This window comes from Vidua chalybeata, chromosome 9 (genome assembly GCF_026979565.1).
Source record: "Vidua chalybeata isolate OUT-0048 chromosome 9, bVidCha1 merged haplotype, whole genome shotgun sequence".
NCBI lineage: Eukaryota > Metazoa > Chordata > Aves > Passeriformes > Viduidae > Vidua > Vidua chalybeata.
The window spans coordinates 8893344-9036548 of NC_071538.1; the positions used below are offsets into that span (position 1 = coordinate 8893344).

The window sequence follows — 143205 nt, forward strand, 5'->3', positions numbered from 1 at the left end:
GGTGTGCCTTTTCCTTGCTCTGCCAGCATCTCAAATTCTGGTTTAGGCATTAAATTAGTTAGGGCAAATAGAAGCAGAGAGATTAGCTGAACAAATTAATGCATCCTAACACTGAGGGCTTTTTTATTTGTTGAATTCCTCATTGTGTGTTACATCTCAATTGTCTCGTGCTCTACGTTCACTTGACCATATTTGCTGTGAGTCTTTATTCTCAGTTTATAAAGTGTCCAGTCTGACTAGTTTCTTTAATTATTATTTTTTTTAGCTGTCCTGCTCCTTCTGAAGGTCCTTCAATGCATTCAGAAGAGGGTAACAAAGCTGGAAGGCACATCCTAGGAGGAATGGCTAAGGATGTTGGGCTTGTCTCATTTGAACATCCTGAGACAAGGAAAGGGAGGTGGTGAGCTCTTCTCCCTGGTGTCCAGTGACAGGACATGTGGGAATGGTTCAAAGCTACACCAGGGAAGGTTTAGGAGGAAGTATTTCTTTACCAGGAGTGTAACTGTATTGAAGAATTGTGTTCACAGTAATAAATGATAAATAAATGGTGTCTGCTGCTTTTTCTCCTTTCTAAAGTGATTGCAGCTACACAGGTGGGGAATGGTAGATGGAATTTTTGGCTAATGGCTGCTTATGCAGTTTAAGACAGGTTTGGGCTCTTGTACAGGGATGCTCTTGGATCTCCATGTGCAGTAGGAGCAATTTTTTCTCTTAAGGCAGCCCTGGTGCTTCTTGAGCCATAATGAAGAAAGCCTGTGGGGTTTTTATTGCAGAACTCATAGCTGAAAGTCTGGATTCCTTGCTGCTTATCCTTCATTTGGAGTCCAAGGCTTTCCTGTTTTTATGAAGGATGAGGCTCTGTATTATCAACACAGTTTTCAGCACAATCCAAAACACAGCTCCATACTAACTCCTACGAAGAAAATTAACTCTGCCTCAGCCAAAGCCAGCACAGAATCCTGAGAAAAAATCCCACAAGAACGAACCTCATATCCCATCCTACTCCAGCTGCAAAGCAAAGGTTTTTGGTCTGCCTTCTTTGACATAAACACTGAGCAGTGTCTATTAAGACAGCTTTCCAAAACAAAACCCCCATTGAAACAGAAGGAATTGTGTATGATATTTCCAAGGGCAAAAATGAGACTCACTGCTTAGGGAAGAGTCATTTCAGTATTCAAGATATTCAAACCTGTGGGACATGTACTTATAATTACTTGATATTTCCCAGTTATTTTTAACTGATGTATCATCTGATGTAAATCTCTTTTTTATAAAATGCAGAGTAGCTCGAAGAACAGAGCGCCTCAAATCTTGATTCAGGCAGCTGTTTATCAACTTTTGGAATTCAGCAACAAACTAAGAAGAAATTAAGGATCTGTGTCAGATAAATTGGAGATGTAAACAGCTGCTGGGCTGCCTTTTGCATCCTGCAGGGAGTTTGTCTGCTTTTTATAGCCGCTCTTGTCACCTAACACAGAAGGATTTTGAGCCATAGCTTGGGATCCCTCAGCACTGTTGCACAGCAGTCAGTTAATAAAAGACATTGTTCCCTGTAATGTAATGCTATAATTGTTTCAACTGTTTTGTTCAAGTTCTTTAATCTGTCCTCATGATCATCCCCTTCTGCATTTTTAATTATCAATGCTTTACATGAAGAAATGCTGGAGCGTGAAAGATTAGATAAGGAAACACCCAGCATGCAGCAGCCCTTTGCTCAGAGGGGCTGTGATCAGGACTGTTGCACTGATTTGTTAAACCACAGCCTGTGTTTTATCAGTAGCACACACATCAAATGCACTGAGCACAACAAATACATACAGCTTCCAACAGGAAAGAGACCCCTTTCAGCATGGTGCTTCTGCTTGCTGGCTCATGTGTGAGAACAAGAGGAGTGAGTGCTATTTTATAAATGAGGAATGATGGAATGGGTCTGTGAGAACAAGATCAGGCTCATTTCAGATCTGGGGGTGGCTGGTTTGCTCCTGATTCACAGTGATCCCTGAGCTGTCACACAGATGGCCTCAGCCAGCACCCAAGGGAGAGGGCAGTGCTCAGGGGACCCTGTTCTAAGGGGGAGCTGACTCTGATCCAGCTGGGACACCCTTGGGATCTCCTGTGCCCTCAGGCTGGGGATTCCAACCATGGCCTGTGGAGACCACGTTTACATTCCAATATAACTGCTGAGACTGGCTCTGCCCATACCCTCTTGTTTTCCTGCCCAGGAACTGCTGTGCAGAAATGCACCTGTTTCTGACAGATTTGGCTTCATTTTATTGTAGAACAACTCCTAAACAATTTAAGCCAGGCTTTCCTATGGCAGGCCTAAACCAAAATGAAGTCTCACTACCCTTCTGTGCAGGTTCACCTGAGGTTAATCTTCAGAGTCTGCCCAGGTGCAGGTTCTGCTGCTCCTGATGCCTTGAATGATGTTGGGCAACATCTACCAGCATCTCCAGCTGCCTGGGAGGTCTGCATTACCTTAGATGGGGACTTCAAGAATTGAAGAGGAAAGACATTTTAGCAGGGCCTGTTGTGACAGGACAGGGAGTAGTGGTTTTAAATTAAAAGAGGAATGATTCAGCCTCGATATATGGAAGAAATCTTTCTGTGATGTGGGTGGTAAAGCACCGGCACAGGTTCCCCAGAGAGGTGGTGGATACCCCATCCCTGGAAATGTCCAAGGCCAGGTTGGACAGGGCTTGGAGCAACCTGGGATAGTGGAAGGTGTCCCTGTTCATTGCAGGGGGGTTGGAAGTAGATGGTCTTTAGGTTCAACCTAAACTATTTTATGGTTCTACGATAGCCATGGCCCCATTTCAAATCTTCCTGTCCTGCAGAAGCAGGGGAGGAAAGGGCACATATGGGACAGCTGGAAATACGTTGAAGAAGCAAGATAGAGTGTGCACAAAATCTTTAAACAAAGGAGCCCAACACAAACATTCCTCTTGCTGGTGGGAGATGGAGCAGCCCCCTGCCTGGTGTCCTGCCCTCTGTTTGTCCATTCAGGACACTCTCCAGCTACTCCTGCTCTCCTTAGGCCAGGGGGAACTGCAGCTATTTCACAGGCAGCGCTATCCACTGGCTTTTCTTAAATACACTGCAGGGCCCGGCCTGACTAAGATCAGTTGAGCAGGTATGTTCTTCCCACATTAAAGCCAATTAACTCTGGATGAGGATGAGTGAGAGCAACATTTAGTCCAGTTTTGCCTTCTCTGTGGATAGGTTCACGCTGGCTGAGGCTGAGTCTCACATCTTTCCTGGAGGCAGAGCCTCGTGTGCGAGTGAAGGCCAGGCTTACACGGAGCCATTAGAGCAGGGCAGGGCTTTGATCTCAAAATTGCACCACTTGAAATTGCAGATGAAAAAAAAAAACTGAGTTAATAAAACAGCAGGCAAGCCTGCAAGTGAATCACTTCAGCTTCTCCAAAATGATCAGCCCTTGTGCCCCTGAATTCGGGGGCAGGAGCCGTGCACGACCCCAGAGGCTCTGCAATGCTCCTGATGGCTTCGGTGCAGAAAGAGCAGGGACGTGCCAGCTTTGGGAGGGCAAGATGCCAGCAGAAGCAGAGGAAAGCAGGACAGGGGTGGGTGGGAGCGTGCCACAGCTCTTGGGGTGCAGTGGAGGAGCTGTGGAGGAGCAGCTCTGTGCAGCCTCCTGCCCTGGCCCCGAGCTGTGGAGCCGCTGCGCTCGGCACAGTGCCCAGGCAAACTGGGCTGGCTCTGCACCCCAGTGCCACTCAGCAGCTCCCAAACCAGACCTGACTTGTTCCTTGCCAGCTCCAGAGCAGCCTGAACAGGGTGGATAGACATGCCCTGAGGATATGTCTGCATTGCAGTGCAGAGGTGAGACCTGGGCTGGTCCCTGGGAGCCGTGGGGCTGCGGAGCACCCAGAACATGGGAGGTGTGTGCTCCTGGGCTCTGGGGTGTGGAGGAGGAGGAGGGAGGTTTTTCACCTCAGTGATGCTTTTGGGAACTGAGTCTGGGTGGTGGAAAGACTTTATGGACTGGCATGTGTTGTGCTCATCAGTGGGGTGGCCGTTCTGTAGAGATCACACGGAAAAAATCATAAAACTGTGGAATCATTTAGGTTGGAAAAGCCCTTTGAGGTCACTGAGTCCAGCTACTAGACCAGAACTGCCAAGGTCACCACCAAACCATGTCCTCAAGTGCCACATCTACACATCTTTTAAATGCCTCCAGGGATGGTGACTCCATCACTGCCTCGAGTGGCCTATTCCAACACCTGATAAAAAACCTTTTGGTGAAAAACTTTTTCTACTATCCAGTGTAAACCTCCTAACCAGCATCACTGGGAAATGGACAAATTGGTAGTGCTGAAATTGGGAAAAATACACCACCCTCTTCCTTAGAGTGCCTGGATCTTGGAGTTTGACTGAGGATCCTCATCCCCTGCAACCTGGCAAAGGGCCAAACTCCAGCCCTTCAGATGGGTGGTTCATCTCCAGGAAACCAAAACCATCCAAACAGATTTTGGATGACTCCAGAAAATATTTCCTTTTAAAGGTGTCCCATCTCCTGAGTCTGTGCTGCAAATGTGGTTGCTTATTCCTGAAATTCTTCTGTACTAGAGAGAAAAAAAAAAAGAAAAAAAGAAAAGGTAGATAAAGAAGTGGTCAGAAGAAATTTTACCAACTCAAATCATAGGTCATTTTCAGTGGGGTCTTGGGAAATAAAGTCTGGCATGAGTCAGCAGCCCCTGGAAGAGGAGTGGAGATGATTTTCCTCCTGGCAGCTCCAGGCACCTTGGGAATTTTCTCTGCTCTCAGCACTCAGCACTAGATGGCATCCAAGGTGGGAATTTGGGCTCCCAAATGCAGTCCTGGACTCTGAAATGATAATGGTAGCTGGATTAAAAAATGAGGATCCCATCTGGATGGGGGGAACAATGGAAGGGCCAAGGAGGTGGAGTTTTCCCATCTCCTGCTGCCATCTCATTGTGGTGCAGCCCCGTCCAAGGTCTGTTCCACCACCTCAGCTGAGTGCTGGGCCACCAGGACAGGAAAATAATGTCACAGAGGGAAGAGCAAAGGCACCATCCACAAGTCAAGGTGCATTCAAGCCTGCAGGGATGCATTCAGCCATCCTCTTATTCCTCGGAATGCTGCCAGCCCTGTGGGTGCCTGGACACACAGCATGCTGCCCACCTTGCTATCTGTCTGTGTGGGGTCCCTTGGTGTCACCCAAGCTGTGCAGCCTGGGGTGACTGGAAATGCAGTTGCTCTGAGCTGGAAAACATTTCTCAGTGAGGGAATTACCTTTGCACCATCCACTGTGTTTACTAAATAAGCCAAATTGTCCCTAGGCCATTGATGGGATTTGGGAGAAAGCAGAAGCACTATAGGAGACAACCCTTGCCTGGGAGATTTTTCCTCCTCTTCACCTTGCAGGTGTCTTCCTGCTGATGTGGGATGAGGAGGGGGAGTGCCCAGCATCTCTCCCTGTCACCCATCTGTGTTCTCCTGGGTGGGAGGTGGGATTAGCCCCCCCAGCCCTCCAGCCTGGGTAGCAAATTATTTGCTTTTATCCCCTCTCAGCTATGCCATGGCCATGAACAGGTTCCTCAGGAGAGGCAGCACCCAGGAATGGGCTCAAATGCACACAAAGGTGTGAGGAGCAGACAGGTGATGGTTACACAGCCCTGGAGGTGCAGGAGCCACGGGAGAGACACGAGGCTCCCTCCCTGCCCTGTGTGCACTCTGCAGGTGACCTTAGCAACTTCCTGAGCACTGTGTGATTGCCAGCACCATTTCCTGTGCCCTGGCCCTGCTGAGGAGGGTGCTGAGATCCAGGACCTGGAGGTGACTTTACAGCCACCTCTCCTGAGTGTTTTTACTCTGTGTGCAGCTGAGCAAAGGGTTCTCAGGTCTGAGTATCTCCCCGCTGCCCAGAAACCGTTCTCCCTCTTGAAACACCTTTGTGTTCACATCTTTTGTTTTTCTTTTCCTTGTGTTTTCCTGGTGTGAACACAGCATCAGGCAGGGATGCAGGACAGCTTTATGGAGGTTCTGCTGGGGGTTGAAATACTTCTCTTCCCAAAAGTATATGTACCTACAAGGAATAGCTTCAACCCAAGCCCTGAGCAGGCAGAGGCACTACAGACTGCTGTTTGTGTGTCCATTCCCTGTGCCTGCAATTATGGGGAAATTGCCATCGTGTAAGCAGCAGCTGTATGAATAACTCTATTATTTGTTATTATTAGTCCTAGATGTGTGTTTTTCTTGAGATCATATCTGCACAAGAAGGCACATTAATAATAGCCCTTTGAACTGGCCAAGTTTAATTTCTATGGATCGTGAAACTTTTGAAGCAAGGTGCTGTTTATTGCTTTCTTCTGAAATCAAAGATCTTGAGCCACAGCAGAGAGAGCTCTGTGCTGTCCAGGCTGAGTTCTTGTAAGGGCAGGCGGTCATGTTGAGCTCACTCTCCTCATCTGGCATCAGCAAAAGGGTCTCGTGTTACAGCCTGGTGCCAGCCTATTTTAGGAAGCAAGATTCCCCTTTTATGCAATTATTTTTCATGTGAGTTTAACTTCTGTTCTCCTTTGCTCTTTTTCTGTTTTGGCCTGTTCTCTCTCTTGCCTTCAGGTGGGGTGTGTGATACAGAGAACAACGGCTTCTCAGCCGCCAAGGTGCTCTCTGAGTATGGAAAACATGAGCAAGAATGGGTCAAGAAATAGGAAAAACCTGTGGAGTGTTCATGAAAGGACATGGAGCTGCTGGAGTGAGTCCAGCCACAAAGATCATCTGAGGGCTGCAGAGCCCTGGGAGAGCTGAGGGTGTTCAGCCTGGAGATGGTTCCAAACAGACCTCAAAGCCCCTTCCAGTGCCTAAAGGGCCTCCTAGAGAGCTGGAGAGGGACCTGGGACAAGGACGTGGAAAGGACAGGGGGAATGGCTTCACACTGACAGAGGGCAGGGTTAGATGGGATATTGGGAAGAAATTCTTCCCCATGAGGATGGTGAGGTTGTGGCACAGTTTGCCCAGAGAAGCTGTGGCTGGACCATCCCTGGAAGTGTTCAAGGCTTGGTTGGACAGGGCTTGGAGCAACCTGGGATGGTGGAAGGTGTCCCTGCCTGTGGCAGGGGGTGGAACAAGGTGATCTTTAAGGTCCCTTCCAACCCAAACCATTCTGTGATTCATAGTTTCTCTTTGAGGGCCATTATTAGCAGCTCTTCATCCAAGTACTGTAGAAAAGAGTAAAATCAGGGCCATGTTCCTTAATGCCCATCATGACCTAGCAGTATTTTTTGGGCTGCTTGTCAGGTGCCCACAGAAGCACAGGCAGTCACAGAGCCACCCAGGCTGGCAGTCCCTGAGAAAACAAACCCAAATGAAATCAGTGCCTTCTCAGACTTGTGTGATTTGTGTTTTTGCACTCGGGTTTGTCACCCCAAAAGCATTTTGCCCCACTTTCCCAGCAGCTGGTTGCACAAAGATTTACTGAAGGCAGGAGGGTGTAAAGGCTGGAGTGTGCCTAGGAAAATGTTGGCAGGTGAGGAAGGGTAAAATGAAAAACCAAAATGCATCATTTTGAGGAGGGGGAGGTGTCTTTTTCTTTTATTTTTGAATCCCAGTGTTTCAAAATAGTCTCGTGGTTTGGAAAAAGGAGGATTTTGACATTCAGTGTTTGATGTTGGCAATTCTGATAAAGGAGATAAAGGGTCTGTGGTGGAGCACAGGAGTTACTTTGTGGGCTGTTGGGCAATGACTGTCAGTGGACCTGTGTCTTTGTGTGTTTAAAGTGTAGTCCCTGACATTTACTGCCAATTTTAAATGGATTTACTCTTTGCTCTTTCATAATCCCCAACTCAGAGCAAATTTGCAGATTTTGAAGATCAGAAGAGACCATTAATGCCCTAGTCTGAGTCTCTGGATAGCTGAAGCCACCTAATTTCATCTCCTCCTGTACTGAGCCAGATACTTTGTGTTCAGCTGCATCACAAAGCAAGACATGAAGGCAGAAAGATCAGCCACTAACCCAACACTCAAAAATGTCTTCCAAGGTTTGATGATTGTCACTATTTATAAATAAAGTGGGCAATGTGCTTCTTATTTTCCTTAGTCCACCTTTGGGTAGAAGAATAATTTATGCCCAAAAATTCATGTAAAAGCAGGTATTTATTCATCCCCTTCAAAATAAAGGAAGAGATAACCTGGATATATATCCCAGGGAAGCTGCTTGGCTTCACAGGGAAAATAGCCTCCTTCTAGTGGTTTGATGCTGTGGTCTGCAAGGCAACTTTGTGTGCATCTGTAAAGTCATTTGAGCTGCAGTAAGGTCAATATCATAACTTGAACAGGATTTTTTTCTTCTTTACAGACACTTCTTCAGCCTTTGGAAATCCAGTTCTGAAGCAAAATTAAACTGGCAGAGAAAACTGAAGCAAGAAGGGAAGTTTGTGTACTTAGAGAGAAAATGAAAATGTGTATGACAAGTGTGACAAGGCTTCACTACTAAAAGGCTGTGTTGTAAGATAATTTACTGGGGAAAGAATTGCAGCTAGAAGGGGGGTGTGAAACAACTAGTTCATGCTGAGTCAGTAATTTGAGTGCTGTAGTTTTGTAATTCACTACTAACCCAAACTGTGGATCCTAATACTCCTGAGTTTTTGGGCCTGGCTCTTATCACAGAAGCAAACAGCCTCTGTGAAAGGATTCAGAATACAAATGGGGGAGCAAATCCTTTTCAGAGCTATAAAACCCTCTTGTCTTTTAAGGAGCCTGAGCGTTTCTGGCAAGACTTTCAAAGAAAACGGTGTCGAGGTCCTCTCGATGAATAGAAACATTAATATATTAGGTGTGTATTATGTAAATCCATGCTTCAGTGGAGCACTAGATAAGATAAATGGGAGCAAAGAGCAGGCTTTGAAGGCTGCTGCTGAGATTTTGTGGATGTGCTGTGCCACTTGAAGGCTTGGTGCAGAACTCAGAGCCCACTGAAGTCCTGCCCTCCACTCCTGCTCAAGTGGCTGCTGCCACGGAACCATTAAATTTTGTCAGCACGTGGCACAACCTTGCTCAGCCACAGCTCTGAAGGGCTGTGCCTGAAAAACCTCTTTTCTCCCTGTTTTGTTGCAGAGGCAGTGAAGTTTCTCCATGGCAGAACTGGGCTGTGCATCTCCCTTATATCCCCCTGGCACTGCATGGCACAAAGGGACGAGCAGGGTTACAGCAAACCCAGTCTGTGTGCTGGAGCAAATATTTGGGTAGGGTCCAGCCTGGCCCTGGCAAACACATTGAAATTCTTGAGGCTGGTGGACAATGACTTATCAAGATAGAGAGGCTTGGGAGCAGATAAGCCCAGGGACTTTTGCATTGTATACAAATACCTGGCCTGGGCCTCGCTGCTCACATGAGGAGTGATGCTGGAGCTCTGCCCCGGTGAAACTCCATTTTTTGTTCTATAATTGTGCAAGACAGGAAGGACAGAGGGTCCCCACATGTGGGGCCACGCGCTTCAGTTTTTCCTTGTGCTGCTTCATCTCTTGATGAGCCTCAATCTTGCTCCACTTTTTTTTTTCTTTTTGTTTTTTTTTTTTTTTTTTTGCTTGTGATGTCTTTCAAAATCCTCTCCCTGCTTCCCCAGTTACACACCCAGATCCCTCCAGTACTATCCCATCAGAGTCTAGATTCACTTTGGGAAGTCACAACCTCATGTTCATCATCCCTTTTCCTGATGCCCCATGGTGGCCACCACACACCTGCCCCACCAGCACCCGTGTTCATCATCAGGCCTTCACGCTTTGAAGGTGATGCCAAAAGCCATGGGGTGGCCCATAAAAATGGCTTGGTCTAGACGTGGAAAAAGATATTAATTTTTCTTTCACTTTTCACTTGCATGCGGAGCATTTTCAACCAGGTCATTGAGACGGTTTGCGACCAGAAATAAATCCAAGCCGAAAAAATGTCGGCGGACCTGTTTACTTTATAAACCACAGATGTTTGTATCCTGCAACAAATACCTGGGAAGTGCCTGGACCAGACATTACAAACGTGTTAACTACCCCGAGTTAACCAGTAATCAATTCGGGGCGAAAAACCCCGAGCTGGACCTCTCCTCTGAGACTGCTCTTTATAACGGGGCTTTCATTTAGGCCCCGGCCTAGCAGCGTAATTAAACCATGGCACATTCTTGACTTTCAAACAAACTCCTGGGAGCTGGCCAGCCCCGAGCACAGACCCGGATTTCACCAGGCTGGAAACCAGGGTGATGTTCCACGTCTTTCACGAGCTGTTGTTGACGGTGGAAACGCCTGCCCACGGTGGAAATGGGGAATTCCACAGACAGCCCTTCAAGGCTACGCTAATAAACACGTGAAGGGATTTGGGGGAAATATACGAAAATGCTGGTCTGGTGAAATGCTTTTTTCAATGCCACCACTTTTCAGGGGCAAGGTGTATTATTGAGGCCTGATTTTTTTTTTTTTTTTATAATTAGCGTGCATCAGTAGTAATTCAGACTGCTGATTTCTGATTTTTGCAGTCCGAGTTTGCTTGTTCCTCTGTCAATACCGGGCCACGACCTGCAGAGGTGCTTTGCTGGAGCTGGAGTTTGGCATTCCCAAGCGAATGCTGAGGAATGGCAGTAGATGGTGCTGTTATTCTCTTTTTTGAGGACAGGGATGGCAGACACGACTGTGACTGTACTGTAACAAGGTGTTACCAGTCCCCAGTGTCCCCAAATTATATATCAGGCTCCTTCAAATAATGGGATTTGGTCTTTAGAAAATCTTAAATCGAATAACGTCCTTTATTACAGCTTCTGTGTTTTGATCTTTCAGATGAGATTTTGAGCTCACATTTTCATGCTGTTTGTTGTGATCATGTAATTTGAAATTTATTTCCTTTTTTTTTTTTTTTTTCATTTTTGTAATAATGTGAATTGAAATCCTCCAATCATGTCAAGAGCCAGCAAGATTTAGGGGAACTAAATTAAATTAGGGAGAAACATCAGGGTTGTGAAAGTTGGCAGGAATACAGATGTTGGTTTCAAAACAGACTGGACTTTAAGTTGTTGGCAAATTGAATGTTGCTGACCCTGAGTGATTTGTGATGCCAGGAACGGGTCCCTGACCACAGAATTTCCCAGCCCTCGGGTCACTGAGGCACGTGCCTGAGGGCTGACCCTCCTGGCCTGCATCAGCCTGGATCCCCAACTTCCTGGACAGCACCAAATGCTGCATCAGGATGACATTTATCAGCTAATTCTTTTTAATGACCTGAAGGTTTATGAGGCTTGATCCTTCCCAGCTGCACTGGGGAGGGCAGAACTGGGCCCCCTTTGGATTTCACTTTTATTTGCCTTTCTCTACAATGACAGGTCTAACTCCAGCCTTTGTAAAAATTTAACAGGGCAATGTTGACTGTGCAGGTTGGACAACCTGGCGCCGGGGATGGTGTCCAGCATGGGGACACGGGCAGGGGACACAGCAGGTGTCCTGCCCTCAACCTCCTCCTGCCATGGGTTGGGCAGGGCAATGCCCCCACTCGCAGCCCCTCTGAGGGTGTTTTCCCCAGCAGCAGCAGCTGGTGATGCTAAAAATACCCCTGAACAGGGTAGTGGTGGTTGAGCTTTGGACTTTTCAGAAGCTTACTGGTATTTCGGCCTCGTGACCCCAGTTCAGGCCACCTGATGTGCAGCACGTAACTGTGCTCCGATTTCCCCCTTCGGAGGGGAACAATCTCAGATAACGGATAACAATCAGCTCCCTTTCTTATTTTAGGCTTGCTGTAGCCATGGTCATTAGCAGCTCCCAGAAATACAATAGGCAGGGCCTGGTCCTCCCACACTGCGTGTCCCCTCTCCAGAAGAGCTGCTGCCAAAATCCTCCCTGTGACAGAAAAGGAAAGTGGGCTCCCAGGGAAGAGCTGGCCGTCGGTCTGGAGTGGAAGGGGTGGCATGGCACTGGGCAGTGCATCAAAATGAGCATCCCACCGGGCACACTTCGGGCATCAACTGCTCTGCAACAGCATCTGTGTTTGCAGAACATCAGGAGGAGCAGAAGAGAAGGCTCCAGGGAGACATTAGAACGCCTTTCCCGTACCTAAAGGGGATCCAAAAGAAGTGGAAAGGGACTTTGGACAAGGACGTGGAGTGATAGAAGGGGGAATGGCTTTGAAATGACAGAGGGCAGGGTTACATTAGGTATGAGGAAGAAATTCTTCCCTGTGAGGGTGGGGAGGCCCTAGCACAGGCTGCCCAGAGAAGCCATGGCTGCTCCATCCCTGGAAATTCTCAGGGCCGGGTTAGATGGGGCTTGGAGCAACCTGGGATGGTGGAAGTTGTCCCTGCCCATGGGGAATGAGATGATCTCTATGGTTCCTTCCAACTCAAACCATTCCAGGGCTCTGGGACACTCTGCACTTGTAAGTGGAGCAGCCAGGAATGCCAGGGCCACGTCCTGCCTGGCCAAGGAGCAGCCCCAGGAGCACAGGGACGGTGCTGGCCAAGGGCAGTGCTGCTGCCCAGCTGCCTCTGCACCCCAGAGCCAGTGCTGGATGCTGCACTGATGGAACACGTTGTAGGGACACCTTAAAGCTGTGCTGAGCCAAGGGGAGCAGGATGGGGTAAGCAGGAGCATAAGGGCAGGCTACAGGTTCACTCCCTGCTCCAACAAATAGTTCTTTTACGTTAAATAATGTGTGTGTGGGATGAACTACTTCCATGAGCCTCAGAGCAGAATCTGGAGCCTTCTCCTTTCCCCTCTCTGTCCCCACACCAACCCTGTGCATCTGGTGGAAACACAAGCTCTCATAACCTCTCAAGCAAGAGGTCTGGGCTCCTCTTGCCCCAAACCAGACCTTACTGTCCCACTTGAGCACCCTCTTCTATGGGGAAGAAAAAAAAAAAAAGGAAATACAAGAGCCTTTTCCTGTTGTTTTTTAGTTTGGCTTAGGGTGGTTTCTTTGGCAGATACCCTTTGGCCAGGATTACGTTGACTGGTCATGATGAGTGAGTAAGGTACAAACCTCCTCTCAGTTTTTAAGTTCTTGACATGTCATGAGCAGATTTCCACATAGTCTTGTCCCGCTGATACAAAGATAAAAGGGAAGCAACAAGTTCATGCCCCTTTGCCTATTCCAGGAGTAGCCTTAAAGACATGATTCTCTTAAAATGACAAGACTGAATGAATAAAACTCAATTCCTCTTTTCAAATTGTTGGGTTATAAAATAAGTCTGGGAAAGGTCAAGTGGTACAACAATTCTTGATCTTCCCAGAAATTATATCAGTGTATTCCTTGTTTACCAGAGGTTTGGTCCAGCTGGGGTGGGAAGGTGGTGAAAATCAGTCCTTCTTCAAAAATGCAGAGAAAAATTCACTAATAGTACAAACTCAGCTCATTCAAGTAATTTGTATAAAGCGAAACCTCAGTCCATAGTGAGAATTTCAAGTCTGACTGAAAGGAAAAGCTGAGGTCTTGAAGGATACTGTTGCATGGCATATTTGATAATTCCATTTATGAATAAACAATTATTACCAATGAATCTCTTGCATATTATTGACAAAGGCATAGAAGCTGCTTTTTTGGCATTTCTGACTTACCCATTGTCAGATGTGAACTGGGCAATTGTGGTGGCTGCTGCTCCCTTAAGAAGTTGTCCAAGATTCAGATTTGTGTGTCCTGGCTTGCATCAATTAACAGCACAATCTTTTTGTTACGAAAATGCAGACATAAGTAGCCTGAGGGGTCCTGTAAATGCAAATACAAAACCATAATTTCATTTTCCCTGAAAGTATAAGAAAGTATCTTTTTTTTTTCTTATTTGCTGTTACAATGATAAGTCTCAATTTTTGTTTGCTTTTTTTTTTTTTTTCTCCTTACTTTGAACGCAAAATGGAATTTAACCCAGGGAATCGGCAGATTTGGGGAGGATGGAGCCAGCTGCTGGAGTCTGTGGGCTCCTCTAGGCAGGGCCAGGCTCTGAAGGGTGAAGAGAAGGTGGATGCTTGACCCCACCGTGGATGTGAGCTGGGCTGGGCAGTGTGCCCACAGCTGGGGGAGAATTCCCACGTGAAGATTCTTTCCACTTGCTCCAGGCACCCACGGAGCCTAAATTAGGCACCCACACTTCTGCCACGCTCAGGGGAAAGACAGAGAGACCTTGAGATGTGTCCTTCAAAGCCAGCTTGTTTCCCTGGGTGGGTGATTGGCACCATTTTGGGCCAAAAGTGATGCTTTTGTATTCAGTGCCATGGGGTGATGATAACGGGCAAAAGAGTCCCCTCAACAGCAAGGTGGGAGGTGGCACCTGGTTTCACGTCACTGAGGCATCACTGAGGCTTAATGAAAAAACTGGGGGAACGTCCAAGGTCTGTTTTCCCCTTTCTTTTTATACCACACATATAAAAGTAAAATTTGAAAACAGCCACTTCACTTTCTTCCTCCCTCCCAGGCTGGCCTCAGTATGCCCGTGTATGTGTCTAAACAGATTCCTGAAAACCTGCCCTTGCCCAGGCTTGGGCTGTAGTCTGCAGCTCCGGGAGGAGCAGCAGGGAAGGGTGGCCTTGCTGGGGACTCTCCCTGCCCGGGAAACGCCAGGGATGCAGCAGGATATGTGCCAGCACACAGGTGAGAGGCTGAGGTCAAACGCACGACCCAAAACGAAGAGGAGAAGTAGTTAAAACACCATCCTGAGCAGTTCCCGGGGGTAGCAGCTCTCTCCCCACCTCCTGCACCCCTGCTCAGAGCACAGCATTGCCCTCCTGCCAGCTCGGGTTCCTGGGAAACCTCTCCTTTACTTCCTTGATGGTTTTTAATTAGCCCAAACGAGCGATTAACCAACACAACAATCCCTCACCCAACTCTCTCGGTACGCTCATTTGATGAAGGTGGTGGTGCTGCTGCGGGAGGGCAAAGCTGCCACGGTTCGGCGGTGGCACCTGGCAGGGTGGCACAGCCAAAATTCAGCCCAGGGTCGCCCGGCTGGGGTCTGCCAGGGTCTGTGGGTACCCCACACATCATGTCCCCTCCCCTGCGTCAGCACACGGAACAGAGCTGGAGGGCAGGGAGAAAAAAAAAAACATGAGAAAAATGTTTATAAAGTTATTTGTTGTTAGTTTTCTGCCCCTTGCACCGTTCCCAGCTTTCGGGAGTCCTCCAGCCTTGGATCGGCTGGTTGTTTTCCTTTCCCCCCTGCACTCCTGTACGAACGAACGCTAGAGGCTCCCTCATTCGAGAGAAAACTTAGCTCCTAACTTTTTTTTTTTTTTTTTTTTTTTAACTTCCCTGAGGAAAAAATGTGGAGTTAATTATGTATGTAAAATGTCAGATGCAGGAAAGGGGCTGTGCTTACTTGGATATCCCATCCGAGGCGAAGTGACTGATTTTTTTTTTTTCCCCTCTTCTTCTTCTCTTTTTTTTTTTTTTTTTTTTTTTTTCCTGAGGGGTGGAAAGCGCCTCGCGAAATAAAAGTGCAGAACCGAGCCGGTGGCTCCCAGAGCGGCCGGGGCGGGCGCGGCGGGAGCCCCCAGCGCAGCGCAGCGCAGCGGAGCCCAACGCGGAGCCCACCTGCCCCCGGGGCAGCATCGCCCCGCACCTTCTCCCGGACTGAGACCTTCAAACATATATATACACACATATATATATAAATATATATATATATATATACACGTTGTTTTTTTTTTTTTTTTTTGTTTTGTTTTTTGGTTTTTTTTTTAATCCTTGCCCCCGGCTTTTCCTTCAGGACTTTTCCACCGCCTTTGGGACAACTCGCAAACTTCTCACTCGCTGCCCCTTCGCTGTTTTCCTGGCGATTGGGGTTTTTTTTGGGGGGGGGCTTGTTTTGGTTTTTGTTTTGCTACTTTGATTTTTTTTTTTTTTTCCCTCCTCTCTCCTTGGGAAGACCCGCCTGCCTCTCTCGCCTCCCCGTGCCCCACCGGAGAGGCCGGGAGCGGCTCCGGCGGCGCGGGCAGCACCTCCCCGGCGCACGGCGTGCGAGCCCGGCGGCGGCGCGGCTCGGCTCGGCTCGGCTCGGCTCCGAGCGGCTCCCTGCGGCCCGGCACGGCCCAGCTCGGCTCGGCACGGCTCGTCCCGGGCGCTCGCCCCCGATAATGCAGAGCTACAAGTACGACAAGGCGATCCCGCCGGAGAGCAAGAATGGGGGCAGCCCGGCGCTCAACAACAACCCGGCCAAGAGCAGCAGCAAGAAAGCCCTGCTCATCTGCCTCGACTGCCTCTGCCTCGTCATGGGTGAGCACCGCGGGCTCCGCGCCCCCTCTCCCGGCTCCCGCACCCCCATCGCTCCCCGGGAAAAACTTTTGGGAAAGTTCGGCGGCGGGCGGGCAGAGCTCGGCCGTGCCCCGGCCGCGCCGCTTCCCAAACAAAAGCGGAGCGGGGCCGCCGGGAGAGCCGGGCCGGGCGGCGAGCGGGGCAGCCGGGGAGCGGCCGCGCCGGGCTGGGGAGCGCGGGGGGCGGCCGGGGGTCCCCGCGGGGAGAGCCGGGCACGGCAGCCCCGCACCCCCACGCACTCATTCCGGGTGGTTTGCTGTGATCTGCGGCTCGCTGCCCCCGCTGCCGGCGCTGGGGGAGCGGCCCGGGCGGTGCGCAGGGGGCACTGTGGGCTCGGGGATGCGCCCCGGGGCTGCCCCCGGCACGGGCCCCGCGCCCGGCGCTGGCTCGGCGGCACCTCGGCGGCGCCGGGGCCAGCTCCAGGTGGAGGCAGCGCTCTACGGTCAGCCCGGCTCGTGTTTTGGTGAATAATGGAAAACAGCAACTCCTGCCGCTCTGGTTGCCGCGTCGCTCCCGCTGGCGGCTTTACCAGCGCTCCTCTCTTTCTCCCGTCTCGCTAAACTCATTCCTTTAAAACTTCGGAGCGCTCTCGCAGCCCCTGGCAGAGGTTTTGGGTTTGCCTGCCCGCTCTTTTTTTGGGGATGCGATGGCTTTTGGAGATGCTGTGGCATGGAAGGGAGCTGTCAGCAGCGCGTCTCAAAAAAAACTTTTTGCATTCCAAAACATCAACTCTTCCATTGTGGCTGCGATGCTGAATATTTAATTGACAGATACAGGCAGGGGAAATCAATTGGCTTCCAACAAAGAGATTAATAACACAACAGCACGTGAGTTTAATACTCCAGACACCACAGTCTTTAAAACAATTGTTTCTGCTTAGAGCCCATTTTTAAAGACTGTCAGTTTGATTTAATTTTTATGCAGTTTATTGATCATCTGGTGTATATTAGGGGGCACTAATACATTAGGAGGGGAGGCATGGTTTTCTCTTTATATTCCCACAAGAATAGGGGCCAGTGCAGAAAGCTTCATCTTCTTGGATCTGGAAAAAATAAAAATACTTGATATCCCATATATGCAACTAATATAAGTAGGAACATAACTAGCTGGACTTACCTCACTTATTTAAGCAGAAAGTTGAATTCCTAGTAAAACAGCTCCTAGGAGTCAGAACTTTTAAACTTTTATTTACCCAAGTCTTCTTAACTTGAGGCGTTCCTGGCATGAGTAGGTGCTATTTGAATGGGGAAAGGGTTTTTTGCTCCCCCTTCTCTGGGCTAAGGGTCCTAAATGAAAAAGCAGTTGGTTGACATGTGTTATTCTACTTGTGCTAGTTTGGGTAAACAGGACTTACTTATCAAGCATCACTGGAAAGTATTGTTGGCAGGGAATCATGTGATACAGCAAAACTGTGATTGTTGCTTTGTTTCAGGTTGCTACAGGTGGAAATCGGGAAGTAAACACCAGAGTTGGCTTGTTTAGGGGTTTTTGTTGGGGTTCTTCGTTGTTGTTTTGTTGTTGGGTGTTTGTAGGGTGAGGAGCATTTAAATGCAAGAGCATGAATGCAACAGAAAGTTTAGATCTGACTGATCGCTGGCAGATGAAGAGCATGGGTGGGACATGGTGAGAGAGGTGATTATGGGATGGAGAGCCCATGATGTGTGTTTGGGGATGGATAGCTCATGATGTGTGTTTGGGGATGGGCTTTGCAAATACACCAGGACCAGGAGTGTCGGACCTGCCAGTGGATGACTGGGCATGAGTTGCTGTCAAAGCTGCCCCACTCATGGGAGGCTTGGCTTGCTCTTGCCTCTGCCTTTTGCTAGGGAAGACTATGACCTTATAGTTTGCAAGTACTTGATTCCCATTTTCTTGTAAAAATAATCCCCAGAAACCACTTGGAAAGTGGAAAAAAGGTGCCTTAGCCGAATCCCTCCTGTAAGAGCAATGTGGACAAGTACAAGTTGATGGATATTTACATATAGAGTGGGGGGGAAAAAAGTCCTATATAAGATAACAAGGAGCAGAATTGAGTGAAATGACTTCTTCTGAAGTGGAGGGATCTTCTGCTGGTGCATGTGGGCACATGGCCACGGCCTCCAGTGCAGTCAAACTGAGTTATGCCTCTTGAGCAGCTGCCCAAAGACATTCAGAGAAGCAGGGAAACAGAAGGCTTTTTCTCATTTGAGGACCACTTGAGGAAATATTAAAACTGGCCATTTGATTTGCAGAGGCCTGTGATGCTGCACTGGCTCCTGCTGCAGGTAATGCCATAATCCAGCCTTGAATTGGTTTTCTCTGAAGGGAAAATGAAAAGAGTGATCTATGGCTGGAATGTTTCTCAGAAATGACACACACACTGTGTGAGGCTGTAGATGTGTACAAACCCTTTGTTTACACACAAATTTAAACAAATTACCCAGAAGACAATTACCATAAACATCTAAGAAAGTCTGAAGTAGTAAAGCTGAGCTATCAGGAGCTTCCTTCAGCTTTAATTTGGTGAGAGTAGTTAGAAGGATCCACTTTTGTCTTTCATCCTTAAGCAGTACAATGGTTATCTTGATAGCAAGTGCCTAAGAGGAAGATTTGTATCTTTTTTTTCTTGGGGAGCAGGTCACAGAGCCAGTGGATGAAGATCCGCTGCACCAAACCCTCCATTTTTCCTGCATTTCCAACTTAAGTTGTGTTGGCAGGGAGCTGGATGTTACTGAATGACCAGCCCACTCCTCTAATGAGTGCACTTGGCACTCGTAAATCCCTGGGCTCTTGCATGAACAAGAGGTTTGATCGCCGACACTGTGAACTTCCCAGAAATTCCATGCCCGTGCTTAACTCAGTAAAAAAAGGCAGAAAAGAACTGAGTGTGCATTTATTAAAGCAGTCATGCAAGAGGGGAAAATAACTTTCTCCATCTGCTTCCTCCTCTTGGGAGGGCTCTGTTTAGAGGATTGGAAGATGCTTCCTGAAATTGTTAAGGCCACAGGCGAGCTTGGTGGTGTGGAAGAGTCCCCGCTGTCCTGTCCCTGTCTCCTGATCGCTGTAAAACATCTGAAAATGTGATGGAGGGGGTCTGGGCAGGTCTGAAGTTCCCCCTGCTGAGCTGGTCGGTGTCTTTACTTCATAGAGCAGTGCGGAACTCTCTGAGCAGCAAAACAAGAGGCGTGATGGGTGGACCTTCATCTGATCATCCTCAGCCCATCCCTCTGCCAGGAGTTTACTGCACCTCGTACCTGGAGCTTGAAGCTGTTATTTTGGGGCGACTGGGGTGACCCTGGCTGGGCCAGATCTCCGGGGAAGCTTTCTCTGGTGCCGTGGGGTTTTGTCCTGCAACAGCCACCAAACCTCCTCCTGATGCAGGAGATGTGGCCAGGTGGAGAAAAGCCTCCTGCCCTGACCCTGGAGGTGGGATGTTTTGGAGCCTGGCCCCACAGATGTAGCATCTAGGGTTAAATTTACTCCTCTCAGACCTGCTGTTTTCCCTTGGCAGGGACTCCTGGTGTTCAGCAAGCTCTGAGCAGCCACCTGTGCTCTGCTGACGGGTGCTAAGTCAAGCGTTTAATCTCGGAAGAGGGGAAGGCTGTGTCAGCAAGGGTGATAGGGCAGATGAGGGTCTTCAGTAGCTTGTATTTGTGCAGCTTGTGCAGGTAAAACAGCTTCCAAAAAGTCCTGCTTGTGCCATAAAATAGAAGGATTTCATCTGGCTTACCTGCTTCTGAGGCTTGTGGAAATTGGGTTTATGGGAGCATATGTTTCAGGCTGGTGGGATGTAAACTGCACATAATTTACTGCCCTTCTTCTTTTCTGCCTCTAATTTAATTTTCTCTCTTCTGTCAATCCCAGTTAATCTGTGCAGCACAAGTTTTACTGCCTTGGGAAGGTTTTTTGAAGCAACAGATGGATAGACCTCTTACAACCTTAATATCTCTGCAGCTTTCTCACAAATTTGGCATCTCCTGTAGCGAGCTTGATGCTAAAATGAACTTTCAAAGTAAATGTTTATGTTAGCTGGACCTTGACATGTTTATGTAAGTGGGTATATAATCTTATAATTTGGGCTAACAGTTTAGATTACTCTTGACTTCCCTCTTCTGTGTAGAAAGTTGTGTAGTCCTCCAGCTCTCAGAAGCAAAAAGGATTTGAGCTCTGCCAGGGGCCCCGTCGCCTCATCACGAAAATTGGTGCAAACAGGCCTGGGATTGTCATTTAATGTAAGGAGTGGGAGGAATTGGAGATGAGGGGTGAGGTTAGAGTTATTTGGATGGTGTAAAGCTGGATGTGTTGAGTTAAGCACCTTTACTTTGTTTGGGTTGGGGCTGTTGTTTTTATTTTTAGGACTGCCCCGTTGCGCAGCACTCACTTGTCGCGTGGGTGACATCTTTCTGTGCACCTGAAGAAGACCTTGAGCCAACCATTTCTTGTTTCCAGCAAGGGACAGCAAGACCTGACTGTGCCAAACCAGCTGGGCAGTCCCAACCCCTCGGTGTTGCCTTCTCCACGCTGTGTCTCCTCCGTGTCGGGGAGGACCGAGCCCACACCACACGGGAGAAGCTGTGTGGGTGGAGAGTCGTCATCGTGTTTTGAGCATCCCTAGGTGGGGTTTGGTCGTTCGTGTTTATGTATCTCTCCATAACCTGTAGGATCTCCTGGTGGCAGCGAGCTCCTGGCCACGGATGGCTGCTCTGGAGGTGCTCTGGCAAAGGCAGGTTGGCAGAAGTGGCGCCTTGGCATGAGGTTGCTGTGCAGTTGGACTCTGCCATAACTTGGGAGTAAAGGAGCTCTTTTTTTGAGCCTGGAAAAGCTTCTTGTTGAACCAGCAGTCAGCACCTAAAGTGTGATACCCATCTGTTGTGACTCCCTTCAAAGACCAAAGGAGCCAAAGATGACAGGAAGTAAAGGCGAGAGAAATATATTGGAGGTGTTTGAAATCCACTTTTTCTGCATTTGCTTTGTGAAAACAAACAAACAAACAAAAAAAAAGACAACCGACCTATCAAAAAGAGATTATTAGTGACAATTATACTTGAGGTGTTAATTGCAGAACAAGGAAATGCTGTACCTATGGCAGACCGAGTCCTCAGGGGTATAAATCTGTTGGCTTTCCTGAGCTGGTGGAACTTGGCCAGCCTGAAGATGTGTCTCCAGGAAAAGCAGAATTGCATGCAACTGCTTCATGGCCAGGAGTGCTTTGAATCCTGTGTACCTGCTGCTGAGACAGGCAGGAGATGGGAATCACAATTACAGCAGATGACATTTTTTTAATTGTCTGTTTGTAGTGAGCACAGAAAATAATATAAACATCACTCCCAGATCAAACGGATTATTTTTATACCCTTTAAATCTCAATTTAATATGCATGCCTTTCCTAGGCCGCTTTGGTCTGACTCTGTTTGTCTGGATACAGGCTGGTGGTGTCTCTCCAGATGCGTGTGCTCCGTGTACCACCCAAGAATGGTTTGCATACCACAGCTGGGGAACCTCTGGCAAACCAGGGCCCCTGTTCAGCATGTGAGATAGGCAGGGTGTTTGTGTGGCCCCATCTCTGCCTGAAATGCCTTCAAAGAGGGGGAGGCAAAGCCCCAGCTCTGCTCTGGCGGAGCAGGCTCCATCCTCCCCGTTCCCTTCATACAATGCTCCCACTTCATCCATAGTAATCCAGAAGGGACCGTTGTGGTCTCCGGGCCTGCCTGTGCCTGGAACAAGGGCCTGCCTGTTGAAGGCAGCGTGGGGAAAGGCAGCAGCCTTCAAACCCTCCTATCCCAGCGTTCACACAGCCAGAGCTGGGAACAGCAGCTTCCCTGGCATCCCAAGGGGCTGTGTCCCAGCAGGGAAGGAAGCAGGGAAACCCCCTCCCAGGATGTGGCTTTCCCCCCCGCCAGTTGGGGTTTTGTATGAGTGCTGTCATACACACATATATATATATTCTTTTTACACATTTCTTCCTTTTTGTTCTGTCTTAGGGCCTTGTTCAGCTCTTCCGATCGGTCAGGTTTCATATTTCAAACAAACAAACAAAAAGGCTCAGAAATGAGAATGATAAAACCTCAATGAAAGAGGTGAATTAAAGTAATCCAGTGCTTATCCTGTAATTATAAAAGTCTGAAGTCAGTTTTCTGAACACTCTTCTGTGCTCCCCCCCATTGCCAGCATGTCTGGAGGCCCAGCCTGCGGCCAACCTTCCATCTGCCTTTCCAGATACCTCAGCTGGGTGGGTTTTGCCAAAAGCTGGGAGGAGAGTGCCTTGTGTGTCACATCTCTTCATGGATCAGTGGCCCCCTTGCCCAGAAGGGCACTTGCATCCCTTTCAAAGCCACCCCATCTCCGTTTCACTCTCTCCCATGACATCCACCTTGGAGGGACGCTACCTGCTCCACAGTTTTAGAGCAGGTGGAAAGTTCCTTTGTGTGGATCAGGTGTCTGTGGCCAGGGATGTGTTGGAGCAACTGTTGGGAAACTGGAGAATCCCTTCTTGCTTCTTAGCTGCACGCAAGGGCTCAGTTGCAACAGTGGGATTGTGATCAGCAGAAGCTGCTCCTCCAGTTTGACCTGAGGAAGCAGAATGCCACGAAAACCAGGGAATTTGAAGTGTCTTCATTTGGATTTTGATGCAAACAGTTTGAAAGCAAGCCTTAAGCATAAGTTTGTTACCAAGAGAATGCATGAATGAGTTTGAAAATTAGCTTTGTCGGGGCAGGTTTGGAAGTACCAGAAATTCCAATGGAACTCCATCCTTGGGAGTCAGTCACGTAAGTGGGCTTGTTTTTCACATGTGTTGGATGTTTTGGAGACAGAGGGTTGAAAACAGACTCTGCATCAAGTCAAGTTACAAGCAGAACATGTAATTTAACTCCAGAGCTTGTGATGCTCTGAAAATGCCTGTGCTCTTTGAGCTGTGTGTTCCTGTTCCAGCCCTGGAACAGGATTGCATCCATGCACGACCTTGTCTTCTCTGAGCACATGGTGCCCTCTTTCAGGGCCAGGCTGGGGCTGCCAGCCAGAGCCCAGATGGAGCTGCAGCTGGTCTGACAGTGCTGGTGACACGGAGTCAGTGGAGACTGCTCAGATATCCTCTACTACTTTCCAATAGTTTTGCACCCCTTGCCCAGAAAGATGTGAAGGTGTGTCGGTCATGGCACTGAGGAGCTTGGGAGGGGCCTCCGGGTTTTCTGATAAAACACACCAGTGGGCATAGCCTGTGATGCTTGGAAAACACAGCAAATTGAGGCTGGAGCAGTTGGCATTGCTGGGTTCACCCACACCTTGCCCTGAACACCAAAGGTGGCTGTGGGACCGAGCTGTCCTTCACTGCTTCGGGAGCTTGCAGATGTCAGACTGCACCTCTTGGAGCCTCATCATCTTTTCTGGCTGCTGGAGCTGAGAACAGCATGGTTCTTCCTTCCATGGGTTTAAAGAGAAGAAGTGAAAGTTACTGGTGAGGTGTTTTGGGCAGCCATCCCTCCTAAAAGAAATGATACTCCTTCAGAGAGCTTCTGCCTCCCAGCAGTGTCAGTATGGTGCTGCACAAAAGAAGAAATTAGGTACTTTCACCTGTAAAATCATAAGAGATTACTGCCATTTTTGGCCAGCCAGCAGTGCTCCTGTGTCTGACCATGCAGGCGCTGCATGCAGATATTAATTACATTTCTGTTAATTGAGCATTAATATGAAGCTGAGACCTCATCACATCCTCCAAGTGCCCAGCCATTGAATTTGAAAGCCAGTGTGCCAAATGGGGTCTGGGCTTCCTGTCTCCTTGACACTCAGCAGGTCATTTATGACTTTTTTGGGGGGGGTGGTGTGATGGGCTTCCCTTTAAGCCTGGAGGGAGCAGCCAGCCCAGCCCTGGTTATCGTTCCCAGCCAGCTGACGGCGAGGTCTTTGCTCTGGTCTTTGTAGCAGCACAGCGGCCGTGGCAACCAGTCCCACATCCCAAGCATTTTGAGGGCTTCCAAGGCTTTTCTGCAAGGCCCACCACCCTTTAAAGTGCTAGTTTCCAAAGGGAAAGTCTCAAACAGCGTGGTGAAATGCTGATAAGCAGGTCTGGTCAGTAACCACTGGGTGCATTTGTGTTCTGAGTGATGCTCAGGGAGTTATTTTGGATGGCTGGCGAGCTGATGGCAGGCAGCAAAGCTCCTTTGAAGTCGATAGCTGTGAATCAGTTTGGTGTTAGCAGGTTTCTGGAGCGGCTCTTTGATCACTGATCAGATGGCCCTTGCTTTTTGGGGAGCTGCTTCTCCCTGAAAATTCAAGTGCTGGGCCGAGGATCCCTGTGCCAGGCTGTGCTGCCCTTGGTCCTGCCCGGGCACGTCACGGGAGGTTTGTGCCTCTGGGAGTTTCTAATCTGGGGAGACAGGGAGCAGAAGGAGCAGCATCACCTCGGCGCGTGGGCAGGCGCTGGAGCCCGGCGAGGGCACACTTTGAAGGCAGTGTTTGCAGTACAGAGGCACCCAGGTGCCCAGTGGGGCTTTCAGAGCTGCTGAGGCACCTCTGATTCCTTCCTGAACTCCCCGTTGGAGCTGCAAACTTCAGTGCTTCTGCCAGTCCTGCCAGGCCTCCCAAAGTGTCTTGAAATCAGATCCTCGGTGACTGAAGGAGTCCGTGACTGCCAGGACTTGGGCTGAAGTGTGTCCCTGGGACATGTGTGCACCTGTCCTGGAGCTTCCCACCCGAATTCCTGTGAAAACTTACCCAGGTGCCTCTGTTCTGGTGCTTCTATGTTCTGCAGAAAGGGGAAACAACCTTGGATTCACCCACTGCAGCAGGAGCTGGCTTGTCCTTTCCCAGAATAAGAGCTGGAGTTTCTCAGGTTAAGGATGTGGAGGAAAAGCTGCACTAAGGCATCTGCCAGTTGATAACACATTACAAAAACGGATGATTCTCAAAGGGAAGGGCTTGGAGGGGCTTTTATCCTCCTCATACTTGCCAGGCTGAGAGAAAGTTCCCTTTGCTGCCTGACCACAAGAGGCTGTGCTTTTCGTAGAGGACTCAGAGGGATTTTTTTGCCTTTTTTTTTTTTTTTTTCTTACTAACTTTCATAAAAATTTGCACCATCAGTTACTATCCCCTCAAATAATCCCATTTTTTTTCCCACATAATCTGAGCCAAATATTTTTTCATCCAGCCCTCCTGGTTTCTTGACCATCCCTGCAGCTTTAGCATGCAGCTGTCATTCTGCTGCAGCTCCCACAAAGCGGCTGAAAACCAAGGTAACAGCAACATTTTGAGTGAAGGGGATGAAATGTGGGATAGGTTCAGCGTATTTCTTTGTCATTGTTGGAGTCCTATTCAGTCTGGAACTGAATAGGAGGCTGATTAGCATGTGGAAGCATTTCTAAAGCATTGGGCTGTGAGGGTTGGGTAGTTTGGGTTTTTTTTTTTTTTTTTTCCTTAAAGGAGAAGTTTTGTGGCATTTCTTTTTCTGACTGAGCTGGTATGAATCTTTGTCAAATGCAAAACCCATGGAAAAGCCAGATAGCATTTTGGAGAAAGCCTGTTTTAATAAATCACCATGGGCACAAAGAAGTTTTCCTGTGTGTAAAACTCTCAGAGCCACTGCAGAATCTAGGCATGCAGCATGTTTGAAATTGCCAGACAAGTGGGATAGTGTTTGGGATACATCAGGAGTGTGGATATAACAACAGGTACTTAGCTTTTGCTCTTGCTGAAGTTTTCTGCCACAAGTGGGTATTGGGTCCAGAGCCTGAAAATCCACCTGCTTAAATCTCAGGGTTTTGCTTTCACAGGGAAAGATGCAACACTGGGGTAAATTAAAACTGCCTGCAAGTGAAAAACTTCTTCCCCCGTGAAATTGCTTTAATTCCTGGGCCTGAGGCTGGTTTTGGAGAAGAGGATTTTCCCTTTAGTGTCAGGGTGAGGTATCAGGCTGATATTCTCATTAACACTCCCTTGCTGAAAGACCTGCTGCATTTTCTCTGAGGGGTGAAATTACCACCTTGGTGCTGTTTGTGGGTCTCAGCTGGGTCGGTGCTAGAGCAGAGGTCCTGCCCTGGGAGCACCACATCCCTGCCTTTTGTGGGAATGCAGGATTTTGGGGCGTTTGCAAGTCCCAAGGGACATAGGAGACCCTGGTTGCCTGTCAGGGGCTGTGTGGATGTAGCAGAGTTGTGCCCTGAGCTTGCAGACAGAGTGGGCAGTGCAAGAAAATGCGTTTTATTTCTGTGTACAGTGAGACCTGTGGTCTGTCTTGAAGGCCTCAGAGAGCGATGGCCTTGGGGTTGCATGGAAAGCTCACAGCAGTACTTGGAGTCAGACCCTCTTGGTGATGTGTGCATGGTCCAGACCTCATGCCTGGGTTTCTTTGATGCCTTGTCTGGTTTGGTTTCCTTTCAGTTGTGCCAATTTAAGAAAGACAAAATGGTCAGCTCACTGCTGTGCCTTAATGTCACACAATGGAAAGGTCTGGGTGGGAAGGGACCTTAAAACTCACCTTGTTCCAACCCCCTGCCATGGGCAGGGACACCTTCCACTATCCCAGGTTGCTCCAAGCCCTGTCCAACCTGGCCTTGGACACTTCCAGGGATGGGGCAGCCACAGCTTCCCTGGGCAACCTGAGCCAGGGCCTCACCACCCTCTGAGTAATGCCAGCTATTGAAGGCTGATTAAAGCTATTGTTTAATTAAGGAGAACTCAGCTCCTCTGTTCACCATCCATGATTAAAGGATCTTTTGAAGTAATTCTGCAATACTTTCTTGTTCCCTGCCTTTCTCTCCTTCATCGTGGAGAAAGTTCCTCGTGCTGAGGGTGCCCGGCTCGGCGGGCTGAGCGCTGGGACCGCAAACCTGCTGGCAGAGCTGGCTGCTGCCAAAGGCATCCCAACATTAAAAAGCCCTGCAGAGGGGTGGAAGGGAGTTCAATCTCAGGATACGCTGATTTGGAAAGGGAATCCAAACAAAGAGGCTTTTCAGCCGAGGCTGAGGCTTGGCTTCTCTCAAGGGCAGTTTGGGCTTGGGGAAGCATCCGGGAGGCGGCGAGCGGAGCAGGAGTACATGAGCTGGATGCCGCGTGGTGTAAGGTTTCCCAGCACAGCCTGGTTTTGTGTTACAGGCTGGGGAGCTGGCTCTAAGCTCTCCTCTCCTTTCTTTTCCTTTTTTTTTTTTGTTTCACCCCCCTTTCTTTTATTTCTGTTGGAAACAAAGGAGAGGTTTAGGTTTTTTTGTTGTTGTTGTTGTTTTTTCTTTTAATAAAGGTTCCCATCCCCTGCAGGTTTGGCGGTGCCTCTCGCTGTTGATGCTGGAGGGGGACCCTTTGGTGACTGTGACCTGGAGAAACCCCTTGCAGGGTCCCACGCAGGCCTCACAGGGATGTTTTATTTTGCTCAGAAAGCTCAGCCCTCTCACTGAGGGCACTCTGTTAGGAGCTGGCGTTCCTGAGGGGACAGGCACCTCGTAAAGAAGTTCTGGCTCAGATAAGAAGTGAAATGAGGTGGATGCTGGGGCTCCTTCTTTGCAGCAGGAGGGATGCAAAGTGGAGGGGGTGTCTGCCAGGCCCCTGTTCCCATGGCAGCCCTGTCCCTCACTGTGACACCTCTGGTGCCACCACGTTCCCGTGAGGTGCCAGGAAGAGGTGAGCGGGGAGGAGGTGCTACCAACCATCCCAACCAACCAGTTGGGGTTTTTTATAGGCACCAGATGGTTTTAATAGAGGAAAGCTGAACTTCTTATGACCCTTCCCCACAGACGTTGTTTGTTGTTTTGTAATTGTGGCCGGGACAAAACCCTGTTCCAGAACCTGCAGTGAATCGAGATCTTGGTGCCTTCTTCTCCATCCCACCATAAACCCCCCACTGTCCCCATGCTCCTCTGCCTGCCCTGACTCCAAGTGATCTGGGGGAAGCTGCTGGGCATGGAAAACTTGAGGCTTTCCACTGATCCCTGGCTAAAGAGATTAGCAAGAGTACAAGCTGGAAGAAACCGAAACATCTAAAAGCAAAGCACAAGGAAGCAATAAAATGTCAGGCCATGTTTTCCCTGCTGGTTGATTAAAAATTCTCCTGATAAGCAGGAAAGCTTTCATGGCTGGACAAGACCTGTATCATGTCAAACGCAGTGAAAGGTTTATTAGAGAAGGATAAAGCAGTGTGAGCATTGGGTTATACTTGCAGCCCTCCTGGAGTTGTTATCCCCCAGGGCTGAGGAGCAGTGTTTTTTGGAAAACAGAAAGTCAAGCAGAAGGAGATGAGGCCTGGGTCTCCATGCTCCCCATGGGAAAACCATCAGCAGTGGCAAACCAGTGAGCTTGGAGACCTGTGCCCAGCCAGTGCCAAGATGCTCCGCTGGGCCCACGGTTTCCCTCTGGCCTGAGAAATCTTGGGATCAAACACAAGACAGGAATGACAAAACAGGAAAACAAAAGGCTCACTTCCATGCTGTTGTTTGTGACTTCTCAAGGTTTTAATTGCCAAGGGCTGCATGGGGAGCCAGCTGGCTGCAAAGGGATGCAGATCTCCAGTAAGACAGGCAAAGGGATGCAGATTTCAAGTAAGAGAAGAAAGGCTCTTTTTTGTTGTGGTTGTTTTTTTTTTTATTATTATCTTTTGTCAGAAAAACTAACAACTGTTATGTTTTCCTACAGGAGATGCAGTTTTGTGTACATTTCCCCTTCAAAAAGTAAATTATCACTTTTAGTTACCTGCTTGCTCAGCTGCCCCAGCTGCTCTTGAAGCTTCTGCTGTTACTGTTTTGCTACCTGTAGGAGTAAGAGGGTACAAGCAGCAGGAAAGCCAAGTACAGAGTGCAAAGGGTGCCTCAGTGTTATACTTTTTCTCCTTGGAGCAGAAAATCTCTACTTTTTGCAAAGGGAAGACACAGTAGGTGGCTTAACTTGCAAGCCTTTGGCCCATGCTCCAAGAGATGTGCATTTCCCTGCAGATGTGGTACACAGTGTCAGCAGGATCAGGCCCACCAGTGTGTGGCCCTGGGAACAGGCTGGACAATCCCAATTTTACTGCCAAAACCTTGTTTTTGTATGATAACTTGGAAAGAGGGAAAAAGAGGCCAGCTTAAAGTAATAATAATAATAAAATTAATAATAAAAACGCATGGGCTATTTGGCACGCCGGGTGTATAAATCTCGACGTTAGCTACCTGTGAATCATCCAGCAGCACGTTAATTGGTACCCCTCAGTAGATGAGGATTTGGCACCGGGTCTGCATGTAATTACAAGCCACACACAGAAGGACACAGGCAGCTAATGAACTCCTGCCAAACTCCAGCTCCGCTCCTGCGGCTTTTGAAGTCCGCTGGTCTTTCAGTGTTTTGTATGGTAAGCACTGAAAGGCATCAAATCACTCCTTTGACAGTGTTTAGAAAGGGTTGGTTTGTTGAATAACCCAGTCCCTCCAAAGTCCCAAATCTGAGAACTGGAGCATCTATAGGCTCCTTTCTCAACAGAGCAGTAAATAGGCTGGAAATAGAGGACACCCCTGAGGAGCTCCTGCCTTGCTGACAGGAGCCAGAGGGCTCTGGTTGCCACGATGGGCTGGAAGAAAAAAAACTATTTCCACTTAAAAAATACTTCAAAACAATCCCACCAATGGGATGCTTTTTTTTTTTCCCAAGCCTCGTTTCAAACTGAGGCTGTGCACAGCATCTCTCATGGGTTTGCAGTTGCACTGGTGTTCTGAGTGAGGTGGTAAAAAGGGTTTTTGGAGGGTTTCTGCCCTGTTGGGAGGGCAGGTTTTCATGGGGCTGGGTTTGGAAGGTCGTGGTGCTTTTTCGTGGATGTTTTGTTGCTGGGATGGGATTTGAGCCCGAGCCCTTCTCCTCCTCTTTTCATGTCTGAGGTGACAAAGGAAGTAGTTGTTGAGATAAAAACAATTTCCATGAAAACCTGCGATTTTCAGGCAAACATACCAGGCGGGTTTCATGGCAGTACCATGGTGAAGAGGAATAATGCAGCTTGGCACGAAGCCCTTCCAAATAAAAAAAAAAGGGGGGAGGAGAGGAAACAGAAGAGCCTTTGTCAAAATTAACTGCAATAAAGAAAAAGGGACTCCTATTCCCTTGGGCTTCTTTAACCTTCTTTCCTCAATTTATTCACACGTTCCTTGACAGCAGGGCACAGCATTGTTGCAGGAGGCTGGAAATGGAAATTGGGAGTTGTCCATTTTTTGGTTTTAAAAGGCATGGTACATGTTGTGTCCCTCGAGTCAGTGTGAATAGAGCCTTGGCCCTTGCCCGTGCCATTCGGATGTGGCCCAGTTCATCCTGTCCCTTAAAGAAACAGGGCTGTGGGATGTCACCTGGCTGCAAAATGCAGCTGTTACGGGCAGGTGCATGGGAAAGGGGCTGGGCTGACAAGGTGGCTGTGCCCACCCTGCCTGGCCCTGTGCTTGCAGAACACGGTGGTGAAGTTTTCAGTGCTACTGTTGCACTGGATTTGCAGAATTTTCAGTTTCTTAGAGGGATAAAAGCACCCAGATGTCCGAGACAGTGTGCAGCAAGGAGCCATGCTGCCCCCAGAAAACTCTGTTTGGCTTTTACGGACACAGATAATTCACAGGGTCTCATGCAGGGGCAGATGGGCCAGGGTAGGTAAATCCTTGTGTGCAGCATGGGGTGGACACCTCTGTCATTGCAGGTGATGTCTTGCCTCCAAAATACCCCATTCCCAGCTGCTTTCCATCAAAACTTCTGTGGGCAGGGAGGTGTCAGCGTGGACAAGGCAGCAGATGCCATACCTTCTCTTCCCCTGCAAAGTCTCCTTTCCCTGTAATACAAAGCTATTTTAATTAGGAGCATGGTTTTTATTTATTTTTTTAACATTACCAGCACAATTTCAGATATATCATGTATTGCTATACATTAGGATGTCACTCTGTGCAGTCAAAATACAGAGGAACAAGAAAAATGGTAATATTACACTTTTTTAACCCATTGATAAATAGGCAAAGCCTTTCAGAGCTCTGCTCTGGGGACCACCAAGATCAACCCCCATCACTTTAAGGGCCTTTGGATCACTTCCACCCACGTCTCTCTGCCTTTCAGCACTCTGGGCCGTGCTTTATGTCCTGGAAACTCTACCAAATCGCGACTACCGAGGGGGAAAAGCTTCATTTCCAGTTAATCAAGGGAGTTGTGTAATACCATTTTCTCCTGGGGAACTTCCAGAAAAAAGAAAGGAGGAGAGGAAGGGGGGGGGCAGAAAGGGGAGCATTACATAAAGCAAGTATATTAAGAGGAAATAAATTATGAATTAAAAGTGATTAGTGAACTTTTAAGGAAGAGGTCAGAAGTGCTTTTTGGAATACAAACTTTTTAAGCTTCCAGTGCTTGTATTGGGTTACAGAGTTATAACCCAGCCTTATTTGTGCAGGTGGCTGCTGCTTCAAATCCGAAGAAGGATTTTGCATTTACAATAGGTACATTGACAGAACTGGGTCAAAAAGCTACTGGTGGCAGGCTCAGGGCTATGGCCAGGGGCTCTGCTGCCTCCTGCACAGGGGCAGCTGCTCCCAAAAACGTGCTTAATTACAGTGGCACCGCCTGGCCATGGTGCTCAGGAAGATGTTTAGGAAGTTCAGTGATGAAGTTTGATGAATTTTTATTTAAGAGATGTAATGTTGCCTAGGTTAACTGGCTTTATTTTTGCTTCATATGGTTTGTGTCTTCACTGAGTTAAAAATAATACGCTTTTGTTGGCTGCATTACATTGGCCACAGTTTTATATGTCTACCTGTTCTTGTTATGGTTTGGAGTGTCTGTGCAAAGAGGAGGAGCCAGGGTTTCTGTTTTGGGGTGTTTGGGGGCAAGAAGCTGAGCTAAGGAATTTTTGCTTGCTATTTTATGCATTAAAACAGCACCTACAGCTCACAAAATTGTCCTTTTGAGTAGAGGGTGATGAATTGGTTGGATAGGACCCTGAGCAACCTGATCTAGTGGGTGACATCCCTGTGCATGAGTTGCAACGAGGTGATTTCTAAGGTTCCTTCAACCCAATCTTTTCTATCATTCTGTGATGCTATATGAGCAGAAGAGAGTTGTGATTATATGGGGAAATGTTAGTGTTCACCCAGCCAGTGGGATGACAGGGACTAAGGGGAGCAACTGCTTTGCTCAGCCACCACTTTGTCAGAAATCTCTTAGATTCCCCCCAAAAGAAAGGGGGTGTTGAGTGTTGCTGGGGCTGGGCAGTGGCCCGAGCCCTTCCTCGAAGGCAGAGCCCAGAGGAGTGGTGGTGAGAGGCTCATTCCAAACCCCGCTGACCAGCAGAGCAAACCCTGCTCGCTCCATTTGTCATTGAAAACATCATAGTCAGCACAGTGTGTTTTTCACACAAGCTGTTGGCCTTCACCATTTCAGAGTTCACAGGCACATCTTTATTTTTTTTTAATTTTTCCCCTCTCTTCAAGCTGGGTCATCCTAGGTGAGGCTTGTCATATCTGTGAGACTTTCAAAGCACATGGATGTGCAGAGGTGCCTCAAAAGGTGTTGACACTTTGAGGTTTTCATGGGTGTTGCATTTTATCCCTTGCTGTAGACAATGGGAAATGATGGCTTTGTTTCCATCAAGTTTGGCTGGAGCTGGCTCTGAATTCCTCTTGGTAATGTCTTTTATATTCCCCCTCTCCAAATTTGCTGTTTCCATCATGTTTGTCTGGAGCTGGCTCTGGATTTCTGTTGGTAATGTCTTTTATATTCACCCTGTCCAAATTTGCTGGTTGGCCAGTCTGGTTTAAATCTGTTTTACTCCACAAATGCAGAATTTTTTAAGGACCTACATATTGTGGCTTGGATAAGACCTTTTGTTCTTATTAATGCATTCTGAGGTATTGAAAATAAATATGCACTTTAATATAAAGCTCTTTTATTGCATCAGCTCACGCCAAACTCCCATGAAGATCAATTTAACACTCTTTGTAGAATTCCCTTCTCTTTCTTCCTCTGTATGTGGTCCTTATCTTTGAAAATATGTGACAGCTACTCTCTAAAAGCACTTTTTCTCCTAGAAAAAAACAATGGCAGCGTTCCTGTTCATCTGGAGCTCTTGGAGCGTGAGGCTGGCACACTGTGCTCCAGCCACATGAGGAAGTATTTCTACTCTTGGTTTCAAATCCAGAGGAATTTGCAGTGCAAGAGGATAATTTGGCATTTGGCTTAAAGCATCTGTGACCAAGAACCATTTTATAATTATATTCTCCCAGGATGTCTGGGTTAATAAATATGGTCCAGGTTGCACAGGGGGGATATTAACCACAAAGGATGAGTATCATGGGATCATGGAGTGATTTGAGTTGGAAGGGACCTTAAAGTTTGTCTTTTTCATGGACAGGGACACTTTCCACAAGACCAGGTTGCTCAAAGTCCCATCCAACCTGGCCTTGAACATTTCCAAGGATGGGTTTGGGCAGCAGGTAGAGACACCTGTCACTTCTGACACCACCTCTGGTTCCTTTTAAAGGCACTTCTCAAATACCTCTGCAGCCTGGGGTCATCAGTGTTATGTGGTTGTCCACATAGAAAATAAATATTTTTTTGCTTTCTTCTTGTTCGCTATTGCACTAACAGGCATGAGAAGATGTTTTGCCCAGTGTTCCTGATTATCCAGTTCTTACTAAAAACAAAGAAACGAACCCCAAAAAAGTAAGAACACAGAAAATATCACCTGAGTCAAAATGAACCTTTGTCTGCCACTAGGAAGTCTTTTGGAATCTGTAGCATCTGGTGGACCTAAAATGGTGAGGTTTGCTTTGAAGTTCCTATGATTTAGCTGAAAAGTAAAAATAGTAAAATGGACAACAAAAACGTCACTCTCTTCATAGGAAGGATCCTAGACAAATTAATATAGATGGGGCAAATGTTCATGGGAGTTACATGAACAAACCTACAGCAAGTAGAAAATTAACTAATTTTTAATGTGGCTTTGGTTTTTTAATTTGTGTTTTGGGTTTTTTTTTTGTTTTTGTTTTTGTTTTTGTTTTTGTTTTTTTTTGGTGGAAACCAACCCATTGTGCCCAATAACTTTTCCAAACAGGTCAAATCACAAAAATGCAATATATATACTGATCTTGTTTATAGGTGCTTTAGTACTCTAAAGCAGGTACCTGTTTTACCATAAAGTCTAGGCTTTGTTTGTGTGGAGAATTTTCCCTCCTCATGTGTCAGCTGAGAGTAGTGGAACTGTAATCGAGCTGAATGGGAATCTGTTTTGCAAACAAAGATATTAGACGTGTTTCCAAAATACAGGCAGATGCACAGATCAGTCTGCTGGACTGCTGGAATCAAGGTGAAGAACATTTAAGACTGCGCAAGTAGTAAAATAGCAGAGCTGATGGTTAGCCCAGTTGTCTCCTTGTCCTAGTGAATATGTGTCCCTCAAATATCCAGATTCAGTCAAAAAAACATTGGGATGGAGGCACATCACTGATCCTTTGAAGACCTTTGAAAATCTGAATTTAATATCTTGATCCAGTCTGCAGTAGGATCCTTATTTTGGCTGATACTGGGCTGCAGATCTGGTCCCTTGAGATTATTTTTTCAGCTGACCACACTCCTCCCATTCCTTCAGATACACCCAGTGCTGGTGCAGAGCTGGCTTCTGTTTTGATTGACAGCACATGCCTGATACGACAGAATTGTGGAAATACTTATATTCCTTGGGTTATTAACTTTTATTTATGCATTTATATATATATTTATACATGTACAGTGTAAGTTGGCTTCAAGAGCTGCTCGCTCTTGCAGCAGTTGCCAAGGCTGGCCTTGCAGTGCTGCAGTTCTTCTCTGAAAGTTTTGGGAAGCCAACTTTTAAAGCCCTAATAAAAGCCTACCATAGGCTAATCTAGTTTATATGCATCTTTAAATATGTACAAATATTGTAAACCAAATAAGGTTTATATGTACCCAAGATCAGCCACTAAGTACTTCAAATAGAGAGCCTGTCTGTTGTAGGTACCCAAATATTTACAGTGTGACTTGAGTAAGGAATTAGATACCCCACTCAGCCCTGCCAAATTAATTAATGGTCTTTTTCACTTATTTAGGTAGATGTCTAATCTAGTGAAACCCTAAGAACACCCAGGGCCTGGATAGTGGCAGGCAAATGCATCATGGAGTACTTGTTAGAAATTACTGTTGCTTTGTTGAGATAGCCAGCAACATCCCACTGACCTGCAGCATTAAAGAACAAAGATTTAATGGGAAAAAAACCCTAAAATCCATCAAAACAAGACGACTAAAAAGGAAAAGGTGGTGATGGTGCTTAATTTGGTGCAAAGGTGAAGGTTGGGCTGGGAAGATGAGAGTGGCCTGGGTGGGTCACTGTACAAATACCTCTTGCCTTACGCTGCTTCCACTTTTTGATGAGTGGCCAATGAAAGCTTATCCCCTTTTTAAATTTTTTTTTTCCCCTATTAAATCTGCACAAGTGTTAATTTTTCAAAGACTCTGAGATTCAAAGTGCTGTACCCAACACAGAGCCCTTTTTTCTCCTGCCTTTGATTTTTATGCACATTTCAAGCTGGTCAGAGAGTACACGGGGGTTTTGTTTAGGCTTGGTGCTGGGGTTTTAGCTTTCAGGATGTCAGCCTTCCCAGGATTATTGCCTATTAACTGCCTCTTCATAAAGGTGCTGACCAAAGAAAGGAATATTTTTTTCCTTGGTGCTAGACTTCCAAACTCGATTGGCTTTATTAAATGGAAAGACAAATAAATTTAAACCCTGCTCTGAAATACCTTAGCACAGGACACCAGCAGTTAGAGGTCACCAAGTCACTTGGACTTCCTCCCAACAAAAGCAACATTATTTTTCAATGTCCAGCCCCACAGCATCCCGCAGTGCCTCACACAATTCCTTAGTGTCCACACCTGCTCCATGCCACTCGAAGCAGGGCTGAGCCTGTTTGGATGGGGCAAGATCAGTCCCCGAGAGAATTCTGTTATGGTTTGGAGCCATGTTTGATCTCTTACAGCAGAGCTGGATAAAAGCTTGTGGTTGGGATTTCCTTGTTCTGTTGTTAAAGCAAAAAATCCCCGTTGTACAAGGAAAAGAAACTTTCCTTCACTTTGTGAAAGATGTTACAGGTCAGAAGGTAATTTCAGCATCATTCACCTTTATTTCATTGGAAGAAGCAAATCCCTTTGTTTTATGCTTTAGTTTCCCATGAGATGGGGATAGCAGCCCTGCTCTGGTTGCACAGCTCCCTTTGGATGTGCCAGTGTTGTGTCCATGCTTTAGGACATGGTCCACAGGCTTCTCTGTCATTTCTCAGCATGGAAATACCGATATTATGGAGGATGTGAGGCCCTTCTGCAGCATTCCTAAAGATTTTGCAGTTGGTCTGCACATGTAGGTGAGTTGTACCCACAGACAGAATGACCAGATAGTGGCATTTTTGGAGAAAAGTCAACATCCCCAAAATCAGTGTAATTTTTTTGCCTGCCCTGTACATCTGTCATTCACTTCAGTGCAAGCCACTGTTTCCTGAAGTGAACCTCTTGTATCCTCAATAGTTTGGTACCGTGTGTAGGGATGGGAAATGGTGGAGGTCAAAGATTTAACACCTTTATGGGGTTCAGCTGCTGAATCCGTAGATCTGCAGCCAGGGATGCACACTCTGAATTGCCTGTTAAAATGCTGACTCAGAGAGGCAGACTGGGGCAGGAGAGGAGATGAGGACAGATGTTCCATCCTCACAGCACAACCCTACTCTGTTTGATTTCCATTTCCAAGGTGTGTGGGCTGTAAGCCCCACTTTTGGATCCTTTTGCCTCGGGCAGATCTCCTAGTGTGAATAATGTCTCTGTGGTGTTTTGTTTGAGGCATCCCAAAGGCATTTCTCCCTGTGTTTAATTTTCTGTCTTCTTCCAGACTTCCCTCTCTAGTGTTTTTTCTGCAAAGCCCATGCTCTGCCAGCCTTTTGGCGCCACTACAAGTTTCTCTGTGCTGGAGCCCCCTTGGCAAAAAAAAGTGTGGGTGGTGACCTAGTCCTTCAGACAACCCATCCTCCAAGAAATAACCTCATGGAGGAAGAGCCATCTTGAGCATAATTTATTGTTTGCCATGGGCTGGGGTCTTCCATTCCTTGGGTGAAAAAGCAGCCTCTCACCCAGCCCTCAAAATCAAAGGCATGTTATGTCTTCTAAGTAATATTCACTCAGTTATAGGGAGTGTGTTTATGTTTCTCATGTAAAAAAAAAGGGGAGGGAAGGGAAAAAGAAAAAAAAGGGAATCTGAGGTTAGTGTTTTGCTGGAAAAATATCAAGACTTGATTGGCAATATCCCACTAAACCACAAGTTAGTAGGAGAGAAAACAAACCCATTGGATTTTCCAAGCTATGCCTATGTGCTTTATGAAAATGTGTCCCATATAGGTCACTTATGCTCTTATTATAGCTGTGGCAAGTGTACATATAATTGAAACACGGAAATACTACCCCATGCTGCTCAATGAATGAAGGAGAAACAAATCTTTATTATTCCTGGGTTCACAGAATATATAGCAAATCTATCGTCTCTCTTTTTTTTTTTTTTTTAATGTATTTTTTTAAATTTCTTTTTTTTTTTTTTTTTAGGGCCGGTTTTAGCTTTCAGATGTATTTTATTGTCTGTGGGAGCATGTGTTTTACAGACCTGTCATGTGAAAGCCATTAGCAAGAGGAACTGGAGGAATAACAATGAGCCACGTAACCGTGGTGTGTCTACTCCCCGAGTTCAACCCTGTGCCGCCGCTCCGCGCGCGCACGAAACCGGATCGCGCCCGGCGACCTTAGCGCTTCTCCTCTGCCATTCCTCACCGGGAAACTTAAGGATTTTTTTAAGTGGCCCATTAAAACGGGATTGCTGGCATCACGGGCAGGCTTCTGGGGCCAAGCTGGCTGGGCATCAAAACGGTTAAATCGTGGAATGAAGATCAGCTGGATTCACACGAGATGTCCAGTTTTATTTACCAAATCTGAGCCGGGCGGGAGGTTCTGGAGCTGTTCCTCGCTGGTTCACACATGTGGTGGAAACTGTCCTGCCTTGCCAAGCAACTTGGGGCCCAGAACTTGCAATTAACCCATTTTCAGAGTTTTTCAGAGGATCAGAAAGGGGGCCTGAGCAGTGGCCTAGACCACTACTGAGTACCTGAAAATTTCACTTCAGTATGTGTTGTCCCTGCTCACAGGCGATGGAGTTTTTTCTTAAGACTGACAAAACCCTGTAGTAATCCTGGCTTAGGCTAACCCATTAACATATAGGAAAAGCAGCCAAAGTGGATTGCGCAAAGTGAAATCCAGAGAGTGGTTCATGTGGAGAACACGGGGAACATTATTTTGGTGGCACTTCTGAACAACATGCACGGTGCCCTTGCTAATCACATCTAGCAGATGGTGTTCACTGCAAATGTGCTGTGGGCAGCTTTGGGTCAGACGCAACAGCGCTTCATTTTTTATTTATTATTTTTATTCGTTTTAGAAGGAAAAACCCTCTGATGTCTTTGACTGCTAGCTGTGTAAACAAACCCACAGATACTTAAGCAAGTTAGTGGTCGGCAAGTATTCCCTAATGCCTTCTGTAGGATCTGGGTGTGAGACCTGTTGTCTTGGCCCAAGGACAGCTAGAACCACTGTGCATTTGTTTTTCCCCTTACCTGGGTTTCGCTCTGCAAGTGGGAGGAGGTTTTCCTGTACCTTGTGGCTTGTGATTTACTCTGAACATGGGTTTCAGAGAATTTGGGGCTTGGTTTTGTGGGGACGTAGTGCTCCTCTCGATGATGGGCTTAACAGCAAAGATGGATGGGGAAACTGAGGCAAAGGGAAGGAGGGTGCCCTGCCCAAGGTGACACTGTGGTTGGGAAACACCCTTCTAGGTGTTGTTGAGGCAGTGCTGTATTTGTCTGAAAAACCTGAAAAAAAATGGAGTTACGGATGTAACAATTCCCAGGTGTGCCCCCCATACTGTGTGTCCTGACCCATGGTCTTGAGCAGATCTGCTCCCTGACTGGTGCAAAGATCCAGCCAAGCTTTACAGACACAGGAATCCTGCTCAGAGGGTTATTTAAGTACTTCAGATAGTATTTAAACCCCAGATTTCACGTGGCTTTATTGTGATCTAATGGCTCTGATGGGAGTTCATCGGCTTTTGTGGATGCTCTGGTCCTTACTCTGGACACCTTGGATGGGTGTCCCACAGCTGCCCAAAGCACATGGTTGGTGCATTAGTAGGTACAAACACTCACAGAAAACTGTCAATACACCCTGTAAATACAAAGAGGAGTGAGCCAAGGAAGGCTTCAAAGGCAGGGAAGTGATGGGGATGGAGAGTAGCTGGCCGGGTAGGGGAGAAGCCCTGCGGATACTCGATCCTGCCGTGTTTGTTTGCACAGCTCCGGGCTGCTCTGCTCGGCGCGCTCGGAGGAGCATCGGGCCCTCCCCGGAGAAAAGTGCCAGATTGGTTTTCATGGCCTTTTGCAGAGGGATTGCTCCAGGGGTCTGTTCCTGTAAGTTAATATTTGCAGCTCACAGGGCTTAACTGGAACCAGGCTGCGCAGACATCTGATAACCATAACACAGGAGATGCTTTTTCCCTGCAAGACCAGCTTGGAAAAACAAATCCCAATGCTATTCTCTTTGGAAAGATAGCGATATGGAAAGAAAAGCACCAGGAATGGTGATGCGTGGTTTGCAAGGGGTCTTGTAGTTGAATCTTGGGGCTTTTTTGTGAGCTGCTTGTTTTTGCCTGCATTGCTGATGGGTTTGGTTCTTGTCTCCCCTTCTTTGTAGCCGGGTTGCCCTTCCTCATCATCGAGACAAGCACAATCCAACCCTACCAGAGGGGCTTCTACTGCGACGACGACAGCATCAGGTACCCGCAGAAGAACGTGGAAACCATCAACGACGCGGTGCTGTGTGCTGCGGGCATCCTCATCGCCATCCTCGCCGTAAGTCCCACCTCCAGAACCTCCTCCTCTGTCCTGAGGGGGGTTTTTTGGCACCTCTTTGTCCTGCTAATGCAGGTATCTACCGGGTGCACCTCTCCTCTGTGCCATTGTGACTGTTTGACTTTTGTAAGCGTGGAGTTGCAAACATTTACAAATGAAAGCTTGTAATGAGAGGAATGAGATTACTCTTGAAGGCTGTAAACAGGCCCAAAGCTGTTTGGGCAAGTCTGTGAGCTTCACAAGAACTTTTCCACCCTCCAGTAGGAGTTCAGAGTAAGAGGCAAAAACAGTCGAGTGTCAGTAAAGACTTGGCATGGTTTGTCCCTATTCAAATAACTCATGGTATTTGACTATTTTATAAGGTTTAAAAAACAAAGAAAGGATATATCTTTTCAGCTAGCCAGTGCCTGGAAAATTTAACAGGTTAGTATTAGGTTTTTAAGAGATTGCATATTACAGCCGGTTTTAAAAGACAATTAAAACCTTCCATGGGGAGCATATTCCCAGAGTCCTCCCTGTAAAATGTAGTTAATGTCCCACCTTCCCAATGCCTCTTCATTTTCCTTCTGCCAGTTTTTCTAGAGCTATGTGAGGAAATGATTGCATGGCAAGAGCTTTATTTGTCAGCCAAAAAGCTGAACTCAGCCCAAAAAAACCTTGAGCCTCCTGATGCCCACGTGTGCCTGGTCTGGGGCAGAAGACAAGAGATGTCTCCCGGTTGTTGCTTAAACACTTTCAGCTCAGATGAAATTCCCCTATGAAAAGTACCTACATTTTCCTTCTCACCTGCTGCCAGAACAGCTCAGGTGGTTTCCCAGAAGTGCCACCTTCCTCTTGCTCCAGCTGGGAGGGATGGAGGTGGAGAGGTCAGGAGCACTTGTTCTCCTTTCACCTTTGCTTTCATGGAATGTCATGGGCAATAGATATTTTAGGATGTCACAGAGTCTGCTTTGGTAATACCCCGTCCTCAGCCTTGTGTGATGTAAATATCTCCATCATTTCCTCATCTCTCCATCATTCCCTGACATGCACACACTCAGCAAAGCAGGTCCCCAAAATTGCCCTGTCCCTCTGCCACCTCCTTCCCCAAAACAAGCCCAAAAGGTGCCAGGCCCCCAATTCTATAAACACAGCAGAATTTCACCCTGCAGGTGAATGACCCCTGAGTGTGGAAAAGCCATAAAAATGAAATGAAAAAGCCTCTCATTTTCGCATTACTGACGGAGCTATCGGCACGCCAGCTCCATGCAGACTGTGCTTCTGATCCCTAATGAGGCAGTGGCAAATACAGGAGTTGGAACAGAAACTGGAAACATAATCAGCTGCCTGTGTGATCCATCAACTCTCTACCACGAAATAGCAGGTCAATTAAAAGAGAATGAAAATCCCCAAAGAATTGGATGTTTCTGCCCTGGTTTCACTGTGCCCACAACAAATGTAACTTAATAAGGTAAATTCAAAAGCTCAGTTATTTGCTGTTGAGTGACACAAATGGCTAACGAGGAACTGAAGCAACAGATTTCTTTGCTATGGCAGCCTGCATGGAAAATTCAAGTCAGCCTGACCTCCTTTTTCAGATGTAACCCAGATACCAGAATTACTGTAGCATAATAGGAATTCCTTCCAAATCCACAGAGCACTGAGCGCGCTCCTTTCGCTCACATCGGTTGCCTTTGGAAGGCAGGGCAGCGGTCATGAGCACTTCCAGGGAGCTGCCTTTTGGGATGGAGCAGCCAAAATTTCACGCCCTCGCTTCACGTGGCGTCACACGCAGTCTAGCCTGGGGTAAAAAGGTCCAGGTCATGTTTTAAGTGGCTTGAGGACACCCAGAGAGTTCGTTAAGTAAACGGCAGAGGCGAGCCCTTTGCTTCCTTCAGGATGGGAGAGGACATGCATTTGGTTTTAATATCTGTGTATTTACTGACTTCAGGCAAATTTCCATGCAGATGACACTGGAGAGGCTCGTGCCCCTGGGCTGTGCACTCTCACCTCTCTCCTGACTGCTCTTCGTGCTAGAACGTGGTTGATGTGATGTTGGTGGTCCCTCAGATGGTGGGAAGGGGAAGGTGACACTCCTGAGCTTTGTAGGGGTACCAGTGCTGTGGTACCGTGTCCCCACACCTGATAGGTCTTGAAGGCCTATGAAAAATTCCTAATTAAATTAATTTTCTAGGTGATTTAAATGACACACCTGGATTAGCTGGCTGTTTTACAGTTGAAGGTGATACGCTGCAATACGATTAGCACAGAGAATGTTACACCAAAAGCAAGTGGCTAGAAAAGCTCTAAAAGTAATTACAGGCTAATTGGATTGCTGGTGATACCTTATAATAGCAATAAAATAATGAACTTGACAACTGAAAGTCTGCAAAAAGCATTCACAGACGGAAAAGTTTGATGTTGTCTTCTCTCTAGTGGCCAGCTTTTTTAAATATGCATGCCAGGGAATTGTGCCCATCACCTGGGAATGGCACATGTCCCATGTGGATGGCTCGCCAGGAGTGCAAGGCATGAGAAGAGCTTGATATCTTTAAAACTTGTTTTCTTTTCAGGATGTCCTTCTAGTCTGTGCACATCTGTGCTGCATTAGTTTTTCACCGTCCTGCTTTATCTGGGACAGCACTGCCAAAAAACCAAGTTTACCCAATTTTTAGCTTCTCATTAAGTTGATCCATGGCTTTCACTAACTGGGGAGGGTTCCTGGGTACCCAGCAGCATTTTAGTGAGGGAATGAAGGCTCCAGTTTACAATCAGCTACATGTGTGCAATTACCCAGACCACCAACAGTGAGAGAAAAATATTAATCCCCAGACTTTTGTTGGTCCCTGTTTGAAATGGTCACATGCCTTTCCCCAGGCAAAGAGCCTCAGGTTTGAGTGGATCTGTTTGTGAGTTTGCAGTAATGGCACACCTCCCAGTGTCAGATATCATGCTTAATTTGTCTGGTCTTCCCTCTGTGAAAGCCATGAGTTTTGAGCCTCAGAGCTCCCCTTCTTGTGAATTTAGGCTTTTGGGAGTGGACCTGCACTCGTGCAGGAGCCTTGGTGTCCATCCAGGACAACCTCCTTCTGCAGGCCTCATTCCAGTCGATTTCCTGGCTGGCAGCTTGTGCTAGAAAGTGGTTCAAAATGGAGATAAACCATGGTCTTTGGAGACTGTGAGGATTAAAATGATGCAGCTCCCTAAACAAGCCTTGGTCACTACCAGATTTCCAAGAGGAAATCTCAGCTGTGACGTGTAAACCCCAAATGATGGTGCAGCCACTCAAAGGATTTCTGTGCATGGTAGCAGAGCCTGCTCTAGCTTGGCATTTATTTTCTGTTATTACAGTTGTATCTTTCTTTGATAAAGTCTGCTTAGCTGCAATTTCAGCTGCCTTAGGTCAACCTTTGTTTTTTCAAGCCCGGGTACGAGTGAGTTCAAACAATGATACAGCTTCAACTCTTCTTAGTCTAATTGCCATACTTTTCCAGTTTATTAGTTTCCAAAGGTTGTGCCAAGCTTTTAAAAAAGGTAGGCAGGGGAGCCTCGTCTCCTGCTTATGGCTGGCAGGCTGCCACGCCAGGAGGAATATTGCTGGCTGCTCCAGAAAGGGATTAACATGAAGGCATTTTTCTTGACAGTTAATTTTACGTATCACAGTCCCCGTGACTACAGAGACGCAGGGACAAGGGGGCATCCAGAAAAAAAAAAAAAAAAAACAACCCACATAAGCTCTGCCTCGATTTATTACTCAGGTATAAAAACATTTAGAGTAATAAATGAAATCCTAAAGCTGTAAATCTGGAGCTTAAAATTTAGGTGTGTAGCATGACGGAAGAACAATTTAAATCTTTGGGTCTCTGGGAGAGGTGAGACATTTGGACTTCATTTCACAGCCTGATTTTCATTAACCTGCCTCTTAAGAGTCATGAGTGTCAGAAGTTGGATCCTCTGCTCCCTGACAGTGATTTATGGCGATATTGTCAAACCTCAGCACCCCTGACACAAGAAAAACATAATCTGCTGCCATGTGATGGCAAGACGCCTTGAAATGCCCCAAAATAGCTGGACTTTTTGGAGGCCTTGAGAGGTCTGAATTAGGTCTGCTGACAACAAGTTTTGGGCCGGAATCTAAAAAATTTGGGGCTTTCTGTTTCTTTCCTTGTTGTGTTAATGATTTCAAGAGAGGAAGATAAGCAGGATGTGGGTTTATTTTCCTCCAAAATCAGTTTGATAAGAGGGTAGTGGGTCTGGCTCTCCTTCCCAACACACACTAATCCTTTATCTGGTTGATGTCAATTTTCTTTTCTCACTATGGTGGGGTGTTACTTCACTTCTGTAAAGATACACCAATGTGCTAACCCAAAATTTACTCTCTTGTTTTGTTTATTGGATTTTTCCATAAACAACATGCCAGGCACAGGGAGGGACAAGGGGGAGGGTGGAGAGACATTGGGCCATGGCTTCTCCTTCCTCACTCCAGAAGCAGATTCCTGGTTTGAGATCCCAGAGCTGTCTCAGCCCTGCATTCACACCCAGCCCTGCTTTTACCTGTTGGACCCCTGGATGCTGAGAATTTTAAACTTTCTGTGCTGAAAGGCACAGACCCACAAGAGAATACTGTATTTGACCCGAGGCTGTGGAGAAGGCTTCTAAAGTTGAACGATAGAACTGGGATTACGGGTGTGTAGTTTGAATAGGAGTGTGTAATATCACAGGGTGGAAAACTTAAGAGTTTAAGGTTTCAGAATATAGCAATATATATGGGGCAAGATGGAGGTTTTAGGGTGGTGGCTGGTCCTTCTTCTTCACCTTTTTTCACCTTCTTCAAGGGTTTGGGTGTTGTTTTGTTGTAATTGGACAGAAAAGTCCGCATTGCAGGACATGAGGGATTGGTTATTGGGTTAAAAGTAAAAACAATCTAGGTGTCATTTCTTAATTGGATAGTTTAGCCCTAAAAGACCTTGTAGAGAAAGATAGTTAGCCACATTGTAGCTTGTTAGTAGAATGCTGTAGAACTCAGGACTTGTAAGACTGTAATATAGATAAGAAATAATACACATTTGAGCCTGAATACAAAATACCATCTCCAGAGCTTCAATCCCAGCCTTGGCAGAGGCAGAAAGGAAGTTAAAGAACTGACATTTGCCCAGCGTTTTTCCTGCTCTCTGACCTCTCTGTTGTGCTTGCCTCACAGATTATAACGGGAGAGCTCTACCGCATCCACTACCTGAAGGAGAAGTCCCGCTCCTTCATCCAGAACCCCTACGTGGCAGCTCTCTACAAGCAAGTGGGCTGCTTTGTTTTTGGCTGTGCCATCAGCCAGTCCTTCACAGACATTGCCAAAGTGTCCGTCGGGCGCTTGCGGCCGCATTTCCTGGCGGTTTGTGACTTGGATTTCTCCACCATCAACTGCGCCAAGGGAGTTTACATCCAGAACTACACCTGCAGGGGAAGTGACAGCAGGGTGCAGGAAGCCAGGTGAGAGCCCCTGGCGCCAGAGCCAAGGGATGCTGCCACTAAATGTCTCTGATGCTGCCACTAAATGTGTCTGATGCTGCCACTAAATGTGGCTGGGGTTTCTCTGTCTGCAGTAGGAGGATTCGAATCTGAAACTGAGAGTGGGGTTCGTTTGGATATTAGGATGAAATTCTTCCCTGTGAGGGTGGTGAGGCACTGGATGGATTGCCCAGAGAAGCTGTGGTTGGATGCCCCATACCTAGAAGGCTGTCTTAGATGGGGATCTAAACAAACTGGTCTAGTGAAAGCTGTCCCTACCCATAGCAGGGGAGTGGAACGAGCTGGTCTTTGATGTCCCTTGCAGCACAAACCACTCTAGGATTCAATGAAATGCTGCTTTTTCTGCAAAGGCCATAAATCTATTTTCCAGTGGGCAGCAGTTTCCCTTGGGAAGTGTGGCACTCAGCTGAATAATATTTCTTTTCCTTTCTCTTTACTCCTACACTATTGTTTCCCTGAGCTGCTGCTCTCTGTGGGAATTCACCCCCAGAGCTGAGCTCATGGTGAGCAGTCCGAGCTGTCCCGTGTGTCACAGCAGAGCTTCTCCTCAGGAAAGGCTTCACCACATAGGCAGGGCTGCCAGTGCCTCCCCTTGGAGCTCTATCACATCCATCAGATGCCCAATTTTGACTTTTCCAGAGGCACATTCCTCATGCTGCAATCAAGCTTCTGGAGAAGTTGCTCTCTTCTAATTTCTTTTGGGTTTCCCGGTTATTTGAGGCAAAATGATGAGTTATTGGGTTATCCTGGAAATAACTGCTGTCCCATGAGTAGGCCAGGAAGGGACAAACAATGCAAGCATCCTGTCCATCCGTTTGCTTTCTGCCTCACCAGCAAGCAGGGCGGATGACCGGGGTTTTAAAAAACCAAAGAACTGGGGGTTGTGAGTCCCTCTGGTCTGGCACCCTCAGATGCCACAGGCGAGTCACCATATTATAGGGAGAATTATGATATTGAGGATTATGCTGGCTGGTTCTGAGCACCTGCTTTGTTTTGCAGGAAGTCCTTCTTCTCCGGGCACGCGTCCTTCTCCCTGTACACCATGCTGTACTTGGTGGTAAGTGACCTCACTGAGCTGATTGATGCCCTGTCCCCCATGCCACATTCCATACCAGCAATGGCAGGATGAGCGTTGCACATGGAAAGTTGGTTGAAAAAGAAGAGTGTGAGCTGTTGGTGGGAGGATCCACCCTCAGCTGCTGTGGTGTTATTTAGGATAGACGCTCCTGGGGTGATAGCTGAGCTGTGTGTGCAGCTTTGGGATGTGGCCAAGGTGGCAATTAAATCCAAATCCTGCTAAATTTGTGGACAGCCTGTGCAATTCTGTTTGCACACTGAGGAGAGTTTGGGGTGAGCCAGAATTTTTCATGGATGGAGGGGCAGGATGTGCTCTCCTGGCCATGTCAGGAGGTGATGCCTGGCTCCGAAATGTGCCGGCGGAGCAGGTGGAGCAGCCTCTGCCCGCCTGGTTCCGGAGGGGAGGGCTGGGACTTGTTTTCCTTTGTCAGTGAGAAATGGCTCTGCCCTTCCTGTGCCTGGGCTGGGGCCGGGGTGGCTGCCAAGGTGCTTCCTGCCAGGACTGCAGGAGGCAGCGCTGCCCACAGGGGCTGGACACACACTCACACGCCCTTCTGGGGGGTGCTCAGAGGGATTTGTGTCTGGTCTTCCTTTTCTGTAAGTCATTTCATTAAAAAATCAAGTTTTGTGTTGCTTTTAAGATTTGTGCTCCTCCCCCATCCCTGGTAATCTCGGACTTGCAAGGAGAGGAACAGCACTGCACTGATAAAAACATGAAACATGAGCTTTTATCTATCAGCAGTGCTCCCCCCATCCTTACCCTCTGGAAAGATAAGTGACCACTGCTCCCTCCTGCCTTCTCAGCCTTGGATCCCCTTCCCTGTGAGCAACTCCTGTAGCTGAATCACTGAGCTTTCCAGGCAGGCAGTTGTGGGCGGCGTATTAAATTCTTTCTTTGTTTTTCCTCTTATTTTGTTCTTGGAAAACTTCTGAATTTCTCCAGCGAACGTTTTGGCCGTTTCCTCCCGGCTGTGTTACAATGAAGAGCTGCCTTGGTGATGCTTCACAGGAGGCTCAGCCCGTCATAAACCTTTCTGAGCTGAGTTTGGAAGCCATCGCTCACACGGGCAGTCATTTATTTCTGGGGAGGTCCGTGGGCAGTCAGATAAGTCAGCCCTGAGATATTTTCAAGCCCAGAATCTGGGAACAGCAAGGACTGCCAGTCCCTATTAGGATGGTGATGGCTTCTCTACCAGGGGTTGACCCATTCGCTGCAGCTTGCTGGACAAACTTTCTTTTTTTCATGTGTTTTCTGAAATTCCAGCACTTTTGGAGCAGGTGAGAAACAAATGGGAATACAGGGCTTGGGGGGCTGGTGGCAGAGACCCCAGAACTGCTGAGTGCATTCCAAGTTCCCACAGGATGCACAGAAAACCTGCATGGCTCATTTTCCACTGCTGCTTTGCACCAATGCCTGCTGCCTGATGTTCTTTCTAACTTTGCAACAGGCTTTAGAAGTGGTGTTTAGCTCCTGTGTGATGCTCCAGAGCACAGAGATGCCTCTGGTCTCTCTTTGCTGCTCTTCCCTATCCCCATATGGGAGCACTTGAGCTGTCAGCACTCAGCAGACTTTGCCCCACACCCCCCAACCCAGGACAACAGGCTGCTCCACTTACCCCCCTCTGTGCAGGGGACATTCCCTTAAAAATTATTCTATTTTTAATTTTCACCTTGTCCCAGAACTGTGATATGGCTGGTAGCAGACTCTGCCTGGCCAGCTGTCCAGTTGCCTTGTGCCTTAAGAAGTCAGGAAAAATTACATCAAGTATTTGGTGATAAATTGAAGGGAGAAAAAGGCAACTTGAGACAAGAGAGGTGAGGCAACAATCTTAAGGCTTTCTTCCACCTAAATGATTCAGTGATTCCAGCTTGTCTAGCAGCAGCACTGCTCTCCATCAGCTCCCTGGTCACTGCCAGAGCCTGACAGAGAAATCTCACAGAAAAAGGGAGGCAGAAAATCTGACACATTGGAGAGGCTGATAATATATAAAAAAAATAATTACAAGAAAAAAGAGATTATAGTAAGCCAGAGGGATTTTATTTGATGCAAGATAAACCCTGCTGTCTTGCCCACCTCAATGAATGAGTTGGGGTTTTGAAAGCCTGCTTAGAAACGTGCCATCCACCATGCCAGTGCCTGCAGGAGGTGTGTTTGATGGATTTAATCAGGGAACCATTTCAATCAAGACAAAACAGGTGCTGCCCTGTTCCTGGGAAGTGAGGGCTGTGCTGCAGCAGGTTGCTGCCTACACTTTGGATACCAGGAGTGTGCCAGGAGCTTCTGCAGAGCTGGGGTACCTGTGGGGCCGAGCGTGTCCTGCAGAGGCCTGGCAGATCAGCCGTGTCCCGAGCGTGCTCCTGATTGAACAATACTTCATATTTCAAGGATAAGTCACTTCCCGTCTTTCCTGGCGTTCCCTGGCTTCACTCGCAGAGCCCATTCTGAACTAAAATGTTTTCAAGTTTGCTTCACCTGGTGGAGACGGGTGCCAGAAGATTCCAGTCAGTCTATTAAAAGATCCATGGATTCCCACGCATCGCACAGGGCTTTGCCTGCAGCGTGGGGCTGGATTTGTCCAGGTATTTGGTGAGCAGTGGGTGGGTGACCACAGCTTCCCCATTTCCTGGCACAGCAGCAGAGCCCTGTGCTGTCCATGGGCTCCTAGTAGGAAAACACTCATAGATGCCAAGCCCTGGAGGGCTTTGAGGGAAAAGTCCATGGGGAAGCCACTTGCAACACAGGAAAATCCCCTGGGATTTCATTCTAAATGCTGACACTTCAGGGCTAAGTTTCTCGCAGCCTTCTTGTCACCATGAATACTCAATTAACATCAGGCCTTTGTATAAAAAAAATTAAAAGGGGAAATAACTCTTGGGTAATCCTCTTTGTCCTAATTTTCCTTGCTTTGTTACTCCTTGGCTGAGCGAGCTGTAATACGTATTTATAGCAGGCTGAGGAAAGAGGAGGTATGGAACAGCTTATTCCATGCAGCCCTCTGGAGCTGACCCACACCTCTTTGTTCTGTTTCTGTGGATGTGGGGGAGTCTTTGCAGGGAGCAATGGATGCTTTCCACTCCCTTGGAGCATGTGAGACCATAATGCTGATTTACTTGCAGCATGAAGCTGCCTGAAATGACACGAAGGGTGCAAAAAAGCTACATTTAAATATCAGAAATGCTGAATTAATATCTCTCTGCAACATTGGCTGATTCTGGATAAAATGCAAGCAAACTGTGTGTATTTAATATGTGTCAGTGGGTGAAGCAGAAGACTTCAGAATGGGTTGTGGTGAATTCTACTGGTGGAAATGGAAAACTGAGATGGTGCTGGGTTTATGTGTCAGGGGAGTGTGAGACTTCTCCCTGGAGCTCCTTGCTGAAGGGTGGAGAAGGTGCCCTGGTGCAGCTGAGCAGTGATGTGCCCTTGTAAAGGAACCTCTGTGGTGGTTGTGGACTTGGGGTTGAGTTTGGTGGTGACCTAAGGAAGTAAATAAAATGGAATTACATCAGAGGCTAAGGCTGAGCTGTGAACTGAGCTGCTGGGGATATTTCTGATGGGTTGTGGGCTGCTGTGCACTCAACAAAGGCAGGGAAGAGGCAAACAGCACATGCTGAGAGGTCTGTGCCCATCTCCTGTCCTTGCCTTCTGGCCAGCTTAATGCTGAAAGCCAAATTCTGTATTCCCCAGTCTCCAGCTGGCTTTGTCCAGCCAGGGATGAACAAAGTCATTAGGGTGGGATGAGTTTGGGCTGGAGAGGTTCTGGCCCTGTAGCACTTTGGGTACCACTGTGCTTGCAGATGGGGCTGGAGAAGGAGGTCACTTGGGGTCAGACAGCCAGGAACAAGCCCAGCTGTTTCCCAGAAGGAAACTTCAGGTGTGGCTTGAGGGGTTGATGGAGTCCAGCCCTGTGGAGGGGACGGGATTTCTGGAGAGCAGAAAGCCCCGCGAGGCTGGAGGTGATGCTCTGAGCCTGTGTCCCCTGCCAGCTCCTCCTGGCTTTGCTCAGAGGCTGTGTGTGGCTCTGGGCTGTCCCCACCAGCACTGTGGAAGTCCCCTGGCACAGGAAGAGTGATGTGACATCCCTCAAGGCATCTGCTTTGTGGTAACTCAGCCTCTGCCAGGAGACAGCGGATGGGAACTCCAAGTAACTCCCACTCTGTGTGATCCCATTTCACCCACCCTTGCTCCTCCTGGTGCTCCTGGTTTTCGCTGCCCTGTGATGATCTGTAGTGGAAATAACCCTGGTTGTGGTCTTGCTCTTCCACCCCCTCCCGGGAAGGGCTCCATTCCAGCTCCACATTCCCATCCAAATCTGTCAGTCTGTAGCAGGCAGCATTTCAGATTTGCTCCCAGGAGAAAAAAAAAAAAACAAAAAAAAAACAAAAAACCAAAACCAACCAAATGAAAAAAACCCACCAAAACAACAAAAACACCTTCATAAGCAGATTTTTAGATAAATATCTAGGAACTTCCCATTTCTTGGTAATAGCACTAATTCCTGCATTAGGGAAATTCTGATCCTTTCAGCCCCTAAATTCTAGTTTCACTTCTTGACCTTGCCTTATTAACTGGATTTCTCTTTCATACTGAGGCAAAGTTTGGAGCACCCCAGGTCTTACCTTGAAAGTATTTAGGGGATCCTGGTGTTTGAGAGCAGCTTTTGTAATGTTCATAAAAATGCCCGTGGAATATGAGGAGTGCTGTTAAGCTCTTTTTTTTTTTTTTTTTGTCCTTATGAATGGAGAATAAAGAGCAATTTTTTCCATAGCCTTTATTGTGGCAGCAAAAGGAACTCAGCTGAGCTCCTCACATTGGTGTTGCAGTGTCTGAGGGGCACAGGATAAACCTGTGTGTTTTAGTCCTCCAAGATAGGCAGGTGTGGGTGTGAGTTGGGTGCTGGGGACTTGGGGGACACCCAGCACACCCCCTGTGGTGCCACACTGCTTTTTACTCCTTTTCCAGGGCTGAAGATTGCACATGAGGGACACAGTTCAGCCCCAGAAGCGCCTACTTTATTGTGTCTTCAAACTTGTTCCTTGCGTTTTATTGCTAATTTTTAATTGATGCTTTGCACCCTCACCTCTAGATGACTTTTTTAGTCCAGGCTTGTGGGTAGAAAGATTTGAGGAGATGTCCAGACTTGCAAAAGTGGCAAATCTCAGATTATACAGCAGCAAATTTCCTTAAGGGATTTGATGGGACAAAGACAGAAGATTAAAATAAGACAATCAGGTTTCAAGTCTTCCTTGAAGACTTGAAGAGTCTTGAGAGTCACTCTCATCCTTGAGAGTGATGGTTTATATTTATAATATATAATACTTGGAGCTATTTTTGCTCTGCAGCAGCAGCAGCACACTGGAACCTGAGTTTTGCACTGTCACCTGGGCTGAGTTGAGGCTGTTGAACATGAAAACAGAGTCATGGAATGGTTTAGGATGGAAGGGACTGTGATGTGGGGTGTGGGATGTGCTCCATGGGGCCGTGGCTCCGTTCCCAGGCTCGGGCTGCTTTGCAGCTATATTCCCCAGAATCACCATGTGCATTAGCCAGCACTGAGCTGTTCTGGTGCTGCTCCCTTCCATGTTAATTGGCTAACAATCTGGATAATTTGGAGCATCTGCTCCATTCAGACAATGTGATGTTTCATTCCTTCTGAAGAGCCCAGTGTGTTTTCTTTCCAAAAAGGGGCAGATACAGTGTTTATGCAACAGCCAAACATACTAAATTAACCAAAATTAAGCTTCCCCCTTATCAGCTTCCCAGATAGTTCTGCTTTTATAGGTCATTTTATGCTTTTATGTTGTCATCAAGTTATTTGTGGTTTCAGGGAACCCAGTGAGAGCTTCATCCCCTTCTATATGAAGGCGATGCAAACTGCTCTGGGTGTGTAAAAGGGATCATAAATGGGGAGTAAACCCCTTGAAGGACACTGGGTCTGACTCCAGTGCTGCATTTAGGAGCAGGCAGAGCAGAGCTGCGGGGCTGGGCTGCAGGAGCCGAGCAGCCTCTGCCAGGCACTTTCACACCCTTTGAGCCACACTGCTCCCCAAGCCTGGAGGCTGCTGCGGCGTCCCTCCCTTCCCACAGCCTTCCTCCCTGCGCTCATCCACGGCAGGAGTTGCTGTTTTCCTGCCCTCTCTTCCCGCCCAGCTTCCCCGTTCCCACAGGAACCGGCCGTGCCCGGCAGCCGGAGCGGAAACGGGCCCGAGATAGTCACGGCAGGGCTACAATGTCTGCTTGACATCACCACGGCCTCCTCCTCTCGGGCTGAGCAGGGGCTTTGCTTGTCATTCCCACCCAGGGAGGGAATTCCCAGGCCATGCAGTGGGGCAGCTGCTCTCTGTTTCCCTGAAAACCCCGGGGCTCGGGCTGGGAAACACGGTGGGAGCGTTGGAGGGTGGCATTGTGCACATTGTTGGTGGTTGTGGCCATGTCTGGCAGTTCTCAGGATGGCTCTGAAGGTTTAGCATGCTGCATTGACTCTTCTTTTTCCCTCTGAGAGATGGTATGAGTCGTAAATACCCCAGTTTGGGACCTTGGTGTTGTCATGTTTAATAATGCTGGGGAGGAATTTCTTTACTGGGATGTTGTGTTTGTGTGGTGGCTGAAGCAGAGCTGGGGTGCAGGGGGTCCCAATCCCCCATTTCTGGCTCACTGAGGAAGGGCTGTGCCCATCCACCTCTGTCCTCATCCCCTCCATGGGTTAAAATCCCTCCAGAGGCCACACAGGTGCAAGGAGCATCCTTCCTTTTTGTCAACTTCCCCTCCTTGAGCCACAGGCTGCCCCACAGCCACGCCCACAGAGCGCTTGCTGCTGCATTTTGGGCAAATTTGAGCGAATTAACGCGACCTTTTTTTTTGTTTGTTTCCCTCTCTTCCCACAGTTCTATCTGCAGGCCAGATTCACGTGGAAGGGAGCCCGCCTGCTCCGTCCCCTGCTCCAGTTCACCCTGATCATGATGGCGTTTTACACCGGGCTGTCCCGCGTGTCCGACCACAAGCACCACCCCACTGACGTGCTGGCAGGCTTTGCACAGGGAGCCCTGGTGGCTTACTGCGTGGTGAGTGGGGAAAACTGGGCAGCAGCAGTGCTGGGAAGGTCCTGTGGGTACAGCAGGATGATTCCCTGTTGCAGCTGGGCATGTGGTGGGAGGCTCCAAAAGCTTGGTCCAGGCAGCTCGGGGCACTGAAAGCTGTTTGGTCAAGGGAGGGTGTTTCCCTCTCCTCCAGAAGCTTTGGCTTCTCCAGCTGTGTTCAGTTAAGCTCCCTAGCAAGGTTTTCCACCAGGAGCTGAGCAGAGAGTCTGGGGTGCTTCGGATCTTCCACACACAATCCTTCCAAAAACTGGTGTCAGCCTGACCAGGGCAGGCTGGCTGATGGCTGATGGATTTTTCAGGGAGCAAAAGGGCTCGTGAGAAAGCGGCCAGCAAAAGCTGTGCCCACTTCTGTTCAGCTGCTGGGCTGGCTCTCGTGCCACTTGCTCTCCAAAGGGTGACATGATGCCACAGCCCTCTAACTCGAAGTGACACATGAAGATGTTTTAAGTTGGCAGGATGGGGGGAGAACCAGGTCAGGCAGCTGCCTCAGACAGACACAAAGGAGCTGGGGGCTGTGGTGGTTTCTGTGTCTATGTGAATTCCCCAAAAGCAAGATTTTAACAGCTCACCACTTTTTGTAGGGGTTTTTGTTGGTGTTTTTTTGGTTTTTTTTTTTAACTGCTCTAAAAGTAAATCAGTCTTGGGAACAAGGAGTTAAGTTCACCAATATTACATTTTGCAGGGAGAGAAAATAGGTTATTTATGTACTTCCCATTCATTGATAATATTCCAAAGCCAAAACAAAAATGTCATTGTTGGGACATTTTCATGGAGTATTACTAACTCTGTGAGCAGTAGCTGTGGGGTTTTGCCTTTGCCTGGTGCCCATGTCCCATGCAGGGCTGGCAGATCCCGAGGGGGAGGTGGGAGAAGTCTTTTTGCTGGGAGGTGGGATAACAGCCACAGTGTGGAAGGGGAGTGGGGACCAGGCAGTCCATCCCTGGGTCCCAGCAGTGGTTCCAGAGGACAATAGCTCTCCGGATGCTTGGGATGGGTGTCCGGATGCTTCCTGGCTGGGACGAGCAGCAGCCTGGCTGTCCCCTCCCAGCCCTCCGGCAGCTGGGAGCTGTGCTGGGAAGGGGAGGCTGTGGCAGGGCTGGGATAGCTTTCCTGTGTCATAGGAAGCAGCTGCCTGGAGTTTCCCAGGCAGGCTCGGGTTTGCCTGCGAGCCTGGGGCAGCCTGAGCTGCTCTCCCAGCCCGCTGGTGGAAGGGGCAGTTGTGTCCAAACACTTTGCAGGAATGGCTCAGTAACCTGGAACATCTCAGGCTTCAACTTAGAACTCAGGGCAGGGTTTAAACCCAGCCCTTGTCTCATTCCATCAGCCTGCAGAGAACCAGCTGTTCTCCACAACCTGGCTTTGCTGGTGGGAGTCTTTGCCTAGTAGGGCCTGGCAGACTTCCCTCCATTTTGGGAGGTGGCAGTAAAGGACAGGAGGAAGAGTCATCCCAAAGCACCCTAGAGTTTGCACTGAAGGAGCAGTTCAGCAGCTTTTTGCTGAAATTCCTGGTATGTCCTTGGGGTTCTTGGCACTGGCTGCTCTGAAACAGGAGGGAGGGACCTGAAGACTCATCACCTCCCACCCTGGGTGCTCCCAGCCACCCCTTCCCCCAGCAAAGCCTTCAGGGTCCACCCTGGTGATAGCCAAGGGCTGTAAAAACACCACAGTTATCAGGCCATAATTTTCAGTAGAAACCAATTGTGGATTTCATCTCCGAAGGCTGCCCGAGCTTAAACCCAGGTCGTGCTGCAGCAGACACGTTTGTCTTTCAGTGCCTGAAATAACAAGCAGAAAACATTAATGTCAAGCACTTCCAGCTGATGAAACATTCAGACTTGGAGCCAGGGTGAAATACAACGAGGATTTCTCAAATAGAAATAGTTTTTATGCGCCTTGCAGGCAGCTTGCTGTGTGTTGTGTGGTTTATGTCTCATCTGAGGGAGAGGGAGAAGGGGAGATGTCAGAAGGACATGCTCCCAGTGTTGCTCTGGTTCGCTCAGAGGAGTTGTTTTAACCTCTCTGTATATGATTAAAAATTGCTTCAATAGGATGAAAAGTAATAGGAATTGTTAAGTGGGAATGTGAGATATTGGCTTAAAATGCTCTCAGTCTTCTCCCATCAAGTTTTCTTTATGGGTGGAGAGCACCTTCTACAGGAAATGGAGCTAATCCAAGTGAAAAACTTAGCACGTTTATTAGTCCTTTTTTGTGTTAAACAGTTCGAGCATTAGGAGGATTTAACACACTTTTAACCCCCAAAGATCATGTTTCATGATTCCTATAAATGTTTATATAACCTCCAGCCATGTTAAAGTGAAATACAGTTTAAAGAGAAATGAAACCCTTTAACCAGTCTTTCAATGAAGCCTGAAAAGCAGCACAGTAAAAGCAAAAGTACCCAGGATGACACTCCACCATAAGTCATTCCTGTCAAAAATAAGGACCAGACTCAAAGCAATCCCCAGATGCTTCTTGCACTCAGCAATCCCCTCCCATAAATTGATTTGTCATGGCTATCTTGGTGCAGAAGCTGGACACCTTTTTGATTGAATCCAGCTCTCAGAGGGTCGACAAACAAGTGAGATGGCACCAGAAATGCACCAAACCAGACAAATGGGGGGGGGGGGGGGTTTGCAGTTATTAACAGCCCAAAAGAAAACCACTGTCAGAGCAGTTTAACATAGTTTTACACTGGGATGCTGCAGCAAGGGGCCAGACTCCAGCTTGTGATCCTTGGGAGCATCAGCTGGATCCTGTTATTTACCCAAACATACAAAGGCTGCCACTCGGATGCCCTGTAAACAACTTTATCAGCTCTGTTCCACAACCAAACAGCCTGACACCAGCACATACATCAAGAAAATAACTGTTTTGTACATCAGCTCCTTCTCTGCTTTTCCACAAAGCAACACCAGATCAGCTTCCTTCATCCCTGGTTACAGTTGTAGGAGTAAACTGCTGTGTACAGCAGCTTTGCTGTCTGTGCAGTTTGAGCCTTATCTGCTGTGCTGATAGGGGCTTGCTAAAGTTATTTCCAAGGACAACTCGACCTGTTGCACAAGGCTGTGGGTGGGTAGAAAATGTGGAGATGCAGGTAGGCCAAACCTTTGCTTTCTCCCTGTGTTACCCAGCCTGGAAGTCATAATCTAATATTATTTCTATAAACACCTTGGAATTATTTTTTCCCCTGATTTATCTGGGTGATTAAATGTTGCACTTGAGTAGTGTGAGAAAAAAAAAACAAATGTACTGCTGATTCCTGCAGCCACGTGCTGCTCATCCTGGGATTTCAGCTCATCAAACCCATGGCTTCAGTCCAGATTATTGGGGTTTAAGGCTTTCTGAGATGAGCTGTCAGATTTGGGCTGGCAGGGACAGTCGGTGGCAGGACGGAAGTTTGGGGCTGTGGCGCCAGGTGACAAAATGATGAATCCTTGCCATTTCTTGCTCTATCCAGAGGAGCTGTGCTGTCTGATTCTTTTCCCTTCTGGCACAGGGCTGAGGTTTGGCAAGGGTGAAAGTGCCCCAGTCCTGGAGGACTGATAAGCTTCGTGCTGCTGCCAAAAGAGGATGTGGAAGTTTCCTCCCAGCACTTTGTTTCTTATTGTGTTGCTACCTTCCGAAATTGCCAGGCACTGGCTTTTTCACATCCGGGAGAGGGGTTACATCACGGGATATTTAGGAAGAAGGAGTCAGGAATAGATTCTCCTCTCCTTAGCCCTTGGCTTCCACCAGACCCCAGCTCTGTACTGGTGCCTTGGTGGGGCATGAGGAGCATGGCTCACCATTGACTCACTGCTGATAGCTTCTAACACAGCTTTGACTTGAAAGGTTTTAATTGCCTACCTGATGTCTGTCTGAATAAATTGTTTTACACCGACTCCATCCCTGAAACCACTCAGGATAAGTCAGGCCAGCCCTTTGGAGACCTTTGTTATTTTATTGGAGTGCAGGCCATGGATCTGTTTCCTGGCTTTTCAACCCATTCAGCAGAGGTCTGGGTGTTGCACTTGGTGATGACGCAGTGAGAAATCAAGTTGTCCTCTCATGTTTTTAGAGTTTTGTGAGGTCTGAGCCTTTTTCTCTGCTGTACAGAAAGGTGGTAGCAGGCGCTTGGGATTTCACAGCTGTTACGGGCAGGCATTCAAAAAGTGCTATTTTTGCAGCTTAAAGATGTGTATATATTCTGTAAACCAACTTTTTGAACAAAGCATCACCCACTGTGGCTAAATTTGCCTTTTCCACTTACTCCTGCAGGTGTTTTACGTCTCAGATCTCTTCAAGCCCAAGACAAAGACTTGCCTGCCTCCACCTCCCATCCGGAAGGAGATCCTTTCACCTGTGGACATCATTGAGAGGAATAATCATCACAACATGGTGTAGAACTTCGAGGAATCAGATGGGTGTTGTATTTTAAACTTTTTTTTTTTTTTTTTTTGCAAAAAAAAAAAGTGACTGCTGACAGCAACTACCTGCTGCTCTCAAATCTCATCAGACAGTAGAATGTAGGGAGAGACTTTCTTGCCCGACCAGTAAAGTCTTACTCTGTGGTCTTTTCAACTTGCGACATTTGGATGAAAGGGGTGGTGGTGGTCAACTAAGGCAAAGGCAACAATGAGAAAGGAAAAAAAAAAAAAAACCCACACTACACGAAAAGCCGAAGAAACAAAGAGAGGTGCCGGAGTTCTGGATGTGCAATTGGTTTGAGTGTTCATGTTGTAGTGAACGCCAAATTGTTCCTAGCCCAGTGAACACTAAGGGATTTTTGGAAAGCTGGCCATCCTAGATTTTTTTTCTGACGTGAAAATTTCCGATGCCTGCGAGAAAAAAAACCAACTCACGACTAAATTGCATAGCACTACGTATGAGCAACAGCACTGAGTCAAGATCTGGGACTGGTTTGTGAGAGTTGCTTTTTTCTCTTCTCGACCCTAGTTTATTTTTGCCTCCTCTCTTCCATACTGTGACTTAATTTAGAAGAAGCTTGCCCAGTCCAAGGTCTCCGAAGGGTCTCTGTTCTCTCTGCTCACACCACATGCCTTTAACGAGCGGCCCGAGACGCGCGGTGAGGCCGGAGAGCTCCTTCCTCTGCACAGAGAAGCCACATTTCTTCCTCCCCGCTCGCTCCCTGGCGAGGGCTCATCCCACCCGAGCCCCCTGAATGAAAAGAGCATCCTCCACTTCCCAGCCATCCCCTCTTCCCCCAAGGGAAACTCCCAGCAGGTTCCGTGCGCGCCCGCCCGCGGGAGCCGGCGGTTTGCGCCAGGGGAGCGGCGGCTCTGCCGAAGACTCGTTCGCACTACGACCCCGGGGCTGAGTCCCGGGGAAACTTTTATTCTGCAGTTTTGGGACGGGCTGCTGGGCGGCACGTCCCGGCCTGGGTGTCAGTCGGTTTGTGCATCCCCTCCCTCCTCCTCCTCCTCCTCCTCCTGGGGCAGCCCGGGGTGCGCCATGGCAGTACCAGGTCCTGTGCTCCGCTGGGTCACTCCGGTGGGAAATCAGCTGTGCCTCTCTCGGGTGTGATGATGAAATTTTTTTTTTTGCCCAGAAGCCACAGGTGCTTGGTTTGCAGCCCTTCCACAAAGCGCATTTGCAAAGGGATCCCGCAGAACATGCAGAAACGGCCATTTGCACATCCTTCTCACAGAATCCGTCCTATCATTTCAACTTATAGCAAGCTATGATTTTTTTTTATATTATAAATATTATATAAATAATGTATAAAACCTTAAAAATTAACTATGTAAAATATTATTTCTGAAACAATTTTAGATATATCCACTATGACTATAAACTGTGTCCTGACCTGTGTTATTTACATTTTGCTGCTTAAAAAAGCATTGAATTAATTTTTTATAGTCGACTAAAATATTGTAGTTCTGTGGTAGTAATATTTTAATGAAAATAACTACAATTAGAGACATTTGTATAAAAAAACATATTAAATTGTCTGTATTTTTGTAATGTTCCATTTTGTAAAGAGAAGAATATTCAAAGACTTTTGTAGAATACAAAATTGAAGTTTGTATCTGCGAAATTATTGCTGTATAAATGTGCTTTTTAAATAAAAGCTCATAACACAACTAAACATCCCAGTGCAAGCTGCATTCTGTCTTTTGGCTTGCCCTTTCCTTGCCAGAAAAAGAGAGTCCTTGCCCAGTGGGACAGTTGGAAGTGTGATGTGGATGTTGGATGGCATTTGGGGATGTGATGGTACAGGAAGTGATGGTACAGGAGGGCAGCTGGATAAAAAGGACCAGATGCCATTTTTGATGGGCATGATGAGAACGTCCCACCAGCTCCTGGCTGGGGACACTTGTGGGTTTGCATTGATCTTCTCTTTTCTATGTCCAGTCTTAAAGCAAATCCCATTTTACTGAAGGCATCCCTTTTACTTTAACAATTTTAGGAGCTTTAAAGAAATATTATGGAACTAAAATAAGATCTGAAGGGCCACAGCCTAGCTGCTGGTTGTCCTGGACAGCCCCTGCCTGGGAGGGCTCCCAGCTACGCTCCGCACAAACACTTTTCCCATGAAAAGCAGGCACTTGGTGGCTGAACCAAAATCTTGCAGCTTGCTGGGTTGCAAATGTAGGTGGAAGGGGAAAGAAGAAAAAAGAAAAAAAATCTCACAACAGCATGTGCTCAGAGAGGCACATGTGCTCAGCACACAATTATGAGGCAGACTGGATTTTTTTTATTATTGTTTTTATTTTTATTATTGTTTTTATTTTTTTATTATTGTTATTTTCCTCCTCCTACAGAGGCAAATGAACTTGTTGGTGGTGACACACGGTCAGAGCTGCGTTTCGACCACTCCTTGAGTGAACCACATCAGCGAGATAACACGGCACAGAAATAATATGCAAGAATGCATGACAGGAAGCAAATACCACATCAAACTGCAAAGAAAGAGCAGGTGGAAATTAAGCCAGCAGAACAGAGCTAGCACTTGCTATTATTATCCTAATTAGGAGTAAAATTTTATTACGCATGGAAAAACTTCGTAAACCTGCACCTGTCCCAAATGCAAAGGGAGTTTTCATGGTGCCACGTGTGATCCGAGCCTGAGTGTTTGGAGGTTGAGCGTGTTGCAGAGGTGAGACTTCAGCTTCGGGGCAGTGGCTGTGAGGACAGGCTCTTAATGCCCAGTTGCTCTCCCAAATGCATTGCCTGGGTGTAAGTAACCCCCAGAGGAGAAGGAAACACTGCCCCATGTGCCTGTGGAGCCCTCCATGTGCAGAGCCAGCCCCAGTGCAGCAAGCACCGGGCTGAGAAAAGCGTTTGCTTGCATCTTAACCCCGGCTTAACGTGGAAAAAGCCAGGAATACAGATGTCTGGGTGAAAGAGGAGGGCTTGGAGAAGGGTCAGAGGGGAAGCAGAACAGGAGGTGATAAGAGCCCAGGCAGGGCGGCGGGGCTGGCGACTCACGGGATCTCACTCAGGATGTGTGGGTCAGCCTGGAGAGAGGGAGAAAAGGCCGTGGACAAACCTATGGAAGGCAACAGGGTTGAACTCTATAATGTGGGGCTGAGCGTCAGCAGTGCCAAGTCCTATTTGTGGATGGTTGAGCGATGGTTGTTTCCTCCTCTGCTTCCTGCCCGCCTCTCCCGTGCTGTCCCATTCCATCCCATCCTGGGGAGGGTAAGGGCAGCTTTGCAAGCTGGGTGGAACTTTGCTGGGGCTCACCACTACTCACTGCCTGGGGATTAAGAGAAGTGATCATTTCTGGCAGCATGGGTGGAAAAAGGCAGGGTCCCTGGAGACCTCTGGGCTAGCCAAGCACAGAGGAAGGTTCCAGTGCTACAGGAGGAATAAGGAGTGATTTTAAATGAGCATTTCAATGAAACCCCACAGAGAAGTGAAAGCCAAAGGAGCACAGTTGTCAGTACCACAAACCATGAGTATGGTGACAGGATGTATCTACTGCCACAGCTTCCTGAGGGGCAGGAAGGAAGAGAAAATAAATAGGTGAAATGGAAAAAAACCCAAACACAAATCCATATGAGCGCTGGGATCCTGAGGCCACCACTTTCTGCAGTGTCTGCAGGTGCAGCTGGAGCTTGCACTTTGCACTGCTGTGCTGCTTGGTCCTTCCTGCTGGGATGCTGAGCAGCCAGGACACTTTGGGGTTCGCATGCTGCTGCTCTCTGCAGCTCTGCCGAGGAGGCAGACGGGGTGTACAAACCCAGATGCACTCATGCAAACAAGACGTGTTGCTGGAGCCCGGGGCTGGGTGCTGGTTGTGGCCTTTAGTGCTGCAAACACCGGGCTCTGCTCATGCTGATGCTAATCAGGGGCTGCGGAGCACCCAGCTGTCTGCCTTTGATGCTGGGGCCTGGCTGGCAGAGCCTCTCTGCGCAAGGGGACGTTCTGGTCAAACCTGTCTTTTTTTTGCACTGAGACCGGTTGAACACGTTTTCAGAGGCAGGGATTCGTGCTTGCACCTGACTGCCATGGGAGCAGGTCTTTTGTTCCAGGGGAAGGGAGGTTTACGCAAGCCCCAGGTCCGGCCGTGTCTGGGTGCACCTAAACAGCTTCACTCAGCAAGAACGCCTTGGCAGCCTGCAGAGGCTGGAGTTGTTGTACTTCTGCTCAATGATTTTCGGATATGAAGCTCTCAATCAAGGGAGGGGGAGGGAGGAGGTTCGCCCCACAAGCAGAGACCTGTTTTTCTCATGCTCCAAGCCTGCCTTGTTTTGGGTGTCCGAAGGTTTCACCCAGCTCTTCGTAAAGCCGAAACCATCGCTCATCCGTGGAGCCAGGGGATGGGCTGAGGTCCTGCAGCACAGGAGGGCTGGAGTAAAGCCCACATCCATGGCTGGGGTGCAGCACAGCTGTCCCTGGAGCCAGCACCCCACTTCAGCTGCATTTTTCCCCCCATCTTTGCCTTGACACAGCCCATGCCTGCAATCCACCATTCTCCTCTCAAAAGGCAAGCGATTCCTCCCTTGTGTTTACCTTTTCCTCTGGACACCAGATCAGAGGTTCAGATTTTTAGGAATGAAGTGAATCACTTGCCTCCTGGCTTCTGTAAACATGGTCCATACACCTGCCCTCAGACAGGAGCTACTGCCCATCTCCTCCAGACTTTCCTACCCTTGTTCCTGGGTGCCAGGTGATGCTCTGGGCACAGCCCTGACTGCTTGGATTACCCAGCAAAACCGAGCACAAGTTGTCACCTTCACTGGAGGAAGCAGAAGGCAGAAAACAACCTCCTGTTGACTCAGCGGGGGGGAAGAAAAAAAGACACACAAACAAACCCCAAAACCCAACAACTTTCAATTATCACCTTTGCAGCCACCCCCACTGGCACCAGCCGGCGCAGGAGTGCCTGCGTTAGCTTGTCTCGAGTTACAATTTCCTCGGGGCACAGACTACACCTATGTGTGTGTTTGGGTAATAATGATCCGACTGGTTGTGATGAATCCACGCCTCATCCTATCTGTAGCTAGAAGGGAGCGAAGTCACCGGGATCATCTCCCAGTTTCCTTAGAAAGTCTCGTTCTGCGAGTTCCTGCCCTGCCGGAGCCGCCGAGTGCCACCCTGGCGGCACCTCGCAGGCAGCTCTGCTTTTAATATATAGTGCTGTGGCCTGGTGGGGCATTTAATTCTTCACTTGAACCCAGAAAATAACCGTCTGGGCTTCTTTATTTATTTTTTTTCCCCTCCAATTTCACATGGGGTGACTCTCAGAGCTGCGTTTTGGGGCACGTGAAGTGCGAGGCTGCCCGGTAATTCAGCGCTGGTGGCAAAGGGCTGAGCACCTGTGGTGTCTGAAGGCATGAACTCTGCAGGGTTTGATCTGACTTTGTGCTGAGGGTTCATAACCAGCAGGAACAATGGGCTGTTATTTAAGAAAAACACCTTTTAGTGTTTCCACGTGTCAGCAGAAAGTTGAGGAACAGAACCGCCAAAACACCAAGCTGTGTACACACACATCCACGGACGGGATGAATGGGAATTGTGGTGGATTCAGCTCGCTCCTGAAGTCTTTGAAATGGTTCAAAAATATACCAAAACTTGAAATAAAATGTGACTTCTCTTTCCCACCTGAAAAACAAAAAAATTGAAACAAAGCTGTCTGTTCATTTGTACAGGAAAGCTGAGCTTTCCCCACCACGCTTTGACATCTCCATTTCCAGGTGTGTGGTGTGAGTGCATGTGAGCTGAGGTCAGCCTGAGATATAAATTAAATAAAGGAGCATTTAATTCTTGCTAGGCTGATCTTTCCCCTGGAGAAACACCATGAATGGAACAGAAAGAATGGTGCTGTTTCACTAAGGAACTCAGGAAGAAAATAAAATGTTAAAAAGAGAATAAAACCTCTTTTTATCAAAAGAAGAAAGGGAGCCGGATCTCCTATGAGTACCATCCTTTCAAAGGGATCTGCCTTCTGCACAAGTGCGTAATTTGCTTATTTTCAAAGAAATTTTAGTGATGTTGAAGACAAATTAATAACACTACTCCAGCCTCCCAGGGCTTGTCTGAACAAGAAAAGTTGTTAATGTTTAATATGAGGTAAAATTTTAATCTGTTTCATTAAACTGAGTAGATATTCTTAGTCCATTTTTAAGCAGGATTAGTCGTGTTTACCTCAAGTCAAGTAAGCACAAGTCAACTGATACAAACCTTGCTTAAATTAAAGGAAGAATACTACCAAGGCTTAGGGGAGGGAAAAGCCTGTTGAAGCTTTTATTTAAAACAAAGAAATGGGGATTTTTTTTTCCTTTACAAGGTATTTCTTTCCATGGGAAAACAATAAAACCCAGAAAAAGTCTATGAAAGTTTTGCTTGTAAATGATGAGACGATTGCAGCTGAAATAACACTGCTTAATTCAGGAGAGGTAATTCTTTTCAGCAGGGCCAGCCTAAGCATCCCCTTGAGTGGATCTGGGGGAGTCTGGGCCTGTTGGACTTAGCAGCTCTAACTCACCCATTGAGGAGTCACCAACACTGCCCATCAACAAATTAATGATGCTCCAGCCCTCTCTCAGGAATCATCCAGCACCTCTTAGATTTAGCTTTGTAGCCTATGGACAAGATACTGCAAGTCCTTTAGGAAGAAATCCAGGCTCAATGTGAAGGTGCCAGATTAAAAGGGATTTACCACATCCCTTAGCCATCTGTCCCACCAGCTTGTTGGCCTCAGTGTTAAAAATATGTTAATACTTCCTTTGGTTTTCATTAATAACTGCTTTTGTGTTCCCATATCCCATATTCCTTTCCCTTTATTTGTCAAAAAAAAAAAAAAAAAATAAAGCTTTTTATTACTAAATTTTTGCTGTTTTACCACAGCTGAATCCCCTGGTTAACTTTTCAGGGGGTTTCCTCACAAATAATGCTTCTCACTTTAAAACTTGCTCAGGTTTTTTGCTTCCCCTACAAGAACGTAGGAAATGCTGCAAGTTAACACAAAGTCAGTGGGGGAGGGACCAGCTGGGGACCAATTTTCCTTTGAACAAGCAATTAAGTAGGAACACCTTCTGCTTGTAGGTCAGATTTAATCGGATGCTCTTCTAGAGGAGAGATTCCTTATCGGGTCTTACCCCCTCCACCTTCCAGGCCCTGGCAGAATTAAGGCTTGACAGAATTCACCTTCCTTCAGTCTTCTTCACTCAGGCCCCTTATCTGCCAGACCTGGGGGTACTTCTGAACTCAGGGTACCCCTGAACAGCAAATAACCCTCCCCATTTTTTGTTTTCTGTAGCTGCAGAAAAAGCCCCTTTTAAAAGTGAATGTTAACAACGTCCAATGTGTAAGGGGATGAGTTTCACCAAGCAGTGTTGAGGGTGGGCAGCATCTCCAAGCTAGTGTGGGGTGGGATAAATCACCTTGTGCTTGGCAAAATTAGGTACGACACTGTTAGGCAGGTAAACTGGGCCACCTATGAGTTAGGGTAGGCTGTGTTTAGCAAAAATCTTTGAGGTTTGGAGGTGACTCCTTGGGGTGATGTGAAGCTGCAGGGTTAAGTCGTGGAAAGGAGGTTCTGTGTGGATTGACAGGCACCCTAAAACTCACACAGCACAGCTGTGTCTAACCACCTCAGCTTTCCAAAGGAGCTACAAAGGAACTGGAAGTTACCTCTGTGCTAAATTCTTGCACTGCAGCTGATGTTCCAGCAGAGTCAAATGCAGATGTGACCTTGCAGCGAGCACAGAGCAGCACCCTGGGCTGAGGGTGAATAAACTGCACAGGCACCAATGAATGGGAGGTGAACAAAAGGCTGCAGGACATTTTCCACCCGCCCCGTGCTGCCAGGCTGGAGGAGCGAGGGGAGGATGCTAAACACAGGGTTACATCTTTGCTTTTATTTATTATGGACAAAACATTCAAATAACTGTGTGCCTGCTCCCTGCCTGAACTGGCATGAAAATAGGAAGACAATTGCCTGGCTGAGCTCGTGGAGGAAGATTTGAATAAAGAAGGCAAGTTTCCTGCAGGCACTAAGCCATGCATGTCTTATCTTGCTGCGAAGCTCTGCAGAAGCAGCCGGGTTACGCACCCAGCAGGTGGATTAACTGTTCAGGGGAAAGACATGGAAAGCAGCTTTCTTGCAGGGCAGGTCTCCATCCAAATAAGTCCGAGGCAGCGTGGATTAGTGCTTAAACTAATGAACGAGCCGCCAGACCTCACTGGGAGAAGATATTAGCACATAGCGGGACAGCCTTCGACAGGCTGGCACCTCTGCGAGCAGCCAGAGGCTCTGGGGAGGGAGCAGCCTGCCCGTGGCCAACCTCCCAAAAATACACACTGTGCTTTAATGGGAGCCTAACACAAACACTGCCAGCGCAGGACCTGTAATGAGCTTCCAGTTTGCCTCAGGACGTTTTCTCCCAATTTGGTTGTATTTATGAGGAGCTATTTTTGCTTAAGTGGAGAAAGTGGGGGAAAATGGCATGGGCAGAGCTCTGCTTACCCCTGCACCCACAGTGGTAGAGGGGTGACCTTTTTGGGTGGTTCACGTCCTCTCATCAGCTGTTGTGCTTTATCTTTTTTTAGGAGGGGATATCTATACATTTTCACAGATGAAAGCCAGGCAACCAGGGGGTTTATTGAACAGAAAATGAGCTCACGAACAAAGAGAGGCAAAATGAAGGTGCCGAGGCGAGCAGGAGTGGGTTGGGGCAGGGGAATGGAGGTGGGTTTGGCTGTAAAGCAGTCATCCTGCCCCACCCATGGAAAACCTTTGGTGGGTGGGTTTGAGTTCTCCAGGAAACAGGGGCAGATGGCAGGACTCAGAAGGGAAGTGCATCCCCAAGGGACACCCCCGTGGCATTTCCCCCCATCTGCATTATCAGCCAAGGTAGGTAACCTTGTGAGGGGGAAGCCAATCTGCTGCTATTTCTACTTGCCAAAACTGACTGGGGCTTCTCTTCGCCATTCCTCACGTTATTAGGGTGGTTTTGAGTTTGGGGTTTTCCCTTGAGAAATTCCAGTATTTCACTCTGTGCTTTCCTTCTGAATTGAGTCAGAAAATCAAAATATTAACTTCTTTTTTTTTTTTTTCCATTGAGTGGGAAATTCCAAACAATCCCCATTAGGAAATGTTAAACATTTTTTGTGCAAATATATTTGCCCATCTAGTGCAGCCCCACATAGCTCCAGACACTTATCACAGAATAAGTACCCTTGACTCCAACAGCACTTACAGCCTCAAATCAGTCAAGGAACACATTTTTTCTTTCCTTCAATGCTTCAAGATGTGGTAGGAAAATAAGATTAATTATTTTAAAGTGTGGTGAGCTCGTGTTCATCGACAGCAGCTGTGCAAGTGCGTTTGCTTACCACCATCCTGTGAGACACTGCCTGGAGTGTCACTCCTGAGCTCAGGAAAAGCTTGGTCCTCCTGGCATAGCCTCTGGGTGCCTCAGCAGGGATTACCTGACTCCTTCTCCCCTGGAGCTGTGCTCATCGATCCTCGGGGTTCAGGGATGCTCAGCAATGGTGAGGCCATCCCCTGCTAAAGCCTCCGGGGAAGGTGCTTTTGTTGTAACGACCCATTTCCTCTCCCTAGAGCAAGGTGGGGAGGTAAAGTGGGAGAAAATATTCCAACAATAATGAAGTGGCGGGGTTAAAACGACTCCTCCAGTAACTTAAGTCACCCAGCTCTGGTTTCACGTTTAGTTTGCTGTGTAGCATCTGCCAAGCACCTAAAGATCTCAGCGGATCCCGGTGGTGTTCTGTGAAGTTATTCAGGCACTCTGCTCCTTCAGATTTTAACAGGAGCTGGCGCTAATTGGGCAAAAGAGGTCTAAAGAACCTTTTCTGTACAGACCCCAAGTCCTGAGCATGAGCCCCGCACGCTGCACCCACACTCTGCTGCCACAAATAGCATGAATGATAGGACGCTTCGTCTGCACAGCCCATCATAATCTGACAAAAGTCAAGCAAAACATCCTTCACCTCCTGCAAATAACAAAGGCTGGAGTCAAAATAAGTGCCAGCAGAAGGAGCGTGTTCCTGCAGCAGTGGGATTTCCTGGAATGCTGCTTGCCTTCCCCAAACCCCTCTGCTGTCCGAGGGCTCTGGGTGTTGGAGCAAGCCAGGGCTGAGCCGAAGTGGGAACTCGCTGCCCAGCCCAGCAGCACATGTTTCACTTTAAGGAGCTGGAGGGGTCTGTGTGGCTTAGTGGATAAATCATCAGGTTTGTCCCCTTGCAGCTCACGTGTCCAGAGCTGCCTGTGCTCCTAAAGGAAGAGAAAACCCTCACCCTAAGCTCAGCAGGTTTCTGTCACGGAGGTTCTGCTCTGCTGTGAAACAGCCGGTGGTGCAGAGGCCAAGTCTGCAAGGTGGACCCGTGAGAAATCCCAGCCTCACCTCGTGTGGGACCTTGGGAGAAGTTTTAGGAGGTGACAGTGCCAGTCCTGCCATCCACAGCTTCTCTGGGGGTCCCCTCCTCCATCCACGACCTTGGGAGCAAACGGAAACATGGGAAAAGTGATGAAAACTCATTGGAACACAAGCTCGAGGATCCAGCACATAAATAGCAAAGGAAGAAGAGATAAATACTACGATAGTCTTTAAATATCTGGTGAAGGAAACCAGCCAGGAGCCAGTTTGGCTACAGGGGGAAGGCTGGAAGCTAAGGATGGATGATCCCAATCTTACCCAGTGGCTAAGCAGATTTCTAACCACCGTTTTCACAGAAAAAAAAGAAGCTGAATGATCCGGTTCATTTTCCTGGGTGGGGGAAAGAACTGCTAAAAGCCTTTAATAGCTGATGTTCAGGCAATCGTGATTATGAGCAGCTGGGAGGAAGTCGGGCCTGAAGTATGAGATGCCAGACTTGAACGTGGTAAACAGGGGCAGGGGAATATTTGTTTTGACAGCACGCTCAGTACAGAGGAAACATCGAGCAATGAGAGGGACGACTCTGCACAGGAGTTCCCAGTCCTATATTTAAGAGCAAATCAAACTAAGGGAGGACCTGCAAATTACAGACATCTACAAATAACCCCAGACCTTTTGTCTCAGCTGTGGGAAGATCCTGAGGACACTGATAACAGACACTGCATTGCACAACCTTGGGAAAGAGGGGGCCTGGCAGTGTGTCCACTCTGCCCAGGATCTTGGCTCTTGACTCTGGTTACAGGCTGCAGGGGAAGGTGGAGAAAGCCCAGGAGAGGATAATTATGGAACAACCTGTTGATGGAGGAAGTGGGTTCCCAACCTCCCTTTACTTAGGGCCTGAGTTCTGCTCCAAAGCAGGAAGATTTATAGCCCTCCCCATGGCTGTGCTGTGTTCTCCTTCTGGCCAGATTAGTTTAATAAATGAGAGGTAGGGGAAAAAAAACTGCTGAAAAGCAAATCCCCTACAGCCATGCTGTGTCACATCATTAAATAAGGACACTTTTTACTTAAGAGGAGTTGTTTGACCCATAATTACAGCTAAACTCCCATTTGGCTTTTGGTCTATGAGGGCTTCTCCTGTAATTTTAACTGGATGCAGCCTATGAATCCTCACCTTCCATTTTCCAGGGCAGCAAAAAGTGATTATATAATATAAACAGCAGCTGTTTTTCAGGCTGGAAGGGGCTCTTCACTGCTGTTATCCACAACCTCTCTCTGAAATCAAACACTCTCTGTAAATGTCAAATGGCACTGGGTTCTCATTCCTGAGGTCTGCACACAATTCGTTGTGGCAAAACACAGGCTGAAAGCTGACCTGACTCGTGTGACACAATGAGTATCGACTGGGAATTTTCAAATCCCAGCATCACTGGGGCACTTGGAGCTCAGAAGATTGTGAAGGTGTCACGGTGTCCTGAAGCATGGGTTAACAGCAGTATTTACTGTCCCCCAAGACTGGATTGGGCATAGCAAGAATGCACTGGCATGTTTAGCCTTGTTGCCTCATCACCATTTTGATCTAAACCAATTACGAATCTATAAATCAGCTCTGAGGTCAGCAGGCAGCTTCTTTGCTGATAATAATAATTACATTCCTTGCATTTACACTGTATTTTTCACTGGTAGATCACAGGAGACTTCATCAAAGCAGGCAGCAGTCATTGCTTCCCTTTATTAGCAGCAGGGAAAATGAGGTGCAGGGAAGGTAAACACCACGCTTGTCCCAAACTTGGGGTCAGGTGAGGTGGGTGGCAGCAATTAGGAGCTCTGTGGGACCATATTCAAAGGAGAAACTGTAGCTGCTGACCCACTCTTTCAAGAGGATTAGCATGGACTGCTCAAAATCTAATGGTGAGAAGACAAATTGGAAGTCCTGGATTAACTACTTCAGCCTTGTCCCTTTATTTGTTCTTGTTTTCTTCCAAAAGAAACATTTCATGACAACCAGCTCTTTCTAACTGACCTCCCCTGAAGATAGGTTTCTTGGCACCACAAGCTGCTTTGTGGTCCAAAAAATGTGTGTATTTGGCCACACAGGCCTTTGGATGGAGACGTGGGAACTCCAGACCTATGTGAGAATTCATGGCCAAGTCTCCCCATCCTTGAAGAAACTTGTGGTCATGGTCTCACCAGATTGGTGCAGCTGGTCTGGGCTGCTCACAAAAGTCTGGTTCCTCCAGCCAAAAGAACTTCATTCCTGTTCCCTCATCCCTGCACCTCTTTTTCCCTGCTGCTAATAAAGGGATGTATTTCAGTAAAAACTAGTGAAACTGATGCTATGAAAAACCTGCCGTGCAGTTTCTATTGCTCTCCCATCAGCCAGGGAAGAGATTAGTCCTACTTTAGCTATTGCTTTAAAAAAAAAAAAGGTATTTAAAATTATTAGATCCCCCAGTGTTTGGATTGTGACCAGCTGTAGGACAAGACATGAGTTTTCTTCCTTTCTGGAAGGTGTTGGTCTCACATCCACTTCCCAGAGAGTAGGGCTACGTTCTGATGCCTCAGCAAATTTTTCTGCCTGTCCTCATGTGGGAAATTTCCTGTCCATATTTAAACCTTGCACAGCCTCTTTCTGCTGTCACTCCCTCTAACAATAGAGTTACAAAAAAGGGAGTAAAACCCAAAAAGACAAGCCTGTTAAAATGTCCCCTGCATTACACCCTTAAGAAAAACATTAATAGTGCATTATCCAATTGAACATTTTCCTTTCACATCACTTTTAATCAGAACTCTGGTCTCATTTCAAATTTGAGGTCTGGGAAAAATAGCAATTTTTTAAAATAAGAAAATGTTGTGTTCTTGGGGGAAAAAAAAAGCCCACCCAACCACCAAAAACCTCCTCTTGATTCTTTCTGAGCAATTCTTCAGTACTTGATCTGGAGTGGTTTATAATGCATAAAAGCATTTATAATTTGCATGCAGCCATCTTTGGGCTTTTGCCTGTAGTTGAACAAAGTTCTGACAAAAATATCCCCAGCAAGAGTTATTTCAGTTTTTGATTCACATTTTGGTGTTAGCAAGGGACTGAGATCTCAAAGATAGAAAGAAGTTAATTTCTCATAATTTTGCAAGTCTGCATGTCATTTATTTTTATGAATCAACTCTATGGAAGCTTTACTGCTATTATTGTCCTGGCCTCCTTCAATGGAAAAGGGTATTCCCTAAGAAATGAGGAGACAAAGAGGGAAATTAGGGACAAGAGAAAGCCTGGCATCCCAACTTCTTTTATACACAAAGGTGGACTTTGCCACTTTAATTCTTCTAGGCTGGTTTCTATTTGTTCAGTTTTGCATTTGAGGAGAGGCAGGTTCACAAAAAAAGGCAAACTGTCTCCTTAGAGCTCTGCGCTTTGCATTGCTTTGATTTTTCTTTCCCCCCCACCCAAAAAAAAAAAAAAAACCACCAAAAAAACAACAAACAAACAGCTCACCCACTGCAAAGCAAAGAGTTGCAGACTGACAAACTCCAAACAAAACCCTGACCTGGAGGCAGAACCCCTGGTGTCCTGCAGAAGCAGCAGAGCGTTTTATGGCGAGGCGGAGCAGCGATTTTGGGGGCGCCGGGGCTGTGCTTGCTGGCAGCTCCCAGGACAAATTTGTGTCTCCACCGAGTTTTGTGCAACCCTCACCAAGTTTCGTGTCCCCAGCGGACCTGAAGTGTGCTTTGTTTTCTGCTTCCCACGGGCAGGGAGAGGAATCAAACCCCATCCTGAGCAGGCTTGCCCCCAGTGGAGGAGGATCTGGCATGGAGGTGCTAATGTGCCGAATGAAACCATCACGGTGCAAAGCCCCTTTACCGATGAAGCCCATCTAAATACCAGTTCTCCATGACAGCCCATGCTTAGGCTGTATAAACGAGCAAAGAGAAGGATCTTTGCATTGATTTCACTTCCCTAAAGAACACTCCTCGTATTCCATCCGAGGAGCTGCCCAGGGAACCAGTGCCAGAACCGGAGGAGAGCACAGCGTCATGCAAAGCAAGCACCAAACCCTCTAGAATCTGATACGGAGGCAGAAGAGAGAAGAGGAGCCAGATTTTCGTGGGAGATAGGACTGTCAGACCCAGGGAGGGGGACAAATCTTCCTGAGCTGGCAGGTGAATGCCATCCCCAGGGGAGGCTGCAAAGAGAAGCCCCGACAGCCAAGCGCCGCCAGCCCTCCTCCTCTTCCAAGGAGATAAAACCAGCCCGTGGACAGTGTAAGTTTAAGCTGATATAGACACAGCTGGTGTGCTGGGAGCTGAAGGTAATTTATTTCTCTTGGCTGATGACCCGCTCCCTTCGAGGGCTGCGTTTTCCAAGCGCTCTCCGCTTGGCCGCAACGTTTGTACCTCTGGCAGTTATTGTTATTTTAATATTAGGCTAAGAGCTAATGTATTAGGCTAATATATTAAGCTGGTAAACTCTTTAGCCAGCCTGTCCTGGTGACACATGAAGGAGATTTTATAGATAGGCTTTTCAAACCCAGCTCAGCTCGGGTCTGGCATTTAACCACAGCCTGCAGAATATAATGGCTGAATGCATTTCACCCATGCCCACAATAACTCTCTTTGAGAAGAAGTTCCAGTAAATATGTCATTCATATGCGGATGTATTTCGGTAAAAATTAGTGAAACTGATGCTATGAATAACCTGCAGTGCAGTTTCTATTGCTCTCCCATCAGCCAGGACAGAGATGATTAACACCAGACCAGCCACGATATTTATATTGCTCGGATCATGGTGTGTCATGAGCAAATGTGAAATTGGGTACTCCATCAGAACAGCAGGGACGGGAAGAGACACGTAATGAGCTGGTTTTACAGGGAGAAACAAATGGGATTGTAACACAACCCTGGAAACGAGGGAGGGCTTCCAGAAGGGGTGGGGGAGCAGGACAGCAGTGTGTGAGAGCAGCGCTGAGGATGACTTTGGGGTTCAATCAAGTAATTTATACAAACAGAGGTGTTGGGTGTTTTCTTTTCTCGCCATGACATAGCACACATTTGAATAAATACTGTGATCAAATAATCCCCAGACCTGACCACCTTGGGAGAGCATTTTATTAAGTCAATTATTTTTGTTTATTTCTGCTGAAATAATCCCCTGCCTTTTTTTTTTTTTTTTTTTCCTATTATCCTCTCTCCATCTCTCCATCACTTCTATTTTACCCATAACGGGGTTCCTGTGAATCTGCTCCTGCAAGGAGTGAGTCCCTCCCCCACCTGCGGCCCCTTTCCACCGAGTGCTATTTTGTAAGATCTCTTGTCACCAGGACTCTGCGAAGACTTAGGCATGTAATGGGAAACATGTGTCTTTCCCTGGCTCTTGCAATCTTACCCCGAGGAGCTCCAGCAAGGGCTGAAATGGGAGTGCTCTCTGTGGAGTCAGGGAGCTGACAGGGGGGAAAAAGTTTGGAGCCAGAGACTGCAACTTGGGTGTTTTTTGTTGTTTGCTCCCAGAAGTGAAGGATTTCACACCAAAATGATAGTGGCAAACGGTGGTTTCTGCTGAGGAGGTGGGGGGATTGTTGGGCAACAGTGCTTGTGACAGGCAGCCCAGACAAAAGGGAGCAAGGGAGACATAAATGGCTTTTTGGAAGATGGCAAAAGCAAAATGATGGGAAAACAACCCCCAGATTGGAGCCTCAGCCCGCCACAGTTTTGCACATTTTCCTGAGCAAGAGAAAAACACAGGAAGGAGCTGAAGAAGATACAGAGACATTGGGAAATCATTGGGGTTGTAAAATTATGTTTTTGTGAATCATCACCATTAAAAAGAAAAGGTGGTCATCATGATACTGCATGAATGGTATATGACATATATCATATACATAATATATGGGATAACTGGCCTCATTCCTCATTGTTATTCCTTCTGGGTGACTTAATCTGTACTCTTCTGGACAAAGTTGATCCTGCAGAGAAAGTGGTGCGTGCACAAGGATGTCAGGCTCAAAGTAGATGAGGTTTACTCCAGTGATTAAACCTACTCATCACCTCAGCCTCCTCCTATTTTTCTGGGGTGCCAGCCAGAAATACAGTCCAGAGCAATCAGGACCCAGACCCAATTGTCATATCTAAAATCTGAGTGTGACTTGGCCTCATCTGGGATCAAACACCGGAATAACAAAGCACGCAGGATCTGGCTGGTGTCTGACAGCCAGTGCTTCTGGGTTTCCAACAGCCAAATTCATTCTGAGGAAAAAAAAAAAAAAAAAACAAAAAAAAATCCAAAAGAAAAAAAAAATCAGGCTAAGGCTGAGGCACGTTGTTGTTTCCTCACGAGTTCACTTGCAAAGGTCACTGCTCCTCTCCCCCCTCCCCAGTCTCTCTCTCTCTTTCTCTGCAACTCTTTTGTTTGTGCAAGACTTCAGGAATTAAAACCTCATTTCAAGGGTTATGAGTAGACCACAGCAGCGATACATTGCCCTGATTATCAGCAGCAGGCGAGCTTTCCCCCAGCAGCCCTTTTGCTGTGCGAGTTCTCTGTGGCTTACACTGATTTTTCCTGCCTGTAAATTTTTCTTTAGAGTTAACAGGGGCTCCATTGCACAGACTTACCATGATAAATTACACGGGATTATATTGTTACAGGGAATTGCCATCACCTCAGCAGTAATAGAAAGGAAAGGTTAAAAAAAAAAGATAAGTAGATAAAGAATAGCAAGATGGCTGGGAGTACAGTGAGAAGAGAAATGGCCCTGGTGGGGAAGCTGATAGATGTCTTCCTCAGGTGAAAAGTTTCATTTATGGACAGAGCACTCTGGGAAAACTTTGGATGGAAGAGCCAAACTATAGGAAAGTCATTGTCTTTATAAAAAAAAAAGTGGAGATTTAAGGGTTCCTAGGGGCTTAAGTTTTCTAGATCTGGAGTTCATATTTTGGTGTAATGATGGGAACACCATTTTCAGAAGTAAACAGCAATTTTCAGTGGCCTTACATCTGGGCAGATAGAGGGAGAAACATTGGAAGACACTGGATTTCCCAAAAGAAGCTGTTCCCTCCCCTGGGAAATTTAGGCTTCCTGCAGCAGGACCCCTGAAAACCAAGGGAGCCCCAAATCATGCGGTGCTTTTGCAATGGGCACATAATTGATTAAAGGTCTGGCAGAAATGTTATCTTCCCTGGCCTCTTGCATAAGGCAGGCTAGATAATTAAATTGTATAATCTTTGCATCAAGCCTGTAATTCCCTGATTGCATTAGAGCATGTCTTGGAAAAAAAGCCCCAGCCTAAATGCCCCCAGAAGCATTTTGCTTCCCTGAGCAGTCTTTACATTAGAAGGGGTCAGACTTTGCCATTTCCACCTCCCATTCGCACTGATTTTATCTGGGCTCAGCTTCCAGCCCTGGCACCATTTCTGATGGCTCAGGGAAAGGCTGATTTGCCACCAGCAGCCCTTTCCCTTCTGCGAGCACCATCCAGCTGTGATGGAGACACCTCTTGCCCTCCTCGGGGCACTCAGTGGGTCTGAGATGCTCACCCCAGCCAGGTTTTCAAACATCTTTTGCCAGGCATGCTTTCCTAAACCCTCAATAATTCACTGATGTCCTCTCCAAAGCCCAGCTGAGCCAGGCACGTTCCCAGCAGCTCCAACAGGAGCAGCGACGCTCACACGCTCGTGAGGCCAACCTCTGCCTCTCTTTTATTTCTCTATATCATTATGGTGATGTAATAAATATGCAGAGGAGCTCCAGGCACTGGCTGTCTCCTTTGTTGGAAATGCTGCCCCACGTCCTCCCAACTGGGTATTATCCTCTGATTATACACATGCCAGAGGAACGGCTCCCTGTGTCCGTGCAGCTTTTGCACCGTGTCCCTGCCTCCCTGTCCTTCCCTTTGCACTTCCCATCCCACATTCACACGCTCCCATTACATGCCAAGCCTATATTTTACTCCCTCTGTTCTTGCTGAAGCCCTTCTTGGTAAGGGAAGTCTTGATTATACGTTTGGCCAAGTGACTTAAATCATAGAAGAGAAAAAAAAAAAAAAAAAGAGAGAACATGCAGGAGCATTGCCTTGAGGTCAGAATCCCTCAGAATTTAACCTCCATCCCAGGAAACTCCAACCCCCCCCCAAGTCAGCCCAGGATGGAGAGCAAAATCTTCCACATGGGCTGCAAACTTGAGGCACTGGGAAGATTCCTGCCTATTTCCAGCAGTGGGAAAATATACGAGCAGGGAAGTCGTATTTACATAAGTCAAGGAAAACACTGTTTCCTTCTTCGGCAGGAAACAGAAGTTATTCTCAGAGCTTCGGCAAGAGAACGAGAAATTAAATAAAGTGCTGGCAGCCTAAACTTGTTTTATTCCTGTGGTTTTACAATCTCCGAGTAAAAATAAACACATTTTCAATCTCAGGAGAATTATTAGGGTAATAATGGCAGGGGGAGGGGAGTTATTTACAGGCTCCGATGGAATTGCTCAGTGAATCATTAGAACTGTGACAACAGATCCAGGGCAAGAAAATTCACATTTATGCAACTGTCTGGTCTGAGTCTTCTATACTCAGATACTGCTCTGATGCAGCAGTACAAGATTGGGCAAACCTTTGGGTGCTCCCAGCAGGAGTTTTGCCTGGGAGAAAGGTAATGATCAATGCTTCAGCACCCATTTTCTGTCCTTTGGGAGTTTTGATGGATTTTAATGGTCTTGCACCCCCTTAAGCCTGGGATGGACTCCTGTTGGTGGATACCAGAGCAAAGTTCCTGGGTGAGTGCTCCCATCCCAGGCATAATATTGTGCTAATTTACATTGCCTTGTGATATCCAAAGATTAAGTGCAAATGAGGAATTGGAACGCTCACACCTTGTACTTAACATCTCAGCTATTAAAAATAACCCAGTGTGTCACTGTTTCTCCTCAGGACAAGAGGCAAATGGTCCACATAGTCCTTCATCTCCTCTTCTGCCTGGAACAGTTGTGTTTGCCCAGGATATGACAAGGACATCCCTATGGGCAGCACCTTCCTATCTCCTCCAATCTCTGCTTTTCCCATGAAATTCTATGGTATTGGAAAGACAGTTCTTTTTGGGATTGAATTTCTGTCTGCCACTGTGTATTTTCTACATGCTCAAAACACTCATTCTGAATGAATGGAAGAGTTAGATGTTCATCTAATATATATATATATATATATATATGCATATAACATACACAGATATATTTACACTGCATGGTTTAGGCATTTAGACATAAATACATTTATCATAGGCATCATATAATCTGTCTACAGCCAGAAAGAGCTGCAGGTACAAGGACAACCCAAAGCAATTACAAAAAATAGCTACAAGAGGGACTTACAAGGGAAGCTACAAGAGGTACAAGTGCAAGGGTAAGCACCAGAAGTAGGTTCAAGGCTCTTGGCCCTGGGAGCATGAAGGGCACAGGAGAAGGAGCCTGGTTTTGGATGCTAGGATGGGAATGATGCAATCAGAGAGTCCTGCAGCTCTTTGCAAAGCTCTCACCTTTCTCTGGAATCTCAAGAGACAAAAGCAGATGGCAGCTAAGTGAGAAAATCTTCAATTGCTCACTCCTTTCAAGCCCGCAGGAACTTCTCGCCCTGCACAAAGCAATTCCTAAGCTTAGGCTGCTGTTCAAAGGGTAGGGGTTAAACTCGGATGCAAGGCTGTAATTTTTATAAACAAGGCTCATGTTTCCCTTCTGGCAAAACATGGATGGAAACCCACGTAGGCATGGAGCTGAGAAATGCAGGAGAGGACCATTGAAGCCTCGTTATCTTTGCTTTTGTTCTACTTTCCTGGTGCTTTTTTAATCCCCCCACCGGCATTGCCTTGCGATCGACTCCCTTTTCCAGGATGAGCTTTTCCAGGGCTGAAGGGCTCTTTGTTCTCCTTGGCTGCCCCTCGGCGCTGTTTGTTGTGCGGTCCCTGGGGTGTGCTTTGCTCTTCCAGAGGGCCAGGAGCAGAGAGGAAGAGGCAGAGGATGTGAACTCCCATGTTGGAACACAAAGAGGGAGAAAGGAGGACCTGTTTATTCTTCTGCTAAATGCTCCCTTATTAGCAGACAGCGAGATTTCCTTATGTTCTCAGAATTCACAGAATGACCAGGTTGGAAGAGACCTTAAAGATCATCGAGTCCAACCCATGCCCCAGCACAGCTAAGCCCTGGCACCCAGTGCCACATCCAGGCTTTTTTAAACACACCTAGAGATGATTACTCCACCACCTCCCTGGGCAGGCCATTCCAGTACTTTATCACCCTTTCTGTAAAAAAACTTTCCTAATATCCAACCTATCCTAATCCGAATCCAACCCATATTTCCCTTGACGCAGCTTGAGACTGTGCCCTCTCATTTTGTCAGTTGCTGTTCAAGAGTAAAGCACTAAAAAAAATGGGGCAAGGGAGAGGGGGATGTGAGTTGTTGGGGTGCTGTGGTGCTGGATTCCTCCCCATGGGTAAGTTTGCAGCCCTTGCTGTCTCTGTCATCATCTCAGTGCTTGGGGGAGCCCTTCAGACTTGTGTGGGAGTTGCCTGTGGGACTTCCAGGTACAAAACCTGCTGGTTCCAGCAGAGCTGCTCCACATACCACGGCAGGGAAGGTAAATACATCCGTGCCGATGGCTTGGGAGGGAGCCACGGCCATTCCCAGGCACGCAGGGCTGGAAGGGACCACCTACGTCACGGGGCTCAGTCACCAGTTCCTCACAAACACCTTCCTCAAGCTGGTCAAGCCCCGACTCCTCGGTGATTTCCTGGTCCTGCAGCTGCTACCCCTGGCTTATTAAAAGCTTGGCATAAATATTGGAGTTCTTTGGTTTGCCTCAACTTTTTTTTTAACTGAAGTCTACAGAGCCTTTTTTTTTTTTTTTTTGAGGAGCACCCTGAGTCCACCATCCATGTGCCATCACCTTTTTTTTTTTTTTTTTTAAAGAAAACTAGAAAAATACAGCTAGGATGCACGCTCCCTTGTTGCGCTGTTTTACTGGTTGGTTGTTTTTTTTTTTTCCCTGCACTCCTGAGAACTAATACCTGGCGAGGATTTTGTGTTTGGTTGTCCACCATAGGGAGGAAAGTCGTCAATCATTTCACAGCCCTTCTCTCCACGTCTTACGGCCCTGGTGGTCCACAGCTGAAGCCTGAGGACTGTGGGGTCGGTGGTTAGACCCAGCCAAGTGCTCTTGTGCTCCCCCCAGCAGGTTGTCGTGACTGATTGAATCATTAAAGTGAGTAATTTGTTGTAACACAAGAACAGCTGAAACACCTTCTGCATCTTCACAATGGTGTTGCTCCACCATCCCCCTTGCCCAAACTCAATAGCCAAGGTGTGAGTCAGATCTTGGAGGTGATCTGGGCTATAAACAATATTTTGGAGGGAGAAAGAATTAATTTCAGTGGGGGCAATTTCTCCACAGCCCGACATGCAGTTGGGAGAACTGGCAAGCCCTCAACCCCAGGAAAGGGCAGGAAGGAGTTTCTTATTTTGTTTCTGTTTGCAGGCAGGGCCACCATGAAACCATAATCAAAAATAGGTATTTCAGGGGACATAGATATATATATCTTTGCAGGATTGAGCTGGAGGTGCTGTCCAGTGTGGCAGCCCTGCACAAATGTCGTCCTGGGGTAACAGCGATGGCACTTGGGGGTTCTCACGACTCAATGAACCTGGAGTTCCCTTGCATTTATTGTGGAGGAAGGTGAGGACATGGACAGTTAGTCCATTACAAACTGGTGCTGTCTCTGCCTGGTGGGAGCCTGCTGGAGAGGCTGTACCCGTGGAAGGAGTGGACGGTGTTTATCTCAAGGTCAGGCGGGCAGGAAACAACCAGGACGACGTGAACATTGTCTAGGTGGGAGCTGCTGGTGGGGCTATCAGAGCTTCCCAGGTCAGGCAGGACACACAGGGAGCCACCCTGTCCCAGAACAAAGCAGGAAGGAGTGAAGATGGCGCCAAAAAGCCTGGAGAGAAGGTTCAAAGTCTGGTCAGAGCAACCAGCTCTTGTCAGCAGAGAGACACGAGCTGAGCAATACCCATCTGGAGCTCACCCTGGCAGGGTGTCCCTGTCTTACAGAACCCGCCTTGCTGAGGCTGGAATTACAGAACCTTTTCAGATTCTGCAATCTGAACACTGTCTGACACATCAGAAGGTGTCTCCTTGCTTAATATTTATTTATTCCTTCATCTGAGAGTATCGTGGTCCACGGAGGAGCTCACAAGCAAATAAGAACAGGAATGGTAATAAATCCACCAGCAGCATCTGGATCTCCTCGAGGGTGAAAACAAACCATGACATGGCTGCACAGCCATAAAACCAACAGCAGCTCCCCAAAAAAAGCCTGAGGACAAGGACTTTGCTGGAGCACCAGACATCAGGGACGTCTTTAAGGGTTAAGGTAGAAAGCTGACAAAACCCTTAATGTTTTTACAGCACACAGACATGTAACATACAATACAGGACAATTCGTTCTATTGATGTCTAAAAATTCTTAATGGAGAAACAGGCTGTTAAAATACAGGATACTTTATAGGTTAGCTCTTCTCCATACTTCATCCTCAGGTATTTGCCAAGTTAGCAGAGGATCGGACTTCAAGTCACATTTAGGCTTCTCTAGAGCAGTTTTTCCACTAAAAGCTTAGCTCAAAGACATACATATTAATGAAAAAAAAGAGCCATTCATTCTTGTCACACATTTTGTCCTCAGAACAGTTGAAAATCCTGCATATAATTTTTTTTTCTAATCAAAGGGAAATAAAACATCTTTTATATAGTTAGACAATTGTCCACAGTCTTTCCCAAGAATGGAAAAATGCCCTAAAAATGGAAAGCAGGTGGGGTTTCTCAACAGCAATTTTCTTCTTCTGCACCAGAATGAGAAGGCTGCATCCCTATTTACTATTTAAAAAATTCCACAATCAATGTGGCTACTAAAAGAGTCTTGTGAGCTGGGGATCTCTTGGAAGTGCTTTTTGGTGCCTGTGTTAGCTGTATTTGTCTACAGTTCCTTTAACCAGATGGCGAAAACTTTCCTGCTTTCCTACTGTACCACAGCAACCTTGGCATCCCACCTTTCCTTTCCACTGATACTAACTTGGGAAGCTCTGCAGATTTCTGTGATGTTGCTGTTGGTTTGGCAGTGTCACAGCTGAAGAAAACTCAGGGGACACCTTCAGAGATTGTTGGTGGGGTTGCGGGAGAAGAAGCAGTTTGGGTTTTGCTTTAAAGACACCAGAGAAATGAAGATTATAAGAGGGGGAGAGGGGAAATGCTCAACAAAATAATCCCCACTGCAGGACTGGGGGTCTGAATCTCACTGGTATTTCATTGAGGATTTGCTTCATTACATTTAAAGCTCTTCAGGAGCTCAGAAGTCTCCTTGGTGGGAACAGAGATGGCAAAATTGCACCCCTCTGGCAAATCCTTTTTTCCACACCCAGGTGGATCCCAACGAGGCACAGAGCCACACCATCATTTCAGACATGGGTTATCAGCAATACACACAAAAATGCAGGGTTGGAGGAGCAACTTCCAGAATAAAAGCTGCTGATAAACCTGGAAATACTCTCAGACCTCCCGTAGCACAGGAACAGCCAGGAATAGTTAATTGAGTGCCAAAGCAAAACCCTTGACCTGAACAACTGCATATTTCAGAGACATTTAAAACAGAATCTCAGGCTGAACTCAGAGGCATGAGAACAGGATAGAAAATTGAGATTATATTAATGAGGCACAAAACGGGTCAGAGTTTAGTTTGAGGTCAAATTTTGGGACCTTCCTGGCTTTTCTGGATTTTTTTTTTTTTTGTTTGAGTGCTGTAACTCAAAGTGGGAAGTACTCAGTGAACACCTCCAGCTTGTTTTCCATTCAGCAGCACAGCATCCCTCAGAGATAAACCAGTCTGAACCACTCTTGCTTGCTGTGACAGCTAATGGAGGGATAAAGGCTGATGAGATGGTTCCATTTTGTTATTTTTCCTCCCACCTTTCTTCTTCACTGCCTGTCACTGATTCCCTTTCCTCCCCCCCTGTTAAAACAAAACATCTGTCACAGTTTTAAGACACTTTGGGCCTTTTCAGGCTGCTACCAGCAAGGACAGGACTTGGCAGGGAGGGAAGCTGAGCGAGAGCCACAGCAGGTGAAGGGTTTTCATTCAGTCAGCTGCCACGACCACGGAGCGTCTGTGGGAGGCAACAGTAATGATTTCCAAACCCAAAAGAGAGCCCTGGCAGGCTGGACTGGGGCTTGGCCCCATCCCTCAGAGCTCTGCAGGGCTCAGCTGGTGACTAGTCGCTGCGTCACTCCTTTCTGATTAAATTCCCGTTAAGTTTAAAATAATAACTCGTCCTTAGTGGAATAAGAAACTCTGGAAGAAGAAAGAAACCAGCCTTTGTGGGGTTTTTTTGGCCAGCAGTGAACTAAGGGCCAGCCCTGAAGAATCATATGGGAAAAATGGCTCTCAAACCACGCTTTTCTTCTGTTAAGGCACAGGGTTTATCCTTGCATTTTCTATGACCACAGAATCCAGATCCACCGGTGAACTAAGACCCTTTATATGATTACGACAGGGAAAAAAATGCTGGACAAGGCACATAAATTATGATGTGTGAACTATGAGGTACAGAAGCGCCCAAGTCTTTCAGCAGACAATTTCTTAGAGGGGTTGATCAGAACAACCTGCACATTTCTGTCCAAGACATTTGGTCTGACATTCTGTTCTCCCTTTTTTTCATTATCTGTCTGCTTGCCGTCCTGTGAAGGAGCCAAGCAGATGGAGTAGAGGGGTCACCAGCTCTTTTGGCATGCCCAGTCACATTCCCTGAAGGAATCCCTGATCCATGCCAGTGGATCCCTGGTTAGGGAGGTCCAACCACTTTTACCACCAGGATTTGTCCATGCAAAAAGCTATTACAGCTGTAATATTAATAATTATACTAATAATTAATCACCTTGTCTAATGTTTCTTCCCCTGTAGTTCTTACAGTCCTGCTGGGGAGGGACTATTAGTTTGTGTCTAGCCAAATGATAATACCTTACTTGTTTTAGGACTGAAATGGAAGAAACAATCCTAGAAACTTTCATTAGTGGGTCAAAATAAAATTTTTGGCTAGACGTGAGATAAAAGTTCTGACTTCATTTGGGGGCTGTATAATCTTTTTGGATAACCTTCTCCTTCAGTTCAAGTTAATTTTTGAAACTGAAGCATGATGAAAAGCAGATCTGAAACAGGTGAACACTCAGAAAAAACAACAAAATGAAACATTGCAGCATTTCCATGGCCAACCTTTGCATTTAAGATACACTGATAGAAAAGTAGAGATGCTTTCCAGGGCTCTCCCTTTTCACAGGAGCTACTCACCAAATTTGAATCCATTCACTGATTTTTTTCTCTTTCCAAAGCCTCATTTGGAGGGATGAACTTATGATAGAACTTCTCCAGGAGCAGATGTGGCTGAGGAACTTTGGGTCAGCCCTGCCTCCCTGTCGTGGACCAACACCCCACACAGACCCCCCCGAATTTTGCATGGTGAGTAGCCACATGTATCATATTCCTAGTGGAAAGGGGAGGAGCTGCTGAAATTATGGGGGCCATGAGAATAGTAATACCACGCTCAGTTAATTACACCAGTCTACCTGGTGCTTGGGTCCGAGGTGTGTAAAACAGGTGGAGGAAGTGTAAGACACTGGCAAATACTCATTTTTGCTTGTGGTTGCTCACATGACTTCCCTACTCACATCAAAGTCAGGTTGCATGGGAAAAGGTTTGGAAAAAAGGAAAAGAAGAAGCTGTAAATCATCTGGAGATCAGGCTGGATTCCTCAGGACCATGAAGTTGGGGCCAAAGGCAGGAATGCAGCATTTAATGGCCTTGCTCATCCCCTCAGTGCTGTATCCCAGAGTTCCCCATGGTGTGCAGTGACAGGAACACCAGCTTGAGGGACAACACAATAAAAGAAGGTCCCTCCTCCAGGCAGCAAGGTCGCACCGAGGCATCACAGCCTCATCCCTGCTCCCCAAAGACATGTCCCTGCTCATCTGCTGCTCCCACCCTACATCTCCTCTGGACACTGATGGCTCCTGGGATGATTTGGCTCAGGTTATTAAGGAATTAGAAAGCAAAAGAGAGCTCCTCAAAGTCCCAGGGAACTCTATCTGGCACACACAGAGGGGCTGGTAACACCACTCTCTGCACATGCAGGCAGGGGGGAGAAGGAGCAGAACTATTAATCTTCTGTAATCTAGCTGGAATTAAGTGACAGTGATGGAGTGCTTTGTAATGGACTTCCTGAATCCTCATACAAATGGAGGAAGTGACCACCCTTGACCAGGTTTCTGCTCATGTTGCCTGTTTCCCTGCCTGCATTGCACATTTTCCCTTTTGCAATCAGCTGCGACCTCGCTTGAGCAAGGCCAATGAGTTAATGCTCAGCCAGCCTGTGGGAATGGCTTCTGGAAGGGCCCTGGGGAGTGGTTTGCAGGGTGCCATCGAGCTGAAGGCCTCAGAAAGGTCTGCTGTGTTCCAGGAAGCAGCTCTGGGATAGCCAGCCTCTACTGGTCCCCACGGCCTGAGGAAATCTGGCCAGTCCCAAAACACTGGGCTCTCCTCGGCACACCAAGAAATGCTGTCCTTGGGCTGTCCCTGTGACATGGAGAATGTCTGTCATTCCTGGTGCCTCTGGTTCCTCCTCAGCAGCAGAGACATGTCCAACAGAGCCAGCAACACAGGAGCTGCTGGAGCCTTTCAAGCCTTGCTGGGGGAGAGGATGGCTTTATTTTTGGAAAGCATTGTTTCGGCTTTATTGTCCCGGCATATCCATGTCACAAATCCATGTTGGGGACACCTCCCGGCCTCACGCTGGGCTTGCACAACCCTCCTTGGTGTTGACAAGGGACCATGACCTTCCCTTTGAGGAGCAGGGCTGCCCTGCCAGCTGGGAGCTCTGGCAGGCAGGCCCTGGCAGGGTTGTGAATTCCCTGCCTCCCACCCAACGAGCCGGCCACGGACAGACCCCGAAGGCTCCTGTAGAGGAGCCAGTGTGGGACAAAAAAGAGACCACAGCCCACGGCCCGTGGGGACTGCCAGCCATGCCAGAGGGAAGAGCCAGTGGATGCTGCAGCCATAGAAGGGCATATTTGGAGTCTGTTCCCAGCATCCCAGCCTTGGGCTCGACACAGTCTGGCAGTCTGTGTGGGCTCTGCCTCTGGCATCAGGGCTGGCAGGAGGAGGGAGCTGCGGGAGAAACGCAGCTCAGAGAAAGAAATCCCTTTTCCAGCCCAGCCATGGGAGTCTCTCAAGCTCAGGGACAAAGAGAGGCATGCAGAGAGAGAGTAGAAGTGACCTCATGAGGACAACAAGCAGCACAGTGACATGTGTCACCAGCCAGCCCAGCCCTTATTAATATCACCTCCCAGAACAACAGCTGGCCCACCACACCTCAGCTCAGGTGTGGGCTTTGATTTTTACATCTTTTCCCACACCAAACTTGCAGGAGGGAGTTCAAGAGAGGAACACCCCTTGACACCAGCTCTGGATTTGGCCCCTTGGCCCTGATATATTCCAAAACGAAAACGATGTTATCAGTGGTGTTTTGCCCCTCTCCTGCAGCCCATCACTCAGCACAGAGTCACCTCTGATCTCCACAAATGTGGATTCACTCCAGCTGCAAGAGAGGGTCAGAATCAGGCACTCAGTTTGTGCTACCCTGTAGTTCTTTGTTCTCTTTCTTCCTTTTTCATCTTCTCTTGCTCTTCCCTCAGCTGACTAAACCTCCACTTGCTGCCTGAATCAGGAAGGTCTAAAGACTTAGCAAAGAGTTCAGGCTGCAGTCCAGTGTTTTTTGTCACTTACTTGTCTAAATAATGCAGGAAAAGCTCCTGCTTTGCAAGCCAGGCACTCCATGAAAGGTGTAGAGCAGCAGAGGTGCAAATGGAAACCTTGGTGGCATTAGGTGTTGTTTTTCTAAACATTCCCCATCAGTAAGCACACAGTCTCTCAGTGCTGCACAGTCCCACTGAGGTCTTTAAGTTGTATTTCTAGGATTTCTTTAAAACAGGGGCCTCAAGCTTTTAAATACAAAGGGAGCTGGGGAATGGTTTCTTTAGCAAAAGATTTGAGCAAATCAGTGCTTTTTGTCTCTCTCTCTTTTTTTTTTTTTAAATGGACATCTGCTGGGGTTTGTATTTTTCGAGTCATGGGGGTGAAGGAGGTTGAGGGCAAAAAGAGAGGTTTGCAGACAGGGTGAGCACAACATATACTGGAAAAAATCCCGGATGCTATAAATGGGAGCCCCCTAACAGTGCAGCTCATCTGAAGCAAAATGAAAATATCAGGCATCCAAGAAACATATGTGCAGATGGCTTGGAGCCCAGTCTCCTTTCTAGGGCTCTGCATTAAATAAAATGCACCAGGTCATGTTGCTATAGATATAAGAGATTACTGGGTGCAACGTGCACTTTGCTGTGAAGCTGCAGGTTTCTAAACAATTGCAAATACAGACCTTGTTTATGGATCAAGTAAATGGCTTCAGTCAAGCAGAGCAGCACTTATTCGAGTTTTTTGTTGTTTTGTTTGGGATTTTTTTTTGCCAGGGTTGGGGTCAGGAGGCTCCTACTCTGTGAAATTGTGCTGCAGCCTCTGCTCAGGAGGAGCAGCCTCACCACTCACGTGAGAAGCAGCATCCAAGAGGGCTCTTGACTATGACCTGTATTTTTGAAGGATGATATGAATCAACCCAGAGCCTTGGCAAGACATCTCTGCTGGGGCTTTTGCTTTCAGCCAATGTCAATTATGTCATTACTGAGCCTGCAGAAGCTATTACTAATGTTACTTTTACAGTTCACTGCCGACCAGAGAAAAGAGTTTTTCACACTGTTGTCGTTTTGTTGGAGCAAGACTATACGAATCACAGATGGCTTCCCTGCCAGATGTAGCCTCGCAGGACGGCAGTTTGGGGTTTACAAGAGGTTTAATGAAAACTTGGCACTTTACCAACTTTTGGCAAATACTCTTGGGCTGTCAACTCACACACAAGCAAATCAAGATCCTAAAAAAAAATAAAAAAAATGTCTAATGACTTGTTCTCGCCGAACGAGGAGGTGAAAAGTTTTACCTGAGAAACAAAACCCAAATGAGCAAACCAATAGTCTATCACACTGGGCCTGAGCTCATGATCAGTGAGGTTACTGAAAGCTCTCACTGCACTCTGGATCTGTTCCCAAGTCCTTGCTGTTGCACTTGAGGGGTCCAACATATTTCTGCTGACACGGAACACGGATGGTGAGCTGGGGGGGAAGTGACATCCAGGTGTGTGGAAAATCACCTCATCCTTACTTTGATGTCTGCTGCTCCTTTTTGGTTGAGTTATGACTTTGCTGCTCTGCCCTGGCTGAGAGTTCCTTGGCTGGCCTTTCCGCTTGGTTGGTTTCTTCCTTGATGACATGAGCAGTTCATTAAAACTGTGCTAGAAGAAATTCTCAGGTGTGTGCCTTCGGATGTAGGACTCGTCCCCTACTAAACATTTCTGAAATTGTGCAGAAATAACCAACATCTCCGGATGCAAGCTGGAAAGTCTGCTTTTTTTCTCTGAGTTTTCAGGCATATTGCTTCCTTTTCTCCATTAATGAAAGTGTGTGCTAAGTGAGACTTGCCATAGCACAGTGTCACTTTAGGCACAGCTTTTCTTAGTTTATGAGTCTCCACATTTATCCACTCTCATCATCGTGGACCAAATGTCATCCTGATCCCAATGGCCAAATGGAGTCAGCTGCAGTCATTTGGATGTGAAGCTTCTTTAGGTATGGTTTGGATGAGAAATTAGTTCTTAAATCCCAGTAGCCCCAAAGTGCTGCCTAATGGGTGCAGCTTGTGCGCCAGTGGGATTGAGCATGAAGGTGCCTGGACATACAAAAAATGCATTTAAGCCATTCAAAAAATCATCTCCAGCAAGCAAACCCTGAAGCATTATTCACACCACAGCTCGAGGCTGTCTCATCTGTGGGCCTTTAGCAGTGTCCCAGAACCAGCTGCCTTTGCCTCAGCCCATCTGCCTGCCTTTAAATATCTTCATCCTGAGCCTTACTTGAATGGTAGATTTTTTATCACCACTGGTGCACAAACCAGATGACTGAATTCTCTGGAGGGGGGAGGAAGTAGCAGTTTACATCCAGGTGGCAAAGGAATTAATAAAAAGGCTGGAGAAACATAATCACAGAGATGTCATCCTTTTTCCACTGGCTGAGGTTTGGACGCAAACCTGATACCTAACTCTCCTTAGAGTTCCTGAGGATTCATCTCCTTCAGAGTCTCTCTTAAAAAGAGTTATTCTGACTATTTCTATGTCGAGTGCTCTGAAAGTTTAGAGAAATAAGTTAATTTATAAGATGCAGATTGAATCAGCATCCCTGAGACAAAGATCACCAAGCACTATGGATCTCCCTCTTTTTCCTTTGGTGTTGTAGATCACAGAATCCTAGAATGGTTTGGGTTGGAAGAGACCTTAAAGACCATCCAGTCCCAACCCCATCCAACCTGACCTTGAACATTTCCAGTGATGGGATGTTAGGGAAGCTATAATTGAATGTAAATCTCCTTCCTTCTTTTCTCCAAAAGGAAAAACTGTAAGTGTCAGGCTTTACTAAATGAAATTTTTAATAACCTTCAGTTTTATAGAAGGACTTTGGACAGGATCAGAAGAAATCTAGTGGTTTGTGATAAGTAGCCTTTAAAAAGTGTCTTGTGTCTTGTAATAAAACATTGGCTTGCTGGCCTGGGAGGGATATTGCCTTCCCTCCCTCCTTCCCTCCTTGTTTCCTTGTTTCCTTCCTTCCTTGTTTCCTTCCTTGTTTCCTTCCTTGTTTCCTTCCCTCCTTGTTTCCTTGTTTCCTTGTTTCCTTGTTTCCTTCCTTGTTTCCTTCTCTCCTTGTTTCCTTCCTTCCTTCCTTCCTTGTTTCCTTCCTTGTTTCCTTCCTTCTTTGTTTCCTTGCTTCCTTGTTTCCTTCCTTCCACCAAGGTGGTCAGTGTAAATACCAACATCCAAGAGTGCATGATTGCTAATGTTTAACATTCCCTAGTAAAATCACAGCATTATTAATTTTCCTGCCTTATATACCTCTGGAATGGCAAAAGCAAGAGGAGAAACCTGGGCCCAGTGATCCATCATCCAGAGCTTTGAAATAGAGCCAACTTCAGTGAAATTTGAGCGAGCCCCCAGAAACACAAGGAGGGCTGGAGCAACAAGTGCATTCAGGGAGCTGTGATATCACCCTCTGCTCCTTTCTGGAGGGGAAACTGTTTATCGGATGTGTAGGGGAGAAGAAAGGAGCAGAAAAGCACACACATATATTTAAATATTAAAAGCTGCCCCAGGAAAGAACTTAAAATATGAGGTCATTTCCTCGATGAGCTTAAAACATTATTTGTCATCCACGCTGAAACAGGAGAGAAAGGGAAATAAAAGGACAGGAAAAGCACCCTGGGCATTTGTGGTTTGGAGGGAAAGTGCTGGGTTACACTGAGAGCTGGGACAGCCTCGAGGGTGCCCCTTGGATCTGCTCCTGGCTGGGTCTGAGCACCACGGTGGCAGAATTCCTGGAGGGGAACAGATGAGCCTTGGCAAAGCCCTGGTAGCACCTGGGACTGGTTTACATTTCCTTACCATCTAGGCATTTGTCAGAGCCTCCAGCCTCAAAGGAATGAACTCTCCTGTGACTGGTCTGGGCTGTGGATAGCAAATCTCACCAAGCCCCTGGGGACTGCCTAAGCAGCTTTAGCCGTGTATTAAGGGGTATCTTCTTGGGTTCTGGGCTGGATTTAATAGATTCCCCTGCATATCAGAGCAAATTAGGTGTAATAAGGTGCCATTACATACGTGGAAAGTTAAAAAGTGCTGTGCAGGGAGTTGTTGTGACTCAAGTGCAGGATCCAGCTCTTGGCCTCGTTGAAGCTGACAACAGCCACACTCTCCATGATTTGTGTTTTCTTCTGCTCCTGCTGAACTCCCTGCAGAAGCTCTGGGCAGCCCCTGTGGTGGCAGAGCAGCAGGATGTGAGCAGTGTACAAGTACAGACTGGCACAGGCACCTGTGGGATGCTTGGCTCTGGTCCTGTGTCCTTTATTGGCACGGATGCAGCTGAGATGTCCTGGAGAGGCTCATGAAGTCATGAAATCACAGCATGGTTTGGGTTGGAAGGGAGTTTAAGGCTTGTCTCATTCCAGCCCCTGCCATGGGCAGGGACACCTTCCACTATCCCAAGCCCTGTCCTGGACACTTCCAGGGATCCAGGGGCTGCCACAGCTTCTCTGAGCAGCCTGTGCCAGGGCCTCAGCACCCTCACAGGGAAGGTGAAGCCATGGAGAAGGCATCTGGAAAGGGCCCTGGAAGCTTTCTGCCTCCATTTGATCTACCCCTGTACAACAGAAGCCTCGCTCCACAAGGAGCCTGTGGTCTGCCCAGCAGCACTGAGCTGCCCTTTGGAGCCAGTGATTTCTCTGGAGCTGGGAAATCCAGCTGCTGTTTGGCCTCCGGATTGTGCAGCTCCAAAGAAATCACTGGTTCTCTGTTATCAAGGGCTCTGACTCAGAGCTCAGGGAAACATTGCCATTCCAACCTCTGGGAGCTGGATGTATTTTCCCCTGGCAAATTTGGCTTGAGCCACACTAGTTTTGTGAAAATTAGAATGTCTAAGAAAAGAGTAGACTGTTCATTTTTGCATATTTGCCTGTTATAAAAGCTGCACTTCCAGCATCTTGTGACTCAGCCGAGGGAAACTTCAACATTTCTTTTTACTCCAAAACAGGAAATTAACATGGTGATACTAACTGCTATGTGAGGTATTTCTCTTTGCTGAAACTCGGGTCAAGAACCAAAGGATGCTGAAACAAATTGGCTAAGCAGTGTTAGGGGCTTGGGACAGCAGCAAGTGCCATCCTTTCCCTTTCTTGTGCTGCTGGAGATCCCAGCACCCTTCAGAGCTGGGTGAATCTGCTGGCAGTGCACTTCCCTGGAACTGGGAGCAGCCTCTTGTCAGCCCTGCTCTGAGCAAGTCCCTCACAGCCTCATGTTAGGTAACACCACATTTTAGTGGGGCTTTTTGACACCCTAAGCAAAAGCTGCCCTGCCAGGGAAGCACTAGAGCCTCTGAATGCTGCACAAACCACAGAATTTGTGCCCATGCCCAAATACACCAAAGGGGAGCTCAGGTGTCTCTGCAGCCCCTCTGCACCAGGGGAATGTCACACAGCCAGCAGGTCCTTGCTGGCAATAAGGGAATGAACAATTCCTGTCTGTCTGTGTGCAGCAGATGGGAAAACAGCAAGGAAGCAGTGGCCAGCAAGGCAGCAAGGGGTCCATAGCAAGTCAGCACCTGGAGCTCCACAGACGTTGCTCTGAAGCAATAAATGCTGCCAGTTTAATACTGCACAACCCCATAGGGATGTGAATGCTCCCTGGGCACTCCCCGAGTTCATTTCAGCTCATTTCAGCTTCTTCTAATGCACATTCAAAAAATAATATTTTAAAAGGGTTATTAATCCAGTTTTGGGGCAGAAGGAGCCTGCAGTGCAGCCACCTGCTCTACATGGATCATCCAGCTTCAATCAGCAGCATCAGCATCACAGTCATAACTTCTGGTAGAGCAAGGGTTATTTCATCAAATGTGAAAAGGATTGGCTTATTCTCTGCTCTATATAATTATCTCTATTAATTCTTTATTATTATTTAAAATTTTTTTTCCTTTGGTATTTGAATTTAAAAATAACAAAGTGGAATTGCTCAGCAGGATGAACTTCAGCACTAACCACAAACACAGACCTGGCTGCAGGAAGCAGTGAGCTTGGAGGCATTACCACATTTTTAGTGTTAAAAGAAAGAAATGGGGAGGAAAATCTGTTCCCTGCTCCCTCCAAGCGTGCTGATCTCTGGTCAGCCTTCCCAGCCTGGTAGTGTGAAAATCAGCAATGCCCAGCCAGCCATTTAGGCATAAAGAGGGAAGGGTGAAGGGGGGATTTTCAAGAGCACATCATTAGGAATGATGGCATTGCCACAGTGAAAACCTGCTGAGCCATCTTTCCATGCTCAGAGCCAAATGAAAGCTGATTGAGGCAGGCTTGGTGGGGTTGAGAAGCAGATTTTCATGACTTGTGACAACAGACAAGTGTATGCTTGTGCACCTGAACTCTGGGCTTTCCTTGCACACCTCCCTGCTGTCCCCTCAGTACCCCGGGAATGTGTCAGAGTCACTCAGATTTCAAGGAATCCTGCCTTACAACCCCTGCCACTTCTAAAGGACAAAAGGACTCGGTTCACCTGGCACTTGGCAACATGCTTTGCTGCAGGAGCATCCATGGGGAAGCAATTCTCCAAAGAAAACCCACTCAGCATCTTCCAGATTTACATTCGCCTCCTTTTATTACAGACACCATGTTGTTACTGATATTTTTTCTTCTTTGCTTCTGCAGAAGGTCACCAGGCTAAATCAGCCATCTCTCACCCCAGCAACCTGTCACAGTAAGTGACAATTCCCTGCAAAATGTCTCAGTCTCCAGCCCTGGAGCTGAGTGGGTTTGTCAGTCCAGAGGAAGCAATTTCAGCTGCCACCTTACATTGAGGCTTGCAGGCCTGGGAGATGGAAGGTGAGAGCGGAGTGACTTTCTGCATCACCCTGAGCAAACAGGACCTCTGAGAGCCCCATGCCTGCCTCCTCCTTCTCCCTTTTGCCCCTTATCTCCCTTTCTCACCATACATTGCACCCTGACACCACACAGACACGTGCTTTTCTTGACCTCAGCAGACCTTTAGCAAGGCAATGCTTTTGCAGGCAATTTACCCCCCTCACCCATTTATTTTTTTCTGAGACCTGGATGAAAACTCATTTTCTTAAAATGAATTTTCAGTTTTATTCTTGATTCTTTTGCAAGAAGGACAGGTTCCTTGATCATCCTGCAGCCAGCCTGTGGCCACCACAGTTCCTCAGGACACTCTGAGGCCATGCCTGTCCTCCCCACCCTCCTGAGATCCCCCATGCAAGACTGTCCGTGCTTTGGTTTGACTTTTCTGTCAATAACCTTGCTGGAATGGCTCTGGGATTTGTCAGGAGAAGGATGTTTTCCTCACACACAACTTAATACTCAGTTTGGACCATTTGTGATCCATCTCTGCCTGACATTTTCTGCACTTTGAGAAACCCACACGGCCTCGAGTGGAATTAGATAACCCCTTAATGGTGCTGTGGGCAGCAATGCGACGGGGTTGGGGTGAAAAATGTCAGAAGTCAAATTAAACAATAAAAACAGTTGCTTTGAACCAAAGCAGGGCTTGTTTATATCATAACACAAGGTTCATCCAGGTTAGGTGTGCTGGAGAATGGAGCACTGCACTCCTCCTCAGCTTATCAGCAGAGAAGATTTTATTCATTCCTCAGACAAGCCCTTGGACCCAGCCAGAGCTCCCAACAGGAGAAACTCCCCAGACTATGTCAGATTTCAGAAAAACATGACAACAACAGCCTTGCTTCGCAGATACTGTTATTTCAGAGAGAAAAGTGCATTTTTTCAAGGCAGAAGGCAGCAGCCTGGAGTTCAGTTACATTGTCTGGGTGATTAATGTATTGTTTAGGGAGCAGACAGAAGCAAGGAGCCTGAGAGAGACCACCTCCTCCCCTCTATGCCTGCTTTCAAGCGCTGACAAAAACCCCACAGACAAAAAAAAAAAAAAAAAAAAAAAAAAAGGCAAATTAACTCATGTGGACACTGTTTTCTGTCTATCTAAGGAGCATTTGAGGTACATTGTGTGTGTGACAGGAATGACCCTAACTTGTGCCAGCTGAAGACGAATTCTCATGTTTAATTCCTTCACAGGCAAAGCTTATCAGAGCACCCAGGCTAACAACAAGCAAAAGCAACATTGCAAAAAAAAAAAAAAAATCCCAAAGGAAACAAGCTATGTCTGCTTTATCCTTTTAGACGTGCGAGAAGCAGGATCCAAACTGGTGTGAGTTTCATTGCAGGGCCACCAAATCTCCTTCCCCGTCTCCACCCCTTTGTATGGCAGAGGTGGCTGAAAGGAGAAGGAATTTTATCCCAAATATGAGGGCCCTTTAATGACAGAGATTCAGTAGAACTTGTCAGCTTTAGGGTCGCAGGCAAGAGAATTTGCAGTCCATCGGGGGGTGTCCTGAGTGATGGGTGCAGGACAGAGTGTGGCATTGTCTCAGGTTAGAAACGGGGGTGTGCATTCTGTCACCATCTGATAGAGCTGGGGCAGTTCTCTGCTGTTCATTGGGCAGTTTTCTTTACCTCTTCCACAACCAATCCTCCCTCCAGGAGATCTCTTCTGTTCATGGGCCAGTGAGTGTCCCTGCATGGCTGAGAAAATTCCATCAGCGCACCGGGAGATGCTCCGCCCAGGGGAGGAGCCAAGCATTCCTACCTGGATACAATCTGACCTTGGAACACCACAGCAGCCTTTGCCCGCTGCATTCCCAGAGGAGCAGCTTTCTTCCCCACTGCATTCCCAGAGGAGCAGCTTTCTTCCCCACTGCATTCCCAGAGGAGCAGCTTTCTTCCCCACTGCATTCCCAGAGGGAGCCCAGGCCCATCTCCAGCAGCCCTGGAGCTTCAGAGGAAAACTCCAGCCTTGTCCAGGATCCTGCTCCAGCAGAAGCACAGCTGGCACTGCAGGAGGGCTGAGCCACCATGGAATGGCACTGCTGCCACCTCCCTGACCCACAGGCTGCCAGGGCCTGCTCTGACTCTGGCAGTGTTTTTATTTTCTTTTTTGTACTATTGCATTTGTATTTTTTTTAATTTTCCTGGTAAAGAACTGTTATTTCTATTCCCATATCTTTGCCTGAGAGCCCCTTAATTTCAAAATTATAATAATTCAGAGGGAGGGAGTTTACATTTTCCATTTCAGGGGAGGCTCCTGCCTTCCTTAGCAGACACCTGTCTGTTCAAACCAAGACAGGCATTTAACATCCATATCCAGGGATGGATGCATGGAGTAAGGAGTAAGGATCTCATTTTCCTCCTGGGTACCAGACACAATCAATACTTTCTGCACCAGCTCAGAACTGCCAGGCTCTGACTCCTAAGTGGGAAGTAGAGACCTCTGGGCATCCCCTGGGAGATTTTCTCCCTGGAATTCTGTGTCCATGTCTCACATGTGCAGCCCTAGCATGTGTATTTTGCAGGGTATATTTTTCATCACATGGTTTGCCCTCTCTCCTCCCAGCCTCCTCTCCTCCCCTCCTGGGGAATACAGCACAGTGCACGCATTCGGCATATGCTGAAATGTATAAATAAACCAACATTTTGCTGGGTCAGCCCTCTGTTGGCAGCCTCCTTGTACTTTGTCACTGCAGGCCACAACTCCACTCACAGTGACCATCTTGTCTTGGCAGGACTCGTTTGCTTATTCACTCTCTCCTCAGCCCTGCTGCTTGGTGCCAAAGCACACCAAGAGCCCCTCAATTGCCCTTGGCTTCCCCTCTGCAAAGGAATGCTGAGTTGTGGAGACAGTCCACACCAAAAGGAAAAGGGATAAAAATGTTGGTTGCCCGTGTCCAAGGAAAGGGAGGAGTTCTGTGCTGTCAGGTCCTACTCAAATACGGTCCACGGGGAGGACTGAAGGATGTGTTTATGGCTCCCACCACTGTCTTCCACATGGGGTTTCAGAAACCCTCACGCAGTAATAAGGATAATATCCTTTGGCCATGATGAAGAGAGACATTTTATGGAACACAGAATCATTAAAGCTGGAAAAGACCCCCAAGATTATCCATTCTCTTCATTCCCCCAGCACTAAACCATGTCCCCAGATATCACATCCACACGCCTGTTGAACACTTCCAGGGGTGGCAACTCCCCCACTTCCCTTGGCAGCCTGTTCCAATGCCTGACCACCCTTTCAGGGAAGAAATTTTTCCTAATATCCAATCTAACCCTCCCCTGGCACAACTTGAACTGCAACTGCTCACAAAATTTTCCAGATGAGTATCGTTCCTCTCTTTGTGTCCAGAAATGGAACCATCTCATCCCTTTTCCTGCATTTAAAATTAGAATTGTTTTTTCCCATCCTAACTCTTATATGGGTTTGATCTTTTTCAGTGCTGCACTGTTTCAAAAGTGCAAAGTGTCTGGAAATGGAAAAGAAAGAAGTCAAAGGTACATGGCTGCCTGTCAGACAAGAACAGTGGGCTGCCCCATCACTGGACGGGTGCTGCCATGGGCACAGCCTCCCTAAACATGAGGTGTTTAAAGAGGGAGGTTGAAATTTGCAGAACAGCCTGTCAGTTCCAGAAGTACAACCTCAAAGTAGCCTCATTCTTCGAGGACAGCACTCTCAAAAAATCACCCTGATCCCAAGCTGGACATTGCTCTGGAAAACATCAAAAATCTTGCATGGCATTTCAGAGCGACGTCCAAAACATTTGTGTTTTGTAAACAGGAAGTCACTTTGTCTGGAGAGGATATTTTCCCCCCTTCAATAGCTGCATGCAGCCTTTTTACATAACCCCTTTTGCAGTATTTTGGGACTGAAAAGCTCATTTCCCTCTCATAAGCACAGAGGAGAATGCAGCTGCCACCCAGACATCCTTTAAATGGGACCACATGTAAGCCACTTAGTCTCCAAAAATGAAAGCAAAACACAGAGCTGTCATCACTGCACGGCACCGTCAATCAGAGCTGCTCATAATGTGCTGCAGCATGTACATCTTGCACCACGTTCATTATGAGCTTAGCCTAATGTGGAATAGTGCAGCAGGACATTATAAACCCTAAAAATTCTGCATTAGTAAGTGAGGGATAAGCGGGAACAAAAAAGTTCTGATCCAGCCTTTTTTTTTTCCCTGGCCATGAGTATTGGTGAATACAAATTCCTCTGATGGTTTTTCCCAGCTTCACCCTGACCAGATTGGGTGCAACCTCCTGAAAAAGGGCATTTTTTGTTTATGTCACTCCACTGAACAATCCCAATCCAAGAATTTTGCTTGCAAGTTCAGCCAAATGATCTTGCCAGGGTTAGTGCATCGTGGTGTGGATGGGAGACAGCAGGGTGGGTCGTGCCCAGATGGTTTCTTCTGCTCTCTTGTCCTGTTGGCCCCATCACAGGACGCAGAAAAGCCACAGTGGGTTGTGCTGCAATGGTGCCTGTCACCCCAAGGACCAAGAGAACAGAGAATGTCTACAGACAGGCCTGGGGCTTTGGGCTGCTGCTGGGATTGCCAGGAAAAACTGCCTGAAAAACACATCCTGTGCAATGAAATGGTTGGTCCAGGTCAAATCCCTGCATCTCAAAACTGCTGAAAGCTGGGAAGGCAAAGTTGCCTATAAAGTACATTGAAAAAAAATGTGGCATCAAGGCTCTTGCCTTGTTTAGAGGCATGAAAGGCTGAGATGGAAGATGGGATTCTTTCCTTCTATGAGTGGAAAGAATGCATAAAGGCTGACAAAAGTAAAAGCTAATGGTAATTGGACCTTTCCTGTAGGTGCACACCTCCTAAGACTTCATAATTTCCAAATAGAAAAGGTCATTATTTTTTCCTGCTTAGTGTCATTGCTGGGATCCTGGGCTTGGCATTGAAAAAGAAATGTCTGGGGGCAGCAGATGACAGGAGGGTTCTGTACTGAGACAGATACAGAGAACAGGAGGAAGAGGACAAGGAGATGGGTCCAGCTGAATGAGTGTGCAGTGGAAAAAAATGTTCAAGGAAGGAGCAAAACCATGGAGAAAAATTGTTCAGTTCATAGATCTATTGGAAGTATTGTTTAAAAAACACAAGGAAATTATTAAAATATATTTGGCAATTTGTGTAAAGCTCTTCAAGTACCTTAACATCATCTGTAAAGTGCCTGAAAGAGTGAGGAGTGTTCATCAAGAACAAGGGTGGGGAAAGAGGAGCCAAGGCTCTCTGGTGGGGACTGGTGGGTGGGTTGGTTTCATCATGGGAAGGCGCTTCCCCTCCTTTCAACATGCCCTGGCTGCAGAAGCAGTTACAGTCTTAAACAAACCAGCTGGCACCGGCTTAAAATTGTGTTGTTATTCATATGCATCCAAGTATAAAACAAGGACTGTATGAGCTGAATAAATAAACAGACTCACTGGTCTCTGGTGAGGAGGTCTGTGTCATTTTATTCACACTTTTTGCCATGTACTCTGGGGTCATTTGCCAGACTGGGAGTAAATGGCATCTGGTTCTTTAGCCCAGCCTTGATCTGCTCTCTCATATAAAGACTTTTCTTTACTGGCTTCTGGGATGCAAAAACCAGGTGAAATGGAAGGAAAATCTAGCCAGAAAGTGTCTAAAATATATCAGAAACCTTTGGGCCTGATTCTGGCTGTGTTTATTCCCTTTTCCTGCCATGATAACAGGGAAGAGAATACAGCACCCTTGGTTTCATTTAAATTCAGCAAGAAAGTAGTGAGATATTTGTTATAAACTTGCTAAATCTCAATAGAACTAATTTAACTAAATCAGCTGCTTTCAAAAACTCAATATATCTACAATGAAACGCCAAGCATGTTTCAGTGGGAGGTTGTAACGAAAGTGATTTTAGAGAAGGAAAAAATGCCATTTGCAGGCAGAAAACCACACATTTCAAGTCAATTTTTTCAACAGTCACACAGAATTCACACCAATTCACCCCAATTTGACTTTTCTCAAGCTGCTCTGTGTCAGTGCCTCTGAGAAAGGCAAGTTGGCCCTAAAGAGCATTCATGGAGATTGTTGGACTCTATTCTTTCAACAAACCCATTTTATTGTTTCATGATGGGGTTGGAAATGAAAGACAGTTTAGATCTGGCTACAGCTGTGCAGACACCCCCCTCATGTCCTCCTGTGGAAGACCAGAAGTAGGAAAATGAATGGTTTTGTTCAGTAAACCAAATTCCACAAATATTACTGTATGAGGAGAGGAGAGGAGAGGAGAGGAGAGGAGAGGAGAGGAGAGGAGAGGAGAGGAGAGGAGAGGAGAGGAGAGGAGAGGAGAGGAGAGGAGAGGAGAGGAGAGGAGAGGAGAGGAGAGGAGAGGAGAGGAGAGGAGAGGAGAGGAGAGGAGAGGAGAGGAGAGGAGAGGAGAGGAGAGGAGAGGAGAGGAGAGGAGAGGAGAGGAGAGGAGAGGAGAGGAGAGGAGAGGAGAGGAGAGGAGAGGAGAGGAGAGGAGAGGAGAGGAGAGGAGAGGAGAGGAGAGGAGAGGAGAGGAGAGGAGAGGAGAGGAGAGGAGAGGAGAGGAGAGGAGAGGAGAGGAGAGGAGAGGAGAGGAGAGGAGAGGAGAGGAGAGGAGAGGTGTAAACTGACATTTCAGTGTGCCAAGGAGCAGCAAAGTGGTTTGGATTGAGACATGGGGGCCTGAAGACCACAGTCAGAGCTTTTGGCAGCATCCCTTGTGCCAAGCATTCACTTGCTGCCACCTGAAACCAGAGAGATTCCTTAAAACATGGAACAGGGAGAAGTAAAAAGGACAGCTGTGAATGCTGCTGCTGGTAGTGCTGGATGGCCACGGCAGGAGAAATTGTGGGCACACTGATCACCCACATCAAAGCCGGGGCGGCAAAGTTTGGGCTCGGGCTGGTTTTCCGTGGAGCGCGTTGCCGGAAAATGCAGCACGCTGCTGGTTCCATCTGAAACCTTCCCCGTGTCATTAATGCTGGAAACCCCTCATTATACTCTCATTAAACCTCCCTTAAAATGCCCTTTCCTGCGTTTTTGTGCTGAGGGCTGTGCGTGGCATGTGCAGCGGCTCTCGCTGGCATTTCAGGTGTCATTTTTTTGGCCTCCTAGTGGAGGAAGGAAAAGAGCAAAACCAGAGGCAGAGCAGCTTTAACCCCCCACGTGTTGAAGGTGGGTGTTTTGTGGTCCAATCCTGCTGCTGAAATGAATGGCAGGGATGTCTGAGGGAGCAGGATTAGGCTGGGGCTGAGAGGCAAGCCTGGAGTCAGAGCAGGGCCCAGCTGCATTAATCAGGAGGTGGTTCGTGGAAAAGCCAATCCCCAGCAGCACAGATTGTTTAGTGGTGGAGCAACGTGGGTTCATGACTTCTGCTCTTGGACTACTCTCATCCTGTGTTCTGCCCTGGCCTCCCAAAAAAAAGCTTTTGTCCTGTGTGAGAACACGGCACGCAAACACGTCCCTGACGAGAGCGTCGTGGCTGGCTTGACACGGATTTTTCAGGGATGGTGACAGGGAAGAAAGGCTCGTGCACGCCACAGATTTATCTTTGAAGACAGAATGTGGGTCATGTCTTGGAGTTTAGGGGCTGTCATATGGGAATGGTTTACTGGGTTTTTAGGGTTTCTTTGTGTTTCATAGCAAGATAGAGCCTCACCTGCTACCCTTGACACAGACCTAATTGCACATGTTATACCTCAGGGAAGCGTCTTTTTGTCTTGATCTTGGCTCTTTGCCTGGCATTTTCCTCTCACCTGATACAGTTGCAGGTGTAATCTTTATCCTCATGCATGCCTCCATGTGCGCATCAGCCCTTCTCATCATCCTCAAAGCATCTCGCCTTGGTGAATCCCAAAACTCAGATTCACTTTCCAGGCATTTCCTTGTGCTGCCTGCTCTCCCAGGCAGGGCTGAGGCAGCTGAGGACCCAGCAGCTGTGCACTCAAGTGCCTCAGCAGGGTTTTCCCTTCCATGTCCATGTTTCCAGGACTCAGAATCTCTTTTCTGACATGCCCCAGCAGCATTCATGGTGCCTAAGGCACAGGGAGCAGCCAGGAGAAGCCCCAGCCCAGAAGGCTGTGCCCACAGCAGGTTTCACTGAGCAGCACATCAATCAGCTGCTGAGATGAATGTCCTTCCAGATATGCACATGGAATTAATAAATTCAATTAAGAATTTTTGCTGTTGCTGTTTCCTGGAAGCAAACATGGCTTTTAGCTCTGGGATATACTACTATTGCACAAAGGGATGAAAAAACCAAAATCAAGGGGATGATTTTTGTTTGTGTGTGGTAAAGAGTGAAGCTTTTAAAGTGGATTTAGTGTTATTGTTGGGTGGTGGGAAACATGAGACTCATCCAAGTACAGCTTGGAGTTCACTGTGATTTACAAACCAGGTGAACCTGGGTTACAGCTGTACATCAAAACCATGGTAAGGGCTCGCTGGGCTCTGGGTGGTGCTTGTAGCCATGAAAGCAGGAGAGTTTGGCTGGGACATGCTCCAGTTTGGGTTAATAACACACGTGACAGAGGCTGAGACACTGCTGCCACTCAGTGCTGTGGACATAGAGGACCCAGCTCTGAGGAGCTCCAGTGGCAGACTAGGTTCTTTTGTTTTGGAAAAGTTCATCCCAAATGCAATATTGTGTAATATTTACTCCTCTGTGTATTTACTCCCACAGCGTAGCAGTGATTCACAAGCGTAGTATTACATTATTTACTTTTTTCCTCTGTTTTTTCTCTTGCCAGATGCTGCTCTAGCGCTGCTTCTGCTGGGTCACAAGGCTGAAATGCCCACTGCCTGCAGGCACATGACCCCTTTTCACAAACAGACCTGATTTTATTTTAAAAGCAGGTTTTCAGAAATGATACTCCTCACCGTGAGGTTCCCCTCGACCTTGTGGTTGCAGAAGAGCTAAAGGGAATTTATTCAGAGCCCCAGATGGTTCGGCAGCAGGGACGAGGTGTTTGGTCAGGGTTTGGCAGCTCTCAGGGGGCTGGGTGGTTTGTGCTGTGATAGCCAAGGACTATTGTCTGTGTGGGGACACGTGGGACTCGTTTTGAACCAGCAGTGGGAAGCCCTCCTTCACCCTCACACTCATCCAGGGAGGTTGCAACAGCCCCAGTTCCTCAGGGTGAGGCCAGCCTTGAAATAAAAGCACATTTTCCTATCATCAGGACTAATCATCCAGGGAATGATCAGAGCAAGCCGAAGCCTGGAGGTGCTGGGTAAGTTTTGGGAAAATCTCCCCATGTCACTGTCGATGTTGAACACTGGAGGTGGTTTGGAAAGCCAGAAGGGGGTTATTTGGATTTTCTCTTTGCTGGTTTATTAATAAAATCCAACAATAACAACAAAAAGAAACAAATTTCCCTCGTACCGTGTGTAATTTCAAACAACAACGCTTAGGTGGTGACAAGGCAAGAGGTGCTGTAAACCTTTCTGTGGACAAAATTAGAGCCAAAACCTGAACAAAGTGAGGTTTCATCTGAAATAAAAAGAATGGGATTTTTTTTTGTGGAAAAAGGTAGACCCTAGCACTTCTCTAGGACAGCTGGGGAAAGAAAGTGGGAATCTGCAGGAGGAGAGAATGATGAGAGGTCTAGAAAATGTGATTTCTGCAGGAAGATTACAAGAACAAAGCTGATGCTGTCTTGAGGAGGAAGGCTGGAGGGTGAGACATGACATTGTAACTCAAACATTTAAATAGAGAGGAAATTCATAAATTGGTTTTGTGTCCACTGAGCAACAAGGAAAGAAATCATAGGCTTAATCATAGGCAGCAAAAGAGTCTTAGGCTAAAATCTGTAAAAGAGACTTAGGGATGCTCTGGCATGAATTTTGTAGGCAGACTGTGCATTTGCCACTGCTGCAAATCCACACAGGGCACCTCCACCTCCCAGGCATGGCTCAGAGAGCTTTTGGCACCCACATAAACTCACAAACTCCCTTCCAGCTCCATTTTCTCTGATTTTGAAATAACAGCAAAATTACAGCCTGGCAGCATAAGAGCTGGGATTATTTGTTTTAGGATTAACATAATTAGGCTAAGCATGAATCAGATGTTTTAGCAATTTGCAATTAAAGCACACAGGAGAGATGCGAGTCTGTCTCGCTGTCACTGAAAGATCTACAGGCAGGGAGGAAGTGCTGACAGACACCTTCCTCTCACCTCCACACATGCCAGGTAGGGCTACAGGAAGGACTAGGCATCACCTTTTAATCCTGGACAGTGCCTGGCTGAGCCCTGCTGTATAACCACAGCCTTCCTGCAGTCAGACTTTCAGTGTCTTAATTAACATCAATAAAAGTTAACGCTTGCTGGATTTGCTGGGAAGGTTTGAACTCCTGCTTAACTCAGTGCTGACATATCAGCACTTGAACTCAGAGATCAGATCCCTCCTGGAGCTGCCTGTTTTAAGATCACAAGGGGCTGCTCTTGGCTGCCTGCACCTCCTGCAGTGTGGAGCCCACGTGCAGGAGCAGAAGGATGCTCTGGGACTGACACTCCATCCTGGCTGGAAACCTTTGATGAGAGTCAACCACATCCCTTGGGACAGCCCCAGTGGATAATTACAGCTCCAAACGTGCCTATTTTATGGCTGGAAGAGCTTTAACTCCGTCTGCTGGATACACCTGGGGTTCTCTTGATCTGATAAGTGACTTTATCAGTGAACAGATCAGGAAGAAGATGTTTATCCCCCCGTGGGTGCACACAGCAAGCAGTGATCACGTCAGGAAATTTCAGAGGGTTATTATAATAATATTCTGTGTTATACTAATAATCTGTAGATTATTCCAGCCTCTTTATGACCGGCAAACCATGAAGGCTTTTTCAGTTTTCTCCAGTTTTTCTCCTGGTATCGAGCTGTTTGCTCATTACACCTTGCCACTGGCAATGAGTTTGGTTCGGGGAAACTCCGTCCTTGCTGTGCATGGTCCTGGCATGAGCAAGGGAATAACATTTGGTTCTGACTGCTCTTGAGGGATTTATTTTATTTTGGTGACGGTTGGAATGCAATGTAAACTGGCAGTGCACCACCAAGTGCAGGGAGAGGGGCTGGTGCTCTCCAAAGCTGTGCTGTGGTGCCTTTGGTGGGACCTGAATTGAAAACTTCTTAAGCCCAAAAATGTCCCTGGTGTTGTTTTGCCCCTGTTTTGAAATCAGCATCACCTTTCATGTCTGTGGCAGTGGATAAACAAGGTTATGCAGCAATATAGACTCAGGAGAGTGGAAGCCCAACAAGTATATTTTATACCCAAGAGTGTATTTTAGAGGCAGCTGGACTTATCCATTCCTACAAACTATGTGCACACGAATCTTCTTCTCCTGAATCTTGGCACTAAAAGTCCAGAGGGCTCAACTGTATCCCATCCATCCCACTTCTGGCACGATTTCCTCTCAGGAGAGGACACTGTGCTGCAGACTCTCCCAGTAGCAAACACCAAAGAAGGTTTTTGGAGAACTGTATTTAAATGCACCAGTCTGCAGCTCACCAACACCACTGTTTTACTGGGAATCTCTCTCACACTTTGATCAGCATGTGCTATAAAAGAGATGCAGAGACACGGGCATTTCTCTGACAAATTGTTTAAGGAAGAAGTGTCTACAGAAGGCTTGAAATCAGGCTGGAGTTCCTAAAGTAAAACAAACAAACAAACAAACAAAAAAAAACCCAAATAAGCAAAGACAAAAAAAAGTGGCCAGGCTCAGCTCCCAACATCAAACTCCTCTGAAAATCCTGGCTGGAGACAGGGACATGCAATCCCAAGGTCCAGGCTGCTGTTTGCAGACCAATTTAGCAGCATGCCTGCTCGACCCCTGGCTACAGTGGTACCATCTGTGGTCTGTTACTGGGGATTTTGTACCAGCTGGGCAGCAGGAGCTTGTCTGAAATCCACTGCAGCTCGGGAGCTGATGAGCTATTTAGCTACTGCTTGTATTAGTCTTATAAAAGTAATAATGCCGTGTTCTGTTGCCATTAAGGTCTGACATTAAATGCATTAATTTCCTAATAGATCTAAAGTAAGAGCTAGGGCGGCCTTTTATTTTAATGAACTGAGGACTGCTGTGATCCCATTCATCCACCCATGAAATCCACTGACTGACAAGGTCCCATTTCTGGGCAGCGGGGTTAAATGCGCTTCAGACAAAAGCCAGATTTTCCTTTCTTCTGCATGCCATGGGCAGGATCAAAGGAGTGGGGAAATGGACATTAAAGCACTTGTAATCAGGGACACAGACTCCATCCCAGCATGGGCCAGCCCCCTCCCAGGCTTATGGGAATGCTGCTGTGTGTTATTGCATGGGAAGCCTAGGAGCTCTGGGGAGAAAACCAGGCAGGTAAATGAGGCTGGGGGCAAGAGCTGCATGGACCAGGCTCAGATGTCATCACCAGGAGCTTCTCCACGTGGGAGTGGATATCCCTTCCAGCTCTGGGGCTTCCTCCCTGTTCAAGGCTTTCTTAAGGAGCTTGTAGTAACACTGGGACTCAGCAGATGGTGCTGCTATGGATAACCCTGGAACAGGATGGATGGATGGATGGATGGATGGATGGATGGATGGATGGACAGGCCAGCAGGTCTGGGGGGGAAGAAGGAAAGCAGGAATACCAGTTTGATTACATTTCTCTTTAAAAGCTGTTCTCATGAATCACACCTCCCTGCAACTGGAACAACACTGTAGGAAATCCATAATGTGGGATGGAGACCCGGATGGGTGGCAGGGCCGTTCCCTTTGGCTTGCTAGGCAAACCACAGGACCTTAGAGGTGAGGATGAAGGTCACCTTCAGAGAATCGGGGGAGTTAGCCCCCCTCTTGCCTTTCCCTTTGGCCTTTTAAGACACCCTTTTTCAAGCAAACCTCTCAAAATGGTCTTGAAAGGATCAGGGCAGAAAGGCTGCTGATGTCTCCCAAAAGACAGCAAACTGGGAATGGTTTGTTTTCCAAGCACATATGAGTTCATTTTCTTCTCAAAATTTGCATTTATTTTTAACTGGATTAACATCCAGCTAATGTGGATGTCAACCAGTTGGAATGCAATTTTGGGAATTATGGAGGAATTTAGCACTGTTGATATAAACCATGTGATGGAGTTGGAAAGCATATGATGTTTATCTGCATGGGCTTGGTGTCATTAGTATGCTTCGTGTTTCTCCTAGGTTAACTCTTAGGTGATCCAAATGGGAAGAAATATTTCTACCACAGCTCCCATATGGCTAAAATGAGAGAGTGAATTGCTCAGCTTGGGGTTGAAAAGAAGTAATAAGGAGTTTAAAAGAAGTTTTAAAAGAAGGTTTAAAAGAAGTAATAAGATCTTTCTCCTAACAGGAATAGATAATAGCACTATATATATAAAGTGATTTTCTACTTGTTAGGCTGGGTTTTTTTTCCCATTTGTCAATGTTTGAATTATTGCAGTGCATGATGATTTGTAAGCACATATGTATGAGCATAAGCAGGCAGCTCTCCTCATCCTGCATCTATTTCAGGCATGTCCAGAAGAGTTATTATGGCATGTGCTGAAACTTGGAGCTGATAAGTCAGGAGAGCACTCAAACATCTTTAAGTCTGTACCACAAAAGGGGAACCACCTTCCCTTTATACGGATGAGACCCAGTGGCCTTCTCAGTGCTGAAATCCTGCCCCCAGGAAACAGGGACCAGGAAGCATCAAAGCAGACAGGACGAGTTGTTCCTTAATCAAAATATTGTGAAACTGTGGTTCTGCCAATGGTTTGCTGCTCGGGGCTTGTAGATACGTAGGATGATTGGGGAGCTTCAAAGAAAGATGTCAACCAAATGTTTTCCCCAGTCACATGCACGGCAGAAGGAAATGTGCTTCCTAAAGGTCCTACCGGCAGATGAATATCTTTCTGCAGTCATTAAAGTTGTAAAGTCATCCCCCACCCCCCTCCCTACACACACATGAAAGATGAGGGGATTTGCATCCCAGACAAAGCCAGATTTGGGATCTGGACGTTTCCCTTCGAAGGAGCGGCACATGGATCTTGCAGTGGATGTGGTGGGGGAAAGCACAGCAAGGACCTGGTCGTGTTGGGCAGCTTTTTATGACCTTCAGTTGTGCTGCTGTGCCCCAACACCCGCTGGCATCTCTGTGCAGAGACCCCACCACAGAGACAGGCCAGCCCTGGGACACAGGGCCACTCCTGGCCACTGCTTTGCTGCCTCTCCCCACTCAAGTGGTGCAAAATCGATGCAGGAGGGTTTGGTTGGAACTGTCTGCAAAAACCTGAATTTACTGTGTAGAAGAACATTTCCTGACCTATCCCTGCTCCACAGAGGTCTCATTACAGTACAGAATTCCCCGTAAATCCCACCACAGTGGCCTTTCTCCAGGATGCTCCAGAATACCTGCTCCCTGCTGACAAAGGAGGGAGGATTTCCACGTGCTAGCATTGCTCCCTCCTTCTCCCTGGGCACAGACTCTCCCAAAGGACATGATCCTGGACAGCTGCCTTCTTCACTGCTCCATCATCCATCTACATTCCTCATGAGGAAAAATTCATTTGGGAATGGTGAGGCTGACAGAGGCTTCTCACACCTCTATTTCCACAGAGTTGTGTTCACCCAGCTGTACTTTCTCACCCCAAAAGAATGCCCAGCAAGATGGGAACTCCTTTCAAAAGAGGACAGGAACATGAGGGATGAGTCTGAGGTCCTCAGCAATGAGCTAAAGGGATGATAAAAGGATAGTGGTGGTCTTTGGGCTCATACCTCTCTCAGGTAGGGTCTGTAGTATCAGTGGCAGCTGCTTTGATGAATGTGGATTGGAGTAGAGCTCACAGCTTCTCAATTCTGACCAAATTTTAGTTCTACTTCATGGTCCCTGGGAATGCAGAATGCTGGTTTACGAATTGGGAAAATGACTTCAATTCATCCTCCTCCTCTTCCTGATAACTCCTTCCCTCCCTGAATTTGCGGGAAGCTTGAGTCATCATGGCATTGTGACATCTTCAGCGTAAGGTGGGATTCAAGGTTACTCTTATTTTATTCTTTATGCCTAATTCCTTGGAATTGGAGCCCTTTGTAGAGATATTACTTCTGCAACACAGAGCAGCTGAGCTGTGGTGGTGGCACTCTTCAAGATCTCACATGGACTCTTTACTCTTTACTCTTGCAATTGTCTTGCAGTTAACAGAACCTTTCCCTATCAGGTCCCACGAATGGCTAGAGGACATTAAAAAGCCTCTTATCACCAACTAATTCAGTAACTTTTGGAAACAGAACCCCCACGTGTTTTTTCAATAAGCTCTTCTCCTGACAGCACTACATCTTTCACAAACACAGCAAGAGTAACCTCTGGACTTTGCCTGCAGCAGTGAAGTATGAAATTTTGAATTCCATGGGTCACTGTTTTTGCTGCAGCCAGATGTGGATAAAAGGCAAAGGGTGTTTTATTGTTGTTTTTTCAAGAAACAGAGAAAGGTTTGTACTAAGGTACACCCTCTACCCTAAAAACAAGTGGCTAACATGTGGGTTGAATATCACCAATTGGCATTTCAAAAGATGAAACTTTAAAATAAAAATATTTTGAATTTAAATATTCCGTCTGCAGCTAATAAGGTACGTTATGTCTTTAGACTGGATTTAGGAAAACATACGGGAGAGCTACAACCTTGATGCCAAGCTGTGCATCAGTTGGTGGCTTCATTGGCATCACAGGTACCAATGAGTTGTGACGGATATAAAAGGGAGATACTCAATGGCTCAGACCTTCCTTTAGTTCTGAACATATTGGGTTCTCCATTGGAAATAAATTACCAGATGTATCCAATGCCTGTGTGCAGTGATGGATGAGTCTATGAAAGCCTTCTTTATTGGTGTGCATTTTATGCAAACTCTTCTGGTGACTGAGGCGTGTTAAAAAACTGCTTAGTTTAATTTCTCTGAAGCCCCAGTGTGCCACTGATGATTTAAACCCTCTGTTTCCTGCTTGGGGAGCTGAATATTGAGCAACCAGGAATGAATATCTCAATTTTGGAATTTTATGAGGAAAGCTGTCTTCGTGGTAAAATTTCAGTGGACCTCTTGGAAACACTTCCAGAGAATATTTGAAGCTATGAAACCCATAAATAACAAATGGAGAAGTTCACTGCTTGTTTGTGGGGGAGGAAAAAAAATTGTATTTCTCTTTATTATTTGATCCAACCCTCCCAGTCTGACAGACAATATTTGGGTTCCCAGCCACGGTCTGTGCAGCCCAGCAGAGTGACATGATTTTCGCTTCCAGCAGTTTCCACACTGTCTCCTGAAATGTTCTGTTATGGAACAAAAAGATAAAAATTGTGATCACAATGAAACACAAACCAGAAATATTTGATCATCCTGCAGCTTTGGTTGCTGCTGCTTTTAGCCTGGTGCTTGACAGCACACCTGCCAGATGCACAAGTAGCAAGGTTGTGACAACCCTGAGATTTTACTGCTGCACTACACTTTTAGGATGATGTTCTCTAAATGTTAACAGTTGTAAGTCATGGTTTTGGCTAGGGCAAATTCTGTAGAAAGCTGGATTTTTCTTTGTCTTTCTTTGCCCAAGTTCCCCTTGTCTGAGGGATGGAGCATCCCTTCCATGGAGATGGGCTGAGAGAGTTGGGGTTTTTCAGCCTGGAGAAGTGAAGGCTCCAGGTCGATGTCATTACAGCCTTTCAGTTCTTAAAGGGAACAAATATTTTAGAGGGCAAATTTTTCAGCAGTGACCAGGACAAGAGTGATGGTTTTAAACTAAAAGAGGGTCGATTGAGACTGGATATAAAGAAGAAAGTTTTTACAATGAGGGTGGTCAAACACTGGCACAGATTGCCCAGAGAGGTGGTGGCTGCCCCAGCCCTGGAAACATTCAAGGCCAGTTTGGATGGAGCCAATCTGGACTGAGTAACTTGATCTAGTTGAAGATGTCCCTCTTATTGCAGGGGGATTGGACTAGATGACCCTTAAAGTTCCCTCCCAATCCAAAGTACTCTGTGATTCTCTGACAGTGGGAAGAAAAATATTTAGCTGTCTATTTGTACCTGTTGAGAGCATTAATCTCTTCTCCAAATTATGTGATTTCTTTGCTTGTGCCTTTACAAGATTTCCCACCTCTGTGTGTTGTACACGCTGCTTCAGCAGCCAGACCACATTTAGCAGGAAATATGTGGCCTCGCCTTGGATGAAAATTATACAGCCATAGAGTGGTTTGGATTGGAGGGGGCTTTAAAGATCACCTAGTACAACTCTGTCACTGTGAGCAGGGACACCTTCAGCCAGAGCAGGCTGCTCAGGCCCCATCCAGCCCAGTCTGATCACAAAAATTGCTGATGAAGGAGCAGATGAAAGCAGAGTCGGAAAAAATGTGGGCTATTCCAGATGGAAGCATAGAATAGGGGAGGAAGGAAAAGGATTTGGAGACAGGAGCCCTTTTGATGGCAGGAGGAGAGAGGACCACCACAGCCATCGTGAGGGGAAGCAGCTGGCCTCATGCATGTCCCTGCTCCCTGTGTGGAAGAGACAGGTGAAGGAGTTTCATCTTTCCCTCTCTCCTCCTGAACTGTGGGGACAGAATCACCCTTTCAGATTTACCAGCTCATGTCCCGCTCCAAGCAAAGCCTTTGGAGCAGCAACTGCACCACTCAGGATCACAGAAACTCAGTCTCACCCCTGGCAGTCTAATGATCCCAGTAACTGAACCCCTTTGAGGAACAGGTATTTTCATCCCTTTCTAATTTGCAGCTGGGACCTAGGGCAATTTTTGTTCCTGAAACTTTGGAGTTACTTCGACATCGTAAAGCCAGGGAACAACTGCTCGTGTTCTCGCTCTGGCATTTGAAGTCTGCCTATGAAACAGCTGGTCTCTGATGTGCAAGATACCTGCTTCCCACTATTTGGCTTCCCACAGCAAGAAGATGACTTATGGCCATGAACTATCCCTTAATTTAACACATCAAAACCGAGCAAAAACAAACAAAGCAGAGTGAAGAACACATGTAGACCATGAACTCACATTCTGCACCTTGCACTTTTGCCCAGAGCACATGTTTTTGCAGCTTATCTCCCTAGGTATCTGTGATGGTGCCTTCTCCTGTGTTTGTTTTCTTTGTGTGGGGATTCTTGGCAAGAAACTGTTTCTCTGGGAGAAAAAGCAGTTTTTGCTTCTCTCTGGCCATGGACCAAACAAAGACCTTAACTGGACACTTAACCACGAGCTTTAAAACCTGTCCTGATACATGAAGTGGCTTTGCACTGATTCTAGAGGGTCTTGAGGAAGGTTATGTCCCAACTACTTTGTCCTTTTGAGCTACATTATCCTTCACTTACATCAGTTTCCTGTAATGTCTCTCTCTGTGATCTCATAAAGCCTTTCTGCAGCCCCAAAATGCAATGTAATGTCACAGCAGCAACTTAAATTTGAGTCTTGCCTCGGTGTGAAATGGGGCAAAGATCCATCCATGGGTGCAGCCTTTGGCAGCTGGGATTCATCCCACAGTGTGACAGGCAGTGACCATCACCTCTTACCCCTAATAGACTGTGAAAAGCTAATAGGATGCTTCCAACCAAAAATGACCCTTTAATTCTTATTTTTATCTCCACTGGCTGCTTTTTCCTCTACTCCTTTTAAGTGAAAGGCTTCTGAGGTGTATCATTCATGGGTAATATCAATGCATCTCTATTGGAAAAAATATTGTGTTACTTGCAAAGACAAAGCTCAGATATGCTTTAGACCAGAGATTTCCACTATGGGCTCCAAGTCCTGCAGCTGATTTTTCAGCTGGAAAACAGACCTGGTAAAGCTCAGCTTCAAGTTGACTGAAAGAGCCTATAACACTTCCTGAAAACACTTTTAACTCATTTCTAAATTTGTACTCCTCTTTGTACTGGAATAAGTGTCATTTCAAAAAAGATAGTGAGGAAAAGAGTCCCAGTTTCTTCTGGCCAGCAGAAAGGCAGAGTTCTTCCTGTCAGTGCTTGGTTTGCGTTACAGCTGGCAGATGTAGTCCCTCACCAAACATAACAATTCAAGTCTTCAGCTGGTCTTGCAGGGCCCCAAAACTTGCTCAGAAACTGCTTCATTATCAGCAGGGATCTGCATGGATTTGTGGATACAAAACCGCACACCAAAACCGCCAAGAGGGTGCCACACCCAGTCCATTCCCACTGCTGATAAAGAGTGAAAATACAGCCCTTCCTGTCTTCCTCGTGATGAATACAGAATGAAAGGGTCAAATCCAAAAGCTAATGGCTGGTCAGAGATTCAGATGGACGAGGGTTAAGATCAAGTCTTGTGGAGTCAGGAAAGAGAAAGGCCCCAAGTGTCCTCAAAATTTCCATATGACATTTAGGTATCAATAACGGCATTGTTCAGGAGCAAGAGCTCATTTTCTAAGGAAGGCAGCCTTCTCCTTGCAGACCACTCTCCCTGTGGCTGCGGATGCCAGGCTGCTGCTTGGCAAGGAGCTTGTTAGTTCATTTAAAAAATGCCCAAGTTAAACGAGATATAAATCAACGCCGTTTCGCTCACATTAAGACACACCAACTTAATCCTGCCGAGGACACCGACCTGAAAATGTTTAATGAAGTCAACCTTCCTAGGGAAAACTTTTCCTGTGCAGAATTTCCAAAGGCTTTGGTGTTTTTTGTAGTTTATTTTTCATCTAAAAATCCACTGGCCGTATTTAATTTTTTTTTTAAGGATTATCTCTTAATCTTACCCTGTTACAAAATATATTCATAATCCTCGTGGCAGTTACTTAGCAAGTCTTAAACCTGTCATTAAAATACCTCCTCTTGTTACTACAATCAGCAGTCTTAATCCACTGCAAGTCTCTCTTTTTTCTTTTTTATTTCTTTTCTCACTTTGTTCCCAAATGGCTTAAACCAAGTATGACAGGTAGCAAACAATTCCCCCTCTAATTACTTGGAAGAAACAAATAAAGGGAAGGAATACGTTTGTGTGGCAAATTCCTGAGTGTTTGGAAACTAGAGGCTGTAGGAATGTGCCCTGGGAAATTTTAAACCCACTCCAAAGCTGTGGGTTTGAACAGTGGTGGATTTAGTCCCTGGAAGGCATGGATGGGGAGAGGTACTGCCAAAAGAGAGGGTGGCTGTAAGCAGTCCCAGTCCTGGGGTGAAAACGAGGAATCAAGGTCCTGTGCAGGAAGATGTGCAATGGCTGGATGCAGGGAAATATACCTTGAGCTTTACCTGGAAGTGCTCAGCAGCCTGGTGTGGCTCAGCAGTGCCTGAATCCCTCCCAGCACTGAATCCCCTGGGAAAGCCCAGGCTTGGGAGTTCCAGGAATGGTTGGACACCGGTGAGTAGGAGGGCAGTCGGTGGGAAGGCAAAAGGGCCACATTGCTGGAGAAGTGGGTGTGAGTACCAGGGAAAGGAAGGCTGGGAGCAGGATGTCTGATTCATGGGAATAAAAAAGCTCCTGAATTGGAGACGAGCAGAGGAAACGCTGCAACACCTCTGGCAGGGGGAGGATTGAGGTGTCACTTGGTCGGTGCTTCAGCAGCATGTGAAACTCTAAGCACAGGTTAAATGCATCAGGCAGCTCCCACCTGTTGGAAACTCAGAGCTTGTTTCACACCCAGCCCCGTCCCAAACCTGCACCTCTGCAGGGGTGGTGTCCAAAACTGCTCCCAACCTGTGCTTTCTGTGAAGGTTTCTAGGGGAAAACACGAGCTGAGGTTCAGAGTCCCCGGAGAGCCCGCGCTGTCCTGGGAGCTGCTGGGTAAACAGTGGTTTGAAATCAGATATCGCCTGCACAGAACTCTTCACAAGATAATTAGGCAAGATAAAAAGGCATTAACTCCATGAACTTTTCAATCTAAAACAATGCCACAATGACCACGTTGGGAATAAGGCATTCTGGCCCTTCTTGGGGATCGTGTGTTGAAGTTGTCTTGTTAGTAGGGAGGCGTTAATGCAATAAAGGAAAGCATTGTGGCCTGGAACAGCTGGGCTTTTCTAACTGCTTGCCTAAATGTGGATGATTAATGACCAAAATGCATCCTTGCTGAATGGCATTGAGAGGCTGGAGGTATTTCATGGCATTTTCCTTTTCCATTTTTGTAAGAGACTTCTTGCAAACAAAGCTCCATTGATGTGGGTCCATTACAGATATGCAAAGTGAATTCCAAATTATTGCCTATCTGATGGGTGACAATGATGTTACATTGTTGTTGCATGTTTCAGGCTGCAGGATCTGAAGATGCTCAAAAAGCCACTTGGTGCTTTTGCAGACTGGAGCTACTCAAACATTTTAATGAGATTTGTTGTCATTGTTGTCAGAAAACGCTGCTTCATCCAAACCAGAACATCTTGCAGTGAAATAGTCCCATTAATAACATTTCCATGGGAAAGTGTTCAGCTTTTCTGGGGTCAATTTATAAGCAGAGAAGAATCTAAATGAGAACCCCGATCTTCTCAGTCTGAAACCAGATGTTTCAATGGCAACAACGACAACAACAAAAAACATTTTGGGGAAGCGTTTGAAAAGTTTAGTTCTTTTTCCAGGCCGGAATGAAAACACATTTCCAGACCTCAAAGACCTTTGTGGAAGTGCACTGAAGATCTCTGGCTGCCTCAACCATTGGCCCATCAGGAAAGGGGCTGGCATTAAGTCCTTTGTTAGTCCAGCCATGCCATGGCCACCCCACCCTTCGACTTGGGTGGAGATGTCACCCATCTGCTGCTGTCTGTGCTTCTCCCCATCTGCCCTGAAGGCTCTGGAAATGCAGAGGAGCTGCCTTGTTTTTCCTCAACTGTGGAAACATAAAACGTGGTTCACAAAAAGTAGGAAGAGTTCTTTGGATGTGTGAGCAGCATCCGGGGGAAAGGCAGTATGGTGGTATCACGAGATGTGAAATACTGTCACCAAATAAAAGCACAGAGTTATACCATAGCTATCAGGAGTGCATGTGAAAGGCAAAGCTGGGCAAGTCTGCAAGGGATGTCCTAATTTCCCAGTGCTGCTATCCAACACCATCCCACAGCTGCCAGCGTGCAGGTTGGAGTGCCACCCATCAGTGCTGCACCAGCAGTGGCTTGGGGACTCCTGGCTGGCAGGAGCTAGGATGGGTGGGTGTATCCATGTGTCTCTTCAGGGTGGGACAGGCAAGTTTTTAACTTCTTGCCAACACTCTGCACGACTGCAGGTTGGTGGGGAAGGAAGGACAACATTTTGTTACCAGTTCTGCTGGCTGACCCTTCTGTGCCCGCAAGCAACACGTGTGAATGACAATTTCCTTCACCTAAAGGCACTGCTGCAGCCAGGCAAGGTATATCATGCATTTATCCAAGGCATTTAAAGGCATTTTTTTTTTTCCTCAGCCAGCATGTTGGCTTTTATCATTCAACAGGCCACGGAATTGTTTTCCCTAACATCCCCTTAAGAAGGATGTATTTTTCAAAATACTGCCATTCCCTTCTCTAAAACAGGTTTTGATGTGGCTACTTCAAATCAAAACCATGAGCTTTCCTCTCCTCACGCCCACCAACTTAAAACCTGCCCCCAATGCCAGTGGTTCAGAACTATCCAAATAAAGCAGTTGCTTTAAGGAGTGTTTGCTTTTCCTCTCAGGCTCCTTCTCCTGACGCTATATTGTTTGTGGAAAAGAGTTCTCTGGGTGGGTCATTGAGCTGTCGTGGTTAAGAAGCTGTATTTGAAGTCTGGTTCAGTGTAGAAGAAAAACATGTCAAAACAGCCTTGAAAGTACAGCTCCCTTTTTTCCCTCCTCCATGTCAGGATGTTACCTTTTCCCCCTCCATGTAGCAGCTCTCTCCCATGAAAAACAGCTTCTTGAGGACATTTGCTGGGTGGCTCCAAAGTGCAGTGAAAATAACACTCTTTTCATACCAGGAAAACAAATTGCTTCTGGAATAAAGCCGTGCCTATACAGCTCTGCATTTTAACTTTGCTTGGATACTCACTCCTGGATATCTTTATATAAGGGAAACATGCTTAATTATTCCTGAGTAATTTTGCCTGCTGGACTGCAATTCCTCAAATAAATGCTATGTGGGATTTTCCTGATGATGTTGTTCTTTTCGTTTGAAAGGATGCCAAGGAGCAGGTCTCCCTCTTCCATCTTCCCCTCTACCTTTAGACTTTAAAGCAGATTCTTGGTGCTCCTTAAGTAAACACTCCTCTGAGATAATTTTTCATGGAGTGGCATGAATGCCATGAGCCCAAAAATGGCATTAATGCATTTTTCTTCTGTGGCTTTGGAATGACATGCATCTAATGTGGATGTGTGTTGCCTCAGAGAATGCTCTGTTTTCTATTCCTGTGTTTGATTCTCTGCAGCTGGGGAGCCACGTTTCACAGGTGGTTGGGAAGCTTATTAGATTATTCATAACTGCATTTATTTCTTTTTTTTTCCCCTTTTTTTCCCTCCCTCTAAGCAATTAAAAACATGTGTCAAAGGAGGCCTGAGATGATTAAAAGCACTCTTGACATCTCTTTCCCATTTACCTTTTGCTGTTTTCACTTGGGTTACACAGAGCCCGGTGCTGGTACCCACAGATGTGGCCCTAAAGGAGAGAGGAGTGTTTTTCCTGTTAGAAATAGCTAAAATAAAAGATTTGCTGCTGGTTTATCAGGGACTCATGTGTGAGAAAACTCTGTTCAGTTTTCCTGGGAACAAGCAGCAATCAGAGTCATAATTATCATAATGATGATGAATGTTTTCAGGCATTTTTTCTGCTGGTGACCACAGAGCAGTGGCAGACTCCGGGCAAGCACTGTTCATCTGAAGATGAATCCATGGCAGTCTTAAAAGAGGCACACGCACCAGGATGGGGAAAAGTACTGAGAGAGCCACTGATGGGGAGAATTCTCTGAGCCAGAAGAGTTGTTACTACACAAATCCCCAGCTGAAATTCAGTGTGGATGGTGAGGATTTGCAAGCCTCCATCAGGATGGTCCAGACCATGTGTGAGCCAGACACCAGCTTGGCATCCCCTCCAGAGGAGGACTCTGGTAGCTCTCATGTGGTCTGTTCAGCTCCTGGTTCCCAGAGGAGCCCAGGCTGACTTTTCAGAGGTGTTGAGCTTTGACTGGCTCAGGCTCAGGCTGTGCTTGTGAATAGTCAGACCCCAAAAAAGCTGAGCTGATTTTCAGGGAGGAGCTTCAAGCAAAGGAAATTAACTCAGTGTTGTACATTGTACAGGCTTTTTAAAGGGGTTTTGCTTAAAAAAAAAAAAAAAAAAAAAAAAAAAGTAGGATTCACATTTGGTTGAAATTGCTGGATTCTTAGAGGATACCTACTGGCAATGGAAGGAGAAAGGGTAAAAAGATCAGTATCAGAAGTAGCAGTGTTATAAACAGAGATCATAAAATCATTGAATCATACCATGGTTTGGTGGGAAGGGACCTTAAAGCTCATCCAGTTGCACCCCCTGCCATGGGCAGGGACACCTTGCACTAGACCAGATTGTCCAAAACTCCATCCATCCTGGCCTTGGACACTCCCAGGGATGGGGTGTCCTGCCTGGGGAGATGAGAGAGGTGCCCAGCATACGTGTGGGCTGTGGTGACAGGACAGAAACATCTCCTCTCATGTCTCAAGCTACTTACCAGCTATTCACCCTTCTCCAGACATGTCCCATCCCTGGAGTGGTTCCCACCAAAACCTGTCAGGCAGAAAGTCTTTGTCTTCCTCTTCCTCACTATGTGTCAGTGACAACTACATCTCCACAGGGCAGCCACGTGTTTTTACCATCAGCCAGCAAGTCCCTCCTCTTCTCCAACTCTTCTGTTGCTAAATAATACAGATACTGAAAAGTTTCCTTTTAAAATGCTCCTGGCTTATATGTACCCCTCATGCATCATGATTTTCTGCATTATCTCCTCCTCTGCCTTTGGGTTACTCCTTATACACAGGAAACAAGAACAGCATGGCAAAGTTTGCATGAAATATCCATCCTCGTGTGGGAGAAAACGCAGACAGCTGAGTCAGGCCATGCTCACAAACAGTCCAAACACTGCAAAATATCCAGCCCCACCACTCCTCCTGCTGCAGGTTTTCCCAGCCCAACCATCCACCACCACTCATTTGTACAATCAGCCTCTTTGGAAATCGCCCACCTCGAGGAGCTGCTCTTCGGAAATATCAGGGTGAAAATGACTTTAAAAACAGCTTGGACAGCAGTGGGTGTCTGAGGTTGAGCCTGGATTTACACCTAACCTCACCCTAACTCGAGCTGGAGCTGTGGAATGTGCTGCCTGCACAGAAAATGTCCCTGGCAGCAGGCTGCTGTCATGCTCAGTGGCACATCCACACTGCCATCAGCTGCGCTCCTCGGTGACCTTTCCTTCACAACGGAAATGAACTTCTTCTTCTCTTCATCCTGACATCTGCCAGCAATCTGAGGCTGCTCCATCCCGCACAGCTTGGTTTCCTATTCACCCTTTTGGTGGGGAAAGGTCACGTGGGATGAGCATAATAATGTTTTCTAGTTAACCCACGGGTCTCACCTCTGGTTCTAATCGCCTCCTGGTATGGAAACCAACAGCATGTCAATGGTGTCTGATCAGAGGAGAAGCCAGATCCACTAAGCTTTTTTTTTTTTTTTCCTCTTAAAGACAATTCAAACTTGTCTAAATTCCTACTTTTCAAGAGAGGAGTTAGTGGGAAATCTTCATTCAGTAGCCACGGGAACACACAAATGAAAGAATCAACCTAACAGTTGACTTACATGGAAGTAACAGAACAAACCTTGTGTCCATCAGGGGAATCTGGAGTCATTCTGGAATTTTATTGTGCAAAATACCAGTTCTTCTTTTCCCAGAGATCACACACTTTCCTGTCCAGAGGTCTGTTCCTCGCAGGCACTTTTCAGCTTTTCCACTTGCAGGTTTTGTCCTCTGAGACATTTCCCAGAGGGTGAGGAGAGCTGCAGTGCTGCTCACAGGCCTGCCTCTGATGTCCTGTGTAGCCTGTGGAGGTCACCAGCAATGTGACTCCTGAGAACTTGCTTTTCCAGCTGAATCAAGGCCAGATTCCTCTGGAGGGCTGTGATCCAGGAGACGACGCTTCCTGTCGCATCCGTTCAGGGAGCGCTGCCTCATCGCTGGCTGGGATTGTCCCCAGTAATGATGTTCCTCCAATTAACCTCACTGAGATCTGACCTTGTTCAGCTCAGAGTGATTCTGAAAATCCCATTTGCCTCATCTTCTTGATCCACGGGTTCCCCCAGGATGATGTCACTTCCTCTGCCTGCACCAGAGGTGGAAATGTCTCGCTGCTTGCTCATGTTCTTGCAGGGTCTCTCAGCAGCACCAGGAGGCACAAATAAATAACAGTGTACAGCACCAGCTGAAGTTTATTGGAGCTAAGACTGGGGGATAATTGCCTAAAGCAAGGAGAGATAGGTTGGGATTTTGGGATGGCTGAATTCCACAGTGAAGCAAGAAACCCCCGTCCTACCAACAGCTGTGCCAGGGCTTATCTCCTTTCCTCCACTTCTGCTTAATTAACATTAGGTCTTGATGAGCTGAGCTGCCAGCCATGCCTGTGCTTCCCTGCTCAGATTGCTTTCACAAATGGTGTGACCTCTTCTTTTCTCTGGTTACTCTGCAAATATCATTTTGTACCAGGATGTTTTCCAGCCCAGCTGCACCAAAGTGATGACTTCTGGAGGAAGAAGTCAGCCCAAGGTGTTGATGCAGCCTGACTGGAGCTGCAGGGCGCTCTCACACTACACATTTTCTTATGTTTCTCTCCTAGATCACTCTTTTTCCGCAGCTTGAAAAATTTCATACGAAAAATATGAAATACCCTCTCTATTTTTCTCGTGTGGAACCTACCTGTGTATGTCCTAGGGCTCAGCAAAGCCCGCCTCCATTCAGAGCTGGGAAAGATGCTACTCCTCTCTTAAACCTGAAAAGAGTAGTTGGTGGCAGAAACTGCAGAAAAACAGCTTTTTCTTCCCCCTGCTCCTCCTCCCATCCTCCCCATGGGTGCTGCTGCTCACCCAGATTTTCCCAAGCGCTTTATTTTCATGGAGTTGAGGAAGCAACTGGTTCTTTGGGATTTACATGCCTTTGAGGTAAAGGCAGAGCAGCTTTGAGACCTGACTCCTCCTCTCTGCTACCTGCTCTGTGGCTGGCACTACAAACCATGGCAGAGGGATTTTACCCAAACGTTGCAGCTTTTTCAAGTTGCTCTCTGAAAATTTCCTTTGAAATAGGGAACATGACAAGCACTTTTTGCCCAGTCTTGAATCTTAATCCAATTTTTGCAAGGGATTAAAGAATTTTGTGGGCAGGTGCTTTTTTTTTTTTAATTCCTCCCCTCATCCACTTTGCTTCTGTATTTGGATAAATAATTTCTGCAGGGTAGGAAGTGCAACCAAAGCAAGTAGTTTACTGTCTTTTCTCAGTAAAACAATCATAAAAATTATCAGCCTCAGATTTATTTTGACATGAAATTAAAACTATATTCAGACACAATGCAAAAATATCACAAATAAAAACTACACCAAGAGCCTGGCTCCAAAGTGGTTGGTTCCTTCCTGTGTTACTTATGCAGTAAAATTGTGATTTCAGTGGGAATATAAAGGCAAAGCTGGTGTTAAATCTGGAACTGGTTTGCACCCAAGCTTTGCCTGGTGGCCTCATCAATCTCGTTTGATCGATTCGTCCCACGTTGTCCTGGTAGGGCTGAATGCAAAAAGGAGCAACAGAGGGGGTTTGTTTTGATACCATATCAGGTTTTTCCTGAGGGAGTCCTGCAAGGGCAGAGGAGGGATGCTATTCCCTGCTAATCTGGGCTGTTTAAAGGGTGCAGGCTGGAATATCTCAGGATATTTGAGATATTCCTGCAGTGCGTGTGGCTCTCGCACAGCCAGAGGCACACAGCAGTCAGCTCCTGAGGCACCAAGAATTCCCTTTTGCATTGAAATTCAAGAGTGAGAAGTGCAGCTCAGAGCCTCCCCAGGAGAGCTCGGGGGGTTTTGGCCTCTTACAGGAGGAGTGCTGGGATTCCTCTTTGGTAGCTCCCCCTGCGTGCTTAAAAGGACTTTGCAGCAAGAAAATTACCAAGATGTGGCCAAATCTGAGCTGGTATGAAATATGGAGGCACCCAGTGTCCTTTTTTTTTTTTTTCAGCCCTCTGTTTTTTTTTTTTTTTTTTTTCCATTCCAGTAGGTGATGCCATTACAAGGAAAGATTGGGATTTTCCCTGTCACCAGACACCTGGATCCCTCAGGGCAGATACCTGATCCTGTCTGCACACACTACCAGCACTCCAAGGAAGCCCATCTGTAGATCTTAAAAAGCCTGAAGTTATGTCTTTGCTGGCTTCAGATAATCTTGTAAAGCTTTATCCACACCCCAAGGACAGACAATAAAATAAACAGAGAAATTCAGATAAACTGGAGGCAAAACATCACCTCAAACTCACGTTTGGTTAATATAAATAAAGATGACATTTTTTACTGCTATTACATTTCAGTTGAGTCCATGTGCTGTCCCACCTTGCCTGCATGGCATTAAGAACCATTGCAGGGATTTTTTAGTACCATAAAGCAATCTGGTAAGGTAATTTCATTTCTTCCCAGTAACACTTGTGATTAAAACACTCCCTTCCATTGTGGAAAAGACTGTGAAACATGTACTCGTCTTCCCCAATAAAAGCCTTTATGGGGTTGAAGGGGGAAAGTAATGTTTTCCAGTACTCACCAAAGCTAGAATTTCATATGAAATTTTAATTCATCATGTATTTTTAACCCTGGAAACCCAATCTGGGTAGGATGGTGTTTGTATATCATGTATCACACACACACACACGTGTCTCTTGCCAAGGATTATTTTAAACTTGGCAATGTGTTCCATCCACATATTAATATACTTATTTATGGGATTAATAGGATGAACTCCTGCCAAGAGCAGAGTGCACTGCATGGTGGATCAGCACGTTCTGCTGCTGCCCCTCCACCTGGGATTGCTACAGGAAGAATTCCACACAGATTCTGGTGTCCCAGTCCTCCCCATAAAGCACCAGTGCTGGGCTGAGTGGCTGCACTGGGGTCTCCTTTGGGTTTTACATCCCCTCTCTTGAGTCCAGCACATTTTTGGCTCCTTGAGGGTTGGGGTTTTGTGGTTCCCTGTTTGAAAATGATGCATGGCAAGCTCAGCCCAGGCAGGTGCACAGCTCAGTGGCCCTGAGCTCGAGGCCAGCTCTCTTCTCTTCTCTTCTCTTCTCTTCTCTCTTCTCTTCTCTTCTCTTCTCTCTTCTCTTCTCTTCTCTTCTCTTCTCTTCTCTTCTCTTCTCTTCTCTTCTCTTCTCTTCTCTTCTCTTCTCTTCTCTTCTCTTCTCTTCTCTTCTCTTCTCTTCCTCTTCTCTTCCTCTTCTCTTCCTCTTCTCTTCCTCTTCTCTTCCTCTTCTCTTCCTCTTCTCTTCCTCTTCTCTTCCTCTTCTCTTCCTCTTCTCTTCCTCTTCTCTTCCTCTTCTCTTCCTCTTCTCTTCCTCTTCTCCTCTTCTCTCTTCCCATGACTGCTTACTCACTGCTCCATCAGCACAGATTTATTTCCATGCTTGATTTGTAGGAATAAAAGAGCCAGATAAGAAATATGTTTTTAATAGCAATGTCACCAGTGAATGCCGAGCATCTCGATATCAGCCATTAAGTAAAAGCAGGGGAGGAATGAGCATCATTTGTCTGTTGCCAGCTTCTCTCAACTGGCTTTCATTTAGAGGAGAAAAAATCCCCAATCATTTCTATCCAGGTAATAGTGAAATATATTCTTTGTCAGCAACAGGTCAAAATGCAGAGATATGTTATTCACAGCAAGCTGACTTCACATTTTCTAACCTAAATGCTGGCTTGCTCTCCTCAATTATTCACATATGTTTTCTGGTTTAATAATAACCCACATGCTGTCCCCTAAAGAAAACTACAGATTTCATGATGTTCAGTTAGAACACCTAGGTTTGCTCAGCCACTTCTTGTTCCAGAAGCTGAACCAGCCAGTCCCAGAGGTGAAATTAAGCGAGGTGCCAGTGTAAAGCGCATCCTGTTAAAATATAAAAATATGCAATTTACCTACCAAAGAATTGCAAGTAAGGGAAGTTTTGATGCTACAGTGACTTAAATAAGAGGCAAAACAAGCCTGATGGTCACACTGTAATTGCCAAGCCATGTGTTCTCTGCTCCAGTCCTTCTGCAAAGCAAATTTATTTTCTGCCCACATAGATCTGGACACTTTTCTATCAGCTCAGCTGCTGCAGTTTCTTACCCCTGGAATTCTGCGGGGCTGCAAGGGTTCATTCACCTTGGAAGTGCAAAGGCAGAGTTAAAACAGCAAGTGTGAGCTGGCTTTGTGCAATGCTTGTTTGCACACTGCTTTGGAAATACACGTAAGCAACAATCAGAGCCAGGGGCAGGTTCTGCAGCTGGTGCTCCATAAGAAAATTATGGTCTGTCACCCCATAAGGATACTGAGGGTGAAGGCCATCTAGAAAAGAAGTGGCAAAGAGCATGGTCAGAGCTTGATAAGAAGTAATTTGTGCAGCCAGGGATGTGCCAGGCAAGAAATGAGATGTGGAAACAGTCACAGTCAGAAAGTCCCACTTCTGAAATCTGCTCATGTCATCATTCATAGAATCAGAGAATCATAGAATCATTTGGGTTGCAAGGGACCTTAAGGATCATCCAGTTCCAAGCAGGGACACCTTTCACCTGGCTGCTCAAAGATCCATCCAACCTGGCCTTGGTCACTTCCAGGGTTGGGGCTGCCACAGCTTCTCTGCACAACTTGTGCCAGGGCGTCCCCACCCTCACAGGAAAGGATTTCTTCTTAATATCCATCCTAAACCTACTCTGTTCCAGTTTAAAGCCATTCTGCCTTATCCCAGCACTACATTCCAGCCTCATTTTCAGCACAGTGGCAGCAGGGAGGTGCCAGATCAGGAAAACATCACCAGGGTGGGTGATGCTGTGCTCATCACTGTTCCAAATCGCCTTGTCAGGTGTTGGATGGGAGAACTGGGCTGCTCACCAGTGGGGGTTTCAGTTTCCAGTAGAAAAAACCAAATGTTCTGAGAACACAGATGGTGTTGACGTAATCAAACCCCATGTTCTCCCTGGAAAAAAGTTTACAGGGAGATTTTTGACCAGCACTTTCAACCCAGAGAGCTTAGTGATCCCCCCAAAGATGAAAGGCTGAGGAGTTTCAGGTTCCCTTCCTGCCATGCATCAGCTCTGGGTGATGCCTCAGCAGTCTGGCATAAAACAATGCCCTGCGACGCGCGAGCCCCTGCGTTCCTAAAGAGATCACTTCCAAGTGTAGTGCACTAAAACCTCATATGATTTCCATATGTCCTGCTGCCTGAATACTTTTCAACTGGTTCACGATGAAAAAAAAAACTTATAAACACATTACCTTGACAGGAACAATTCTTGGAGTAACAGGAGATCCGATAGCAGAGACTTTGAAAGGCAACTGTTATTATCCAGTAGCATTTTTCTCTGTAGTCTACGAAATTTATGTCAGTGAGTCACATCCTTTCAAAGCAAAGAATGAAAAGTGCCCTGTAGGACAGGTGAGCTCCTCCCCAAGCCTCTCCATGACTATGTAGCTCCAGAGCTGCTCGCAGCACTGCCAGCAAAGCTATTAGCTGAACAAGCCACAGAGCTGGATGCCTCGGCTGGGAGAGAAAATGATCCAAGCTCCCACATCTGGGGTTTGCTGCAGCTGTAGCCACAAGTGCTGACTCCTTTGCTGGAGGACTCAGAGGGCACAGATGGAGAGAAAAGCAGTTGGCCACTGCTGCCCCCAAACATGGATGGCTTGAGCAGAGAGTGGTGGAACAGCCCTTGTGCTTCTGACAGCACAAAATCATCCTTAAAAACGTGGCTCAGGAGGGGACAAGGTTCTGGTGAGCACCAAGTGCCATGCACAACATGCAAAACCTCGAGGTCTGCCAGTCTGGGCCTCCCCAGCATTCCCTGTGAGGCTGGAAGTGGCTTTTTTTAAGCCTTGGACATCTCAATCCTCTGTGCTGATTCTGGAGGATTGGACCTGTCTGCCTGCTAACGCTTTGCAGGTTCATTTAACCCCTCCCCAACGCCTTCCCTACTTTATTTACACACACCAAAAAAAAAAAAAAAAAAAAAAAAAAAAAAAAGCAAATCTTCCTCTCTGTGCCAGACTTCAAATATAAGAGATGCTCAATCTCTCCAGAGCAAGATTTTTCAAATGCTACTTCTCCAGTGCCCAACCTGAAACTATCCACAAATGGGGGTCCGAGTGTTAGGAATAATTGCAATGACAGATTGACAGAGCTAGCCTGGAAACCCCATACTCCCACCCTAGTAGGATGGCATCTGGGCGATCCAAGTACTGATGTGGATGGAGGACTTCAAAATTCAAAGCAGAAGGGTAATAACAAACCTTTGACCCCAGCCACTGATCCAGAGAATTTCTCCTGGTACGCCAGTGGAAACAGCTCTCATACATGGACATCCCGTGACCTGCCTTGTGGGGTTTAATATTGCCCTGAGACAGCTCACAGCAGCTCAGCTGGCCCCTGCAGCTCTCTTGGGATTCCCACATAGAAATTTGGGTTAAATGAGTGAATCCACGGGAAGAGCTCTCCTTTATCTCTCCTTCCTGTGAAATGCATCTCTGCTTTTAACTGGGAATTGGAAGGATAGCTAATGTTAGTGGGAGAGTAATGTGTGTTAACTGCTAAAAGCCCTTGGGAGAAGCCAGTCAGATGAACCTGTTTTCAGCGTGAAGGCTGGTTCAGCTCTTTGTGAATTTGTAGTAAATCAGCACTTCATAATAAGAACAAATGTTTCGTTCTCACTTAAAAATTACCACGGTCAGAGCCTTGTAATGTGCAGTTTTCATGCAGGGCTTACATGACGGGAACTTAAATCTGTCCCATTTTCATCTGTAATTTAAAACGTGTTATTTTGATCGATGAATTAGTAAAGGAACCCGGGATAATTTTGAAACTACCAGCTTAGTAAAGTTGCCTGACCTTGCAAATAACCTTTTCAGTTTAGAAGACTTTAATAGCTTAACTATTAGCTAATCTCCTGGGAAACGTTTTTTCCTGGGCAAAACTAGTATGGAAATACAACACCAGTAATAAGGTTTCCATCTTTCTCCTATCTTGATCTTTTTAATTAATTGCCACGCAGTAAAAACATAAGATTTGGAGGTAGGGGGTAAAAAATCCTTGCAGGAGGAGGGCAGGAGTTAACTGTAGGCTGTTTCTAGGCTTTACCTGCCTTTTTTGCATGGATTCATTAGGTGCTGAAATATATTAGCAATTGTTAAGGTATAACTGCTGCTTGATTGCTTGACACTCTGGGCTGAAAGCTGTGAAATAGATCACTTTGTAATGGAAAAAAGCTGCTCCGGCTTATAATGAATAAACATTAAAACCTAGAATGGCTCGCAGGGCACCTCAACAAGCCCCTGAGAGCTTTTGTGTTGCAGTTGTGATGTAGTTGATTCTTGGGGTTTGTGGGTTGTTTCTTTCTGAGGAGGGGCAGTGTTTTTTCCGAGGGCGATAAAGGACTGCAAATACGGGAATTGTTACAGGGGGGGAAAAAATGCGTATAAGTGAAGGAGATAGGGTGGAAATTCATTGCTCAGGTGGAATGTGGACTAAAATATTGTATAAAACATCGGCATCCTGCTTAGTTGATTTTCCCCAAGTCCCTAGCGACCTTTTATCTAATGTCCCTCTAACACAAGCACTGTGCTGGACTGAGGAGAGGTTCTCCCTGTGAATTACCTGGCTGATAAAGGGGTTCTCATTTTATTGTGCCTGTGTTTTGCACTGTGTTTTCGATGCTGTCTGGGGAAAGGAAAAAATTAAAGGCAATTCTGCTTTCTAGGCTAGCAGCACGTGGCCTTTTCATTTCTGCAGCTCTCCAGCAGCACAGCCCCAGGTACAGCTGAGGGCAGCCCCAGCAAGGACAAGGACAAGGACAAAGGGGGAACCACTGTGCCCAGCACCCAGTGGGTGTTTGCTGTGCTTCAGGTGCTGTTTCACCTTCCAAACCCATTAACCATTCCTGTTCCAGTAACAGGAAACCAGGGGCAAACAACTGAAACCACAAATATGAACGTTTCCATTTTAAAGAGAGGAAGAGAGGCTTTTGGTTTTTTTCCTACTTTTTATGTGTTGGTGAAGAGCTTGTCGAGACCTACACTTGTCTGCAAACATTCTGCATCTGTAGCTGGGACAAAGATCACCCACCTGTGCAGGTGAAGGCACAGTTTAGGGAAGGAATAAAACAGCTCCTGCATGAAGACACTGTTTTGGTGCAAGGAAATGGACCATGGGGGTTTCCCCTCAGGCCAGGTTTATTTTGCAGGTCTTCACTGCAAGCTTTTCTGCTACACGAGTGAAGATAAATCCCCTTCTCACCAGCACCTGCTCTGGCACCACCAGTTCCAGGCTGTTGATCTCCAAACCTTCTCTGCCAAGGGGTGTGAGGGACTGAGTGCAGGGTCCTGCCCCGAGGGCTCTGTTTGCAGTGAGAATGAGCTTGGTCCTTGCTCAGTTGTGAGGTGACCTCTGAACCAGCACTTCAGCCCCTGGAGCACAGAAATGAGACTTCAGCCTGGAAGGCCCTGGATGATGACCTGTTATTTTATCTTGAGCAGGAGGAGCATTGGCACATGGCTTTTAGAGCTAATCACTCAGGCTCTTTGAGGGGAGCAGGAATTTCCCCCCCTCCCCCTCCAGCAACCTGGGACTTTATTGTGTGTCTGGATCATTTCAGGCTGATCCTTCCTTAACATTTTCCATTTATTTCCCGCAGGTTCAAACTTCTGGACCTCTCTGGCATGTGTGATGGAGGCTCTTTGTTCAAGCCCGTTGAACCCAACCCTTCCCTGCTGCAGGTCCCTGTTATCCCCATCCACGAACCACCTACTGTGCTTTTCATCCTTCTGGGATCTCCTTGCTGAACCCTGTGTCTCTCATACCAAAAATCCTGGTTTTTTGCCTGTTTCACTATCAACATTCATCCTTGATGATGCACAGGTGGCAATCCAAAGGAGAGGTGAGAAGCAGCAGCACTCTCCTGTTTTCCCTCTCTCCTGTTTCCCTTCTGTCCTGTTTCCCTTCTTTCCTATCAAGCCTGTAAGGAAGGCCTGAGGCTACAAGCAAAAAGAAGGGAAACTCCTCTTTTTTTTTTTTTCATACCCTGAGGCCCCTAAATATTTGTTGTTTGCTCAGTCCAGTTTTGCTCTAGTGAACAAGGGCTCCCTGCAGGGACTGGAGTGCAGGGTAGCAACAAACAGGGCTGTGTCAGGAGAAAATGGCAAAGGTCAGAGAGACTGACATTCAAACCAAGAGCCCTTGGGACTAAATTGTGGGCAGTCATTGGTAATGTGCCCAAACTGCCTCCAAAACTTGCACGGGAGCAGTGGTGAGCAGGGCTCCTCACCCCCGTGGCTGCTCCAGTCTCCCTCCTGTCCCATTAGGTGAACAGCAGCTGTGGGGTCTCTGCAGGGCTGCTGGGCACCACTGCACCCCTCAGGGGTCCAGGCTGGGGGGCCAGACCCTAAACTGGTTCTTCCCAGCAGGTGCTGGTGGCAGGCTCATCCCAGCCCAGGGAGAGCAGAATGAAACCTTGTGAGAGAAGTGCTGGTGCTGGTGTGACCTCCTGTGCTTGCTGGCTGGGAGATCAGTTGTGGTTTTTATTCCAAATACATCCAGTGTGGCAGAAAACAGAAGAAGTGAACCTGCTGTGCCTGTCCAGAGTCTCACAGTTGTGCATCTCCAGCGTGGTGGCTGTCACCTCCTCCTCTAACTGACCACCTTCAGGGTGATCCTGCACTTCTGTCCACGGGTTATCCCCAAACCATTCACATTCCAAACACTGGATGCACACTCAGAGCTTTCCTGGAGGTCCCTGAGCTAATGTGACTGTACCTGTCCCCAGAGCAAACTGCCCTGTAAAAGAAAAGTCATTTAATGCAAATGCTGGACTGTAAAGCTCCTGTCTGCTTTGGGACATTGCAACTGCAGGACAGAATTCCTGGCCTCTCGCAGAAGACTGTGCTCAAAGTAAATAATATTATTTCAGAAAACAAAATTCATTTTGCAGCCCGAGACCAACTGCAACAGGATACGAAGCAGGGGGAAAAAAAGTAAAAATGCCTTGCCCCCGGGCCTATTTATTATTTATACACCACTGTGCCTAGATAAACTCCTCCTTGAAAGAGTAGGACGAAAATAATTCTGCAATGTGGAAACAAACTACCTATTTAAAGTGATTTTATGCCTGAATGGCCTCATTATAAAAACAGCCTGCATGCAATAACTTTTTACCTTTTTCTACAATATCCAATGAACTGCTTTTTGTCACTCTCACCAGTCTCAGTGCTTTCATGCAACCACCTTGGTGGAAAGCCTTCGTGGTTTCCTTAGAAACGTCTTCCTTCCTGGATGTTGACCCATGGTGGTTGAGGCAGCTAAAACCCTGGAGAGGTCCTGTTCAAACAGGAAAGAGCAGACAGTTTAATGGCCAGCTTTGCAGCTCTGCTCCTCCACAGTTTACAGTAGTTGGGAGCTATAAAAGAAAAATATCACAACGAAGGTTTCTTTATTTTAGGGTCAGCTCTGTGTGGGTGTTTTTTGACAAAAGCTGAATCTGCAGCTCAGAGGCTGGTGGTGGGCAGCAGAGATGGCTCAGTTGCAAAGTGCTGGTGCTCAAGAGATGGCTCCTCATGTGTAAATAGGCTTTGTCCTTCAGAAAAAAATACATCCTGTGTCCTTCTAGATGCATTCATAACTCATTGGCACAAGGGGCAGTCTGACAAGCTGTAATTAATGTCACCTTTCAAGTGTTTGGCAGTGAGTGCTCTGCAATGTCTGAGCAGGAACAAGAGGCCAGAGTCCAAGCAGTCCTTGAGAGAGGTGGGAAAAGCACTTGTCAGGCTGTGATGTTATTAAACCAGGCTTATCTGCAGCTCTGCTCGTGGCCAGGCAGTCATTGCCAGGGACAGCAATCCACCTCACGTGTTGGTCACTGCCACTGGCGTTCCTGGAGACTTCAGGGTGCTCCTCAGGTGAAGGGACTTGGTGAGACCTTTCTAACCTGCACCTCCCATCAGCAAGAGCATGGGTAGGTCATGCAGGAGTTTTAGATTTGATGCTTCCTATCATTTTCATTCACTTCCAGGGAAACTCGTGAAACCTTTCAACTACCCTAAACCTACACAATCGTTTGTTTGGTTGGTTAGGTTTTGTTGGTTTGGTTTTTTTTTTGTTTTTGTTTTTTTTTTTTGTTTTGCTTTGTGCTGCCTAAAGAGTGATTCTCCAAGAAAGCTGGAGAGAAACTGTTTACAAGGACATGGAGTGACAGGACAGGTTTAGATTAGGGATTAGGAAGAAATTGTTCCCGGTGAGGCCCTGGCAGAGGATGCCCAGAGAAGCTGTGCCTGCCCCTGGATCCCTGGAAGTGTCCAAGGCCAGGTTGGAGAGGGCTTGGAGCAACCTGGGATGGTGAGAGGTTTCCCTGCCATGGCAGGAGGTGGAATGAGATGTTTTTAAGATCCCTTCAAGCCAACCATTCTCTGATTCTATGATGACATCTTCCAACTGCTGCTCGCTCTCCAGGCTCTGCTACTTTTACATAAAGAATGGAAAACCCAGTGGCAGTTCCATTACCAGCTCTAAGCTGTGTGACTCTCCAGTCTTGTCCCAAATCTTGTTCCATGTAGCAGCCACAGGCTTGGGAAATCCATGGTATAAAGCAGAGCAAAATATCCCCAGGCTATTCACAGTCCAAGCTGCCCAGGAGCTCTTGGTGAGCATGGCACTCATCCTGTCCCCATGCACAGGAGCAGAAATAAATAGCTGTTAACTCCAGTGCAGTGCTGTGCACCAGGCCAGAGAGGAAAAACCTGGAGAACTGTAATTAACAACAACAAAAATAAATTACACAAGAGCATTTCTCTTAAAGTTTTTAATAGCAAACGTTAGAGAGAGCAGGTTTTTCCAGCCAAACAGGAAGGAAAACAAATAAACAACTGCAGTCAGTGCTTTTAGAAGTCAGGTTATCAACCACGGACCCACAGACAGGAACTGATGAAGCAGAAATCTTCAGGGAAACAGATGAAGTTTTCAAAGAACACAAACACATAAAACCCTGAGATGTGTGTTTATAAATAAGCCCAGGGAAGAGCTGGGCACACAATTCCCAGGCTGAGGGTTATGAGCTTGAAGAAGAGTCTGAAGATTTGGCCTACACAGGTAAAATCTGTAAATGGCTGGAGAGGTCAGACAATACAGTGAAAGTCACTGCTGCTGGTGTGGGTGTGACATCAGAAAGGAAGGGCAAAGAAAAGCTGAAGGAAAACTAGAAGAAGCTCCATCCTCTCCAAAGGACAGCGACAGCTGTGGAAAAGCTCTGTGCAGGATTACACACACTCCTCAGGGCTGAAACTCTGCCATGGAGTCACATCAGGGAACACAAGGCTCTTGGGGGATCCCAAGCTCTCTTTAGGATGACCTGCTGTGGGCTGAGCTGCTCTTGTGGCAAACATCTCTCAACCTCCAGGCAGTTTATATTTTCAGTGGCACAGGAGTGGATAGGGTTAATACCTACAGGAAAAGGTTCAGTGGCCTCTTGGTGATGTGTAAATTAGCAAGTGGACAGTTGCCCCAGAGAGAAATGGCAAACAAATATTTATTAGTTGTTTCAAAGAACCACAGCCATAAAACTTTGCCATTTGACTGCAGAAGTGTTTGTGTTTTTACTGAAACCAATGCTAAAGGTGATGGCTTTGTTTCTAACTGAGGTAACCTCTGTAACCCTGTGATTTACTGCCTCCAGGTAACAGGAAAAGCAACCTAGAATGTGCTTCAATGTACGTTGCTCTTGCAGTGTGACAGGAAGATGCCAAGAATGAATTTGAATACCATTTTTACCTTATGAATGTGGATAAACACCTGACGGGGCAGCCTGAAGGAGGTTGAGCCGGGCTCTTCTCAGTGGCACCCAGTGACAAAGCCAGAGGTGATACAGAACATTCCATTTGTATGTAAGAAATAAAAGTCTTTTGTGGAGTGAGGATGGTTGAACCCTGGACCAGGTTGCCCAGAGAAGTTTTGGGGAGACCCTTTTCTATGTATTTCCCAGACTATCTCACTGACTATTTAAACTCAAAAAATATATGTTTAGACACACACTTGCACAGCAGGATATTTAGAAATATTTAGCTTCAGTAGAAACCACATGTAAAGTGAAGCACTTTTTAACAGGACTGGAGTCGGCAAAATCTAAGGATACATATAAATTATTGTATAGGTGTCTTAAACATATATATGTAGATATATATAGATATATATATGGAGATATAAATATATAAAAATAAATAAAATTGTATTTATGGTTATATTTATATTTATATTTATATTTATATTTATATATAGAAATTGATATATAGATATAGATTATACAGATATAGATTATAGATATAGATATATAGATAAATATAGATATAGATATAGATATAGATGTGCATATACATATACATAAAACAGAGATCTATTTCCTAAATTACAGTAACTTCTAATAAGGTTCATGCTTAATAATGAGCAGTTTGGCATTCAATTCAATTCAATTCAATTCATTTCTATTCAGTTCAATTGGACGTTAATTTTTTTTCCTTGCATTTTTAGTATGCCACCAAAATGCACTGGCCTTTGGTCAAGGTTAATTTATAGAAAAAACTCTGTTTCTAAACCCACATATAGGTTTCTAGGTTGGAGCTTGAACAGAAAGGCACCGTGAAGGGTAAAGAAATGATGAAGGCACCTGGGTGGGTGTGAAATCTCTGAGTTTGCCTCAGTGCATCATCAATAAGTGCTTGGATGGATGAATGGCCTGAGCAAATGCTCAGTGTCAAAGTCTGCATAAATTTGAGCTGAACTGCAAAAGTTATGGAGAGGCCAGAAATCCATTCCTGTCACCGTGTGCTGTTTTCTCATTAGCCCCCAGAGATCACCGTACCCACCCCTGATCTGGGGGCTGTGGTTCAATTGGGATTTATAGGAGATCATGGCATGCACACTTTGGTCCAGCCTTTGAAACAACTTGTGTTTCAGTGACCCCAGCATCCTGAGTCAGCTTGGTTAAGGAAATATGCACTGAGAGGTCATAAAAGAGGCCAGGCCCTCTGTAACTCTGTGGAGACTCCTCAGTGCCTGTGAAAAGCCATCCCAGGGCTCTGCTTTCTTACCCTTCCTCTCCTATCTCCATGGACAGCACAGTCACCCTGCAAATGGGCACCACTCTTTAAAATAGATGATCTCTGAATGTTTGGCTTGAGGGCTGCAACAAAACTCAGGGAGAATATTCTGATGATCTGCAAAAGAAAAGGAAGTTTGGTGATAATTATTGTCTGCAAGATTTTCCCTGTTTTGCAGGGAAGCTGTTTTTTAGCTGTCTGCAAAGGGAAAAGATGTAGCAAGTAATGTGTTTACAGTGGGGGAAATACATTATTTTCAGTGTGTATGAGTGAATTGTGGCTGAAGTATTTCACTGCTCATTCTTGCTAATTCGCCTTTCAGGGGACTCCATGACAAACAAAAGCCATCCTCAGAGGAAGACCTCATTTCCCTGGGAAGAGAGGAATTAGCACAAATTAAAATTCTATTTGCGTAATTCACTTGGAATTCTAATTGAAATGCTTTTGCAATCTTAATTACACCACTTGTTCCCCACTTATTGCATAAGTTAAAAAGGAAAAGCTGCTGTATGACTTTTTCTTAAGGGACACCTAAGCCTGGCTGAGCTGTTCCTGGGAAGCTTTGAGTGTGTGTCATCAAGCAGCTGGTCCCAGCCTCCTGGGGCCATGTATCCTCTCTTCCTCCTTAGGACATGAGAATATTAACTTGGAGAAGCTCTCTATGCCCCACCAAAAGCCAAATCACCCAGGTGCCTTCAAGGAAGATTTTACAAGATGAGGGGCAAAAGAAGGGCAGGAAGAAAAATAACTCCAGGATGAATTTAGATGAGCTGTTCTTAATGATGAAAATTCCTTTATTAACCCCTCTGCAGCTTTGTTGCTGCTGTGGCAGGAAGGGGAAAGTTGTAAAGATAGTGAAAGGTGTTTCTCCCCGTGGCAGTGGGATTTGGAAGTGGATGATCTTTAAGATCCCTTCCAACTCAAACATTTCTATCTTTCTATAAGGGAAATACATTAAAGGTATTCATATTCATATTTATATTTATATTTATATTTATATTTGTATTTGTATTTGTATTTATATTTACAGTTTGTGCTAAAAGCTGTGACACATCAGAAAAATCCCCGTGGACTCTGCACGTTTATGCTGCTTTTATATCAAATAACTGTCCTGTCACCCACAGCCCACTCTGCTTTCCAGGAGTGCCAAATCCAGAGCTGAGTGATTCGGCCTGAAAGTCAGATCAGTTTTACAGGGTCTCTAATCCCCACAGATTACTCTGCTCTATGAAGACTACTGCTCCATTGGTGCAGGAGGTGGATTTTATAGCAGCACCAAAATCCCTTCTCATCTGTTATCTTTGCCTGGAGAATCGGACTTTTGACATAAACCTGGAGGGTAGTTCAAAGCCTTGCTGCATAAACACACATCCATTTTTTGTACTTTAGGAATAGGTAATGTAAGAGTTGAAAGGTGAAGGTTATGGCAGTTCGTGTTTATTTCACCAAGAGCCAAGAGATGGGAAACATCTGGCACTTACACACCAAGCAAGTCTTAAAAACAAAGAGATCTAGACTTTAGTCCGGCTGAGCAAGCACTGGGATAAAAGCTAATGACAGGCTGCTTATTTAAAGGGATCATAATACAGAGCAGCCATGTAGGGAACCAGGGAGGATTCAGGAGGGGGAAAATGAGGGGAAAATTCAGCTTTGTGTTTCCAAGTTAAGGGTCAGAGCCTGACTTCAGTTACGCTGCAGTGTCAGTCCTGACCTGCAGGCTCATTCAGCACGTAGGGCCCTCCAGATTTCACTTGGTCCTGATTTCCAGCGTGAAAGAATATCCAAAGCAGTGCTCAGAAGTGCTGCTGGTGTGTTTCAAGTGTGACAATGTTGAAGCCCCCAGGACCAATCGTTTTTGTGAAGGTGAGAGGAGGGCTGAGCACAGAAGTGACTTGCAGTGAGGTGAGTTGGGTTAGCGTGAAATGCTCGTCAGCAATTCTTGGGAATGATGAAGGTGCTCAAGCACATTGATTCATCTTCCCTGGAGCAGATCTTCACCTGCTTTGCATCCTCCTGCTGAGGTTTGTCCTGAATAAGGTGTTCTGTAGAGTGGGGCTGTGTCCTTCTGAAAAATCCCAGGCTGAACTTGTTCATTTATTGTGGCAGCTCCTCTTCAGAACACGTCAGCTCCCATTTCCCATTTTCATTGCTCAGTCCCCAGAATAAATTGGCCCCTTCAGCAGGATCCATTTTGCAAGCAGAGACTTATGCAGAAAAGGAAGAGTGAAGATTCTTTTGCCCCTTTTCCAGTTGGTATTGTACAGGCCAAGCTCCCACACCGACTCAGCCAGCATGGATGGGCTACATGGTGACATCCTTCCTTCCCAGCCTCCTGACTTTACCTAATGTCCTCTCTCCATCTGAGCTGTTATGTGAGAGCTTCATCTCCCACCACAAAACAAACAAACAAACAAACAAACAAAACAAAACAAAACAACTCCCCCCAAAAACAAACAAACAAAAGAAAAAAAAACAACAAAACCCCTCCCCCAAACAAACAAACCCAAAAAAAACCAAACAAACAAACAAAATCATATAAAAGGGAAAAGTGAGATTATTTGTAGTCCCTTAACTGCTGTTCGATGACCTTGGAACTAAGGAGAGCTCCACTTTTTGCTTTTGACAAGGTAAGTTTCCAATCCCAATCCTTCAATCACACCAAGAATTAATGTTTAACCTATCTTCAGAGCAGTGGGGAAATGTGGACTCCTCCTTCTAAGATTTTAAAGCTCACTATTGAAACCAGCATTGTCTGCATTGCAGCTAAGGTGGGTGAGAGTCCTCAGTAAATTGGTTTTTCAAGAGAAAAGGCGTGTCACAGGCATACAAGTGGCTATCATAAAAACCTCTTGCTCCCAATAAAATGTGATAAGGAAACAATGCTTACTGCCCTGGTAAGAGATTTCCAGGGGCAGCTACGTGACAAGAGCTCAAGTGCTAATTCTTAAGGCTGTGGTTTGCAGCCAGCTGTAAGATTTGTGGTATCACACCACCAGTGCCATGTGCCAGATGAGCAACACACTGCTAGAGCATAAAAAAACTCCAATCAATGACTCACATTTGTCAAAACAACAGCAACAAAAAAAAAAAAAAAAAAAAACACCAAAAAAAAAAAAAAAACCAACAAACAAACAAAAAAAAACAAAAAAAAAACCAAAAAACCTTTATAACAGCAGGTTTTTGGTATATGAGTATTTTTAACTTCATGTTGGACCAGCAATCTCCTGCCTTTCCCCAGCAGGAGTGCAGCTAGCACAGGAGGATAAAGCTGGTATAAATTCCATATCATGTCCCTTGGCTAATTTGACAAAACACAATCATGTGTCCATGCCTGATCCACATTAGATTTATAGTCCTGGGTGAGCTGGCAGTGCACAGATCTGGTATTAATAATCCTGGAACCACAGCCTACATCTATTAGCTGGAAGCAGTTATGTGATTCTTAATCCTATTTTGTGTCAGAGCAGATGACTGCAACCGAGATGGAGCAGAAATTGCATGGTTTTGCATGGCTAAACTTGCCCTGAGCTGAGCTTTCAGACAGTTCAAACCACTCCAGGTACTGATCTTAAAACTGATGTTTTGGGGGTACTTTATGGGAACTGAACTCAGAAATCCAAGAGCCCAAAGTGTGAAGCTTTGTCATGTAAGAAATAAACTTCTTTTATTTGAAAGATGTTTAAATCCCAAGCAAGAAATGTCATCCATGCTTGAGAACCCACTGCTGGAGCAGGATGAAAGCTTAGCAGTTTAACATAATTTGGAAGCACAGTAAAGATTTGGAACAGTACTCCTTGAAAACTTAATGAGACTCGTACAGCAAGACTCCACCATAAAAACACAGCTCCCTTGCTTAGAATGATTTTCTCATTCTAAGTAACTGAAAATCATAATAATACTGTTTCCTCAGCAATTAGACATTTTTTATATACTATGTTTCTTTAATAATACTAAAACTCTTTTTTTTTTATTATTTAGAAAAGCTGTCCCCTGACAAGCACATTATTAAATTACAGTTTATAGCTCTTGCAGTGGGGTAAATTATAGTTGTTTTATTAAAGTATTTTAAAGATTGGAGTTTTACCAACATCTTGCTCCTATAGTTGGCCAAACCCACATATGCTGTGATGTGCAAGTTGCCTCTCACGGAGTCCTTCTGCACACCAGGAGGGAATTTAGGTTTGATTTTCCAAATAATGGGACACCACAGGAAGCAAGTCTCATCAGACTCCAAACCTCTGGTGTTTAACCCCCATTATCTGCGTTGGGCTATTGCATTTTCTCTCTCACAAGCACAAGAGAGGTGGTTAGATCCAAGGAGGAGCAGGCTGGGGCCTGTTGGTGCCCTTATTATTTTATAAGTTTATTCTTTTTGCATTGGTTTGCTCGCTCCTTCACAGAGGACCCTGTTTCTCCACAGGTGCTCCTCAAATGGAAGAGCTCCACAAGTTTACCCACCTGAAAAGCAGAAATGAAAGATTGGCAGCATCCAGGCTGCATAAATACTCCATGAAAATGCAGACTCACGCCACTAGCCCAAAGGGCAGGATCCACGATCCACTTTCCCTGTGGGCTGCCCTCCCTGGAATTACACATCAACAGCATCAATGGAAATTCGTTTTCCAGGATCTCCTGAGTCTTGTTTGGAGCCAGCATTGTCTTCCCTTCCACTGTGTCAGTAATTGCTCACTGTCTGCTCATGTCACTGTGTTTTCTGCTGGCACTGTGGGAGCAGAGCTGCCACAGCAAAGCTCCAAGGGCTGGTCCCAGGGGAAGGCTCCCTCGTCCCCCACTCCCAGCAGCTCCTGCGCAGCGTTTGGCACTGCAACAGGAAATTAAGGGCTGTAGGAAAGCAACCTTTGGCCTTTAATTCACTTTTTAATAAAATCATTAGAAGAAACCTACTCGCTGCCAGACATTATGGGAAATTGCTTTAATGATACTTTGGAGCAGAACACGTTCTCTCAGCTGCACGCGTGGCTTCCTCCATAGCTTTGTGTGTTTGCAGCATGAAAATGGTTTCAATTACAAAGCCAGGCTAGAAAATTTTATATGAACCAGGCCGTGGTAACAAGCAGAGGGCCAGGCTCTGTCCATTGCACATCTTACACACAGACAACATTTATGAAGTTCTGCTAGAAAAGATCGACACGTTTGAGCCAAAGACAAAAACCAACAAAAGGACAAAGAAAGCAGAGGGATCTTGTGTTGTTCCAGTCTCTCCTGGGAACAAAATAGGTGCCATTACCTGCAAAAGTGATGGGCACACAGCAAAGCAGACCTGCAGTTTGTGAGAGCACAAACCCATCTAAAAGCATCAGGGTGTAGCTCCTAATCATTCTGCTCTCTCGTTGATTTTAGAGTTTGCCGTTACATTTTTGCACAGGTTCTTGTGAAGAAATTTTATGGCCTTATTGTCCTAGAGAAGGGACAAACCTTGCTTTATAATTCTAAATTCAAAACTTACCACTTGGGCAAGTATAAATCTAGTTAGGAATTTTTACTAATTGAGCAAAGCCTGTGGATAGGTAGATGGTTCCTGAGGACACCTTAAAAATTACAGGAGAGACCTGTGCTAAAACAAATCCATTGTTTAGTTACAGCAGTGAAATTTTAAGACACTGAATAACTTCTGTCTAATACAAAATTTGCCCTCATGTGCTTTGATTCTTTCTGTCTTTCCCATTGTTTAAAAAAAATCTTAATCAACAAACCTGGTAGTCAGTTTTCTACAATCAATAAATTCTACGTCCAAGCCACAGTAGCTTTTATGTCTGTACATTGTAAAAGTAAATTTACATCATATGTCAAACATTAGACACAAAGAGAAAAACAAGGCTGATTTCTAGTCCTAAAAGATATATGTGTATCCATAAAATCAGCAAGCTGTGTCCTGAATACAGCTGGATGATCATACTCTGACCAAATGGCTTTTTGTCTCAGCCTGGAGATCTGTCAGGCTCAACTGTTTTCCAGAACTGCATCTGTTTCAGCGAGCTCTGGGGAAGTGCAGGACAAGCCCCTGCTTTATTACCAGTCCTATGGGAACCAAATTTTCCTGCTGCCTGGGCTGTGGAGCAGGCTGGGTCATGCCAGGTTCCCAGAGGCCCCAGGGTGGCAAGAATTGAGCCCAAATTGGAGCCGCGCTTCCGCAGCGGAGAGCCAGGCAGCCTGGTGGAGTTTGGTCACCAGAAGGAAATGCAAAAGGAGGAAAAGACCCAGCTGTGTTAATTAATCACAGGGTGACTCCAGAGCACCAGCTTTTGTTGGGAAGAGCAGATCTGATCCTGGGAAAGGGGATTGAGCAGACATGAGGAGCAGGGGAGGCTTTGCAAGAGGCATCGATAAGAGCCCAGCATTGCTGGGCACTTTCCAGGGAAGGGAAATCCCAGCCAGAAAAAGTGCAGGGAAAGGACAACCAGAAACACCAGGGAATATGTGACCTTCTTACAAAATGAAACTCAAAACCTGTGCTACCTCTAGCCTACTAAATGACCTCTAGGATGAACACAACACTTGTCTATAAATACATTGGAGGAGAGCAGTGGAAAGGAAGAAAACGCTGCTTTAATTTAAAGACCAAATGTGGCACAAGAAGGATGGAATATAATCTCTGCCCATAATTACATAAACATTCAGGGAGTTCCACTGACTAAGAAGTGATTATCCAGGTTTAACGGTCATGGTTTTACCCCAATGTATTGGAGGGAGCAAAATCTTCTTGCAATGACTGTGACTATTTTTTTTTTTTCCCTCCAGGAATTAAGATCTATTTCTACTAATCTTTCTAACTCCAGAAGCTCACACCTTGGTAGCTGGGGCTCACAGCAGAAAGAGAAAAGGTGGAACCAGCAGAGAAGATTTGTTCATGGGCTCCTTGTCAGTGGGAGCATCCTCTGTGAAAAAACTCTGCTGCTGGAGAACACGACATGAGTATTTCCAGAACATTTTCCACTGTTTTCCAGTGACAGGACATTACTTTATTTGGGTGAGCTCCTTACTTTGGCTAGTTGTGTCCCTGTTTTTTGGCTGGAAATCTCCATGGATGAGTAGGAAAGGAATGCTACCTACTCCCACAAGTAGTGTTTGGAGCCGCAGTCTCTAACAAAACTATACCTTTCTCATGGAAGGAATTTATTAGAAAATCCCTACTGAAAATTAATATGTCTCTGAAATGAGCTCTTTATCTAATAGCTCACCAACTTCCTGGGAAGTGATGAGGTGGAGGCAGTTGAATTTCAGGGTGGATCTGGTTAATATAAACTGCCACCTGGTGAATGCTAAAGAGTATTTTTGCCTTCACTAGGCGTGGTCTGGCTTACACTTCGGAGGAGAACAGACCCTCAGATACTCATGTTGTACCATTAGGAGTTACAGCACAAATATGAAATGAAATCACTGCATGACTTTCTTCCAGCCACACTGCACAGAGATTATTTTAATACAGCGGTTCATTCCAGAGTCCCCGGGCCAGAGCAAGCTGAAATCAGGCATTCACAGCTCCTGCTAATCATCCCAGGTGACTTTTTCATCCCAGACAAGAAGAAGCCACCCTGCTTAACCCCTGCTGCCTGTTGCTAACACAGAAATGACACTGCTTCCTTACAGAAGGATGCTGAGGGCAATGCACAAAGTGTCCAAATCCTGCGGGGATGAGTTCACAGCCGTGTCCAGAGGAGTTTGGGGATGCCAGGCTGCAGCAGCTCCTTTCAGATAGCTCGTGGACCTGCTCCCAAGCCTGTGGACACTGCAGGACTCCCACTGGCTTTTATCAGCTTTGGCTCACATCCTTGGCATCTCGTTCATGCCTCTTTATTTATAAGGTCATGCATATCAGGAGCAGCCTCCCAGGGAAAACAGGCCAGCTCATCTCCTTGCTCAAAGAAGCCATTTAGCTGTGATTGCAATCTGTGATTTCATTGCTAGCCCCTCTTTGCCTTCGCAGTTGGGCTCTCCAGGGAGGGAATATTATTTCTTTGGCACAGCCTAAGCATTGTGCAGAGCAAATCTCTCTTTCTATTTATCTCATGCATACCTATATAATAAGCATGGATGTGATGAATAATAATTACATAGGTGCTACGGGTCTCCTTTGTATTTCTTTGGCACTATTAATAGCCTTTAAAAGTGGGAATAGCTCTCATTTGTGCCAGCTCTAAGCTGTCTTCACACAGTCCAAGCATTGTAAGGGAGTTTTATTTTAAACAGAACATTTCTGAATAATTAATCACTCCGATATAAGACACACATAACAATTCCAAATAACCTCTACATGTGTTCTTATTTGAAAGGGGCAAATGAAAGATAGGGGAAAAATACAGTCAAAACAAGGAGCTAAGATGTAGAATCCAGCCAGGAAAGCATGGATGAGGTTTTTTTCCCCCCTCCTTACTCAAACAATTCAGAACATATTTTCCCTATAAAGTAAATGGTTAGAATGTCCAAGTGTACCTCTGACAGTATCTCTGCTGCATGTGCAGCTGTGGGGTGGAAGGATGGGGTGCTGGACAACATCATCTGCTCCAAACCACTGAGCAGAGCCCCAAAAAAGTAAGTGCCAAGCTCTTGGCACTGCAAACATAGATGTACAACCTGTCAGGCTGCCCAGAGCCATCTGTGTGCATAAGCTGGTGCAGCCAGCCACTTGTTTCACCTTCAAAAACCCAAACAATCACAAACACAGGCACCTTTTAGCTTTAGCAGCCACATCAGAACTCAGCAGGGTGGGATGGTCAAGGAACTCGTGGGAGGCAGGAAGTTTGGTGGCTGCTCTTTTTTGCAGTGGACGTTCCTCTGCACTCTGGGATGTTTTTCAGTACCAGAGTGAATTGGTGTGTGGCACATCCTGCCAGAGGAGGATAAAGCCCACGAGGACACATCCTACAGAATAACTCACTGCTTTCTACTCACTGTCCACCTCTCATGTCTCTCAAAGCCAGCCTTGCCCTGCCTCAATCTTCATTATCATGTGGAAACAGTGTTGTGGGATGGGCTCTGTATGGCAGTGAAGACATGAACTGACCCTGAGTCCTTAAACATATCAGGAGCCTGTAGGATGTGTTACTTTTGCTGGATTCATCTTAAGAATGAGAGCCAATTCCTGCTTTTTCCAGTTATCTCATCTGTTTTCCCTCGTGCCCTCTCAAATCCAGCCAATCTCATCTTCAGTAAATAAATGTTGAAAGGACTTTGTTTTGCAGCCATGTAACATAAAATTATGTGTAATATATGAAGTAGAAAACAAACAAACAAAAATTTGAGTGATTTGGGTGAACAACACATTTCTCCTCTGACTCATAGAGAAAGGCTTTGCCAGAGCACTCCCAGCACCAGCATCTGCAACTGGCCTCAACCTTTGAAATCCTGCTACCTAAACCCTGGAGCCTTCTGTGCCATGAGATGTGGAGCAAAGGTTTGGAGGAAATGTCTCTCTCACTCTTGGCAGGTGATGGTCTCATGGGGAGCGGAAGATCACAGAGATTTATCCTAATACACCTGTCCATGGCCAGAACAACCCTTTCCTTGGAACTCAGATCCAGTCTGGGCTCCCAACCAGCCATTGGATAGCGTGATTTGGATGATCCTGCTCATTTCTGCTCTCACTAAGCTGCACAGAGACATGAAAAGCCCAACTATTGCTGAACCTGTCAGAGGAAACACACGAAGATCCCAAGACACTGGAGTTTAGACAGCACTCACTCAGATTTT

General features: G+C 46.6%; 1 protein-coding gene across 1 annotated transcript; it reads left to right on the plus strand.

The window, feature by feature from the left end:
* Positions 1-15474: 15474 nt before the first annotated feature.
* On the plus strand, positions 15475-59895 carry PLPP3 (phospholipid phosphatase 3). The gene is made up of 6 exons (XM_053950941.1): positions 15475-16212; positions 39973-40130; positions 45310-45593; positions 46632-46689; positions 53595-53771; positions 58065-59895. The coding sequence occupies exons 1-6, from the start codon at positions 16074-16076 to the stop codon at positions 58188-58190; spliced, it is 942 nt and encodes a 313-aa protein (XP_053806916.1). The 5' UTR covers positions 15475-16073; the 3' UTR covers positions 58191-59895.
* The last annotated feature ends 83310 nt before the right edge of the window (positions 59896-143205 follow it).

What these genes read in the sequence shown, in the direction of transcription:
- PLPP3 (XM_053950941.1), top strand. Translation starts at nt 16,074, where the DNA reads ATGCAGAGCTACAAGTACGACAAGGCGATCCCGCCGGAGAGCAAGAAT. An exon ending in AGCAGGGTGCAGGAAGCCAG is followed by an intron (nt 45,594 to 46,631) that starts GTGAGAGCCCCT and finishes TTTGTTTTGCAG; the next exon opens with GAAGTCCTTCTTCTCCGGGC. An exon ending in ACACCATGCTGTACTTGGTG is followed by an intron (nt 46,690 to 53,594) that starts GTAAGTGACCTC and finishes CTCTTCCCACAG; the next exon opens with TTCTATCTGCAGGCCAGATT.